Genomic DNA, 129,624 nt, shown 5'->3' on the forward strand with positions numbered 1-129,624 from the left:
CCTTGGTACCATATACATAGAAAAAAAGCACGTCTTTTCTATGTATGTATGTACCACATACATAGAAAAAAAGTAGCGCTGAGGCTCAAGTGGTAGAGCTCTAGCCTTAAGAAAGTCCAAGGACAGTGCTCAGGCCCTGAGCTCAAGCCCAGGACTGGCAAAAAAAAAAAATGATTGGTTGTATTGTTCCATTAAACCTCAGGCCTATGAGATTGATGGCCTCTACCTGAAATTTCCCCAGCCATCCGTACCCCACGTACCCCAAACTACTGGAGACTTGAACTCCAGGTCTTGCATTCTTGCTTTTATTTTTTTTTTTGACTCAAGGCTGATGCTCTACAACTTGACCCATAGTTCCACTTCTGCTTTTTGGTAGTTGATTGGAGATGAGTCTCACAGACTTTCTAGCCTGAGGTAGCTTCAAATTGAAATCCTCAAATCTCAGCCTCCTGAATACATAGGATCATAAGCGTGAGCCAATGGCACCCTGCCTCAACCCAACTTCTTACCTGGCATCTCTTCTGGTGTTCCTGGAAAACCTCAGAATAATTAATATCTCTGTGTCTGATTATTCCATCATCTCATGTTTTACTGATTCAATCCCAAAGTTCCTCTGTTCTGCAGTGGTTTCCCAAAATCTTAACAGTGGCCCTGTAGGTGCAGGGCAACTACAAATGCCAGTATTTAGGGAGGTTGTAGAACATGACAGACTGTCTTCAATGGGGCAATAAACCATCCTGTGTTGAAAGTTGCCTGCGTCTGCAGACAGACTTGGAGACAGTCTGGGAGATAGCACTGAGATTGTGCAGAATTTCAGTTCTCTGATGTATTATGTGGAAGAGTACATTACACAGGACACATGTTCCCTCCGAGGTACACAGATACTTCCCAGAGGGGCTTAGAACACACACAGTCACACTGAACCAATTTCCTGCCCTCACCTTTAACATGTATGGACATACAAGCCCTTTTCCACTTCTGCTTTCTGTAAGAATTATGACCCCTATTGACAAGAGAAGGGCACTGCACCTTAACATGCTGCCTCAAATGGGAATTTAACTCAGGCCTCAGAAAGCCAGGAGTGTAGCCTAATGGAAGTCCACTCATCTAGCATGCACAAAGCCATGGGTTTAATTCCCTGGTTCTGCATACTCAGAAAAAGCCGCAAGTGGTGCTATGGTTCTGGTTGTAGAGCTTTAGCTTTTTTTTGCCAGTCCTGAGGCTTGAACTCAGGACCTGAGCACTCTCCTTGGGCGTTCTCAAGAATAGAGCTCTACCACTTGAGCCACAGCACCATTTCTGGCTTTTTCTATGTATGTGGTACCAAGGAACTGAATCCAGGTCTTCATGCCTGCTAGGCAAGCACTCTACTACTTGGCCAAACTCCTGGCCCGAGCTTTAGCTTTGAGAAAGCCCAAGGACAGTGCTCAGGCCCTGAGTTTGGATCCTAGAACTGGCAAAAGGATTCAATCAAAAGCCTAGCTAATAGAAGAGAAAAAGTTGAAAATAGGACATTGTTGGGCTGGTAATGTAGCTTAGTGGTAGAGTGCTTGCCTTGCATGTGTGAAGCCATAGGTTCGATTCTTCAGCACTACATAAACAGAAAATTCCAGAAGTGGCACTGTGGTTCAAGTGGTAGAGTGCTAGTCTTGAGCAAAAGTATGAGCCACCAGTGTCTAGGTCCATGTCTCTACTCTCACCCAGCAAGTCTCTTGCCAACATCTACAAACTCAGGCACCCAGAAAGCCGTCATCTAAGACTCCAAAGGCCCTGTTGATGATCCCCTCCTGCCTCTTGGTTCCTCTCTTACTTTCCTCACTGTCTCCCCCACCCTCCACTGGAGACTACAGAGAACAGGGCCCTAGCAGAAAAGATTTACGGTTGGGGCTCCTATGTTCTCCTGTCTTTCCCTACCCTTGTACGTACAACAGGAGGTTTTTCAGACTCCTACCATCTGCATTGTCCCCCACACACACCAGTAATGGTACTAGTCTCACTACCTTCTCCTTTCTTCTCCCCACGGCTCCTATCTTGGATACAAGGCTGTTTACAGGGCATAGAAAGGCAGACCCAAATTCTGGAGCTTAGCGATCAAGACTTTACTTAATTTGTTGACCTCTACATTGTGTGTGTGTGTGTGTATGTGTGTATGTGTGTGTGTGTGTGTGTGTGTGTGTGTGTGTGTGTGTGTGTGTGTGTGAGAGAGAGAGAGAGAGAGAGAGAGAGAGAGAGAGAGAGAGACAGACAGACAGACAGACAGACAGACAGATAGACAGACAGACATCAAAGAGTATGTGCATGCACAATGGGGCTTCAACTTAGGACACGGGCACTATCCCTGAGCTTTTTTTTTTTTCCTTAAGGCTACCACTTGAGCCACAGCTCCACTTCCGTGTGTGTGTGCGTGTGTGTGTGTGTGTGTGTGTGTGTGTGTGTGTGGTGTGTGTGTGTGTGTGTGTGTGTGTGTGTGTGATTAATTGAAAATAATAGTCTCACAGATTTTCTTGCCAGGGCTGACTTGAAACTATGATCCTTAGATCTCAGCCTCCTGAGAAGCTAGGATTACAGGCATGAATCACTGTGCCCAGCGCTCTGCATTTCATAACCCACTCTCCACCAGCTTCATGGGCTGGGCATGAAGGAAATCCCCACAGTTTCCTGAGCATGCTATGAGCATGTCATGTATGTTGTCTCCTGCTCTACACCTGCCAAGTGTATGTTTTTGGGTGGTCTGACCAGATGTATACGTGCAGGGAGTCTGTGCTTGATTCTAAGCCTTGTCCTTTACTAGCTGCAAAACTTTGTGCAAGGGGCTGCACGTTTGGCCTAGTGGTAGAGTGCTTGCCTACCATATGTGAAGACCCAGATTCAATTCCTCGGAATTGGCTGGAATTGGTGCTCTGGCTTAAGTGGTAGAGCTGTAGCGTTGAGAAAGCGAACTCAGGCACTGAGTTCAAACACCACAACAAGCAAAAATAAATTGTGGAACTTTTCTGACTTCCCATGCCTTCCTACCCTACCCAGTTTCCCACCTATGACCTAAGGGAAATAACCACATCCGCTAATATCTATCAAAGGGTATGAACAAACATGCTATGGAAAGTTAGGAAATGCCCACAGGCCCAACAGAAAGGCAGTGCTTGTTCTCACTTGCCACAGCCAGGTGCCTAGAAGCCAACCCTCTGCAGCACCCACCAAGACCAGCAAAGGGCAGCAGCGTCCTGCCCTGCGCCCTGGGAAAGGGGGCGGGACACAAGGGGTTGGGCTCCTTGGCCAGGCCCGCCGGGATGTGTTGGGCTGGGACCGTTGCATTGTGGGGAAGGAGGCTGAGGCTCCAGCGAGACACACTCCTGGCACCTCCAGGTGCTCCTAAGACCCGCAAGGGGCCCACTCAGGTAGGCAAGAGCTGGGGCTGGTTTGGGCACCGGGTACAGGAATCACTGGGCTGGGGGATAAGCCAGAGTGTGAGTGTATGTAGCTTCAATTAGCTGGAGCCTGGCAGAAGCTATGAGGTGCCAGTCCAATCCCTTCTGGAGCCTGGGAGCATAATGACCCCATGTGGAGTGACACTGGAACTAGGAGGTAAAGAACAGTGCTTCTGCCCGCCCCTCAAATGGGACAGCTGGCACCAGCAAGGAGCAGGGTACAGGCTGGGGAGGCAGCCTACCTGTCTCCCCTCCCCCACAGCCACCCAACCGGCTCAGCCAGGCTGCAACAGTCACCTTCCTCCTAGCGCTGGCTGCTACCAAACACTATGGAGGAAGCAGGGACCCCAACCGCAGCCCCAAGGTACATTATAAGGGTGGCCGTGAGCCACAAGCCACTCCCCTCTCTTCCTCTTGCATGGAGGGGATCTAGGTCCATCCTAGGAGAGGCTTTTCCTTGGGGTGAGGAAAGGGGAGTGGGACAGTGCATAGCTGAAGCTGAGGGTTCATTCTGGTGTCTGGGCCCTTCCTGGGCTCAGCTTCATCGCCCCCCCCACCAATGCAGTGTCCTCCAGTGGCTTTCCCCATTACCATGCGGTACCTGCACAACGTTTGCCAGTTTCCAGGGGGTAGGGTTGGATGGAGACAGTCTTATTCCAGGCCAGAGGGTGGGGGAGCAAGGCCTCCGCACGGGGCTGCCTTTGTCACTGCCTCCAAGGCTCCAGCCTGCACAAAGGCAGGCATTGAGGGCCACGATTGGCACTTGAGCCAGGCACCAAGGCTACCAAGGCTGAGGATGGTATGCAGGGGCTCAGTGCCCTGGGCTCTACAGTGGAGGCTCTGAGGTCCACCCCGTGCCCTTCCCAGGGACCCCGGAGGAACTGAGGGAGGGGCAGCCTGGACAGGCACCAGAGCTGTGGGCCAGATAGGAAGGAAACCCTGCCTCTTTGTCCTCAGATCCCAGGCCGGCGTGGGGGGTGGGGGCAGTGGAGTGTCTCCCTGCATGTGGGGAGCGCCAGGGAGCCCCCTGGCCAGAACAGCCCGCCTGAGTGGGGGTAAGAGCACCAGATAGTAGGTCTGTGGCCTGGGCCTCTGGACAGAGGGGACATTGTTGGGGTGGAGGCAGGGCTGCCTTGGCCTGGACACTATTGACAAAGCTGCCAGCTGTGGTGGAGCCCGGTCGCCAGGCCTTTGCCCCCCATCCCCCACCTCCTCCTCCCTCCCCCAGGGCCAGCATGAATGGGGCAAACCTCCACTATCTCCCTCCCACTCAGGACAATGCCCCCCACAGCCATCCTGTGCCCGTCACCACTGCCCTGGGGCAGCTGATGTGAGGAGACGTACCACACTGCCCAGGAGACGCCACCGCTCTCACTCCTTAGTGGAGGTAAGTACCTCGGCCTTGCATTCCCAAATAGGTCTCTGGGAGGAGCAGGGTGGGGGTAAATAGCCCAGAACAGGACCTCCAACACTGGGCAGCCTTGGCACAGGGCTTCAATGTCCTGGGCCTCTCCAGATGGCAGCTTCATCTCTCCAGCCACACACACCACACACTGCCTCGATATACTCAGGGTCACAGGAAACGCCTGCCTATGCCCTTGCTGTCTGTGTTCCTGAGATAAGGAGCTATGGGGCCTTCCTGAGTGGCACTGGAGAAGTCCTGGCTGTCACATGCCCACACACTCAGCTGTGTGGACTCTAGCTCAATTTAACGACTACCACCAATTCCTGCTCCTTTCTAACTGCCCTGCCTAGGGTCTCTTCCATCTGTCACCTAAGCAGCCAGCTAGAGCAGGTCTGCTAACGAGTCACTTGTGCCCACCGCAGGACATGGGCATGGCAGGAGTTGCGCTCAGTGCTCCTCAGCTGAGGTTGCGGGACCTCACCCTTGCCTTCTGTGGCTCAGACTCAGTGTCCCCTCCAGACACACCCCGGGACTACCTCAGTTGAGTTTCCCCTCCCTCCCTCTCAGTCCTTCCTCTCCAGTCAAGCTATCCTTCTCTACCTTTCCACATCAACACTCCCACACCAACACCCTTCTGCTGCCAGGCCCTGACTTCTAGGGTCTGTGAAGCAGAGGGAAAGACCTCCCACCCCACCCTCCTTGCATCTTGCCTTGCCTCCTGGTGTGGCATCCTCTAGGTGGCTCACAGCTCTCTCTCTTGACCCTGCGCTGGCCACCCCAAATCTCAGACTTTTTGTGGCATCGGCTGGGCCGTCTTGAGGGACATGTGAGGCCATAACTGCTTATATTTTAGCCAATGGCCAAGTCTCTCCCTTGCTTCTGTGAAAGTGGGGGAGGGTCTCCCTGTGCAGCTGAGACCATGACTTTTCCCTCCCTGTCTCTTTTGCTATGTCTGGCTCCTTGCCACCAAGGAGCCTGGTTCCTCTTGTCCCCTCTCCTGTCTGCGTGGCTAAGTACAGGGTCACTCTGTGGCTGTGGCTTCCATTCGTCTTCCTGCTCCCATCTCCCCCGCTTCACTGCCCACTCTGTCGATCAGAGCCTTGCTGCTCGTGCATGTCAGGATGTCCCTCTCTTCTCATCCACATGCATACGAAGACGAAATAATTCTATCCTTGTGTGTGCACATGTGCCCAGACACACGCATGCCCTCATCCCACTCGTCTCTTTCTCTAACTCATGGCCACTTTCTTTGTCCTTGTTTTCTGTCCTCTTCTCTCTGGCTGCTTGTCTGTGCTCTCTCTGTATTTTTCTCTCTGTCTTTTAGCCTTCTTCCCCCCTCCTCCCTCCCTGACTATGAACCTCTCTCTTCTTGCGGTCTCCATTCTGCCTTCCTTGACTCCATGTGTGCCCCGGTTCACTTGTCAGTCTCTGTCTACGTTGGCCCCTTGTGCTCTGAGTGGGGAATGCCGGCGGGGCCTGGCGCGCTGGCCTCACGCGGAGACGTCTCCACAGGCCGCGGTGAGGATGGCTCTCCGGCCTCCCTTCTGCCTCCACCTCCTGCTATTGCTGCTACCGTCCCACTTTGGAGCCCATCGCTTCTTTGCACCCAACACCACCTTGAACCACTTGGCGCTGGCACCAGGCCGGGGTACACTCTACGTGGGGGCAGTGAACCGCCTCTTCCAGCTCAGCCCTGAGCTGCACATGGAGGCTGTGGCTGTCACCGGGCCTGTCATGGACAGTCCCGACTGTGTGCCTTTCCATGAACCAGGCGAGTGCCCGCAGGCCAGGCTCACTGACAATGCCAACCAGCTCTTGCTGGTGAGCAGCAGGACCCAGGAGCTGGTGGCTTGTGGGCAGGTAAGGCAAGGTGTATGTGAGAAGCGGCACCTTGACAATGTGGCCGAGGTGCTGTATCGGCCCGAAGACCCTGGTGATGGGCAATTTGTGGCTGCCAACACCCCAGGAGTGGCAACAGTGGGTCTAGTGGTGCCCTTGCCAGGCCAAGACCTCCTGCTGGTGGCCCGCGGCCTAGCAGGGAAGCTGTCAGCAGGAGTGCCACCACTAACCGTGCGCCAGCTGGCTGGGCCCCAGCCCTTCTCAAGTGAGGGCCTGGGCCGCTTGGTGGTAGGCGACTTCTCAGACTACAACAACAGCTATGTGGGGGCCTTTGCTGATGCCCACTCTGCCTACTTCGTTTTCCGCCGTCGTGGGGCCCGGGCCCAGGCTGAGTACCGTTCTTATGTGGCCCGTGTCTGTCTGGGAGATGCCAACCTTTACTCCTATGTGGAAGTGCCCTTTGCCTGCCAGGGCCAAGGCCTCATCCAGGCTGCCTTCCTTGCCTCTGGCACCTTGTTAGGGGCATTCGCTGCAGGCCCCAAGGGAACCTATGGGACTCTGTGTACCTTTTCCCTGGCTGAGCTGGATAGGAGCATGGAGGAGGCCCGGCGACTCTGCTACACGAGTGGCGGCCGCAGCTCCAGTGGCATAGAAGAAGCGACTGTGGAATATGGTGTCACATCACGTTGTGTCACTCTGCCCCCCGTGAGTAGCCAAAGACCAACTCCCCAATTCCTACCCAGGCTCCCTCCTTCCCTTTCTCGTCTTGCTTGCCGGTCTGTCTAGCCCTCTCCTTCTGTGGCATGGAGCAGGGGTACTCTTGCCTATAGAAAGTCAGTAGAGAGCCAACTCTGTCTCTAGCTTGGCATGCTTCAGGGCTCAGGGGCCCAGTGTTTTGGCCCTCTAGGTCCTTCCTGGCTTCCTTCTCGCTGGCTGCTTAGGTGTCTTCTACCAACACCTTGGGCCTAGGGGAGTGACCTATCTCTCCTGGGAGCTCATTGATCACTCTTTGCCCTCTAGGACTCCCCAAAGTCCTATCCCTGTGGTGATGAACATACCCCCAGCCCGATTTCTGGCCGCCAGCCTGTGCAGGCCCAGCCTGTGCTGAAGCTCCAGCAGCCCATCAGTGCCGTGGCAGCCCTCCAGGCAGATGGGCACACAATAGCCTTCGTAGGGGACACCCAGGGCCAGCTACATAAGGTAAGAACCTGACCAGCGGACAAGACTTGCCCTAAGTGCTCGCCACACTGCCAGGCCGGGTGTTTCTGTTACCAATGGCTCAGGGAAGTTTTCCAGGACCCAGCCCCTGTCAGCGTGCATCCTGCTGATAGGTGGCATTGTCTTGCCACACCTAGGCATTCGGTAGGGCCATACCCTGCTCTGGCTTTGAGACAGGTGACTGCCCATGAGCCTCTCTGCCTACTCTAACAGGAATCAATAATCAAGGTGGATAGGCATTCGTACCAGGCAGGCCTGACCTCAGAGTTGGTCAAGACAGCCTGGATGACCTCTTCCCGCCTACTAACTTGCTTATCTCTTTGTAGCTGTTCTCCTGCATCACAGAATGGCCTGAAATCCAAGGGCGTCAGTCAGGGCATCCCTGTTGTCCCAACATTGCGCCTTCCTGGGGAGTCCCTATAGCCCTGAGAGCGCAGAGTAGGAAAAGTGACAACAACTCTCCTAGTTGGCCTAGCAGGAAAGGGAGTGGCTAGGGGGAGGGGGAGTTCCTTCCTGAGACTCCTAATGTTCCTAAAAAAGAGCCCCTGGTAGGAGGAACACAGGAACGCTGCGCACTCAGCTTCTGGCCATCTGGACAGCTGGCCTTAGCTGGCAGTATGGCCCAAGGACTGTCCTTGTGCCCCTGCCCAGGTTTTTCTCAACAGCTCTCAAGGCCAGATATATCACTCTCAACAAGTGGGGCCTCCGGGCTCAGCCATCAGCCCAGACCTACTGGTAGACAGTAGTGGTGGCCACGTCTATGTCTTGACTGCCCAACAGGTGAGACCTGTCCCAGGCAGGTGGAGATGGAGCTCTACGAGGCCCGCGTCTCTGTAGCTATAGTATCTGTCCCTTGCTGCCTGTACAGGTGGACCGCGTGCCGGTGGCAGCCTGCCCTCAGTTCCCCGACTGTACCAGCTGCCTTCTTGCCCAGGACCCCTTGTGTGGTTGGTGCATCCTTCAGGGCAGGTGAGTGTGGAGCCTAAGCCTTGACTTGGACCCATAGGTGTGTCGGCTGTGAAGGCAGCCATGATTGCTTACTAACTCAGGACATCTATGAGTTTCTCTGTCCTGCTCCAGCCCACTAAGCCATGAATGTGGGCAGTGCTCACTTTCTGATTGCCCCTCCTGTTCATGTCTCATTTGCAGAGCCCTGCCTCAGGTCCAGGCCGGTCACTTCTCAAAGACCCTTACCCATCTGCTAATGTCCCTTTGCCCATTTCAACTTTCCTGCAGCAGCTCAGGAATCCCTAACAGTCTTGCCAAGAGTGACCCTTCTCACTCACAGTCTAGGCCAAAGTCTCATCCCCCTATTACCAGGCATCCAAGAAGCCTGGCACGCACACAATGACTCAATGGGTCCCTGCCTGGCAGGTGTACCCGGAAAAGTCAGTGCACACGGGCAGCCCAGCCCAGCCAGTGGTTGTGGAGCTATGAAGACAATCACTGTCTCCACATCCAGAGCCTGCTGCCAGCCCACCATGCCCGCCAGGAGCAGGGCCAGGTAGGTGTCTGACACTGCCCATCGTCTAGACAGCATGGCCCTTGCCTGTGGGGATATGACCCACTCACCGCCTCTGCTCACATCCCACCATGGCCTTTACCTTCAAGCCACACCACTCTGCTCTTGGCTATCTGTTTTCCTCTTACACATCCCAGGTGATCTTGTTTGTTCCCCGGCTGCCCAACCTGGCTGTGGATGAATACTTCCATTGCGCCTTTGGGGACCACGACAGTCTGGCACATGTGGAAGGGCCCCAAGTGACCTGTGTCACCCCTCCACAAGACCAGGTGCCACTTAACCCTCCAGGCACAGGTGAGGGGGTCTCCTGAGTAGCCATCCAAGGTTGGCACTGGGGTGGGCAGGAGCCGCATAACCTCTGCTACCTCTAACCCCTCCCAGACCATGTCACCTTGCCCCTGGCCCTGATGTTTGAGGATGTGACCGTGGCTGTCACCAACTTCTCCTTCTATGACTGCAGTGCTGTCCAGGCCTTGGAGGTGGCCGCCCCGTGAGTTTCTGGGTCTGGTTCCTGGTGGGTAGGGGTGACAACCGCAGACAGCTCCCAGCCTGAGCAGACCCATGCCTCTGCAGGTGCCGCACATGTGTGAGCAGCGTCTGGCGGTGCCATTGGTGCCCCCAGAGCAACCGCTGTATATATGGAGAGCACTGCCCAGAGGGTGAGAAAACAGTGTACAGCACGCACGAGGTGGGTGTTGACCCCCACGTCTCCCTTCTCCTGCTCAACCTGCCATGGCCACCACTATAGGCACAGGATGCACCTTTAGGTTTTTGAAAGAGCTAAAAGCTCTCATTTCTCCAGGTGGATATCCAGGTTCGTGGCCCAGGGGCTTGCCCCCAGATTGAAGGCCTGGCAGGTCCCCAGTTGGTGCCTGTGGGCTGGGAGAGCCATTTGACCCTATATGTTCGGAATCTGCACTATTTCCAAGTGAGTAGTCAAGCAGGAAGGGAGGGGGTGCACGATGGGGAGAGGTGAGAGTGCCCGGGTGACTGACCTGTGCATCTCCCCCCAGGGTCTTCCTGCCAACTACCATTGCTGGCTGGAGCTGCCTGGAGAACTGAAGAGGGTAGCAGCCTCCCTAGAGAACACAGATGGAGACACAGGCCTCATCCACTGCCAGGTCCAGCAGGTGGGGGGGCTCCCCAGCCAACTTCACTTACCACGGGACACTTTCTCTAGCCCTCTAGTCCCCACTTTTCTCAGTCCCCTTTCATCCTGCTCTGCCCATAATGTTGCTGTGTGTCAGGAACACTATGCCCTGGGCTGTAGTGGCCAATCATACTCATTCTAGGGGTGGCATGTTCTTGAGGAGGCGGGAGGCAGAGACGCCTCCAGCCTCATCCTGCCCTCTGCCCACAGTTCCACTTGTCTCTGTCCCAGCGGGAGCTCCCGGTGCCTGTCTACGTCACTCGGGATGACATACAACGTCTGGACAATGCCCAAGCCCTTCATGGTGAGTCGCAGGGGGTAACAAGGCAGCCAGAGGCAGGGAGGACAACAGGAGGGTGGTGTTTCAGCCTGCTGCTTGACGCCCCTAGTGACCCTGTATGACTGCACTGTGGGCCACCCGGACTGCAGCCACTGCCAGGCAGCCAATAGGAGCCTGGGCTGCCTGTGGTGCAGCGACGGCCAGCCAGCCTGTCGTTATGGCCCGCTGTGCCCACCAGGCTCCGTGGAGCAGCTGTGTCCTACACCCAGCATTGATGCGGTGAGCTCCCGGCTGGCCCGCCTGGCAGGAGACAGGAAGGGGCGGGCCTCACTTCCCAGCCACGCCCCCTCCTTCTTCCCTAGCCTTCTGCCCTGTTGTTACTCCACCCTTGCCTCAGTCCCCCAATCCTTAGAAGCTTGCTTCAGTCACAGTCTGACTGGCTGAGTGAGGTGCTCAGGTGGGAAAATCCATCTGCCATCTTTCTGTGATATAGATTGAGCCCCTGACTGGCCCCCCAGAGGGTGGCTTGGCAATCACCATCCTGGGCTCCAACCTGGGCCGGGATTTTGCTGATGTGCAGGATGCTGTGAGTGTAGCTGGCCGGCCCTGCAGTCCGGACCCTTTTCTCTACCGCACTTCCACCCGGTGAGGCCCCTGGGCAGGAGTGGATGGGTGTGTGGGTGGGGACGCTACTCCTAGTGCGTCCTCAGAAACTGCTATCCTAAGCTGGCACTGGTGGCCTGTGCCTGTCATCCTAGCTACTCAGCAGGCTGACATCTGAGAATCATGGACAGAAGCCGGACTAGGCAAGAAAGCCTGTAAGACTCTTTGATAAACTATTAAGAATTTTTAAAAAGCTGCAAGTGGAGCTGTGGTTCAAGCGATGAAGTGCTAGCCTTGAGCAAAAAAAAAATGTCCAGGCCCTGAGTTCAAGCCCAGGACTGACACCAAAAACAAAGAAAGAAAGAAACTGGCCACCCATGGCTGGGAATTTGGCCTAGTGGTAGAGTGCTTGCCTAGCATGCACGAAGACCCGGGTTCAATTCCTCAGTACCACATACATAGTAAAAAGCTGGAAGTGGTGCTGAGGCTCAAGTGGTAGAGCTCTAGCCTTGAGAAAGTCCAAGGACAGTGCTCAGCCCAGGACTGGCAAAAAACAAAAGAAACTGGCCACCCAAAGAGAAGGGAAGCTTGTAGCCAAGAAATGTGGGGCCCTGGGTCACAGTACAAAAGGAAAACAAGCACGGGAGGGAAAGAAGCAGCCTCCAGGCAGCAGCTGGCAGGCTGCCAAACCTCTCCAGGGCGCTGAGCAGCTACTGGACCTTGGCTTCACAGGATTGTGTGTGTGACATCTCCTGCCCCCAATGGCACTGCGGGGCCAGTCCAAGTAGCCATTAAGAGTCGACCACCTGGCATCTCCAGCCAGCGCTTCACCTATCAGGTCAGTGCTTTCTCTGAAGCAGTCATAACGTAAAACATGGTGGGAAGGAAGGAGGGCGTTAGGATGGTGGGAAGGGGGTGGGATGGTTACCCAGTGAGGATATCAAAGCGGTTCCAAGGCTGTACATCCAAATGGCAGTCCATGTGATCTCCGTGAAGAGCAACTGAGGCAAGTGACAAGATGGCAAGGACACCGCCATTGGCAGCTGTCCAGGAGGGAGGTATATGGCAGCGGGCAGCAAGCACAGCAGGCAGGCAGACCAGTCTGAGCACACAACTGTCAGGACTTGTGGAAGGCCTAGTTGCCTGAAGGCACAGGGGATGGGGAAAACGGGGCGGGCTGCCTCAACATGGCAACCTATGCCCTAGGCACGTAGTGTGCCATTGCTGGAGTCATAAGACCAGGATAGGAAAGGTAGCAACCGGGGTAGGTTACGACAGGAATTCTGCTTGTCACCTGTAGTACCCCAAGGGGCAGGTGGATGTCAGTGTTTCCAGCCCAGGGCTTTTGAGTATGCAAACTGTCCCTTGAGACAGAAACCGGTAGTAAAAGCAGAGCCCTCCTTATAGGGCAGTGGCAGACAGGGGAAAAGCTGGCCAGTACAGGGATGCAGAAGGAGGGCACAGTGCTTCTGGAAGGAGCCCCTGACCCTTGGGAAGCCACGAGGCAGGCCTGCTCCACACAGCTGTAAGGCCTTGGGAATACGTAGTGTAATACCAAGCTGTTATCCTACCTCAGTCTTTCCTGTTCTCCAGGACCCCATCCTGCTGAGCCTGAGTCCACGGTGGGGCCCCCAGGCAGGCGGTACCCAGCTCACTATCCATGGGCACCACCTTCAGACAGGAGGCAACATCAGCGCCTTTGTGGGTGGCCAACCCTGCCCCATGTGAGTATCTAGCCCTGCTGCCCACCAGGCATGGTGACGACCTCCAGCAATGCCGGCTGCTCTCATGTGGAGGGCGCTTCCAGCAGGCTTTACTATCCCCTCTCCTCCAGTGGGGACAGTGGATCCAAGAATTCCATCTACCTAGCTACTCCAGAGGCTGTGATCAGAGGATCGTGGTTAGAAGCTAACCTAGGCAGAAAAGTACGTGGGATTTTTCCAAAAAGCCAGAAGTGGAGTTGTGGCTCAAATGGTAGAGCACCATCCTTGAATGAAAAAGCTGAGGGATAAGTGCCTAGGCTGACTTTAAGCTCGAGTACCAGCAAAAGAGATGATAGATAGATAGATAGATAGGTCATCCGATTGCAAATAAAGTGGTATGATGCCAATTTGCAGTGATTTCTGTCCTTGTTGGAGAAGGCAAGTGGGGCCTTCATAGGTGACCAGGCCACGGCTAGGTTGGAGAGCAGTAATGAGAGCCCGGGGTGAGACATCTCCTTCACTCTGCAGCCTGGAACCTGTATGTCCAGAGGCCATTGTGTGTCGCACCCTGCCCCAGGCCATGCCAGGAGAAGCAGTGGTCCTTGTGGTTTTTGGCCATGCCGAACGCAAGCTGCTCACCAGTCCCTTTCACTACACTGCCAATCCTCAGCTTGTGGCAGCAGAACCCAGTGTCAGCTTCCGGGGGTGAGTAGCCTGGCCAGCCCACAAGCAGCTGAACACTAAGTCAGAGGGAAAATGGGAGTTGAATGCCGGGAGCTCATGCCTGTAATCGTAACTAGTCAGCAGGCTGAGGTCTGAGGAGTACGGTTCAAAGCCAGCCCAGGCAGAAAAGTTGGTGAAATTCTTCTCTGTGGCTCAAGTGGTAGAGTGCTAAGTCTTGAGCAAAAGAAGCTCAGGGACAGTGCCCAGACCCTGAGTTCCAGTCCCAGGACTGGCAAAAAAAAAAAAAGGAAAATGGGTGAGTTGGGCGGGCTTCCCTGTACCCTTGTGCCTCTCTGACTTTCATCCTGGCCCAGCGGTGGGCGGCTGATCCGTGTCAGGGGTACAGGCCTGGATGTGGTGTGGCAGCCCTTGTTGTCTGTGTGGCTGGAAGCTGAGACAGAAGACGAGACTTTGGCGGCCCAGGACCAGGACCTGAAGTCAAGAAGGAGCTGCGGTGCTCCTGCTGCGGAGCCACGTGCCTGTATTCAGCTTGAGGGGGGCTTGTTGCAAGTATGTCTACCCACCGCAGCGGGTGGCACGGCTGAGCCTGAGCCACATGCACGGAGGGAGGCAGGAGGGTGCAAAGAAGCCCCTAGCTAACTGGACGGCAACCCACCATCTTACCCCAGTGCTCTACAGTCTGTTCTGTGAACTCGTCCAGCCTCCTCCTGTGCCGCAGCCCTGCAGTACCAGAGGGGGCCCACCCGAAGCGGGTGTTTTTTGCCCTAGACAACGTGCATGTGGACTTCACCAGTGCCAATGGGGGCCAGGCTTTCCTGTACCAGCCCAATCCCCGTCTGGCACCTCTGAGTCGTGACGGGCTCGCCCGGCCCTACCGCCTGAAGCCAGGCCACGTGTTGGATGTAGAGGTACGCTTACTGCCACTGGGCATTGCCAGGGTACTAGGATGCCCTGTTGCAGGCTCTCCAGACTCAGGCTCCTGGTATGCATCCCAGGGGGAGGGCCTCAACCTGGGAATCAGCAAGGAGGAGGTGAGAGTGCACATCGGGGATGGCGAGTGCCTGGTGAAGACGCTCACACTCACCCACCTGTACTGCGAGCCACCCCCACGAGCCCCTCAACCCACCAACAGCTCCAGTGGCCTGCCACAGTTTGTAGTGAGTACACCCTGCCCCCACCATAGCCATGCCAAGCACGGCAGGCCGGAGCTCAGGAGCCCCTCCCATGCAGGTACAGATGGGCAATGTACGCTTGGCCCTGGGCCCTGTTCAGTACGAGGTAGAGCCCGCCATATCCATGTTCCCTGTGGAGGCGCAAGTGGGCCTGGGCATGGGTGCTGCCGTGCTCACCACTGCCGTGCTGCTTCTGACCCTCATGTACAGGTAAGGCCTCTCCCAGCTCACGGAGCTTGGGCACATTTCCTTCATTGTGACCCACAGGACTTCCCCGGTTCAGAGCTCAGGCAGGCAGCCAGGCTGCTCTGAGCCCATGGCTGACATTTGCTCTTTGGGCCCAGGCACAAAAGCAAGCAAGCCCTGCGGGACTACCAGAAAGTTCTAGTGCAGCTAGAGAACTTAGAGACTGGAGTGGGAGACCAGTGCCGCAAGGAGTTCACAGGTTTGGTGCTCGGAGGTGGGCTGAAGGGGGCCGGCGACCCTGCAAGGCCTGAGCGCAAACCGTGATGGTTCCCTGCCGCAGACCTCATGACTGAGATGACAGACCTCAGCAGCGACCTGGAGGCCAGCGGGATCCCCTTCCTGGACTACCACACGTACGCCGAGCGTGCCTTCTTCCCTGGTCATGGTGGCTGCCCACTGCGGCCCGAGTTTGAGGGGTCTGTGGAGGAGGGCCGCCGTGCCACTGTGTGCCAGGGGCTCACACAGCTCTCCAACCTGCTCAACAGCAAGCTCTTCCTCCTCACAGTGAGTCACCTGGACACTGGAGGGCGGGGTGGGCAGCAGGGAGCCTCACCTGACAGCAACACGGCTCTGACAATGGGTCAGACTGGGCAAGAGGGATGGCCAGACAGGGGGATGCAGGGAGTTTCCTGAAGTGAATGCCAGCTCCCTGCCTAGCTCATCCACACCCTGGAGGAGCAGCCCAGCTTTTCGCAGAGGGACCGCTGCCACGTCGCTTCACTGCTGTCTCTGGCCCTGCACAGCAAGCTGGAGTACTTGACCGACATCATGAGGACCTTGCTTGGTGACCTGGCGGCCCATTACATCCACAAGAACCCCAAACTTATGCTGCGCAGGTTGGTCTTGACTTGGATATGGTGGCAGGGACTGCACACTGTCCCTGGGGTGGGCGACCGGGAGCCTTGGGAACAGGGCTGAAATGGGAGTTGAGGCTGGGTGCCAGTGGCTCACACCTGTAATCCCAGCTACTCAAAAGGCTGAGATCTGAGGAGTGCAGTTCAAAGCCAGCTCTGGGGGCCGGGAGTGTGGACTAGTGGTACAGTGCTTGCCTAGTGTGCATGAAGCCCTGGGTTCCATTCCTCAGTATCACATCCATAGAAAATCCAGAAGTGGTGCTGTGGCTCAAGTGGTAGAGCTCTAGCCTTGAGGAAAGCACAAGAACAGTGCTCATGCCCTGAATTATTCAAGCCCCAGGACGAGAAAAAAAAAGCCGCAGGCAGGAAAGTCCATGAAACTCTTGTCTCTAATAATCACCAAAAAGCCAGAAGTGGAGCTGTGACTCAAGTGATAGCATAAAAGCTAAGGAACAGCTTCCAGGCCCTGAGTTCAAGCTCTAGGAGTAACACACACAAAATGGGGGGGGCAGTGGGGGGAGTTGAAGATCGTCTTTACCACAGACCTGGGCTTCCTTCCACAGGACGGAGACCATGGTGGAGAAGCTGCTCACTAACTGGCTGTCCATATGTCTATATGCCTTCCTCAGGGTAAGGGGCACTGTCCAGGTAGTTCCGTCAGCGCTTGATGGCACCCTTCTAATATCCCAACACTTGAGAGCTGCTGCCTGCCTGTGGCCTCTCTGACCTGTGCCCAAATTCCCCTAAGGCCTCTGGCTGGGACTCAGGATACAGCATTAGATACAGGCCCTAAGATCCTTCCCCGTGCTCAGCAGATCCACTATGAAGCTGAGCTAAAGAGTGCTGGGAAGGGAAGGCTCCAGATTCTTTGCCTACCTGGATGCCAGTCAGAGGCAAGAAGGGCTCGAGGCCCTAGTCCAGAGGCTTGCATGAGCTGCTGTCCTTTCCTTCCTTACTGGAGGCTGTTCCCCGCTCTCTCTTCATGCCCTCTGCTGTGCCTTGCTGGGTGCAGTGCCCTGGAGTGAATGCCTGTCCATGTTGATGGTTGCAGGAGGTAGCCGGTGAGCCCCTGTACATGCTTTTCCGAGCCATAAAGTACCAGGTGGACAAGGGCCCTGTGGATGCTGTGACAGGCAAGGCAAAACGGACGCTGAATGACAGCCACCTGCTGCGGGAGGACGTGGACTTCCAGCCCCTGACGCTGACGGTGCTGGTGGGCCCAGGGGCTGGCGGGGTGGCAGGGAGCAGCGAAGTACAGCGAGTGCCAGCCCGGGTACTCGACACGGACACCATTACCCAAGTTAAGGAGAAGGTGTTGGACCAAGTCTACAAGGGCACCCCTTACTCCCAGAGGCCTTCAGTGCAGGCCCTAGACCTTGGTGAGAGTCCCACGCCCCCTCCCCTCTCCACACCCAGCCCTGTTCCTCTGGCGGCCATTTAGTTCTACCAATGGGAAGGTTGGGAAGAGACCATGCCAATGTGATTCCCTGCGTCCTCAGAGTGGCGCTCAGGCCTGGCTGGCCACCTCACCCTGTCAGATGAGGACTTGACCTCAGTGACTCAAAACCACTGGAAGAGACTCAACACGCTGCAGCACTACAAGGTGCTGGCTGAGTGGCAAAGTGGGTGAGTGGGCTGCAGGGCATGCTGCAAGGCCAGTGCAGGGCTTATATGCTGCTCCACTATTGGCCTGCAGGTTCCAGACGGAGCAACCGTGGTGCTGATCCCACAGCTACCCAATGGTGGCGCTGTGTCCCAGAGCCTGGCTCAGAGCTGCCCTTCTGGAGAGAGTGAGAATTTTGGCCCAACTGCTGGGGGCTGGGGGTGCCATGAGAACAAGCGTGGGCCCTAGTCTACAGTTCCCACAGCCCAGGCTGAGCAACTAGGAACGCAAGGCATGCCATAGGACTGGCCTCGGTCACCCACTCCACCTTGCCAGTGGCGCTAGCCAAAGCTGTAGGTTAAAGCAAGGAGTGGAAGATTTGAACCCATGGCATGTCAGGTTGAGCAAACTTCTGGGCCATGGCCCCCCTTCTTGTCCCTGCTCTCTACCCTGCCCACCCCTGCGGGAGGGTGGGCTGCACATCCGAGGCCACTGGCACAGCTTAGGGGCAGGAGCATGGACTGAGGCCAGGTGCCCACTCCCTCAGATATTCCCATGCTGGAGGATGCTGAAGAGGATGGCCTACGGCTCTGGCACCTAGTGAAAGCTGCTGAGGAATCGGAAGGGGCGAAATCCAGGCGCAGCAGTGTGCGGGAGCGGGAGCGGGAGCGGGCTCGAGCCAAGGCCATTCCGGAAATCTACCTCACCCGTCTATTGTCCATGAAGGTCAGTGTGGCTGGGGCTGGGGGGGGGCATAGTCTGATTGAGTTGGGGAGCAGCGTGGTCCTGGAGAAGAAGGGTGACAGGCCCCTTCATACTCTGCCTTCCACATGCCCTCCATCCCCTGCCTTGCAGGGCACACTGCAGAAGTTTGTGGATGACACGTTCCAGGCCATCCTTAGTGTGAACCGACCAGTCCCCATCGCCATCAAGTACCTGTTTGACTTCCTCGATGAGTTGGCAGAGAAGCACGGCATTGAAGACCCTGAGACCCTGCACATCTGGAAGACAAACAGGTAGCTTTCCCACACTCACTGTGCGCATGCTCCACTGAGTCACAGGGGACAATGGCATTACTAGGGCATGGCAGCAGGTATGAGACAGGAAGCCAGCTTTGAAGCATTCACCTTGCATATCTGCATCCCCACCTCCCCTGCCAGCACGAGCTCATAGGAAAGGGACTCGGGAGCCCAGGCCACTGGGCCATGAAAGTAAACATGGACTCCTGCGGCCCAGCTCCCAGCTCGAGCAACCAGACACCCTGTAAAGCGAGTGGGGCTGGAGTGCGCGAGGATGGGAGGGTCCAGTGAGGAAACAAGCCTCATCTCCACACTCAACGTGCGTCCCCAGCTTGTTGTTGCGGTTCTGGGTGAACACGTTGAAGAACCCACAGCTCATCTTTGACGTGCAAGTGCCGGACAATGTGGATGCTGTCTTGGCTGTCATCGCGCAGACCTTCATTGACTCCTGCACAGTCTCAGAACACAAAGTAGGCCGGGTAAGGCCAGAGCCAACAGTGCTGGAGGCATAAAAGCCCATAGGGGAAAGCACAGGGCTTCTTCGCAGGGTTGGGGAGGGGTGTGTGTGAGACAGGAGGGCGGACACTGGTCAGCTCATACCTTGTGCCTCCTCTACCTGGAGCAGGATTCCCCGGTGAATAAACTGCTCTACGCCCGGGAGATCCCTCGCTACAAGCAGATGGTGGAGAAGTAGGTGTCACAAGACAGCAGGGCTGGGGTGGGGGGCTGGGGCCGCCCACACCTAACTCATCCGCCACCTGCAGGTACTATGCGGACATTCGCCAGAGCTCTCCCGCCAGCTACCAGGAGATGAACTCTGTCTTGGCCGAGCTCTCTGGGGTGAGATGCAGCTCAGGCTGTGCATCCCTCCACACTTGATGGCGAGACTAACTGACAGGGTGGGGTGGGGGCCAGGAGAGAGCCTTGTGGCTTGAGGCCCGGTTACGTAGGTCCTCACAGCCCCCCTTCATGCTCTCCCCAGAACTACACCTCTGCCCCCCAGTGTCTGGAGGCCCTGCAGGAACTCTACAGCCACATCCACAGGTATTATGACCAGGTGAGGCCCACGACACTGTGGCGGTGTGGTATAAGGCACTTGGATTAAGGTAAGCGAAGGTCGAGACCTGAGAACTTCCTGAGGGGTAGCCCAATCCAGGCAGAGGGAAAGTAAGGTGTCCAGCTGAGCTGGACCAGAGGCTGGGGAAATGGGCCTTCCTGGGCTAATGGACAGAGGCCTAGAGCCTCAGGCTGGTGCCTCTGCTGCCTTGGCAGATCATCAGCGCCCTAGAAGAGGACCCTGTGGCCCAGAAAATGCAGCTGGCCTGCCGCCTGCAGCAAATTGCTGCCCTGGTAGAGAACAAAGTGACTGACTTGTGAGCTTGGCCCACAGCGACACTCGAGCTTCACCGGCTGGGAGACCACTAGCAAGCAGGACCCAGCACTGCAAGTGGCTATGACCCCGGACCAAGCCAGGGGCCAAGGAGGGACTGGCAAAGCCTGGGTGTGATATGGTGCCCACCATCTACCATTCCCAAGCTTATTCTAATTTATAACGATCCTTACCCTCTCCCATTGTATTTATTTGCTTGCTGAAGAATCACATCTGGAAATAAAATAGAAATACATGTTTATAGAAAAAAAAAGAACTCAATCTCTAGTCCCTTCTTCTCCTGAAAGAATCAAAAGCATGGTCAAAGTTCATGGTCCCCAGTGAGGTGGGGGAGAAGGAAAGAGAGGGAGGGAGGGACAGAAGGGGGAGAAACAGAGGGGTGAGAGAAGGAGGGACAGACAGAGAAAGAGGAAGGGGGAGGTGGGGAGATAAAGAGCTAGAGAGAGGGGGGACAAAAAAACCGAGAAGTGTAAAACTATTTTTAGGGAAGAAAAAAAGAAAATGACAACAGAAAAAGATGGGTATCGGAGCCCCCTTAACCCTCTGGCTGTAATCTGCTGCCCAAAAGAGGTGAAAGCATCTCTTCAGTGTTTGTCCTGCTCCCTCCTCTCCTGACTCCCTGCGCAGGAAAGCTACCCTCTCTATGTATGTCTGATCCACCTCTACACTTAGTTTTCCTGGGCCAGGACACTGGGTCATTCTCCCACCTTACGATAAACAATGCGAGTGCCATGCACTCCACTCAGTCGCAGCAGCTCATGACTGGCCTCGCAGCTCTTTCTTTCTTTCTTTCTTTCTTTCTTTCTTTCTTTCTTTCTTTCTTTCTTTTTCTTTCTTCTTTCTTTATTTATTTATTGTCAGTTGTGGGGCTTGAACTCTGGGCCTGGGCACTGTCCCTGAGCTCTTCAGCTCAAGGCTACCGCTCTACCCCTTGAGCAACAGCACCACTCCCGGTTTTCTAGTGGTTAATTGCAGATAAGAGTCTCACAGACTTTAGTGCCCAGACAGGCTTTGAACCTTGATCCTCAGATCTCAGCCTTTTGAGTAGCTTGGATTATAGGTATGAGCCATCTCGCTCTACCCTTGACCCTCTATTCCCTTGTAGAACTATCTGGAATAAGCTTTCTAAAAAACAAAAGTGGTTGTCAGTCTCAGCGGAGCCCTCACTGACACCCAAAGTCCCAGACAGGGCCCCCAACCATGTTACGGTATGGCCGACATGTGGAAGTTTCTAGCATGTTTTACCTGTGGGCCTTAGACCTTGCTGTGTGCTGTATTTCCCAATTCTTCCTGGTCTTCCATGCAGTTCTAAGGTCACAGGCTCCCCTGTCACCACCCAGCTTTTATGCAGTAGCATCAGGCTGTTTGTTCCCCAGGGTGAACATGACAGAGGTGGCCCACAATGGGCCCCTCGCAAGTGTTCATGGGGACAGAAAACAAAGCATGGGCAGCCTGCCCTAGGGCTAGGAGGAGGCCATGCAGGTTGACAGTGGCTGGGAATTAGCTTGCTGGTAGAGTGCTTGCCTAACATACATGAAGCCCTGGGTTCCATTCCTCAGTAGCACATACACAGAAAAAGTCGGAAGTGGTGCTGTGGCTCAAGAGGTAGAGTGCTAGCCTTGAGGCGAAGAAGGTCAGGAACAGTGCCCAGGCCCCAAATTCAGATCCAGGACTAGCAGAAAAAAAGAAGACACCCACTTTCCAGGCACAGCTGGGATCCCACTTGTCCACTTGTCTTAGATGCCTGCGGACTCTAGGCAACTAGGACCAGAGCTACACATAAGCAGGAGCACTCCTGAGTGGGCTAAGGGGGATGTCCAAGAACGCTTGGGAACTTCGAAAGTAGGCCCTGTGCCCTACAGTGTGAAGAGGTGGGACTCAAGCTGGATGCTGGTGGCTCACGCCGATAATCCTAGTGGCGACTCAGGAGGCTGAGACGTGAGGATCGAACTCTGAAGCCAGCTGGAGCCAAAAAGTCTATGAGACTTTTAGTCCAACAAAGCAGATAAAAGCCAGAAGGGGAGCTGTGGTTCAAGAGGTAGCACCCTGGAGCTTTGAGCAGAAAAGCTCAGGGGCAGCCATGAATCCGAGTGTCAGGACTGGCACACATTGAAAAAAAGGGGGGTTCAGCTTGAGGACAGTCACCCTGTTAACACTTCCCCATCACAGTCAGCCATAGAGGATCGCAGAGTGCTCTGTCTTCTTCTAGGTGTCTCTGCGGATTGAGTCACTGCCCTATCAGCTCTGCTCCTGGGGTGTGGGCAAAGCCGAGGGGCTCAGCCTCAGGGGCAGGTCCTCCAGGGCCAGCTCTGTGCACTGCCCCCTCCCCGAGCCACATACCTTGCCCACAGCTGAGCAGCTGGGATTCTATTTATAAAGTCGGGTGAGATCAGCAGCAGAGGCTATAAATGCACAGGCCACGGCTGGGCCCCACAGGAGCAGCCGCCTAGGGTGCCGGAGCTGTGGCCCTGAGGCCAGGATGAGTGCCAGCACAAGCGGTGGCGGTGGGGGGGACAGTGGTGACGGAAGCAGCAGCAGGTATGGCTCAGCCAGGCACCTGGGGTCCCTGGCACCTCATGCGCTCACGGCCTACCCTCCCTCCCTCCCTGCAGTTCGCAGACCTCCTATGGGCCCGGGTCCTCGGGCTCTGAACTAGCCCCTGCCACAGTGGCGCCTCAGATGCTGCAGGGGCTCCTGGGCTCAGATGATGAGGAACAGGAAGACCCCAAGGACTACTGCAAGGGTGAGGTCCCATCTTGGGTGTATGTGGCCCGATTGCCAGTGCAGGAAGTTCAGGTCAGCCCTGGAAGACTAGGGTGGCTGGAGGGCCAGATGGCTGGCAGGACTGGGCTGCCCACACAGACAATGGAGGACATTTACCCACTCTTCTCTCCTGGCTTCCTCGGCAGGTGGCTACTACCCGGTGAAGATCGGCGACCTCTTCAATGGGCGGTACCACGTGGTGCGCAAGCTGGGCTGGGGCCACTTCTCCACTGTGTGGCTCTGTTGGGACATCCAGTGAGTGACTCTCACAAGCTCCAGGGGCCATGGATGGCTTGGCCTCACCCCTGGGTTAAGACTATGACCATGGCTGTGTGAGTGTAGCCAGGGCCAATAACCGATGAGGGTCTCCATGTTGCAGGCGCAAGCGCTTTGTGGCCCTGAAAGTGGTGAAGAGCGCAGGGCATTACACCGAGACAGCTGTGGATGAGATCAAGCTCCTGAAATGTGTGAGGCACCTCCCCTGTCGCTCCGGGCTCCCTGGGAGCTGCCCAGGGCCTGGCAATGTGGGTGCAGGGCCTGCTGGGGCTCCCAGAGGGCCAGGCTGCCGCTGGCTCCACTGACACGGAGACTCTAGAGGGCTGGCAGCAGCACAAGTTTTTCTTCAAGTGGGGCCCAACTGGATGAGTGGAGTGGGGAGCAGAGCTACTTCCGGGGAGTAGGTGAGGAGCGGCGTAGAGCCATCTGTGGCCCCTGGGCTTTTTGTTCTAGGTCCGGGACAGTGACCCTAGTGACCCTAAAAGAGAGACCATTGTTCAGCTCATTGATGACTTCAGGATCTCAGGGGTTAATGGCGTTCGTATCCTTTAGAAGACAAGTGAAGCGGTGTGGCAGCAAAGGAGCTGGCTTAGCCCTTCTCAAGTGTCGGGGGTCTCCATTTGCTGCCCGACAGGGGTTGTTGCTCGCTGGAACAAGTCTACAAAATAACCCCACCCTGTGGAGGCATTTGGGTTGGGGTGGGCATGGTACACAGCTTGGTGATTATTGTGGATGTTGCTGAGTTCCCCCAAGTGTCAGGCGCCACTTCAGTTCCGTTAGCCTAACTGGCCAAAGACCCAGGGCTAGTCTGAGAGGAGAAACACAAAATATGCCATTCCAATTGGCATGCCTCTGACGATGGCGGGACACTGGAAATAACAGCACTGCTAGGGTCTCGTTCCCCTGTGCAGCTGCGTGTGGGTAGGGCTTGTATCCGTCTTCCATGTACACCCTCGGGTGCCTTCACTCGAGGCCACAGACGTGTGCATGGTGCTGGAGGTCCTGGGCCACCAGCTCCTCAAGTGGATCATCAAGTCCAACTACCAGGGGCTGCCTGTGCCCTGTGTCAAGAGTATTGTGCGGCAGGTACGTGCTGCCCTGCCGGCCGGGCGTGGCATGTGTGTGGCTTTTTCAGTTCACTCTTGGCCCTCTGCAGGTGCTGCATGGTCTGGACTACCTTCACACCAAGTGCAAGATCATCCACACAGACATCAAGCCCGAGAACATCCTGTTGTGTGTCGGGGACGCCTACATTAGGCGACTGGCTGCTGAGGCCACAGAGTGGCAGCAGTCGGGGGCGCCACCCGTGTCCCGCTCCACAGGTAACCAAGAACATATGCTGGGCCGGGCCGGGCCTCTGAGCCTCAGTCTCTGCCTCAATCTCCCTCTCTTTTCTCCCTCCCCTCCCCAGTCAGCACTGCCCCCCAGGAGGTCTTGGTAAGTGGTGGCACCCTTTCCCCATCTTCCTGTCTGAGTGCGCTGGAGGCCACCTTGTCAGAGCTTACCCCTCAGCCCACGTGTCCCAGCTCAGCCCCACATGCCCGCACTGGCACTTCAGGCTGGATGGCCCCAATGGAGAGATACATAGACTACTAGGTCACATGCCCCAGGCTGCCCTCAGAGGCAGCTGAGCCTACCATGGCTTCCATGGCAGGACAGCGTGTCTTCTCCAAATGGCTAGTTCAGATTCTTTGCACCTAGGGCAGGGGAGGGGGCAGGAAGTGGCTCCAGGCAGACCCAGGTCCTCTGAAGCATTTGCAGCATGAAGGAGCCGAAAAAGAAAAAAAAAAAGAAAGAAGGGAGAGGTGGGGACCAAGGGGCAGCACCCATTGGAGCCCCGGGGTCACCTCACTTTGGCAGCAGACCGGTAAGCTGTCCAAAAACAAGAGGAAGAAGATGAGGCGCAAACGTAAACAGCAGAAGCGACTGCTGGAGGAGCGGCTGCGGGACCTACAGAGGCTGGAGGCCATGGAGGCCGCAGCCCAGGCTGAGGGTGAGGCACCAAGAAGGGCGCGGGGCTGCATGGCACACACAGGCTGCCGGCCTCTGCTCATGCGTACCTCTGCCCCATCTCCCCAGATTCTGCCTCAAGACTAGAGGGGGGCAGTGGCTCCACATCATCTTCAGGTTGCCACCCAGGGGGTGCCAGGGCTGGGCCCTCCTCAGCTTCTTCTTCCCCTGCCCCGAGGGGCAACCGCAGCCTCAGCCCCAGCTCGCAGACCTCGGGCTTCTCAGGCTCCCTGTTCTCGCCGGCCTCCTGCTCCATCCTCTCAGGCTCATCGAACCAGCGTGAGACTGGGGGCCTCCTGTCGCCCAGCAGTGAGTACGGGTGACGGGGCAGTGGACAGCTGTGGTGCAAGAGCTGGGTCACTCAGTTCAACTCTTCTCCCTTCTCTTCTCTCTTCAGCACCATTTGGTGCTTCGAACCTCCTGGTGAACCCCCTGGAGCCCCAAAACGCAGACAAGATCAAGATTAAGATCGCAGACCTGGGCAATGCCTGCTGGGTGGTATGAGTACCTTGGGGACGGAGGCTGTTCTTGGGGAGCCCTGCCTGGGCCCACAGGGCACAGAGCCCATTGTGTGACAAGAGGTTGGCATGGCAGCTCCCCTTGCACAACTGAGAGCTACTTCCTGCCGCTGCCCTGGGGCAACAAGGTCCTGCAGTCAGCAGGATCCATGGCAAAAGGCAGGGGCCGCTGGAAGGAGCCAGCATCAGGCTACCTGGCCAGTCTCTCCTGCAATCTATGGGTCTGGGGAGCCTAAGAATCAGAATGAGCCTCGTGGGGCTCTTGGGTGCGTGAACCAGAGGTGGGAGGGTTGGGAGGGAGTCGCAGCTTGGCCCAGGCTCCCGTCCCCAGGGTTTCCCTTGCCTGCAGCACAAGCACTTCACTGAGGACATTCAGACTCGACAGTACCGGGCAGTGGAGGTGCTGATTGGTGCAGAGTACGGACCCCCAGCTGACATCTGGAGCACAGCGTGCATGGTACACCCTGCTCTCCTGCATGCCCCTCACCCAGGGCTAGCTTGTCTGCCAGTAGCCTCATCTGCCCCTCCTTCCAGGCCTTTGAGCTAGCCACTGGCGACTACCTGTTCGAGCCTCACTCTGGAGAAGACTACAGTCGTGATGAGGGTAGGAGAGGCAGGCCTTGGGCTCAGCTTCATGGCCTGAAGCCCACAGGCTCATCTGCAGCCTGCCTATCTCTCTGTGCCCACAGACCACATCGCTCACATTGTGGAGCTCCTGGGAGACATCCCCCCCGCCTTCGCCCTCTCTGGCCGCTATTCCCGCGAGTTCTTCAACCGCAGAGGTGGGGGCTGAGTGGGCTCCGGCCCCTGGAGTAGGGTACGAGAGGGAAGGCCTGGGTCTGGCAGGAGGAAACCTGGCAGGGAGACTCACTGAGGTTTCCTGGCTCCTAGGAGAGCTGCGGCACATCCATAACCTCAAGCACTGGGGCCTATATGAGGTGCTCATGGAGAAGTACGAGTGGCCCCTGGAGCAGGCCACACAGTTCAGTGCCTTCCTGCTGCCCATGATGGAATACCTCCCGGAGAAGCGGGCCAGCGCTGCAGACTGTCTCCAGCACCCCTGGCTCAACCCTTAGCTTCCCCACTGCCACAGGGAGCAGCAGGTTGGGCAAGCTGTGTCCCAGCTCAGTGCTTTCAAAGTGGAGCTTCCTTCGCCTCTCCCACTCGATGCCAGCGTCTTCATAGCCCGCGATTCACCTGGAGGGCTCTCCGAGGGGGAAAAGTGCGTGTTTTTCCTTTTCTTAATAAAGTGTGACCTGAAACACTTGTGTCCCAGAGTAAGAGAAGCACACGGCCATGATCTAGGGCAGAAGCTGTTTATTCTGTGGTCTACCCATCAAGCAGGCTGGGATGCTGGGGTGACAGGAATTCTAGGGGACAGCTGAGGTGGCCCCAGGGAGAACCTAGGCCTCCACAGCCCGGCCGTTGATGACGTGGATGTGACGGATGATGTCCTGGATAGCTTCGGATGTGGTGCCCTGACCCCCAATATCCGGAGTGTGCATCTGGGGAGACAAAGAAGCTTGGGCCCATCAGACCTGCCAATGTCCACCCTTACCTCTCAGGTAACCCAAGGCTGCCTAACTGTCTCCCTGGTACTGTTACTGGGAGGGCAAGAGGACCAGAGAAGGCCTAAAAACCCTACCCGACTGAAACCTGTGTTGATTGCTAGGTCCAGCCCCTCAGGCTGGCCACAGCAGCTCAACACTGCACAGAGGAGGGAAGCCTCACATTTTCATTGTCCATGGATGCCAAGACAGCTTTGCGGATGGAACTGGCATAGGAGTGCAGCCTAGAAGAGCAGAAGATGCAGCGTTTGGTTGCCAGGGCCTAGAAGACTGGCTGAGCCCACAGCCAGGCGTCAGGGCGCCTCTTACTTGAGGTGGTCCAGCATCATGCAACTCGCCAGCAGTGTGGCGGTGGGGTTGGCGATGTTCTTGTTGGCAATACTCTTGCCAGTGTTTCTTGTAGCCTGCAAAGGACAGGAGGGACGTGTGAACATGCCCACGTATATAGAGTAGGTGAAGAGACATGAGGAAAGGGGATGGGGGAGCGCAAGGGTCCACAGATTTCTCCCAGAATGCCACATATGCGAGCAGCTCAGCAATGCTGATGGTTGCCTGGCACTGCCCGGGTTGTGAATGCAGCCCCCCCCCCCCGCAGCTGTTGAGACAACAAGGAAAGGGCAGGGCTGCCCCTGGACACTCACCGTCTCAAACACTGCATATGCATGGCCATAGTTGGCCCCAGCCACAAGGCCTGGACCCCCGACCAGCCCTGCACAGACGTTGTTGACAATGTTGCCGTAGAGATTGGGCATCACCATGACATCAAATTGCTGGGGCCGTGATACCAGCTGCAGGACAAGGAGGGAGGTCACTTAGAGAGGCAGGGGTACACAGGGCAAGAGGCTGTGGAGCCCGGGAGGCTAAGAACCTGCATAGTGGTGTTGTCCACAATCATGTTCTCAAAGGTGATCTGGGGATAGCGAGCTGCCACCTCCTTGCAGCACTGGAGAAAGAGTCCATCACCCAGTTTCCTAGGCAGAGGTGAGAGAGGGGAGACACATGATACCATCTTGGCCGATCACTAAAGTTAGCTGGAGGGGCGAAGTGTGCCAAAGGCCATGGAAGTCTAAGAACTAAGCTTTAACTTGCCCCCACCTGCACAACGGGCATAATCCCACCCCATCTTCCCTGTGAATGCACTCTGGCCAGGGTACAGGCCTTTGGAGACACCAGGGTACAACCCTGGGCATGGCTGCTTGATGGGCAGCCACTGTCTCACGCCTGTAATCCCAGCTACTCAGAAGGCTGAAATCTGCGGATCACAGTTCAACCCCAGCCCAGGAAGGAAAGTCTTTGAGATTCTTACCTCAATGAACCAGTATGAAGTTGGAAATGAAGTGAGACTCAAGGTGTAGGGTGCCAGCCTTGAGCAGAAAAGCTCAGGGACAGTACCTACACCCTGACTTCAAGCCCCAGGACTGGCACGAAAAAAAAATAACTAAAATAAAAAGGCCGAGTAAGCACTTCAAGAGCTGCTTCAGGGGATGCAACATACATACATGATGTTGGCCTTATGGACGGCCGTCACCTTCTTCCGGCCACTCTCGTGGGCCAGCTTGAAGGCATACTCAGCAATCCGCAAGGACTTGGCCTTGGTGATGATCTTCAGACTCTCTACCACTCCTGTCACACTCTGTGAAGGAGCAGGGGAGAAGTGAGGCATGATGGGAGCTCCACAATGTGACCCTATCACTGAGGACTTCCGGTTTCTCCCTGGGGCATCAGCTTGACCTTTTCTTGCTTCCTTAAGGTCTCTCCTCAACAATGACCCTGTGCCTTGTAACCACCAGTGTCTTATAACCCACGAGGGTCCCACAACTTGGCTACCTCATGCTCCAGGCTGCTGTATTCGCCCTCTGTGTTCTCCCGCACAATGAGAATGTCGATGTCCTTGTGCCGGGTCACCACTCCCGGGAGGCTCTTACAGTGAATGACATTGGCATAGAGATCCAGGCTGGTGCTGGAAGGAGGGCAGAGGAGAGAAGAGGTAGGCTATGCTGGAGTGGCATCTTGCCAGAGTCACAGCCCTCTCAGTGCAGATTCACCAGTCCACCCCATGCACCGGGCTCTCACCGAAGGATGTTGTTGCGGGATTTGTGGGAAGGTGGCAAGTTATGATTTGTTTCGATGTTGCCTGCAAAACAACAGCAATACAAGCAGGCTGGATAAGAGAGCCCAGGCTTAGCTGTGCTTCCATATCCCCTGCCTGACCAGGGAACATGCACGGAGCTGCTCTAGCTGCAGGACAAGGTAGCTTTTAAGAGAGCAATATTTCATGGAACACTAGGATGTAATCGGCAATGTAGGCCCCACATGGGCAGAAGGTACGTGTGTGTGTGTGTGTGTGTGTGTGTGTGTGTGTGTGTGTGTGTGTGTGTGTGTGTGTTTTAAATAGTGGGTATATCAAGGACCTACTAGAACACCTGGCATATAGTAGGTACTCAATGAATATTTATCAAATGGATAAATGATTTCCAGTTGGCCAGGAAGCTCTGCCACTCTATGCTCAGGCTTCCTCCACCTCAACAAAATGTAACCAATCCTGTTTATGCACAGCCTGCCTAGCCAAGTTGGCACTAACACGGTGACCTTTACCAGGTTTACTGCCAGGTCCCAAACCACCACACTACACAATCCCCAACTCTGAGCCACATAGTGACTGTCTAGAAAAGGCCACAAGTAGACCATAGCTTGGCTGTACCAGGCCTGGCCCTGTAGCCTTGGCACCCAGAGGAGGGAAAGCGTAGATCCTTTGAGGCTAGGGACAGAAGCTGCTGCAGAGGGCAGCCATAAGGAGTTAGGCAAAAAGGTCTTTGTTAGCTCACCAAGACTGCCTGCTCCTCCAATATGCCCCCTACCCAGGCTGACTTCACATAAACTAGCAAGGGCACCCTGTGCCTGGCAGTACGCTCGGGGGACTGCCAGTACCTGGGGCTCATATGCCTTAGACACAGATGACTGGTGTTGTTGAGGCAAAACAGGGGAGGCAATTGGAATACTTGTCTGCAACATCAACAGCTCTACAGCCAAAGCCAAGGCAGCAGGCAGAATGGCATCCCTGCGTGGGTCTGTGAAGAAACACTCAGGACCAAAGCTGGTCTGGGCAGAGTGCTGTCTAAAGAGGAGGGCTGGATGGAGGTCATCAGCCTAGAGACATCAAGGTCTTAAGAGTCACAGTGTCACAAAGCCCAGACAAGCTACACAGACTAAAACGATGACAAATCTGTCCAGCCAGAAGACCCCTCAACGGAAGCCAGGGGGCCCCACAAGTCTAGTCAGTGGTAAAAAGGGATCTTTTTTATTTTGCCAATCCCAGGCCTGGGTATTGTCCCTGAACTTTTGTGTTCAAGCCCAGTGCTCCTTGAGCCACATCTCCACTTCTGACTTTTTATGGTTAATTGAAGGAAAGAGTCTCACATTATTCTTTTAGTTTTCTGTACCCTTTGTCTCAAATGTAAGCTTATCTGATCCTTGGAAGGGAAAGAGAATCACAGAAACAGTAGGACAAATGCTGAAGTAATGAAACAATGATACTCACTAGACACTGTTGGAAATGAACTTTACAACTTGGGGTTAAGGAGAGGAGCGGGAAGTGGTAAGCAGGAGAAAATGAGGGAGTAGGCAAAACAGTATTTAAAAACAAATGTATAGCCAGGCACGGTGGCTCAAACTTGTAATCCTAGCTACTCAGGAGGCTGAAATCTGAGGTTCGAGGTTTAAAGCCAGCCTGGGCAGTAACGTCCTTGAGACTGTTATCTCCAATTAACCATGAGAAAACCAGAAGTGGTGCTGTGGGTCAAGGGTAGGGTGGTAGCCTTGAGCTGAAGAGCTCAGGTACAGCACCCAGGCACAGAGTTCAAGTCCCACAACAGACAAAAGACAAAACAAACAAATGTCCTTGGCCCACAGAGTGCCCTGGGTTCGATTCCTTGGTACCACCTACACACAAAAAGCCAGAAGTGGTGCTGTGGTTCAAGTGGTAGAGCATCAGCCTTGAGAAAGCCCAAGAATAATGCCTAGGCCCTGAGTTCAAGCCCCATAATGGAAAAAAAAGAAGCTCCATAAAAAATACATACATAAATGAAAGTACTTGGAAATGGTGCTATGGCTCAAGTGGTAGAATGCCCTTTAGCAAAAGAAGCTCAGGAACAGTACCCAAGCCCTGAGTTCAAGCCCCAGAGCTGGCCAAAAATAAATAAATAAATGTAGGTACTCATTACTTACTTATGTAACTATAATCCTCCCCCACACCAGCCTGTCATCACCTTTACAACACATTTTTAAGAAGAAAACAAAGGAGTTTCACAGAGCCCTGCCCAGGCTGCCTTCAAACAGGACTCTGATCTCAGCCTTCTGAGTAGCTAGGATGACAGACGTGAGCCACTGGTGCCCAGAGGTAAAAGGAATCTTCCTCAGCACTTCAGCCTGGCCCCAGAACTCACCCTTCAAGGCTACGCGGTTGCGGCGGATAGCCATGATGGCATTGCGGATGTCCTCTTCATCGGCATTGGAGCTCACGTGCACTTCTTCAAAGTCCACAGGCACACATGCATGCCTGCAAAGGAGCAGCATAAGGCAGGATGGCCTAGAGCATCTGGTGCTTCCTTTAGGAAGCCCACCCAGGCCAGTGCATGCCAAGGCCTCTTCCTTCTTTCCTGCCCCCTCTGACCTGGCTCTGGCTGAGAAGGGACTGGGCCCACCCTTTCCAACTGATAAAGTCATCCCGGAATTCAGCCTGAGGAGAGGTATTGGAATACAAGGCCTCCCTGCCTCCATTTCACCAGGCACTTGAGCAAGCCCCAACTGGTGGGTTCACCCTGCTCATGTTGGAAACCTCTGGTTAGACCCAGGGCACAACCGTCCTGGGGACAAGTATCTCCATACCTGAACACAGACTTTACGTGCAACATCAGCTCTGGTCCAATGCCATCCCCTGGGATCATAGTCACTGTGTGTCGCCCGCCATACTTAGCTGATGGAGGCTAGAAAGAAGGAGAAAGGGGAGGTGAGCCTTTGGGTCCTTTACATGTGTCCAGGGGCTTCAGGCAGTTCTTTTCTTCCCATCATTACTGGTCCCAAAGGTCAGCCAACCTTAAGGGGCCAGCTCGGGCAGAGGGGAGGGGCTTTCTCCATCCAAGACAGAGCCATTCTGCCAGGGTTAACCTGGTCAGCAGCAGCCCACCTGAACATGGGATAACCCCAAAGCAGCTAGGAGCCCCAGAAATCTAGCAGAGAGGAGGAACAGAATACTCACAATTGTTTGTTGCTAGAGGGAGGACAGAAAGGAAGAAGACACGTATCAGCCAAGGTTGGAGGCACAAGGCAGTGACCAGAGAACCAAGGCCTTTTCCCTGGAGACGCTGTCTAGCACAACTCAGGGAAGGGCGAGGTGAGTGACCTCTGGAGACCATGCCTCGGAGGGAAGGACACGAAAGCCAGGGAACAACGAGGTGCAGGCACATGTGTACACACATGTGTACGCATAGCGTGTATACATCAATGTGTATATACACGTGCAGAGATACAGAAACACACACATGGGCATGCACATCTCAGAAAGGTACTTACTGAGGAGATGTTCCTCCGGAGAGCCTGCCAAGAAGAAAGCAAATGTCAAGGTTGCTTGTCCAGCCCCAAAAGTCAAGTTGACAAGAGCTGGAATTACCTTGCTGAAGGAAGGAGTCAGTTTATTACAAATTCTTTCTTCTGCCTCCCTCCCTCTCCCCCCTCTGTGTCTCTGTCTCTCTTTTGCTTTTTTCTTGGTTATGGGGCTTGATCTCTGGGCCTGGGCATTGTCCCTGAGCTCTTCAGTTCAAGGCTACCATACCCTACCTCTTGAGCCACAGTACCACTTCCCATTTCCTAGTGATTAATTGGAGATAAGACTGCTGTGCCTGGGCTGGCTTTGAACCACGATCCTCAGATCTCAGGCTCCTGAGTAGCTTGGATCACAAGCCTGGCACCTGCCTAGTTTACTACAATTTCTTTACTACAAACCCAGAACAGTCGCTACAGTAAATCAGAACATGGAAGTAAGAAGATAATATCGTATTGTTGTCAAATAAGCCCTTCAGAACAGAAATCAGATGCATTGAGTACCCGGGCACTGGTGGCTCATACCTGGAATCCCAGCTACTCAGGACGCTGACATCTCAATGATCATGATTCTGTCAGCCCAGGCAGGAAAGTCCATGAGAATCTTATCTCTAATTAACCACCAAAAAAGCCAGAAGCAGAGCTGTGGCTCAAGTGGCAGGGAGCTAGCTTTGAGCAAAAGAAGCTCAGGTAAAGCATCCAGGCCCTGGGTTCAAATCCCAGGACTGGCACATCAGAAAGCAGTGTGCAGCCATTTTCTGAAGCCTGATGCTAGAGAGGAATACTAATAAGTTCATGGCCTGGGTGGATGATGAATGACCCACCATCGATAAACCACCTCCACAGGTTACGATTGTTGTTTTGCTCCCTCCCCATATACAGAGCAGAGCCCATGCTGACTGGTCTTCTGCTGTTACTCCTAGATCCAACACAGTATGTGGCCCAGAACTGGAACACAAGGAGCAATTTTATCAAAAATGAATAACAAGGAGGTCTGTGAGATCTCGGTGCAAATCTACCATCTGTTACTATCAAGATAGCTAAATGTTCCTGTCTGAAATCCCTGGGAAGGGGCCAGGTGCTGGTAGTTCACGCCTGTAATCCTAGCTACTCAGGAAGCTGAGATGTGATGATTGCGATTCCAAGCCAGAAAAGTCCCCATGAGACTCTATTCTCCAATTAACCACTCAAAAAACAGAAGTGACACTATAATATGACTCAATGTCTCAAAGTATTAGAGCACTAACCTTGAGCAAAAGAGCGCAGGGACAGAGCCCAGGCCCCGAGTTCAAGCGCCACAACTTGACAACAGGAAAAGAAAAGAAATCTATAGAAGGGAAGCATTGACTTCATGCAACTGCTAGAAGCTAAAGCAAGAGATTTGCACACTGTTTATAGGCCCCTATACAGAAGACGAACCTGTACTGAGGCACATGCAGAACTTGACCTTGCCAGAACACACCAGCCCAGCACATCAGAGTTCAGAGCTGGTGTCCTTGGGGGATGAGGGCTGACTCCTGAATTCCTCTTGGGCTTTGGTTGTGGTTGTGAGAAAAAAAAAATCACATTCAGTGAAGTAAGCCAGACCCAAAGGAATATAGGCTCCATGACTTCCATCATTTTTAACAGTTAGAATATGTCTAGGATTCTCGCCCAGTCAAGGATCACAATAGCTCCAAAGCTATGTACATATGGCCATAGAGTATGAGGCTAAGCCAAATGAACTTCAGGATATGGAAAAAAGAGGTTTATTTGCGATTGTTATTCTTATTTTCTCTTTTTTTCCCTGTTAAGGTTTATCTCATCTTGTTACTGTATCTTACTTTGGTATCTGTTATACTGGATATATGTTTATTTGCTTATTTGAAATAGGGAAGGGAAGGGGAAAGAGGATGATTAGGAGGGGGTGGAGGAATGGAAAGTGGGTGGAAAAACATGGGAAAGGTTATCAATGTTCCAGAAGCAATGTACCTACTACCTGATGAGTGTAACTGTAACCCCTGTATACATCACCCTGACAATAAAATACAAAAACTTTTTCAAAAAGAACTTCTGTGTGCCTGGACACCAACCAGTAGCTCATGGCTATAGCTACTCAAGAGGTTAAGATCTATGGACCCTGGTTCAATGCTTGACTGGGCAGGAAAGTCCATGAGACTTGAGCAAAAAAGCTGAGTTTGAGGTTCTGAGTTCAAACCACAGTACACACACAGACACACACAGGTACAAGCGTGAAGAACCTGAGGAAGGAACTAGGGGTACAGTCTAAGTGATAGAGCATAGGCCTAGCTATTGTTATACCTTACGTTCAAATCTCAGTATTACCACCAAATAACTTCCAGAAAATGGGTGTTGGAAGCCTTCACCTAGAATCCTAGCTCCTGAGGTGGTTGAGATCAGAAGGATCCCAGTTCCAGGGCAGCCTGGGCAAAAAGTTCACAAGACCTCCATCTCAACCAATAAAAAGCTAAGCATGCTGGCCCCCACCTGTCATTACAGCTATGCATCAAGCACACACAGATGGCTCACACTCAGGCTGAAAAGCTTCTGATAATAAGGAAAGCAAAAAGGCTGCGGTGTGTGGCTCAAGTAGTAGAGCTGAAGCATAGTCAATTCTACACGAAGTTCAAACCCTAGTACCTGGGGGGAAAAACACTTGTGGAGGGCTGAGAATGTAGCTTAGTGGTAGAGTGCTTGCCTAGCATGCATGAAGCCCTACGTTTGATTCCTAGGTAGCACATACATAGAAAAAGCCAGAAGTGATGCTGTGGCTCAAGTGGTAGAGTGCTAGGCTTGAGCAAAAGAAGCTCAAGCCGAGCCTTGAGTTCAAGCCCCAAGATTAGCAAAAGCAAAACAAAACTTGCAGAAGTTGCCTAGCTGCTGAAGCCCATAGGGTCTCTGGAAATGCTCTATTTGCTTCTGTCCTCACATCTGCAAAGTGGAAGAAACCAGATTTTAAAGATAATAGCATAAAGTATTTGCCATTTCACCCAGAGAACAGAAGGGGAAACACAGGAAGAGGAAGTGTCCCCAGGGAATGTCAGCAAAATCATGGAGCTGTAGGTCAGCATTGACAGGATGCTTTGAGAACATGAAGTCCAGTTCCTCCACAGGTCAGAGGGGACATTGAACCAAGAGCGAGGAGGTAACTGCTCCAAGGCCATGTAGTCGGTCGGTGGGGTAGCAGGGACTGGAGGTCATATCTCTTATTTCCCAGCGCCAGTGTTGGCTAGCTGCTGTTAAGCAGTACTAACCAGAACCTAAGGTATTCTCACTTTAACCAAGAGAATTGTAGCTGAATACCTAGGAATGCAAATGGAGAATTGGGAAGCAAAGCCATAGCAGCCTCCAGAAGCGTCAGAAACCCTAGCTCCCTCTTATTACAGGCGCTTGAGGAAAGGGAAATTAGAGGCTCTAAGAATGTGACAGGTAGGAGGGTTGATTTGGTAACGTCTGATTTTACACCTCCGCGGGGACAGATGACAAAACCGTCCAGGAGAGGGAAACCAGAGGAGGAACTGAGTCCATGAACGGGATACCTAACGCGGTACCGGTAATGCGGGTCGGTGCACGTGATGGCCTTAAGAGAACAAGGCCAAGGACACTTAGGGCAGTGACACTCAGCCTCTGAAGCCCACTCTCTCGAACCCTAAGGAACCCCTGCCACCTGACACAGACGAGGGCCAACTTGAGTCAATTTCCCACACCGACAGCGGAGGAGGCCAATGAACCCCGGAGCTGAGCATCTGCCCGCCCCTGCCGGGAACCGCAGCCAATGGAACTGCAGGCCGTTTCCAGACCGGCGGCGCCGTCCTGGCCGCAATGAGGTGTAGTTTCTTGGCGTGGACTGCAGCTGTCGTGTAGCCTGCTCCCCTACTCACCTCCCAGGGACGGCCGAACACGGCTGGCCTGAGCACTACCTTTGCAGCGCCGCTGACGGCAGTGGCCACCTTGAGCGCCATGATGGAAAGTGACAGCCGCAGCAGATCTCAACTTGAACACACTGTTCTCGCGAGAGTTCGACGAAGCGCGCTATACAGGGGAAGGTGTAGGCGTTGCATTGAGCACGCGCACAGCCGCGCCGGTTCCCACGCCCCTTTCCGGTGTTTGGAGTGTCGTGGCCGCCATCTTGTGGGGGGAGCACAGCCGGCAGTGCCCCTGGCTCGGGGAGGGGACACGTCAGTGCGGCCAGCAACGTCACACAGTCTAGCCTAGCCCGCCGGCACGCGATTGGCTGCCGAGGCTGCTTACGCGTCGCGCTTCCTCATCTGCTCCGCGTGTTCAGGGCAGTTTGCTCTCTTTTCCCATCGGCAGAGAAGAAGCGATGGCGGCGATGGCATCTCTCGGCGCCCTGGCGCTTCTCCTGTTGTCCGGCCTCTCTTGCTGCTCAGGTAGCGGCCTGGCCGGCGCTTGCTTCTGGCGAACCTCTGTCCCGTGGCAGGTGGCGCTGGGGGGAGGAAGGGTGCGGGCAAGGTGGGGGTCTGGCCGTTACCGGGGCCTGTCGCTGCGGGGCGCGGCGACCAAAGTGCCACACATGTTTACCCACCAACCAGGCTACTGGCAGAAGCAGGCACATCTTTTTCTCTTTTGCTCATGGGAGACTCTCAAGTCCTGCACCGTGTTCCCAGCCACCGCCTCCCATCGGGAAGATGACACGTCCCTGCTTCTCCTGCTCGCTAACCCAGTGGGTAGCTGGGACGCTAGCAAGCTCTCCAGCGCTGAGCAGTCGCTGTGAGAGACGGGGCTGCCAGGAAGGAGGTAGTGCGGGCCTGGCGAAGCTACCCCAGGAAACTCAGGGCGAAGGGAGACAGGCACAGACTGTCCCTACAAAAGGGAAGAGAGCATGGCAAGTTAGGTAGGATGCCAAACAACTAAGCAGGGACCTGGAGTGCCACGGCAAAAACGGGTGAGGTTACTTTCCTCTTTCGACCAGAGTTCGCAATGAGCCACAGTCCCATTGATTTATATTCATGTTATCTTCTTAACACCTGGTGGCGGAGTTGAGCTCAGCCTGGACTCCGGGGAAGTGTTTGGGAGATTGTTAAAGCCGGCACCCTCGCCCCAGGCCATAACCAGGGCTAGTTTGAAAGAAACAGCCTAGCTATAAAATGTGATAGAAGCTCCTCTGTGTTCACCATAGGGCGGGTGTGTGTGGGGTGTGTGTGTGTAGGGAAGCCTACCTACTGAGTCCTGAGAATAACTTCCGGCTTCCATTCCCGGGCATCTTCCTTTAGCTACCCAGACCCTCAAACAATCATTCTAGCAAGATATCACATTTGGAGAGCAATTGGTTGAGACCTTTCGCACTTAAAGTACTGTGGGATGGTTACACCTTTCTTGTGGCTGCCTAGTTTACTGAGACAAGTTGTGTACTTGGATCCAGAACCTCTTCTGTTTGTGCCTTTTGGGGAACACTGGGACCAGCCTTGACCTGTCAGCTGTCGAGTTGCAGAGATCCTTTTCCTCATCTTGAAACATGGATTGCCAGCACCAGCTTTGAGTCTCTGCTGAGATTGCTTTCAGTAACCTCTTGGGGGACACTGAACAGCTCTGAATCAAGGCTGGCGCAGCCATCTTGGCCTCTGAGGTGCACAGACACAAGTGGTACAGTAAATCCACTTCCTGTGCTACCCAGATGCCTACTTCCTCTTCCCTACTGTTAAACTGAGGTCCATCTCTATAGTCTTCTTGCTTTTCCCAGAGCTGTTTTGGATCATTACACTAGTCCACTGTACTTGAGTGCTGGAATTTCTCTCCCAGATCCCACCTGGCTGGGCAGAAGGACCTGTGTGTATGATTCAGTATGAAAGGGAGAGCCCAGCCAGGCCCTTTGTGTCCTCAACCCAGCATTCACAAGAGTTGGCTTTGCCTCTTCCCTGCAGCAGAGGCCTGCTTGGAGCCCCAGATCACCCCTTCCTACTACACTACTTCAGACGCAGTCATTTCCACTGAGACCGTCTTCATTGTAGAGATCTCCCTGACATGCAAGAACAGGGTACAGGTGAGAATGTGGGAGTTTGGCCGGGAGGGTGCAGGGCAAAGCCAGGAACAATGCTCCTTACCTACAGTCAACAATCTGACTGAGAATCTAGTAACAGTTAGGATAAGGCTTCTTATTCACAGGGGCCTGGAAGGAGATCAGGGCACAGGAAGACATCTCCGCAAGTATTTCAGGAGTAGTTTCCTGACATGCTTTGTGTGCTTTGCCTACATTCATTAGCATCGGGTAGACACCCTACTGTTTCCTGAATGAATGTCTGGAACTGCAGAAATCACTGGGGCTAACCTCCAGGCCCCTAGTTCCTTTTCTGGTACTCTTTACCAAGGTATGCACCTATGTGAATTTTTCTTTTTTTTTTTTTGTTAGTCATGGGGCTTGAACTCTCAGCCTGGGCATTGTCCCTGAGCATTTCAGCTCAAAGCTACCGTCTTACCCCCTGAGCCACAGTCCCATTCCCAGTTTTCTGGTTATTAATTGGAGATAAGAGTCTCAAGGCCTTTTGAACCTAGATCCTCAGACCTCAGCCTCCTGATTAGCTAGGATTACAGATGTGAGCCATCGTGCCTGGCTGCCATGTGAATGTTTTGTGAACAACAATGAGATTGAGGAGCCATTAACTCATATTCCCAAAAGTTCTTTGAATTTTGGGGGTATACTTGCGAAGCGTACTTGGTCCCCAACCCTAGCACTTCCCTCAGAAGGTGTGAGAAATGAAGAAGGCATTTCTGTCATCCCACCCTGTCCGTAGTCAATACTGTGGTCATTAGGCCAGGACAGGCTATAATAGGGAGGGAGACACTTAGCTCCCCAAGGGATAGTGAAGGGGAAACTTAGTGACTGTATTACTAACGTGGTTCTGGGTTATTGTTGGCCTATTTTTGTGCTTAGTTTTGTGGTTAGAGAACGTGACTCCCTTTGTTCTTCCCATGAATGCAGAACATGGCTCTTTATGCTGATGTCAGTGGAAAACAATTCCCTGTGACCCGGGGTCAGGATGTGGGCCGCTACCAGGTAAGAACATCAAGTCCGGGGTTGGGGAAGACTATGTGCTCCTGCTTGTAGTTAGGACTTGATGCAGGAGCAGGGTTCCAGAATTTGGGGCCTGCTTGCAGAGCCGATGTGCCAGCATTGGCAAGGTAGTCCCTCCTGTGTCCATGATGCCCACTTCCTGCTAAACACCACCACCCAGGTGTCCTGGAGCCTGGACCACAAGAATGCCCATGCAGGCACCTATGAGGTCAGATTCTTCGATGAGGAGTCCTATAGCCTCTTAAGGAAGGTGAGTATCGTCTGGATCCTTCCTGAGTCCCCAAGGAGGGAAGGTATGCCCTGATCCCACAGCAAGCTCTAGCCTGCTAACCTTTCCGCCCCCTTCTGGAACTTCATTAGCATCCTCACGTGTATGGGGGCAGGATGGGCAGAGGAAGTGTTGTCCTGTGTTCCTGCCCTACCTGCCCCTTCCTTCTCTGCTACCTGTTTTCTCCCTTTGCTGTTCTGTGACTCGGGCCAGTGCTGTTTCTCCCACCCCTCTACCCCACCTGGCCAGTCTACTGAGCACTTCTTCACTCTATCACCTCCTTTTGCAGGCTCAGAGGAATAATGAGGACGTTTCCATCATCTCACCCCTTTTCACAGTCAGTGTGGACCATAGGGTAAGTAGTCTCGTTATGGGAACACGGCTCACCTCATTGTTTTGGGGTTTTTTTTGTTCTGGGAGTTAGGGCTGACGGAAGCCTCCCATCTCCCCATAGTGTTGCTTTACCTATTTGTCTGTCATTGGCCAGTGTGTGTTTTTGTGCCCAGAGACAAGTGGCCATAAGTTCTTTCAACAATAACCCATCAGTCCCCCCAACTGAGCTGACTTCCTTGTGCTCTTCTTTCTTGCAGGGTACCTGGAATGGGCCCTGGGTGTCTACTGAGGTGCTGGCTGCAGTAATAGGCCTGGTGATCTACTACCTGGCCTTCAGCGCAAAGAGTCATATCCAGGCCTGAGCGCAGCACCCCAGCCCTCCTTTACTTCTTTCAATAAACACTCACTGCTCTTGGCTTGTGGTTGCCATGCCTTGTAAACCTTCCTCCACCTTTGCCTTCCTGTGTCCCCTTCTCTGTGCCCTTGTCCTGGTTGCCTACATGGTTTGGGACCAGGGCCGTCCATGTGACCTCTTCAGCAAAGACTTTTTTTTACCTGTGCCTCATGTAGTCCTTGTGACAGAGCTGGGTCACCATCTTCTTAGGGCCATCAGGGTAGGAATGGAGAGTCCTTCCTTCCTTAATTTCTCTCAAATCTAGCAATCAGCAGCATAGGTCCTAACCATCATCTTTGTGAAGGCTCCTGTATATTTGTATAAATGACACCGTGCAGACACCCCTGCACATACTCAGGTGCCAACTCACCTCAGCCCTCCCACAAGCCCACTTTCCAGGCTTGGTGCGTACTGCTTCCTAATCACTGGATGATTGGTGTTCTTTCATGGTACGGATGGTGAGTGAGATAGTAAAGTCTCTAGGCCCAAAGGGGCTGGCCTGACACAAATCCTAGCAAACCCATCACACATATATGCCTCACAGTGCCTTTGTTAGGGTGACAATGAGATCATTGGAACCAGGTGACAGCACCCTGGCAACTGGGTCAACTACGAGGATAAGGGCTCCTCAGTATGTAATGCCTTCCTGGACTCTGTCCTAAGGCACTGGTGGGATTGGAAGTTTAATGTGAGGTTGGCCTGAGTTCACCAGCCAAAGGGTGCCAAGGGTTCCCACCCAGGCTAGGGTAAAGCATGCCTTGGAAAGTGGGCAGAGAAGACAGGACCAGGCCACATATACCAGTTCAGTAGATGAGGTTTCTGATTCCAAATAAAGCCCAGTGGGGGAATAGCTGCTCCCTGTTGTGCCTAAGGAGCAAATGGCAAGTGACTTCAGCAGCTAACTGCTTGCTCTTTTAGGTTCTGGTTTCACCATCTGGCCCAATGGCAAGTGAGAGGAATTCAGGGCCTCAGTAACGATGTGCCACCAACCCTGCTGACACTTCCACTCCCTCCCCTAAGCCAGCCAAAGGAGCCCAGGCTCAGCCCAGTGGAGGGCTACCATAACGTGCTGCACCTTTCTTTGTGTGGCAGTCAGGGGTGAGGCTGTAATCTTGTGTCCCAGCCTTCCCAGCAGCAGCACAATGCAGCTTTGGGGAAGGGCCCCGATTTACCACTCACAACCATTTGGGCCTATCATCCATCACCAACTTGCTGTTGGACTCTTCATGTAGGGATAACAAAGATATCTCTTCTCCTGGCACAGACAAAACAGTTCAATCAGAATAAACACAGGGAAGACACAATTCAACCAAGTAAAAAGGCTGCTTGCTTTATTCTTTAGATGCAGGTGGGGTGGGGGGAGTCTGCCTCTAAGCTGGGCATCCACAAGCTTGAAGGGCACCACACAGGTGGCACATTTACAAGTTGTAACACCAAGAGCCTGGAGACATTTCCCTCAGTTGAGCCCACCTCCCTGTCACTGGGTCCTCTCTAGGCCAAGACAGCCTGAAGTCTTCCTAATCTTGACATCTAAGATAGCATCAGATACAGACTCAGGCTCAGTGTATTCTTTTGAAATGGAAACTACCCCTTAATCCCTATAGTCATTCACTGGGGGAGGTGGTGGCCCCTAAAGGTGAACCTTGAAAGCCAAGACACAGGTTCCCATCCCTCAGAATGGGGGGGCCACCAAGTCAGCTGCTTCCCATTCCTCCCACCATTCCCCCCCTTCCCTCCCACCCTAGCCCTCCCTTCCTCACCCACCTCCTTCCCAGCTAACCCTCGGTGAGGTCCACCTTCCTCAGGCTGCTTGAAGGAGCTGCGAGCCCCCAGAGCAGATCCACAAAACAAAAAACAACTATTGGCAAGCACAGAAAGGGAGAAAAACCACAAAATTCAGGGTTGCCTTTGTCTACAAATAACTTCAGCTCCCAGGGGTGGGGAGAGGCCGCGCTCAGCAGTGACGCTGGTCCTCGCCTTGTGCTTAGGAAAGTCCACTGCACCTCTCTTGTGTACCCATTTCCTTGTCTCCAAATCATCACTTTTAAGAAGTTAGGTGTATGTCAGCAGCGTGTGTGCACGCATACACAGCCCACTGTAGGTATGCCCTCAATTCAGGGTGTAACAACATGAGCTCTTTACTTGGGGAGAAGGAAGCATGTGTCGGAAAGGAAGTGTCCCTTCTTGGGTCTTCTCTGCTTAACCAAGTCCTGTGCACACACACAAAAGACAGGTAGGAGTGGTGCCCAAGCACAGCGTGCAAGCACACACACAGACACACGAACTAGATTCTAGGGAAGTGTGAGGGGCGGCTGGACCCCAGGGGCTCTGAAGGCCTCTGGGCCAGGTTGCCTGGATAACTCAGACCGTGGTGACTGAGAGCAGAGGGTTGTAGACCCGCTTGCCATCAGCTGAGCGTGCGCCGTGGGCCAGCATCTCCTGGATGGTGATCCAGTTATCTAGGATCTTCTTGTTTCGCTTCTTCATGGTCTTGCGGTGGCTCAAGGCAATGATGTTGAGCTCAGGCTTGCTGTCGCCATTCTGCTGCTCCCTCAAACACTCCAGCCGGCTCTGCATCATAAACTCACGCCGCTTCCGATGCTCCCGGGCACGGATGAGGTGCTGTTTCCGCTCCTCCTTGCTCCAGTAGCGGCCCATCTTCATCTCGCTCACAGCATCGTCATCAGTGGTCATGCCGCTGCGCTCCTCCCGGATCTTCAAGGCCCGGGCCTTCAGCAGCCGGTCTCGCACAGGCCGCTTGGCCACATAGCGGGTACCATCGCTGCGCACCTTCACCTTCCACTCCATGCGAGGGGCTTCAGCAGCTGCGGCCACCACCCCACCCACCCGAGGACCCGCGGCAAACCCCAAGGAGCCATGGCCTAGCTCTTCTAGGCCACGTGTTGGGGCCAGCTGCATGCAGCTATGGTAGTGCTCACTCTCCTGGCCCTGGCCCCGGTGGCGCCGTGACAGGTAAGGGCTGCCTTCAGGGCCCACGCGCTCCAAGGTCGCCCCAGTCTTGGGACTGCGGCGGACGCGCTCCTCTGCATGCTGTCTCCGGCCACCATTGGCATCCCGGGAGAGGGATCGGAACTTGGCAGGGCTCCCTGGTGGAGGGGCCGCCTTAGGGTGGGTGGTGACAGGGGGGCCGGGTGGAGTCCGGTTCAAGTTGGAGTTGGCAGCTGTGGCTCGCTTCAGAGGGCTCTCGGGCATGGGCTCCACCAACAGCGGCGTGCTGCGACAGCTCTCCCCTGTGTTGTAGGCGCTGGTGCTGTCCTTATCTGACTTCTCCGGCAGCTCTGAGATGTCTGATAGCTCATGCTTCTTGGGCTCACTGGCTGCCAGGTCATACAGGCTCTCTTCCTCCAGTAGCCAGGCCTTCATGCAGCGCTCCCTCAGCTGCTGCATCTTCTGGGCCCGAAGGATGTTGCGGCACTTGAATTCCAGGTGCCTCAGCTCCTCCTCCAGCATCGCCATCTCATGGCCCAGGCTCTCGTTGCGGTTGACATCCAAGGCGCTGTTACCACTGGAGGCCCGGGAGAAGAGAATGCCTAGCTGGTTGCCATTCTCCAGGTGGCACTTGATCTCCAGCAGCTCCCGGTAGCGCTCATACTCCTCATCAGTGAGGCCGGGCACGTCCCCTCCCCCCATCCCCGCCCCCTCGGCCAGCAGTGAGTCCATGCTGAAGTGGAAGTCCCTGCTCTGCAGGGCCTCCCCTTGTAGACCAAACTTGCGTAAGCTTCCAGGGGTGTTGGTCGTGCTTGGGGGCTCATCCCCCAGCAGGTCATGTTCTGAACTTTCTTCATTGCGGGTGCTCTCGTCAGTCCGGCCTACACCGCTGTCCAGATCCTGACTGTTGCTCAGGCCTGGACCCACATCAGCAGCCCTCTTCTCCTCATCTCCAGGCTACAGTAGGAAAGAGCAGTATAGTCAGTTGGGATCCAGCAAAGATGTGACAAACCTCGCAGGGCTTTCAAGGCTAGCTCCTTATCTGGTCTGTTACAAGGCCCTATAGGGCCCCAGCCCATCCCTCGTCCTTTTCTTACTCCCCCACCAGGAGCCCTTCCTCCTTCTGTACCTGTTGCTCAGGGGGTGACTTCAGCTTCCCCTCATTCTCAGAGCCAAAGTCATCTAGGAAGTCATCCCGATCGCTGTCCTTCCACCGCTTCGCTAGCTGCAGAGATGGACTTGTTATATCTTCATCATTTACCATATTACAGACCCTCCCTGCTTCCCCTGCAGGACCCATACTCTCGATGAAAGTCAATCAAACAACCCCAAAAGAGGGACGGTTGTCTCAGTCTCACTCTACTCAGCCACCAGAGACTGGGAGGAGAAGCAGGCTCTGGGAACCCCCTGCTCCTCCACCCCACAACTTCAGGCAATTGTTATATCTATCTGTGCATCTATCACAGATGTGCAACTGCCAAGCAGAGAATGTCATGTTGGGGGCTCCAGGTTGCCCTGTAGGTGGACGTGGACACCCACCTGACTTTCAGGCCGGGCTACAAGTAGGGAGATATTCGTGTTCTCCTCCTGGCTCAGCATGGCTACAGCCTCTTCTCGGTTCTGGACGTCCATGCCATTAATCTGTGACAGGCCAGGGACAATCAACAAGAAGCTAAGGGCCATGGCAGAGCAGGACAGGGCGTTAATGGTATGTGAGAATACATGTGCTGGCAGAACAAGATGGACCAAACACAGAGGGAAAGGAGGTTGGGTGGTACCCATGGATTTCCTGGGTACACAGCAGTCCTTAGGGGCAGTTGAACAGAAGAGACGTGAGGTCCCACCCAGGTTTCAGACAGCGCAGGTGGCCAGCCATCAGGCTAGTGCTCCTTAAAAGAGGGCTGGGACTAGGTGAAGTTTCAAAATGCTCACCTGGATGATGCGGTCTCCCTCACGGATCCGGCCGTCTTTGGCTGCGATGCTGTTGGGGTTTACCTGCAGGACACATGCATCTTGGGGACTTAGCAGCTACTGTGATGGCCTTTGCAGGGAGAAGGGGTAGCCTTGCCTTGATGGCTAAGCAAACTGAAGGCTCTGTCATTCCTGCCTCAACTCCCAGAAGCAGCTTCCAAGCTCCAGGAAGCACAGCAGAGGCCCTTGGGAACTTTGCCTCCCTCCCTTGGGAGAGCTCATGCTAATGAGCCCCTACTTAATATTTCAATGACCTTACCCCCAACTTCAGCATTCCTATGCATCAACATGTATTCCTTGTCATCAAAACCTATGCTATTGGGGCCAGAAGTTTGGCCTGGTGGTAGAGTGTTTGCCTAGCATGCATGAAGACCAGGTTTCAGTCCATCAGTACCACATACATAGAAAAAAACCAGAAGCGGTGCTGTGGCTCAAGTGGTAGCGCTGTAGCCTTAACAAAACCCAAGGACAGTGCTCAGGCCCTGAGTTCAAGCTCCAGAACTGGCAAAAAAAAGACCTATGCTCTTGTATCCTTCTTCATCATAAAAATATCAGCGTCTTGGGTTTAATAGATAGTGCAACGAAGGTGAGCTTTTCCTTTTTTTTTTAGGAGGGACAGTTGTGGGACTTGAATTCAGAACCTGGGTACTTTCCATGGGCTCTCTACTACATTGAACTGTGGCTGCACTTCTGGTTTTCTGGTGGTTAATTGAAGATAAGAATCTTATATACAGAGGGAGCTAGGAGTTTACCTAGTGATAGACGGCTTGCCTAGCATGCACGAAGACCTGGGTTTGATTCCTTGATACCACATACATAGAAAAAGCCATAACTGGTGCTGTGTGGCTCAAGTGGTAGAGCTGTAGTCTTGAGAAAGCCCAAGGACAATGCTTAGGCCCTGAGCTCAAGCCTAGCACTGGCAACATATATATATATATATATATATATATATATATATATATATATACACACACACACACACACACACACACACACACACACACACACACACACACAAAATCTCATGGACTTTCCTGCCTGGGCTGGATTTGAACCATGATCCTCAGATCTCAGCCTCCTGAGTAGCTAGGATTACAAGTATGAGCCACCAGTCTGCAGCTAGAGATGGGCTTCATTAGGAAACAGCTGATGGAAGTCCTGCAGTGGCTGGCTGCAGCATTTGGGAGAGAACAAAGCCTGGGCCTGAATGTGTAGGATACTGCCTACAGAAGCAACAGGCTGCAGGGCTAAGAACTTCACCTTGCAGCCTACTGTGACACATGGAAGGCCCAGGCAGATAATGGCAGCTTTAGGCTGTCTCTGTGCTCAGTGCCCACCTCCATACCTCTCCGACGTAGATGCCCAGGTCTTCCTCATCATCCGTGCGGTAGCATACCATCAGGCCCAGCTTGTCTCGGTGGCTGCTTTTATACAACTCCACCTCCTGCCACATGGGGTATGGGAGGAAGCAGAGGTAGAAAGGCCCAGGCCGCATGAGCAAGGAGGCATGCAGCTTGCAGCAGCCTCAGCCCAGCCTCTCGCCCCCAGCAGCCCCTTCACCTCCCCCTCCAGTCACCGGAACTGAGTGTGCAGCTTCTGGCTCTCAGGGCTTCCTTCTCTTACCATCCCAAATGGCGCAAGCGTTCAGTGTGTCTCGTGCCAAGAAATACCCATGCTGCACACGATGTACACATAGAGGATGCACAGGACAGCCATGCATGGGACAAAGACTCACCAACACAGAACGCACCACACGTCACCCGTACCCTCCCTAACTCAGCCAGGCGCTCACTGGAGGCAGCTGGAGCCAGGCCTGGGCAGGGCTGCAGAAAGCAGGTCTGCACTGGCTCCTCGGGCTGGCTGCAGGCCCTGTCTGGCCTCCAGGCTCACCTCATACTCCAGTTCGTCCATACGGTCTGCCTCCTGTGGGCCGCCCTCCATGAACTCCGCTGGGTCATAATACTCATGGCTGATCGGGGGGCTGACCAGGAGAAGGCGGGGGTCAGGCAGGCTGCTGGCTCCTGTGGCACCCTAGCCCTAGCTCCAGGCTGGCCAGCCCCAGGACACTTGGCATGGAGCCCTGCTCCGGGTGCAACTTCCAGGGTAGGCGGTCAGGTACTTCCTCCTCCTTAGCCTACCCCTTTGCTAAAGGATCAGAGGAACCAGGAAAGTTCCAGATACAGGAGTGTGCACGGGTCCACCTTGAGGACCCAGGCATGCCTCCCTCTCCCCACCTCATCCCCCGAGCTAGGACTTGTCCCCTTCAAAACTCCAGGCACCCCACCTGCCCCCAGCACTTGTCCCACTCATGCACCACCCCCAGGAGTTACCCAAGCACTAGAGGCCTTCTGCAGAACAGACCGGCACCCCTCTGCCTCCAGGGCATGCCTGCCTGGCCCCAAAGCTAAGGGTGGCTGCTCACAGCCCCGCGGTCTCCCTCCCTGCGTCACAATGACTGAGCATTCACATGATCACGGACCACCTGGCCTGGATGACAGGCCCCTCGTCTGAGTGGACCAAAGAAAGAAGCTGAAGAGATGGAGGAAATTCAGAGCAGGTGGAGGAATGGGACAGATAAGAGATGTGAGAAGATTCAAGGAGTAATGCCGTGAGGAGGAGGCAGAGACGATGGGACGTCAGAGGAGGGAAAAAAATGGAGGAACAGCACGGTCGAGGCGTGTTGGCCTGCTGACGCTGCCATGGTCAAGTTTTGGAGGCCAAGAAGCCTGCTCCTGCCCAAGAGGGGCAGGCCAAGTCGGGTCTCCTTGCCATGGCTAGAGCTGCATCAGTGGCGCCTCTGGAGGCAGGGCCTGGGGCCCTCCTGTGGGCAACTCACAGCTCAGAGAGGACGTACGGCTCCAGGACGCCCATGGGTGGGGTGGGCGGGCGCAGCTTGCCCAGCGCCATGATATGCTCGAAGGTGATGTCGGTCTGAGTGCCACTGTCCACCAGCTGAAGGTCATGGCAGGAGCTGTCCCCCCGCAGGCGGGGGCTGCGTCTCAGCACCTGGATCACCAGGGGCTCCTTGGAGGCTCGCAGGGCCTCTAGGGTTTGCTCCTGAGACAGCTTGGAGAGCTCCTTCCCGTTCACCTGTGGCAGAGACATCGCTCTGTGAGAACCCTCAAGGTCCTACTCCTTCCCTCTGTGGACAGGAAGGCCAGCAGGACCCTGAGCTGCTAATCAGCACCCAGGGGATCTGCTCCCCACCTGTGGATGCCAGTCTCTTAGTACCCTCATTCCCCAGCAAACCCCACTTGTCAGCTTCTTCCCCAGAGTGCCATGTGGGGATCACTGGGCCCCACGCAAGGCCAGCTTGATGTGCTATTGGTGCTGGGTGTGGAGACTCTGTTCTTGCCTTTTAACACCTTTCAGTCCTGCCTTTGGCAAAAGCCAGCTACAAGCTGGAAAACCAATGGCTCACACCTGTAATCCTAGCTACTCGGGAGGCTGAGATCTGAGGATCAAGGTTCAAAGCTAGCCCAGGAACTCAAGTCCATGAGAATCTTATCTCTAAAATAAAGCTACTAAAAATGCTGGAAGTGGCACTGTGGGCTCAAATGGCAGAAAGCTTGCCTTGAGCAAAAGAAAAGAAGCTCAGGGACAGTGCCTAGGTCCAGAATTCAAGCCCCAGGACTGGCAGGAAAAAAAAGCCACCTAACACTGTGGTATCCTTCCACTCGGGCCCACTTGTACATCTGGCAGCACTGAGGTGGGAGCCAGCCTCCCGAAGACCTAGGAGAAGAATCCCTTGGGCGTGACTGAAATGACTGAACCATGCTAAGCAGTGCAGCGAGTTGTACATGGTGCTCAACCAATCTGAAGTCATGAGTATGGACCCCATTTACCACCAAGTATCTCTGCAGCAGAGCAGGGGAGGGGGCAGTGCAGAGAAAGCTGCCCCAAGCTTGTTCTGTGTGTCCTCATATGGCCACTGACTTGCTAAGGAGAAAACACTGACACACAGGAAGCCTAGAGCTGTATAAGACATGGCCAAATGGCAAAGAAGTGAATGTCTAAACCCACCATGCTTTCTTGGGTGCTTGCTTTGTGCCAAGTTCCTGGCAAGATCATGGATGTGAACCCTGAGCAACCTTAACACAAGCTGTTATTGTCTCCATTCAGTCAAGTTGTGAGCCAGGAGAGGCTGTACAGTGGCCAGGATGACAAGCAGGCCATGGCAGGTCAGGGTCCACGGAGGAAGCAGCATTGCTACCAGCGTGGGTTGAGCAGATCCACGGGTGGAAAGGACAAAAGCAAGGCAGACTCCACAGAAGGCTGGCTCAAGCCTGGCCAGTCTCTGAAGCGCTGGTCCTGGAGCGTACTGCACCCTTTATGTCCTCCTTCGGTGAGGGATGGAAGCCAAGAAAGGAGAACTCACTTCTTTACTCTGGCATCTCCCAATTCACCTTCTTCTCATCAGGGCACAAGGAAGTGTTGGCTAATCTGGGCCCAGGCCCAGGGTCCAGCAAAAGAATCCCAGGAGAAACTCAAGAAGCAAGATGGAGAAAGTGGCACCTCAGAGTGGAAATTCTAGAAAATACCCAAACACTAAATGAGGGAAAAGAAAAACCAGAAGCCAGGAAAGCCCTCAGGCTTGGGAGTGACATGGGTGTATCCTACAAGAATGAGAATTTCTTGACTGCAAACCGAAGAATCATATAGGATGAGATAAACATGGTGGTGGCTGAAGTCTGTAACCCTAACTATTCCAGAGGATAGCTTGTATGAGTTCAGGCAGAAAAGTCCAAGATTTGGCCTCCAATATAACCAGCAAACAGCAGGACCAGCCTAGTAAGCACAGATATCAAACTCCAGTACCTCCCAAAAACAAAGGGGAGAGGGCTGGGAGTGTGGCCTAGCGGTACAGTGCTTGCCTAACATGCAAAAAGCCCTGGGTTCCATTTCTCAGTACCACATACACAGAAAAAGCCAGAAGTGGCCGGATGTGGTAGCTCACGCCTGAAATCCCAACTACTCAGGAGGCTGAGGTCTGAGGATCAAGGTTCAAAGCCAGCCTGGGCAGTAAAGAACATGAGACTCTTATCGCCAATTAATCACCAGAAAACCGGAATTGGGGGTTTGGCTCAAGGGTAGGGGTAGTCTTAAGCTGAAGAGCTCAGGAACAGCACCCAGGCCCAGAGTTCAAGCCCCATGACTCACCAAAACAAGAAAGAAAGAAAGAAAGAAAGAAAGAAAGAAAGAAAGAAAGAAAGAAAGAAAGAAAGAAAGAAAGAAAGAGAAAAGGAAAAGCCGGAAGTGGTGCTGAGGCTCAAGTGGTAGAGCTCTAGCCTTGAGAAAAGTCCAAGGACAGTGCTCAGGCCCTGAGCTCAAGCCCAGGACTGGCAAAAAAAATGCATAAAGCATCACACTGAGGAAACAGGGGATACAAAGATCAAAATAAAGTCTCACAGTGACTATGACGGAAGTGGTAAAGTACTTTTCTACTAAGTGTAAAGCCCTGAGTTCAAAGCCCCACCACATACAGACACAGTTCCTAGTAATCATAGTCCCCAGAAATAGCACTGGGCCATGCTGGCTAGCTTATGCACACTGTCATGGCTTCTCCCCCCCCCCATTTGCTTCTAAAATAGCTGAATTTGGAGATCTTGACTGCCACCTGGAGTCCGCCATGCAAACACACTCAGCCCAGCAAGTTCCAACTCACAGCCCCCTTCCTTCTGTGTGCACATGGAGGATTTGTCAGCAGCTACAAAGATGTTTGAAAAGATTCATTAGCCAGCTGCTAGTGGCTGAGGCCTGTAATTCTAGCTACTCAAGAGGCTGATATCTGAGGATTGTGGTTCCAAGTTAGCCCTGGTAGGAAAGTCCATGAGACTCTGGTAGTAAAGACTATGAGATGCTAATCTCCAATGAGAAGCCACCAGAAGTAGAGCAGTGGTGGAGCACAAAACCTCAGATCCTGAGTTCAAGCATCAGCACTGACCCAAAAGAAAACAAAAAGGTTCATCAGACCCTTTGAGAAACAGGATCTGAATTTAATTTCAAGAATGTTCAGCAGCATTTTTGCCGGTGTTACAACATGCCTGGTGCACAGGAAGTGCATTCAAAATGCCAGAGCAGGTATCCAAATTGCCATTGTGATTTCTGTTTTAGGTGAAGTTACTAAGACCAAAATTTACAAACTTAAAGAATAGCATTATAGGAAATGTATCCTTTGGGAGCCAATTGTCCCCAAAAGGCTGAAAGTGGAAATGTGGCTCAAGAGGTACAGTGCCAACCTTCAGCACAAAAAGCTAAGGGAGAGTCCAGGCCCGGACTTCAAGCCCTAGTACCAGCACACACACAAAGTAAAAAAAAGAAAAAGAAAAGAAAAACCAGGCAGCAGTGACTCACAGCTATAATCGTAGCATCTGAGGAGGCCCAGATGTGTCATGGTTCAAAGCCAGTCCAGATAAGAAAATCCAAGAGACTCTTATCTCTATCCATAAAAAGCCAGATATGGAGCACAGTGGTTCTAGCGAGCCATGAATAAAAAGCTAAGAGACAGCATCTGGCCCTGAATTCAAGCCCCAGGAGCAGCATACATAAGTAAGCCAATGTCTGGGATCAGAAAGGCCCTCATTTGGGAAGGAAGATAGTGTTGGGAAGAAGAAATAGAGCACAGTCTCCACTCTCCCAGAGAAGGTGGCCTAGGAAGCCACAGCCTGTGGTCTGGCTCTCCTGTCGTCCCCTTGTTTCAGGTCCCATGATTCACTCCCTGAAATGACTATGGGTAGCCACAGTGCACTATGGCCCCGGCCTTCCCTGGCACAATGTCTGAGGCCAAGGAGAGAGGAGGGTCCTGTGTAGGGGAATAAAGCAGACTCCAGCGGACCAGGGAGGGGAAGAACCAGAGCCTGCAGGACCCTTGGTGGTTGTGTCTACAGCGGGGCTGAGCCCATCCTGCGCCCTTTTTTAGCCCATGGCTGGGGGGGCAGCTGTGCCACGTTGTACCCCTTGGTTGCGAGTGAGGTCCCTGCACTGCTGCACCCTCCCATCCATGCTGTGAGCCTCGACTGTCAGGGAGAGCCCGCTGCCAGGGCTGTGGGGGAAGTGACCAGACTGGAAGGTGGACAGGGCAATGTGGAGAAGGGACCAAGTTCGCTGGCCTGGGAATAACTAAAGAGGAGAAGCAGTGGGGGTTGTGCTGGGCATGGGTATTAGAGGATAATCAAGGGAAAGGAGGGCTTACATGTGCAGGGGTTTACCACAGGACCTCAAACTGGTTGCCTCTGCCCACATTTGTAGGGGGTAGGACAAGAGATTCTATCTCCCTATTCATCATCAAAAGTCTGGCTGGAAGTGTAGTTCAAGTGGTAGAGTGCCAGCCATAAGCAAGCAAGCTGTGTGAGGAATCCAAAGGCCCATGACTCAAAGTCTATCTAGTACTGGGAGAAAAAAGTACTGGGGCTGGGAGTGTGGCCTAGTGGTAGAGTGCTTGCCTAGCATGCACAAAGACCCGGATTCAATTCCTTTGTACCACATACACAGAAAAAGCTGGAAGTGATGCTGTGGCTCAATTGGTAGAGCTCTAGCCTTGAGAAAACGCAAGGACAGTGCTCAAGCCCTGAGTTCAACCTCCAGGACTCAAAAAATTGGTTTTGACACCCTTATTTGTTCATTTGAAATAGGGAAGGGCAGGGAGAGAAACAAAATGATTGGGAGGGAAATGGGGACAAAGACATGAGAAGGGGTACCAATATGTGAGAAGTAATGTGCCTACCACCTGACGAATGTAACTGCAGCCCCTCTATACATTACCCCAACAATAAACATTAAAAAAAAAGTATTGACTCCCTCACTTGGGCACTCAAGTTAACCAGGAGAAGCATAAAATTCCTCCATTTTACATTTGTCTCCTTTACTCTGAGTCATTACCTTGTGTTCCAGAAAGACAGGACTGATCTGAAACATCACTATGCAAAGCCCCACAGGACAACTCACCCCCAAATAGCCACGAGGAAGAGGCATGGGAGGTGTCCTCTCAGGGGAGGCGGATGCTGCCCTCAAGTGAGAACAGTGAGAACAGCATCTCCCCAGCCCTTCACAGAATCCCAGAGGAGAAATGGTCCACCAGACCACTCTGCCTGAACCTTTTCCTCCTCACTGCCCATTTCTTCCTGTACTTAAACCTAAACCTCGGAAGGTATGACACTGGTTGAGAAACATGTTCAGAACCTGACTTATGGACTTGTAACATATTTGTAAAAGTAATTAATAATGTAACATATTTGTATAAGTACTTAATAATAATTTTAGGCCGGGAGTTTGGCCTAGTGGTAGAGTGCTTGCCTAGCATACACAAAGAACCGGGTTCGATTCCTCAGTACTATATACATAGAAAAAGCCAGAGTGGTGCTGTGGCTTAAGTCGTAGAGCTCTAGCTTTGAAAAAGCCCAAGGACAGTGCTCAGGCCCTGAGCTCAAGCCCAGGACTGGCAAAAAAAATTAAAAATAACAATTTTAAGCCAGATGGTGGTAGTTTATGCCTATAAGCCAAGCTATTCAGAAGGCTGAGATCTAAGAAACAAGATTCAAATCCACACCAGGCAGTCAACTCCATGAGACTCATCGCCAATTAACTACCAAAATTCAAAAGAGAAGCTGTGACTCAAGAGAAAAAGTGCTAGTCTTGAAAAAAACCAAAGGTCAGGGACGTGTCCAGGCTCTGAGTTCAAGATCCAAGACCATAACAAAAATAATAACAATAATAGCTATTTTAAAAGTGCAAAAACTCCCCTAAATCTCATGTATGTTCCTTTAAAAAAAAACAGGTTGAGATGCTTACTTAGCTTCTTCCTGTGGTGGGACCATGGTGTTAGAAATTTCCTTTCTCTAGAAATGGAAAGACTTGCAAAAAATCATATTAAGTGAAGTAAGCCAGACTCAAAGGAACATAGGCTCAATGGTTTCCCTCATTTGTCATAATCAGTAGAAACCTTGGGCTCTCCTAGCAGAGATTTACAATAGAGCAAAACCTAGGTACATAAGGCCATATAGTATGACACTAAATGAAAGGACCTCTAGGATATGGAAACAAGAGCTTTATCTTGTGTGGATTGTTGTTCTTAATTTACTATGTTATTTCTTTTGTCTTTTGTTGCCCTTTGGTTAATCTCATATTGTTACTGGATATAACTTTGTTACCTGGTATACTATATATAAATTTATTTGTTTATTTGAAATAGGAAAGGGAAGGGGGAGAAACAAGATGATTGGGAAGGGTGGGGAGAGGGAAATGGGGACAAAAACCATGAGAAGGGGTATCAATATGTGAGAAGTAATGCACCTACCACCTGACGAATGTAATTGCAGCCCCTCTATACATTACCCCAACAATAAACATTTTTTTTCCTTTCTCAGTGAAGTATGGGTGGCTTACTCCTGTAATCCTAGCTACTCAGGAAGCTGAGATCTGAGGATCAAGGTTCAAAGCCCAGGCACAAAAGGACCTGAGACTCTTATCTCCAATTAATCTCTAGATAACAGGAAGTGGGGCTTGGCTCAAGGGTAGGGTGGTAGCCTTGAGCTAAAGAGCTCAGGAACAGCACCCAAGCTAAGTTCAAGCCCCATGACCCCCCCCCACACACACAGGAAAGAAATTTCCTTTCTCTGCCAGTCACTGTTACTTGTCTATTTAGAATCTTAGAGCAAGTGATGTGACAAGTGGAATCCTTAGAGGTGAGCATCTAGCCTAGAACTACAACTGTACATTTGACTCAGTCCGTGTTTTAACGAAGGGAAGGAGTCCAGGCATTAATGGCTCATGCCTGTAATCCCAATGACTCAGGAGGCTGAGATCTGAGGATCATGGTTTGAAGTCAGATGGGGCAGGGAAGTCTGAGACTCTTTAACAATTAACTACTAAAAAAGAAGCTATAAGGGACAGTAGTTTGTCCTAGGGGTAGAGTGCTTGCCTAGCATGCACGAAGACCTCGGTTGGATTCCTCGGTACCACGTACATAGAAAAAAGCTGGAAGTGGTGCTGTGGCTCAGGTGGTAGAGCTCTAGCCTTGAGGAAAGCCCAAGGACAGTGGTCAGGCCCTGAGCTCAAGCCCCAGAACTGGCAAAAAAAGAAGCTGTAAGTGGAGCAGTGAGCTCAAGTGGTTGATTGCTACACTTGAGCAAAAGAAGCTTAGGAACAGTGAGTGCCCAGGCTCTGAGTTCAAGCCACAGAACTGGCACAAGTTAATTAATTAATAATAAAGGAAGCAAGAGACAGATAGGGCTAGAAAATGAGCCAAAAAAAAACCATATAAAAAGATGTTCAAAATCATTAATCACTCGGAAAAGCAAAAGGCAAATTGAAACCATAATGAGAACATATAGGAAAGTAACAAGTATTGAAGAGGATGTGGGGACCCCTGAACCCTCACATTGCTGATGGGAAAGAAAAATAGTGTCACCACTGTGGAAAACAGTATGAAGTTCCTCAAAAGATAAATCATAAAACCAGGCAGGCGCTGGTGGAGGTTGAGATCTGAGGATCATGGTTCAAGGCCAGCCAGGGCAGGAAAGTGTATGAGACTCCAATAAACTATTCAGAAAAAGAAGTAGAGATAGGGCTCAAAGAGGTAGAACACTAGCCTTGAGCATAAACACTCAAGGACATTGTCCAGACCCTGACTTCAAGCCCAGGAATGGCATGCATGCGCGCACGCACACACACACAATGATTAAACATAGAATTTCGAACCCAGCAATGCACAAATATTCACACTGGCACCATTGAATATATCCAAGGGTTAGAAAGTATTCACCAACCGATGAATGGATCGGTACAGTGGGGTACACATGCAGAATACTATTCAACTACAGAAAGGCATGGATTATGAATGAATAAAACATGTTACAACATGGATAGACCTTGAAAATGCTCTAAAGTAAATAAAACAAACACAAAGGCCATAAATGCTATGACTTTTTTGGCAGCACACACGGCCTCATGTTTGTTAGGCAGTCTACTGTTGAACCACATCTTTAGCCCTTTTTGCCCTGGTTATTTTTTTTTACATAGGACCTCATCTCCTTCACAGGCAAATACATGGACTTCAATGCTCCTATTCTTATTTCCTACTGTAGCTGGAATTATTAGGCACACACTGCTACACCCAGCTCCTTCTGCTGAATTGGATTTACATAATAGGCAAATACACAGGGACAGAAAAGAGTAATGGTTGTCAGAAATTAGTTGGAGGATAGTGGAGAGTAAGGTCTAGATTTCCTTTTGAAAGATGAACCTGTTCTGGTTAGTTGTATAATGCTGTATAAAATGCGTAATGAATGGACAAAATGCCATTATGGACAAAATGCCATCGATAACGTTTCTTTTTTTTTTTGCCAGTCCTGGGCTTGAGCTCAGGGCTTAAGCACTGTTCTTGGGCTTTTGTCAAGGCTAGCACTCTGCCACTTGAGCCACAGCACCACTTCCAGCCTTTTTCTATGTATGTGGTACCGAGGAATTGAACCTGGGTCTTCGTGCATGCTAGACACTCTACCACTAGGCCAAACTCCCGGCCCCAACCCATCAACAAATTTTGTTGCACATATAACCCCTGTGCTTCATTCAATGGTAGCACTCTAGCACTTTAAGCTACAGCTCTACTTCAGGTTCATTTCTTTTGATAATTAATTGGAGATAAGAATCTCCTGGTGGCTCACACCTGTAATCCTAGCTAGTCAGAAGGCTGAGATCTGAGGATCAATGTTCAAGGCAGTCTGGGCACTAAAGCCCTAAAGCTGTGAGACTCTTATCTGCAATTAATCACCAGAAAACTGGAATTTGCTGCTGTGGATCAAGGAGTAGGTGCTAGGTTGAGATGAAGAGCTCAGAGACAGCGAGTGCCCAGGCCCAGAGTTCAAGTCTCACAAGCAACAAAAAATAAGTAAGTCAGGGTGACTCACACCTGTAATCCTAGCTCCTCAGAAGGCCGAGATCTAAGGATGGTGGTTCAAAGCCAGCCCAGGTAATACAAAGAGACTTATCTCCAATTAATCAGTGGAAAATGGGAAGTAGGACTGTGGCTCAAGGGGTAGGGTGCTAGCTTTGAGCTGAAGAGATCAGGGAAAACACCCAAGCCCAGAGTTCAAGCAACTTGACACCTAAATAAATAAATACATAAGTAAGTGCAGGCCATGTCCAAACAGGAAGAGTCAACGACGGGGGAGGCTTGAGTTGGGGCACAAATGGTGAAAGTGGATATCTTTCATTCAGTGCAAATGTTAACCTCCAGCTTGAAGTTCTTTTTTAAATTTTTATTTTTTGCCAGGTAAGGCAAACTCACGCCTGAAATCCTAGATACCTCAGGAGGCTGAGATCTGAGGATCAAGGTTCAAAGCCAGACTGGGCACAAAAGGACCTGAGACTCTTATCTCCAATTAACCTCTAGAAAATGGGAAGTGGGGCTTGGCTCAAGACTAGGGCAGTACCCTTGTGCTGAAGAGCTCAGGGACAACACCCGGGAGTTCAAGCCACATGACCCACAAAATTAAATATATATATATATTTATATATATTTATGTGGTATCAGGAATGAAACACAGGGCCTTGTGTATGTTAGACAAGCATTCTACTTCTTAAGCCACATTCCCAATTCCAGCTTGAAGTTCTTGAGATCTGAAAGTTTTTCCAGTGTGCCACTTTACCTGTATTTAACCGAAACCAAAACCATCTAATCTGGTGTCCTGTGACCACTGCTGTTCAGCTGAAGTAATAATTGTTTTTGATTTGAAATCATTAGCTTACCTATAAAACTGAGTGTAGACACAAAAAGAGATTTGCAGCGGACTTTGGAACCACCTGACATGGACTGGCTAGGGGTAAACCTTAAAGTCAAGGATGAGAAGGTGATCAGTGGCTCCCAGTGGGGGTGGCAGAGCTGCAGTATGGAAAGGGAACGTGTGGATCTATTGCAGGGGACAGGGAGGAAAGCCTGTCTGAGATGGTGATGAAAAAGAGGGGGCTTGGTGGAGTGGGGGTGTCAGCCAGACTAGACACAGCCTTCAGAAGCTTTGGTTTAAATATGGGTTGGGGCTGTTGGAGGTGGGGCCATTGCACAGACACGCGGGCAGGAGCTGAGTGCTGATGAGAATCAGAGGGGAAAAAAAATTCTGAGACCGAAGAATGCCAGACAAAGTGTAGGCACCTTCAGTAGTTGAGGGGACATGAGGGAGAGGGAGGTGGGCAACAGGCAGCAGCTTGGATCACGGGTGCAAGACAGGCCCGGTAGGCCTTTGGGGTCTGGGAACAGACAGGTCCCAGCAGAGGCACCCCTGGGCTGGAGGAGCTGGCGCTTCTCTGTGGGGCTGAAGGCGGTGCACAGGCATGGAAGCCCCGCCTTCTGAGCCTGAAGCCTCAGACAAAGAGCACACAGAGGCGGAGGCAGCCGCAGCCACAGCCACAGCAGCTGGAGGATACACGCAGGGTGGGTGCAAACTCGACCCACCACAGAGCTGCTGCCAGGCAGGTGTAACTAGCGTGTGGACGAGTCCCAGGTGAACTGCACGCCTGTGGAGATGAGCATGGGGGGGGGCCTGGGCGCCCCTACACACCTCCCCTGTCTGCAAATGTGAGCTGGTGGGAGGAGGAGCCCTACTGGAGGCCCGAGACCTCCTGGGTCCCCTTCATTTCCATTGGTAATAGGTGGTGGGTCTCACTGTTAGTTAGCACACGCCCCCTCCTGCCACCCTGCAGATTAGGGCACTGAGGCTGGAAAAAAGGAAGCCCGAAGTTATCCTTTAGTTCCCACCAACCTGCTGGTTGAGAATTTTGCTGTCAGCAGTGTCCAGAGGACATCTTGGAAGCAGCTGCTCCCAGACAGGTGTGACTGAGATGTGGAAGTGGACAGAAAATCAAAGACGAGAGGTGTGGAAAACCGCAGCCTGAGCCATCTGGTGGCTCTCAGTTCTCTCGTCTTTTCAATGGCCCCAAGTCCTCAATTATGTTTTTCCCAGTTGGGATTTTGGAAATTGCTAACCTCCAGGAAGATTGAAAGCAAGCAGCCATTACTTCCCATCTTGAAAGCACAACACCCTACCATGAAATTTACTGTACACACAATCTGATCTTGCCAATTGTACCGCTAATGCCTTTATAACTTCTTTTCATCTAAGATTCAATCAAGTAGTATGCCCATTTTACCTCATCATGTCTCAGTATGAGTCTTCTTTAATTTAAAAACAATCTATTACTTTTTTTCCTACTTCCATGACATTGACCACTTCACAGAGTCTCTGTATAATACCCCAGATTATTCATTTGCAATTCATTCCTGGTAATGAGATTCACATTAATTAAGAAGGTTTGGCAGTAAGAAGATGTCCTAGTGGTAGAGTGCTGCCTAGCATGCATGAAGTCCTGGGTTCGATTTCTTGGTACCACATAGAATGAGAAACACGGAAGTGATGCTGTGGCTCGATGTGCTAGCCTTTAGAAAGCACAAGAAAACGGCCCAGGCCCTGAGTTCAAGCCCTAAGTCTGGCAAAAAAAATATTTTTTAAAGTTCTGTTGGGAGCCAGTGGTTCATACCTGTAATCGTAGCTACTCAACAGGCTGAGATCTGAAGACAGAAGTTTGAAGTCAGCTGAGGTATGAAAGTCCATGAGACTCTTATCTCCAGTTAACTACCACAAAGCTGAAAAGAGCTTTGACTCAAGTGTAGATGATGATCTGACACTGCCCAAGCCAGGGACCACCACACACAAGAACACCAGCCAGCTGATCCTGTACCATCCCTCCCCCTGCCCCATTTCCTCCCACTGCTGCTCACATAGGCAGCAGGGCTACTGATCTTTCCCTATAAGGTGAACTTTGTCTATTTCTTTCTCCTTCCTTTGTGTGTGTGTGTGGTGTGTGTGTGTGACAGTCATGGGTCTTGCACTTTGGGCGCTCTCCCTGAGCTCTTCACCTCAATGCTACCGCCCCACCCCTGGGCCCGGGCATTGTCCCCGAACTCTTCACCTTAAGGCTACAGCCCTACCCATTGAGCCACAGAGCCACTTTCGGTTTTCTAGTGGTTAATTGCAGACAAGAGCCTCATAGTCTTTAGTGCCCGGGCTGGCTTTGAACCCAGATCCTCAGATCTCAGCCTCCTGAGTAGCTAGGATTATAGGTGTGAGCCACTGCCCCCAGCTTCCTTTTTTCTTTTTGAGACAAGTTCTCACTGTACAGCCCAGACTGGCCTCAAACTCATACTCCCTTACCTCTGCCTTCCAAGTGGTGGGATTACAGATGTGTACCACCTATCACCCAGGCAGCATAAAGTGTCATTTCTTTTCCTTGCTCCTTAGTCATTAAGGCTAATGTTTTGGGACCTTGTAAACAACCTGTTCTTCCCACAATCTTTCACATCTGAGTCATTTATTCCACTGGAGGCTGTAAAATGCCTTAAGTTCTAAGAATTCCTAAGGATGGCAGCTGCATATACCATCTAGAGGTGAGGCCCTGCCAAAGGTGACAAGTCATACCTCCCCTCTTTCCCCTCTAACTCTGCACCTAGCTTTGCTGCTCAGGGCTGGAGGACAGAGCACAATGGCAGCTAGGAAACTGCATCAACAAAGCCTTTTTAGTAGCTGGGAGGACGTAGCAAGGGCTGCTTATATGTTGGTAAGGGTGTGGTTGGGGGAAAAACAAGGCTAGCTGCACATGGCATAGAATAGATCATGTCCCTCGGATCTCTACTTGGGGAATTTCCTTTAGCACTCTATAGGTCTGCAATAAAGCCTTGCTGCTTACTGGGAGTGGCAATTACTTCCCTAGTAATGGGCATCGCTTAGGGCTTCTTGCGATTTAGCACAAGTCCTATCTGAGGCCCTTAGGCCGACAGCATCCATATACTCCGAGTTGATAAGAAATATAGACTCCTAGGCCCCACTCAGGACAATGAGAATGTGCATTTTAAGCAGAGCCAGGGCAAGGCAGATAGTGGAGGGTACAGTGAGGACCCTCAGGAGACTACTCCTCAGCTTGATCGAAAACAGGCTAGAATTCGGGCGTGGTGACTCACATCTGTAATCCCAGCTACTCAGAAGGCTGAGATCTGAGGATGACAGTTCAAAGCCAGCCAGAGCACAAAAGCACCTGAGACTCTTATCTCCAATTAACCTCTGCAACATGAGAAATGGCGCTTGGCTCAAGGGTAGGTTGGTAGCCTTGAGCTGAAGAGCTCAGGGACAAAAGCCCCATCACACACACACACACACACCACACACACACACACACACACACACACACACACACACACACACACACACACACACACAAAGAAAACACGCAGGCTAGATCCAGTGCCAGTAGCTTACGTCTACCTATAATACTAGGTACCGGGAAGCTGAGGTTTAAGGATCACAGTTTGAAACCAGGCCAGGCAGGAAAGTCTGAAAGTCTTATCTCCAATAACCAACAAAATGTCAGAAATAGAGCTGTGATTCAAGTGGTAGAGTTCTATCCTTGAGCTGGCCTAGGCCCAGAGTTCAAGCCCCAATCACAGAAAAACAAAACAAAACAATACCAAAAACGGGCTAGTACTCCATCTCTTCTCTCCCTACCAACCTCAAAACCAGAAGGGGTGCAAGCTGGCCCACGCTCCCTGAAATGTCTCTAGAGGAAAGTTGGCTATTCTCTGCAGTCCTGCCTCAAAAGCACATAGAAAGTGAGCTGTGAGTGGCTTATTCCTATAATCATAGCTACTCTGGAAGGTGAGATTTGAGGATAGACACCTTGGGCTAGGAATCATATCTCTAATGAACAAGCAAATCTTGTCTCCACTGACCCTACAATGAAGTGGGGGTGTGGCTCAAGTGGTATAGCGTAGGTAAGCAGAAGCTTGAGGTCCTAAGTTCAAGCTTGAGTAGAGGCACACACACACACACACACACACACACACACACACACACACACACACACACATGCACACACACACAAAGTAGTAATGAGGAGGAACAAATTCTCCATACAGTACACAGGAAAATGCCAACCAATTCCAAGCACTGTCATCAAGATCAGGTGTTTTTCTTTCCACCCACATGAACCAGTACTGAGAACATTGTCACACTTGCTCCCTCTACCTCAGGTCAGGAACTGAAGGCACCACTCAGGTCACGACTGGAGAAAGTTCAAGCTATAATTCAAGCACACAGACAAATACTACATATATTTTAGTAGCAAAGGTAAACCTGATCTCAGAACAAGGAAAGAGGGGGAAAAAGAATGAGATTGCTCCAAGAAAGCCAAAAAACCGGCAAAATGCTGTTAAAGGGAAAGCTATCTTGGAACCTGAGACTTCACCATCTGTCCTGTACAAAATGGTCAAATGTGCCTTTATTGTTGTACCAGCCCCTGTTCTAAATCAGCATACATGCCATATTTTCTCATAACTTGGGGGCCTTTTTATGGGTTGTTTTTTTTTCTCCCTTTTCTATCACATTCAAAAAAGTCTCAGAATAAGCTGGAGGCTCTGGTGGCTACTCAGGAGGCTGAGATCTGAAGATCCCCTTTCAGAGGAGCCAGCTCAGGCAGGAAAGTCTGTAACCCTCATCTCCAATTGACCACCAAAAAGCCAGAAACAGAGCTGTGTGGCTCAAGTGGTAAAGCCCTGGCCTCAAGCACAAAAGTTCAGGGACAAGCACCCAGGCCCTGAGTTCAAGCCCCAGGATCAACACCGAATAAAAAGGGGGAAAAAGCACCTCAGAATAATATTGGACATTATTCTGCTACTGTGTCCATAGGTTATTTCCATCCCTTAATGACCAACTGAATGGACTGGTGGCAGTCGTAATGCCCTCAACCCAATAGGATACGAGGGCATCCTAATGCAAGCACCAGTGAACATTGCTGTGCATTCAAATTCTGCTTTCATTATCTCTACCACCTTACGCAAGCGCTTCTTCTAACAAGTCACTGAGCCATTCTTTGGCTAACACCTCATCTAATGCTCTGGGGAGAGAGCAAAGCCAATTTTTTTCCCAGTCCTGGGCTTGGGCTCAGGGCCTGAGCACTGTCCTTGGATTTTCTCAAGGCTACAGCTCTACCACTTGAGCCTTAGCACCACTTCCGGCTTTTTTCTATGTATGTGGTACCGAGGAATCGAACCTGGGTCTTCGTGCATGCTAGGCAAGCACTCTACCACAAGGCCAAACTCCCGGCCCCAGAGTGAAATTTTGTCCCAAGCTACTTCAACCCTTACCACCTAGCAGGGCATCACTGGCTCATATCTGTAATTGTAGCTTCTCAGGAGGCTGAGGTCTGAAGATCAGGATTCAAAACCAGTCCAGGCAGGTAAATTAGTGAGACTCTTAACTCCAATTTGCCATCAGGAAACTGGAAGTGGCACTGTGGCTCAAAGTGGTAGAGCACTATCCCTGAGCAGAAAAGCTAAGGACAACGCTGCTTATGGCCTGAATTCAAACCCCACAACCAGCAAAAATAAAATGCTAAGGGATAGAACCCAGGCCCTGATCTAAAGCCCCAGCACTGCCCCTTTCCCTGTCCAAAAGCATGAGTGGAGTGCAGTGGTGAACAGTTTTGTTCATCAGGGATGGTGTACTACCATTCATTGAATAAGAAAGAATACCAAGTTTAGAAAGATCAGAATAATGGGACGGAGATAGAGAGACAGAGACATAATAGGGTCCATAGAGTGTAGGACATGACTGAAGTGGTGGAGGGGAAGGATAGAGGTGGCAAGCAGGGTCACGAGGAAAGGCTCTGGTTAGCTTGTAGTTTGGGGTGAGGTGCACAGTTTGCTATCTATCTTTGATAATTGGGCTACTTCTTTCTCCTAGGTCAACACACATTCACACCCCATTTTCAATGGGGCTTTGTTATTTCCCAAGCTTTCCTCTCCTTGCCTCCATACCCGACTTACTACATCCAGTATATTGGGAGGACACCACTGGAATAATAGAAATGGGCATGAGTTCTGACATGCCACATTAACGGCCTGTCACAAACATTATCCATAAAATAAAGGACCAACACCACGAAGTCATCAATAGCCACAGAGAAAGCTCTTGACAAAATCCAACAATGCCTCAAGTGTTTTATCATTCAACAAATGAGGAATAGAGAGCTTCCTCAACCTAGTAAAAAGGCATCTATGAAAAACCCACAACTGCTGTGGCTCAAAGGGGTAGAGCACTAGCCTTGATCTGAGGAGCTCAGGGACAGCGCCCAAGCCCAGAATTCAAACCCCACGACCAACGAAAAAGAAAAACCCACAATGAAAGCAGACACGATGCCACCCTCCTGCAGTCTCAGAAGGGAGATTTCAAATTCAAGACTACCTGGGCAGCTGGGCACCAGGGGCTAATGCTACTTAGGAGCCTGAGATCTGACTTCCAAGGTTCGAAGCCAGCCCGGGCAGAAAAGTCTGTTGGACTCTTATCCCCAATTACCATCAAAAATCAGGAAGTGGAGCTGTGGCTCAAGTGGTAGAGCACTAGCTTTGAGCACCAACAGGCTCAGGGAGAGCACCAAGGCCCTGAATTCAAGCCCCAGGACTGATTCTCTCTCTCTGTCTCTGTCTCTGTCTCTGTCTCTCTATCTCTCTCTGTCTCTCTCTCTCTCTCTCTCTCTGTCTCTCTCTCTCTGTCTCTCTCTCTCTGTCTCTCTCTCTGTCTCTCTCTCTCTCTCTCTCTCTCTCTCTCTCTCTCTCTCTCTCTCTCTGTCTCTCTCTCTCTCTCTCTGTCTCTCTCTTTCTTTCTCTCTCTCTCTCTCTCACGCACACACACACCAGCCTGGTCTACATAGGAAAAAAGCCCACATCGTGCCTAAGTTACAAATGGAAGACAAGAAACTTTCTTTTCCTTGTGCAACCAGTAACAAGGCAAGGATAACTGCTCTGACCACTTCTGCTCATCTGCTCAACACTGTACTGGAGATAGACTCAGAGGGGAAAGGAAGAGAGGAGAGAGGGAAGAGGAATAGAGGGGGGAAATGGATGCATCTACAGTGGAAACAAGTAAAATTTTTAATTGTTTTGCCATTACTAGGGTTTGAACTCAGGGCCTGGCACTGTCCCTGCACCTCTCTGTGCTCAAAGCTAGTGCTCTATGACTTGAGCCATAGTGCCATTTCTGTTTTGGTTTTTTTTTCTATTTATGTGATACTGAGGAGTGCAACCCAGGGCTTCATGCATGCTATGCAAGCACTGTAACACTAAGCCACATTCCCAGCTCTACTAAAATCTACTAGAACTAAACCAGAAAGTGGTGGCTCATTCCTGCGATCCTACCTACTCAGGAGGCTGAAATCTAAGGACCATGGTTTAAAGCTAGCACAGACTGGCTTCAAAAAGACTGTGAGACTCTTATTACCAATTAATGAGCAAAAAGCTGACAGTAGATAAGTGGTTCAAATAGTAGAGTGCTAGGCTTAAGCAAAAAAGCTGAGGGACACAGCCCGGGTCCTGAATTCAAACCCCAGGATAGGCACAAAAACAAAACCAAAACTACTAGAATTAGTAAACAAATTGAATGACATTGAATGGTTGAATGAGATTACAGGATCAAAGCCAGATGCAGTGGCTCACACCTGTAATCCTAGCTACTCAGGAGGCTGAGATCTAAGCATCTTGGTTCAAAGCCAGCCCCAGCACTAAAGACTGTAGAGTTTTATGTCCAATAAACTACTAGAAAATGGGAAGTGGGCGTGGCTCAGGGGGTAAGGCGGTAGCCTTGAGCTGAAGAGCTCAGGGACAACACCCAGGCCGAGTCCAAGCCCCAAGGCCAACAAAACAAAAGAAAACAAAAAACAGGATACACATACACACACACACACACACGTACACAATCGTGTCTAGAAGCTGGGAATCTAGCCCCATGTTGGAGCACTTGCCTGGTAAGTGCAAGGTCCTGGGTACCATCCCCCCAGCACCCCTCCCACCCCCACCCCCAACCCCTGCCCTGCCACCCAATATATTTCTTTTGTGGTTAATTGAAGGGTCTCACATGATTTTTCTGCCTGGGTTGGCCTAAAAAAATCCTCAAATCTCACTTTTCTGAGTAGCTAAGATTATACACATGACACGTGACACTACAGGTATTCAGCCTCTAAATGTATTTCTTACAATACCAATGAGAAAGCCTAAAATGAAGTTATTACAATATACTAAGACTTGATAAAGAATAAAACATTTGAATAAAGTCACCACAAAGAAGTGCAATATATAGGCAGAAGAGTTGTGGAGTAAAGCCCTGAGTTCAAACCCCAGTACTGCCTAAAATGAGAAGGCAATATACCACTGAAAGATATTAAAGACTCAAGTAAATGGAGTAATAGCCTTCTGATACACAACTTCAATACAATGCCTGTGAAAGCTCCAGCTCACGTTTCAGATATTTAATTCTTCCCCAAAATTCACACGGAAACAATCTTAAAGGATACATAAAGTTAAAAGAGTCATATTTCCTAATTTCAAAAAGTTTGTACAAGGCTCCAATAATCAGAGAAATGTGATGATACTCCCCAAGCAGACATGTAAATGGCTAATAAGCACAAGAAAACATGCCCAAGATCCAAATGAAAACCACATGAGATCTGGGAATGAGGCTATTGTCAGAGGTAGTGGTTTTATTCCCAGCACTATCCAAAACAAACAAAAAGCCACACTAAGTAACATGGCAATTCACACCCAGTAGCACAGCACTGAGATAACCAGAAAACAGATGTTTATAGGCTCATTGGAAAATTATATGTTGCTAGTACGACTGTAAATGGTACAGGTGCTCACATCTATAATCCTAGATATTCAGGAGGTTGAGATGTAAGGATTCCCCACGAGAATGTTATGTCCAATTAACCACAAAAAGTTATCAGTGGAGCTGTGGCTCAAATGGTAGAGTGCTAACCTTGAATATAAAAGCTCATGGACAGCGCCCAGGCGCAGAACAAGAAAGAAAGGAATGAAAAGGAAGGTTGGTTGGTTGCATGTCTTCATTTTCCTGAAAGCCAACTTCATGGGCTTAAATGCGGTGCCTGTGGAGTCCATTACTCCAACAGGTGCCCAGGCCATACATAGGTGATGTCCCTTTGGGAGACGTGGGGGAGCAAATGTGTTCAAGGGTTCTGGGAGGTAGGAAGTGGGACTAACGCTCCTGTCTGTTGTAGTAGAAGCAGCTTCTGGCCTGCTGGACTGTGCCAGGGTGTCCTTCTCCAAAGGCGCAACCAATAGAGTCGCTAATCATTCTCCTTGCTTTCTCTGAATTGTTTTTATTCATTTTTGTTTTCTTCCACTTAATTTTAAAAGACAGCTTCACATTTGCAACCATCCCATCTATACCCATGCCCAGGAGAGAAATGGAGAAAGTAAAGGACAGTGTGTGGAGGATGGCAGCAGAGGGTCAGCTCCTGCCATGAATGAGAAAGAGGAAGTGAATCTGGGAGGCTCCAGCTTCAGCCCTCATGCTCATTAGAGCCTCCTGAAAGCAGTCCTGGTGGACTTTCACAAGGGTCACCCCATAGTCAAGGCAGCAAGGGGGAGCTGCCTGCTCTTTGATGGGGTGATTCCAGAAAAAGGAAGCAATGAGGATAGGATCTGGAGTCAAGCCAGTCTTCCTTCCACTAGATTCAGAAATCCAACAGACTTCACAACATGCTCTCCTGGACCAAGAAGAACAGCAAGGGCCAGCAAATGTCATCAAAGAGCGGGAACAGAGAGAATCTGCAGCAGCGGAGACCAGTATGGAAAAGGGAAAAGGTAGAAGCTGGCAGTCTGAGAAGTGAGGGCATGGGCATTTCTAGGGGAGGCCCAAAGCGAGGGGGATAGAAATGCCACAAAGTTGGAACAAAACTTGTATGCCACCCCCTGCCACCTTGCACCTTCAGCAGTTCATGGATGGCCAGGGCAACATTGGTCACAGCACAAATTCTGTTTTCTTCAAGGCCACCTCAATATCCCCATCCTGTGGTTCATGGCCGTTTGCCGTTTGGCTGTGCCTGCCTCTTCTGTGTGCTGCCTCCCAGCTCCCAGCCTAGGAGCTTGTCAGTTAACAGCAGCCTAACATGCACTTGCTGGGCTCAGGCTAGAGGTACTAAACTCATACCTGTCTGCACCTGCATGTGCTTCTGGGTTCCCGACTGCCCCTGACCTTGACCTTTCTGTACTTGGTCCTAGTGCATCTGAGGCCACATCATTTGAGAGACATTTGTGTTAAAAGCTTGCAATTTGTACACATAAAGTACACACACACGGGGCATGGGAACCTCCGTGCACACACAGACGGGGCACAGGCATGCACTCACGTAGTGACGCCACGCACAGGCAAGGAAAGCGCACTTGGAGCTGAGGGGCCAGGCTCAAGGTGCTAGCATGTGGTCATGTGTTTCGTGTTGCGTCCAAGTCCCCCAACGCCTAGTAAGCCACAGAGTACTGTGTCAACAGGAGCACGTGGGTGGGGCATGTCGGACCGGAAAGATGCCCACTCACTGCAAGGCCCAGGACCCTACAGGTCATGCGGGCCAAACCCATAGTGGGTGCAGGCATGTGCAGACTGCCCTAGATAGGACGTTGAGTGCAGGTTGGGGTTTCTGGGGCAGTCGCCTGCCGGGCCCAGGATTTGCCCACTGTCCGTAGTTGGGGTGCCCAGTGGCTTTCTTGGTTCTGGGTCTAGCTGGGATAGTGAATGCCCGGAGTTGAGCCAGCTGCTATGCAACCACTATGGGGCCCGACCTCATTGCATGTCTCTGTCCCGGGACAGAAGCACGTCTTCACTGGGCCAATCCCAACTTCCTGTCGTGGCCTGATCTACATACAGGGTTGGAATCCTCGTCGTGTGGACGCCCAAATCATGATCCCCACCGCCTCCAGCCCCCACCCAGTTCTCCTTAACCGTGGGGTTCCCACGGAGCGCCAACACCCAGCAACCAGAGCATCTGGACAATCCTGTCCCTCGCTTCCTACCTTTTCCACTTCAAGCCCCTTTGCCGTCCCACACCTGCCTCTCCCACTCCACCTGGCCCTCCCCACGCGATCGGCTCCTTCTCGTGGCACGGCTGGGCCCATAGTCCTTGCAGCCCGGCTGCCCTACCTGAAGCATCACTTTGTACTGCTCCTCCGGTTTCTGGACCACGCACATATTACATCCCATGGTGCTGGCCGGCAAGGAAAAGAGGGCGGGAAAGGGAAGACGTCTTTCACAGGCTGGTGCACGGGACCTCGGGTCCCGGGCTGGGGCCGGGGGCCATTTCCTAGCGCAGTGAGAGAGCCCCCTAGCAGAGAAGGGGGGCACGCCCCCGAACTGGGGGCAGCTCCACGCCCCTCAGCTTAACTCTTCCTTGGCCAAGGCCAGCCGCAGGCATGCTCCCTTGCACCCGGCCACGAAAAAAAGGGCAGCGGGGGATGGGTGGCGCGCGGGGCGTTGCCTGGCTACGCCCCCCCCCCAGTAGGCTCGGGGGCGCGCCTGGCCGCGAGAGCCGTCAAGGGCCGAGGGCCGCGCGCCTCTCCGCCCGCGGGGCCCGCCGCTGTCGCTGCCGCTGCCGCCTCCGGCTCCCACCCATGGCCATCAGCCCTGGGAGCCCAGCCTTCGCGCTTCGCGCCGAGGCTTGGCCCGGCCCGGCCCGCCGACCTGGGGGGCGGCGGCGAACGGGAGCCCCCGCTCGCGGCCCGGCCCGCACCCGAGGTCCCGCCTCTCCGGATCGGGCTCTTGGAGCTCCAGGCGCCCGCTCGCGGGCCGGCAGCCTACCAGCTGACTCCAGCTCCTGCCTGGAACGACGGGCGCGCGCGCGCGCCTGCAACAGCCTTGGCGACAGCAGCGGCGGGGGAGGTGTGTGGGGAAGGGGCGCACGCGCGCGGGAGAAGGGATGGGGCTGGGTGCGGGCGGGAAAGGTGGGGGGCCGCGGGAGTCGGTGCGGGAACCTGGGGGCGGAGCCTTGATACAAGCAGACGATGAAACACCTGGCACCCCGTGACACCCGTGTCCGCTCCCATACACAATCGCACAATCGGTAGTCTGGTCGAAGAGTGCGTCCCGTTTGGGGAACACGCCTCCTGGACCCCCTACAGACAGTTCTGGGCTTCCATGAGGGGCTGTAATTTCACACACACACACACCCTTCCCTTGTTGCGGACACAAAGTAAGAATATCTCTGCTACTCTGCCTTTTTTGAATTCCTTCCTTGGGCTGAGCCATCCCCATGCTGTCTTTGAAATGAATACCTTTGTTTAGAAAAGAAAAAGAAAAAGCATAGTGATGCTAAGGAGTCCATGGCTGCGATCGGAGCACGCTGATATAGCTTGAAGCCTTTCTTCCTTCCCCTGCATAGCCTGCCCGGGGCGCCCCCCACTGCTACCTGTGCTAGGGGGGGGGGCATACCCCAGCACACCACTATAGCAATACCTACTTGTCTTCCTCTGGCCTCCCACAGATCGCACCTCTTCTTTTGCAAGCCTAGCCTGGCCTGGCCTGGTCGGAGAGTCTCTGCCTAGAAAGCAGCCACACACTATGGCTTGGGTTCCCACGAGCTGAGAGGGACAGAGCCCGCGGCCCCTGACCACAGAGGGTCCTTCCATAAAATTGCTCTATACTTTAGTGCCAGATTTTGGCAATTGAGGGAAGGCTTCACCGCACAGATGTTGGATTTGGGAAAGGCTCCATCACAAATATCTTTCATCCTCTCCCCCTCCCACCGCCCAAATCCTGGCTGTAACAGAGGATGTTTTCCACAAGGATTCACTCCTGGAATCTAAACAAAAGGCATAAGTAGCTTCTTAGGAGTTCATTCTACAAAGCAGAACTTTACACAAGAGCCAGTATTGCAGGTTGCAACCTGTCCCCAATACCTGGCTAGTCTCTTGCTCCTCACCTAACAGCTACCTGGACATTTGTCTCTGTAGCTCCCGGCTACCATGCAACATAGCTGTAGCATCCATATTGCCCTTAGTGAAAGGACTTCCCTCTGTTGAGTTGAAGCATTCTCCAGCCTTTCCACCATAGCCATTGCTTCTCCGCTCAGCAGCTTCTTTGCATTGTAGTCTCCCCTAATGGATCAAGCATGAAACTGGAGCAACACAGACACACACACACACACACACACACACACACACACACACACACTCACACACAGAAATAGGAATCTGATGGGACTGGAATCTGGGATGCGAACCAATCATGGCATATACAGCAGAGTGGACATTGGAAATGAAAGCTGCCAACAAACCAATGCCCACTGAGGCAATGCTGCATCCATTGTGTCTTCTCCTGTTGCCTCACCCCACAGCAAAAGCAGAACAAAAGGCATCTGAAGGGTGCTGGTGCGTACACATTCAACTCAGGGTCTGACCCAGGTTGAACACATATTCTACCGATCAGCTATGCCCCACATCCAGAGCCTCTTTCAGAAGAGCACACAGCATAAGGGAGCCTTCATGGCCCAGGAACCTGACACAGGTTCCCTCCCCCCCCCCATACGCACAGTCACGTTTCTACTCAGGTTTCATCTAAGAATTTGGGAGGGGTAGGCCAGGTGGCTCATGCCTGTAATCCTAGCTACTCCGGAGGCAGAGGTCTGAGGATTGCAATTTGAAGCCACACTGGATAAAAAGTTTGAAACTCTTAATCTACAATGAACAACCAAAAAAGCCAGAAGTGGAACTGTGCCTCAAGTGCACTACCTTAAGAGGAAAAAAAATTAAGGATAGTGCCCAGGACTTGTATTCAAGCCCTCCACACATACTCAAAAGATATGGAACGAACCCAGATGCCCGAAGTAGACAAATGTATCAAGAAAATGTGGTATATAAACACAATGCAATTCAATGCTGCCATCAGAAAGAATGGCATTGTCCTACTCATAAGGAAATGGAAAAACTTGGGGAAAAAAATCACATTAAGTGAAGTAAGCCACACCCAAAGGAACATAGACTCCATGGTTTCCCTCATTTGTAATCATTAGAATGTGTCTAGGATTTTCCTAGCTTTTGGCTATTGGAATCTTCTTGCTATGTACATATGTCCATATAGAATGAAGCTAAGGGAAATGAACTCCAAGATATGGCAACAAGAGATTTATCCTTGTGGTTGTTCTTCTTAAAGTACTATGTAAAGTTATTTCTTTTCTCTCTCTTTTTTTTTTTTTGGTCCCCTTTTGTTTCTCTCATGTTGTTACTGTATCTGACTTGACTTTGTTTTTTGTTTTTTGGTTTTTTTGGTCCTCTTTTGTTTCTCTCATGTTACTGTATCTGACTTTGTTTTTTTTTTTTGGTCCCCTTTTCTTTCTCTCCTGTTGTTACTGTATCTGACTTTGTTACCTGGTATATTGTATATACGTTTATTTCAAATAGGGAAAGGAAGGAGAAAAACATGATTCGGGGGAGGGAAAGTGGGAGAAAAACATGGGAAGGGGTATTATTGTTCAAGAACTAATGTGCCCACTTCGTAACAAATGTAACTGTAACCCCTTTATACATCACCCTGACAATAAAATACAATTTAAAAACAAAAGGAATTTTGGAAGGACACAGACTTTTAAACCACATCAGTCTGTGTGTTGTATTACTTAAGTCTTGACCTTTGTTCTACTGTATACATTTTTAATAATTAACTTGGCTGAGGGCCAGAAGTATAGCCTAGTGGTACAGTGCTTGCCTATCATGCACAAAGCCCTGGAATTGATCCTCAGTACCACATACACACAAAAAGCTGGAGATGATACTGTGGCTCAAGTGGCAGAATGCTAACCTTGAGGAAAAGGCATCCATGGAGAGTGCCCAGGCGCTGAGTTCAAGCCCCATGACTGACAAAAAATTAAAAAAAGGAGGCGGGGAGTTTATTCTAGTGGTAGAGTGCTTGCCTAGCATGCACAAAAACCCAGGTTTGATTCCTATGTACCATATACATAAAAAAAGCCGGAAGTGGTGCTGTGGCTCAACTGGTAGAGTGCTAGCCTTGAGAAAGTCCAAGGACAGTGCTCAGGCCCTGAGTGCAAGCCCCATGAAAGAAAATAAAAAGGAACTGGGCTGAGAATGTGGCTTTGTGGAGTACTTGCCTAACATGCATGAAGCTGTGGGTTCGATTCTTCAGTACCACAAACACAGAAAAAGCCAGAAATGTTGCTGTGGCTCAATTGGTAGAGGGCTAGCCTTGAGCAAAAAATAGCTCAGGGACAAAGCCTAGGCCCTGAGTTCAAACCTCAGAAGGAGAAGGGGAAAGGGAGGTGGAAGGAAGGAAAAAGGAAGGATGGAAGGTATGGCACGGTTGCTCAAGTAGTACAGCACTAGCCTTAAAGCACAGAGAAGCTCAGAGACAGAGCACTGGCCCTGAGTTCAAGCATCGATACTAGACTGGACAAAACAATAGAATTAACTCTTCTCCTTTCCCCTTTCCTACTCCTCTTCCTCTACTTCCTCTTGGGCAGGGTATCCCAGGCTTGCCTGGTACTCATAATCTGCAAGCCTCTGACTCCCCAGGGTCTTCCTTCCTGCCCAAGCCTGCACCTGCGCCTACTTTAGGTTTCCTATTGAAATTACCATCCTACCCAGATCTTTGGTTGAGAAAGCGTTCATGGACTTTTCTCTCGGGGCTGACCTCAAACTGTCATCTTCCCAATTTCAGCCTCCCAAATAGCTATACAACTAGGTTTTTTCCTGTGGTAGAGTTTGAACTCAGGGCCTCTCACTTGCTCCTCTTCCGTACTTGGCTGCTACACTACCACTTGAACCAAGCCTCCAACCCAGGACTTTGGTGATTATTTTGGTGATAGAGTCTCACAGGCTCTTCTTCTGCCCAGGCTGGCCCTGAACCACAATCCTCTGAACCTGAGCCTCCTAAAAAGCTAGGATTACAAGTGTGAGCAGCTAGTGTTGGGTTTTTTGTTGTTTTTGTTGTTCTTCATTATGTCTACCAGCTTGCTAAATTCTCATTTTTTGTAGAGGTGTGGTGGGGGGGGCTTGAGCTCGGTGCTTGAGTGCTGTGTCTCTGCTTTTTACCTCTATCACGTGAGCTACACTTCCACTTCTGACTTTTTGGTCATTAGAGATAAACATCTCACATTTTCCTGCCTGGGCTGGCTTTGAACTGAAATTCTCAGATCTTAAGACTCCTTAGTAGCTACGATTACAGGCCTGATTCACCAGAAGTCAATTCAGAAAGTTTTTATTAGCATACATTGGTTGTATAGGGCTGTTTCATTATCACACACACACACACGTACAAGATACCCCATCAAAGTCATGCTCTCCCATCGCTCTCCCTCATCCTTTATCCCTTCTTAAAAGAATTCTAACAGGTTTCATTGCATTATTTTCATATGTGCAAGGAAAGTACGACATCACATTCATCTCCATTCATCCTCCTGTTGATAGATGCACCCAGCAAAGCCTGATGTAATTTCCTGAGATTTTCTTTTGCCAGCCCAGGGGCTTGAACTCAGGTTCTTGGCACTGTCCCTGAGCCTCTTTTGCTCAAAGTTAGCACCCTACCACAGGGCCACTTCTGGCTTTTTGTTTATGTGGCACTGAGAAGTTGAATTCAGGGCTTCAAGCAATCTACCACTAAGCCACAGTACCAGCTCTGAGATTTTTTTTTTGCCAGTCCTGGGCTTGAGCTCAGGGCTTGAGCACTGTCCTTGGACTTTCTCAAGGCTAGCACTCTGCCACTTGAGCCTCAGCACCACTTCCAGCTTTTTTCTTTGTATGTGGTACCGAGGAGTTGAACCTGGGTCTTCGTGCATGCTAGGCAAGCACTCTGCCACTAGGCCAAACTCCCAGCCCTGCTGAGTTTTTTGTTTGTTTGTTTGTTTTTCAAAGAATATTAATTGCACAGAGAGATGTCATCATGGTAATTTATACATGCATATGTTATAATTTGATCTCATGTGTTGTCTTATCTGGTGCTTCCTACCCTCCCCCTATTATTTAATAGTCTTTCTTTTTCTTTTAGTGCTTATTCCAGGATTTAAATTCAGGGCCTTGCACTCTGTGTGTTTTGTGTGTGTGTGTGTGTGTGTGTGTGTGTGTGTGCGCGCGTGCGCGCGCAGCGCGCGTGCGCGCATGTGTGTGTGTACATGCACCAGTCCTGAGACATGAACTCAGACCCTACCTGCTATTCCCTGAGCTCAAGACTAGTGCTCGGGCCAGGAGTTTGGCCTAGTGGTTAAAGTGCTTGCCTAGCATGCATGAAGACCCAGGTTCGATTCCTCGGTACCACATACATAGAAAAAAGCCAGAAGTGGTGCTGAGGCTCAAGTGGTAGAGCTCTAGCCTTGAGAACGTCCAAGGACAGTGCTCAGGCCCTGAGCTCAAGCCCAGGACTGGCAAAAAAAGACTAGTGCTCTACCACTTGAGTTAGAACTCTATTTCTGACTTTTTAATTTTTTACTGGTTAGTTGGAGATCTAAGTCTCATGGACTTTCCTGCCTGGACTGGCCTTGAACCAAAATCCTCAGATCTCAGCATCCTGATTAGCTAGGCTTGTAGATATAAGCCACCAGCACCCAGAGCTGTTCTTGATTTTTAAATTTTTTCTAATATTTCTTAATATACTTATATGTTATATTATACCCTGGGCATTCCTTTTATTCCAAGCATATGACACACTTTTTGTAATGAACAAGCACTGCATTTACAAATTTTTTTTGCATCTAATGAGATGACCATTTGTCATTTCTTTAATCTATTCCTTTGTTGAAAGATATTCACCCTTACATTACTGACATATGCTGAACTTAGTCATTATTGGTTATTTTAGTTTATCCACATTAAGATATGATTTGCTATAGTTTTTATTTAGTGCTTTTCATCTCTATATTTATGACTTACATGGGCCTACAATTTTCCTTTAACGTTCTTTGTCTAGTTAATATTAAGGTTTTGTTGGCCTTCTTGAATAAATGGGATAATAGTCCTTTTCAATTTTCTGGAAGGCTATAGAATTGCTAGAATTTGTTCACAAAGCCACATGGGCCTCGTGTTTTTACTTGTGGTAATACTATAGAGAATTAGAGACTGTTTTCATTAGAAAGTATTGTCCCTCTATGTGAGTTTAGTGGGTTAACTAAAGGCAAGGGTAAGTTTGGAGTTTCTGTGTGTATGTGGGGCTTGAACTCAGGGTCTGAGCACTGTCCTTGAACATTTGTTAGGCGAATAGTCTACCACTTGAGCCACAGCACCACTTCCAGCTTTTTCTGTGTATGTGATACCAGGGAATCAAACCCAGGTCTTTGTGCATAGTAGGTAAGCACTCTACCACTATGCCATATTCTCAACTCTTTTCTTGTCAGTCCTGGGGTTTGAAATGCAGGTCTAAGTATTGTCTCTGAACTCTTTGGCTCAAGGCTAACACTACAGCATTTTGAGCGACAGCAACAATTCTGGTTTTCTGGTGGTTAATTGAAGCTAAGAGTGTTACAGACTTTCCTGCTTAGGCTGGCTTTGAACCTTGATGCTCATATCTCACCCTCCTGAGTAGCTAAGATTATAGGTGTGAACCACGGGCACCTGACTCTTCTTGTTTTGTCTATTTTTATTTTTAGTTGTTGTTGTTTTGGGTTTTTTCCTTTTTTTCCACTCTCTCAAAGCTTCTGCCTTCATATTGTACCTGTCTCTTCTATTACCTATAATTTTGGGGCCAACTCCTGCTCAAATTTGCATATGCACAATTGAATCATTTAAGGAATCTATCTGAAACTTGTAAAGTTGATTAGTCTTTAAAGTTGATTAGTCCTAAATTTAAACTACCCTCTTCCTTGGAGACTGAGAACAGCAGGTAAGATTTAACTAAAATATTTCAAGACTTACAGGCAGATAAGGGGACAACCCAGAGCCTTCCGGAGTAAACGGTCCCTCCTCCTAAGAAATGGATCACCCAACCAGCAATTGCAATTTATCTGGAGCCGCCAGGATCGCAGAGAATCACCCAGGAAGTCATGGTCAACCAGACCAGAGTTTGACCAAGTCTGCTTAACTATGCAGGCCTCTTGCTCCCTGCCCCAATTCTTACCCTATTATGTTTTATGGTAAGAATACAGAGAAGTCTCATTTTGAGAGGTCAAATCTTGGAGTCTTTAATAAAAGACCAGTGACTGGAGGACTCCTGTCTCAAAGACCAGCAGCCAGAAAATACATCACGATTAGGAAACAGGACAGAGAGGAAAGAACAAAAACAACAGCAACAAGCCAAGTCAGCTCCAGTGAAGAGCTGAATTGGGACGCCATAGTGACAGGAAAACGGGCAGGAGATAGGATACAGGATGTGAACAAGAGACATGTGGCATGCTGTAATAGCACCTAAGCTGGTCTGAGCCTAAATTGGGTGGGGGCAGGGGGCAGGGGGCAGGGGGCAGAGTCACAGGACATTCCAAGGCACTGACTGACAGGTTTAGTAGCTTATCACTGAAGTGTCCACCCTTCTCTCCCGAGATACAGGCACACTCCTCACCTAGGAGGCAGTGGCTTCTGGTTCTCCACTGTGAAGACAAGGGGGCACACCGTGCCATCCACCATGCATGTATTCCTTTGGGCCTGCCAGGCCAAGTGGGACAAAGGGTTAAGCCATTCCTAGGTCCTCCAACCCTAAGAACCTGGCTCTGGATTACCCTGGAGGAAAGTGAACTTGAAACAAGCTACACTTGTGGCTCACACCTGTAATCCAAACTACCCAGGAGCCCAAGATCTGAGAATAACAGTTTGAAGCCAGCTGAGGCAAGAAAGTTCACCACACTTTTTTTTTGGCCAGTCCTGGGGCTTGAACTCAGGGCCTGGATACTGTCCTTGGACTCTCTCAAGGCTATCACTCTACCACTTGAGCCACAGCACCAGTTCTGACTTTTTTCTGTTTATGTAGGACTGAGGAATCCGACCCAGAGCTGCATGCATGCTAGGAAAGCACTCTACCCACTAAACCATATTCTCATCCCTGTGAGACTCTTAAAAAATTGTTATCAGCTGGACACCGGTGGCTCACGCCTGTAATCCTAGCTCCTCAGGAGGCTGAGAACTGAGGATCAAGGTTCAAAGCCAGCCCAAGTACAAAAGCCCATGTAAGTAAAAATGAACCACCAGAAAATGGGAAGTGGCGCTGTGGCTCAAAGTAGTACAACACTAGGCTTGAGCATAAGAGCTCAAGGACAGCATGCAGACACTTAGTTCCAACCCCAGGAGAGGTGTAAACACACACACAGACCACAAAATTGAAAAGAAATAGGCCTATTATTGAAGTCTTACAATCAAGATAGTGGTGCCAGGATGGATGGGAGGAGCACTAAGAGGAAATAAGCTCTCGGTCATATCTAAGCAGTAGGAGCCTGGATGTTCTGGTTAGTTTTCTGTTTTGGGGGGACCAGTGGCAGCTTACTGGGGCCTGAGTCCTCCCCCAAACTCAATAGTTCCTGCTTGATGCTTTAGTACGTTTGAAAGAGCTGGCTGTAGGTCCCAAAGCAGAGGCAGCATATCTTCATTGTGATGCTAGCCAGAACTGCCTTGGCCATGAAAAAGATTTACATACACTGTCAAAGACCGAGAATGGAACTCCAGAAAGAAGGGAGAGGAAGGAGAGTCTCAGCTGGGTTTTCTACCTAAGTAATGAGGCTTTTTGTTTCTAATTTGTAGGTGCTTTTAGAATAGTCTTGTATTACAGCAAAATAACTCCATGTTATTGGCTTCACTGTTATCTTTATCTTTTTCTGGACAAGTTGCAGGTGCCTGGCATTTCCAGCAAGTCTTCAGTAAGAGGCAAAGCAAGACAATGATTATAACAGGAGAAAAAAATTTAAATGCAGCACAGCGCATTTGCCTCCGGAGAACCTTGAAATATATCAGAGCCATGGTGAAGGGCTAAGGCACATTCTGAGTAAGGGATGTGCATACATTCTCTTGCTCATATATTAATTTTACTAGCTGCTGTGACATGTTTATTGCTTGGGCCTTCAAATAGTTAACTATTTGAGTGTTTTTTCATAGCTCCTTACAAGGTGTTTTCCCATCCAAGCCTAAGAAGTAGCTCAACACTGTAGTCTCATAATATACATTTTATGCGTGTGCCGGTACTGAGGCTTGAACTCAGGGCCTGGGCCCTGTCTCTTAGCATGTTTCCTCAAGGCTGGCACTCTGCCTCTTGAGCCCCGGCTCCACTTCTAGCTTTTCAGTGTTTAATAGGAGAGAAGTCTCTAATGGTTTTCATTGCCTAGCCTAGCTTCAAACCATGGTCTTAATATCTCAGCTTCCTGAGTAGCTAGAATTACATACAGGCCTAAGCTGCCAACCTTCCAGATTTTCAATTTTTAGTTAGAAGTTTTCCTTATAAGGCCCCCAAAATGTCTCTTGAAGTTTTGTGTATGTGTGCTTTTGTTATCGAGCTTGAACTCTGCACCTTGTCCCTGAGCTCTTCAGTGCATGGCTACCACCCTACCCCTTGAGCCACATCGCCACTTTTGGTTTTCTGGTAGTTCACTGGAGATAAGAGTCTGATGGTCTTAGTGCCTGGGCTGGCTTTGAACCTCGATACTCAGATTTCAGCCACCTGAGTAGCTAGGATTACAGGCGTGAGCCCCCATGCCTGGCAGAAGCCACGTTCTGAGAGGTTGAATATGAAGTCTATTAGAAAGCCAGTGACTGTAAGCAGACACAAGTCCCCACAAAACTTTGCTGCCTCGAGTGTAGTTAACATTGTTAGGAAACTGAGCCTCAAGGATAGTAAAGAAAAAGTAGAAAACAATTTCAATGGACCAGATACACTCTAGTGGAGACCTGAAGAGGCTCAGCAGAGATAGGCATGGTGCAACAGTGGCAGGGGTGGACAGGCTTAAATAGGGTCATGGTCAAGGGGCAGGGTCACAGGGAGCTCCAGAGTTCAAAGAATCTCTCGAGATCATAATACAGGTCTGGCAGGTCTAGTAACCTATTATCCCAGCCCACACTCGTGCTTCTGGGAATTCAGGTGAGCCTATCACCTGGGGGTAGGGTAGGACTTCACCTCTATGAGTTTTTGGAAAGTCCCCATCATCCAGCAAGATGCTAAGATGGTACCAGTTATACCCAATATCCGTATTTGAAAATAACGAATCCGGGAGCATGGCCTAGTGGTACATGCCTAGCATGCACAAAGACCCAGGTTCAATTCCTTGGTACCACACAGATAGAAAAAGCCGGAAGTGGTGCTGAGGCTCAAGTGGTAGAGCTCTAGCCTTGAGAAAGTCCAACAACAGTGCCCAGGCCCTGAGCTCAAGCCCAGAACTGACCTCCCCCCGACAAAAATAATAATAATGTGCCAATATTATTATGGATCCAAATCCTATTATAAAGTTTAAACCAGGAATGGCAATGAAGATACCACGGGAAGGGTAAACAAAATGAAGGCAAATTGAGTGAGCAGCTAGGTGCCTTCCCACACCTGGGAAGTGGGCAAAATATTAGGGGCGGGCCCTCAGTTTCATGACCCAGTAACTCTTCCCTGAGTCCTGTAGCTTCCAGCCAAACCTTGCAGGAACCGCCCAACCACGTACCCCTCAAGATATACTTTGCTTTATCTTCCTACTCTGTGATTCTTTATGTGTGTTTGTGTATGTGGGGATGGGGAGGGGTGCAGTTCGTCAGTCCTGGGGCTTGAACTCAGGGCCTTGACTCTATCCCTGAGCTATTTTGCTCAAGGCTAGCACTTTACCATTTATGCCACAGCTACACTTCTAACTTTTTGGTGGTTAATTGAAGATAAAAAGCTTTCCTACCTGGTCTGGCTTCAAACTACAATCCTCATATTTCAGCCACCTGAGTTATTTATCTACTAGTTGGATGTATTTGGGGGGCGAGGAAGTGGTGTTTGGGGTCTATGTAGCACCACAGCTAGCTTTTCTTTTCTTTTCTTTTTTTGCCAGTTCTGGGCTTGAGCTCAGGGCATGAACCCTGTCCTTGCATTTTCTCAAGGCTAGAGCTCTACCGCTTGAACCTCAACACCACTTCTGGCTTTTTTCTATGTATGTGGTACCAAGGAATTGAACCCAGGTCTTCGTGCATGCTAGGCAAGCACTCTACCACTAGGCCAAACTCCCGACCCCTTGATTTGCTTTTCTATACCATTCTTTCCATTGTTGCCTTAGCCATCAACAATCCTGAGCCTGTGACATAGTGATAAAATTGTTGAGCTCTCTTCTAATTGCTGAAGGTCTATGCAAGGGACATCCTCTGAGGAGTGATGGAGGATCTTTTTTTTTGCCAGCATTAAAACTATTTCAAGTAGACTAACTTTACATTTTAACAAATAACACGGTAGGGCCGTGGGGCTGCTTAGTGGTTCATAATTAAGAAGTCAGCAGCTGACCTTGTCTTTTGGTTTAGCCTGGATTATGTCACATGGCTGCAGTCAGCTGACAGGCTAGCTAAAGAGAGAGGGGTGATAGGGGAATATATTCCTAGCAGATAAGCCCAAGTGCTTCACAGACAGGTCAGACTATTCCAAAAAGCAGGGGAAAAGTCCCTTGTAACAGCGTGTGTGTGTGTGTGTGTGTGTGTGTGTGTGTGTGTGTGTGTGTGTGTGTGTGTGCATGCCAGTTCTCATCTCTTTCACTCACAGTTGGCATTCTGCCAATTGAGTAATGACTCCAGTGCTAGCTTTTTGGTGGTTAATTGGAGAAAAGGATCTCAGGGATTGTTTTTTTCTGCCTGGGCTGGGTTTGAACTATGATACTCAGATCACAGTTTGTTGAATAGCTAGGATTGTAAGTATGAGCTGCCAGAACTCAGCTTTCCATTGAACATAACGTTCAAGCAAACAGTATTTTTTGTTAGCATATCAAATATATAATTGCCTTGTTTTCTGGTTTCTGTAGTTTGTGTACAGAAGTTGACTATAGCAGTGTAACTATAAAGGTAATCAGTCTCTTCTTTGTTCCCACCCCATCTCATTCAGTAATTTTTCCTGTTTTTGCTTTTCTTCCAATTTACGATGGTAAGTGCAGGTGCGTTTTCCTTTTTTTTTTCTCCTCCTTTGTGTTCATATGACTTCTGAAAATGGTGACAATACTTTTCATCAATTATAGAAAATTTCTATTCATGGGCCTGGAGTTTGGTCTAGTGGTAGAGTGCTTGGCTAGCATGCATGAAGACCCAGGTTAGATTCCTCAGTACCATACATAGCAAAGCTAGAAGTGGTGCTGTGGCTCAAGGGTTAGAGCTCTAGCCTTGAGAAAGTCCAAGGATAGTGGACAGTACTCAGGCCCTGAGTTCAAGCCTCAGGACTGGCAAAAAAAAGCAAGAAAATTTCTATTCATTAACTCTTCAAACATCTATGGCCAATCTTTCTCTCCTTGGCTCTCTCCCTCTCTCCCTCTCCCCTCCTTCCCTCCCTCCCTGCCTCCCATCCCTCCCCTCCCTCTCTCTCTCTCCCTCTCTACCTCTCTCTCCCCTCCCTCTCTCCCTCTCCCTCTCTCTCTCCCCCCTCCCTGCCTCCTTCCCTCTCTTTCTCCCTCTCCATCTCTCTCTCTCTCACACTCCCCCTCTCTTCCTCCCCCCTCCCTACAACATGAGCCACAGCTCTACTTCTGGTTTTGTGCTGGTTATTTGGAGATAAGGGTCTTACAGCGTTTCCTGTACAGGCTGGGTTCAAACCTTGAATCTCAGATCTCAGCTTCCTGAGTAGCTAGAATTATAAGAGTAAGCCTCAGGCACCCAGCTTAAATGAAATTATTTTAAAATCGCTATTTGATAAAGCTATATTGTTTATGCTCTCCTAGAGCCACTGGAGTCAAATCATAGACACGAAAATAAAGAATTGTCTCAGATGCCTAGAATCCTTATTCTCAGGCCACCCGGTATCCCTCAACTTTCATTAGAGTTGTTCTGATCTGTTGAAAACAAGGTCTCAGAAAGGCAAAATCTACTTCTGTAGAGGATGGGAGTGAGTTTGGCCTAGTGGTAGAGTGCTTACCTGGCATACACAAAGGCCTGGGTTCGATTCCTCAGTACCACATACATAGAAAAAGCCAGAAGTGGTGCTGAGGCTCAAGTGGTGGAACTCTAACCTTGATTTTTTTTCTTTTTTGCTGGTCCTGGTGCTTGAACTCAGGGCCTGGGTGCTGTACCTGAGCTGCTTTTACTCAAGGCTAGCACTCTACCACTTGAACCACAGCACCCCTTCTAGCTTCTTCTGTGTTTGTGGTACTGAGGAATTGAACCAAGGGCTCATGCATGCTAGACAAGAACTCTACGACTAGACCACACTCCTAACCCAAGCTCTAGCCTTGAGAAAGCCAAGGACAGTGCCCAGGCCCTGAGTTCAAACCCTGGGACTGGGAGTAGAAGGATGTATTGTGCTATCAGCCAAAAATCTGACAAGCAAGCAGAGAATAGGCAGGCTGACTCCCCCTCCCCCAATTTGGCCCTAACACAACAGGCTCTGCCCCTCTGCTCATGTTCACCATCTGCTCCTGATTGACTAGTTTCAATAGGGTAAAATGTATTACATAAAATGACTTTGAAATAAGACTACAGTACACAGTAATCTCAGTATATACCAGCACCTTCTGCCATTTCTTGAATAATCTGAAGTGTGTCTTAATTCCATTTTACCAGTGTAAGACGAAACTTACATTTCAAAAACCCTTCCTTATCCCAAAGCTGTTCTTCTTTTCCTTAACAAAAGCCAAGCCAACAGGCCAAAGCAGGAATTTAGATTTTTATTTATTTTTGCCAGTCGTAGGTCTTCAACTCTGGGCCTGGGCACTGTCCTTGAGTTTCTTTGGCTCAAAGCTAGCCATAGCCTTACTTGGTTTGTTCTGAGTAGTTTATTGAAGAGTCTCACAGACTCTGCCTTGGCTGGCTCAGAACCGGAATCCTCAGATCTTAGCCTTCTGAGTAGCTAGAATTACAGGTATAAGCCACCAGTGCCCTGCTCATTCCTAGATTTTTTTTCCTTTTTTTTGTTTAAATTGTATTTTATGGATGGGGTAACGTATAGAGGGGTTACAGTTATATACATCAGTTAGTGGGCATATTACTTCTCACACATTGATACCCCTTCTCATGTTTTGGTCCCCATTTCCTTCCCCCCGCCCCCTCCCAATCATCTTGTTTTTCCCCTTCCCTTCTCTATTACAAATAAACAAATTAATGTATATACAATATATTATCATATCTAGATTTTTTTTATTACCTTTACTTCCCTCTCTGTAAGGCTTTGTTTTTCAAGTGCTAGACGTTGCATGTGGACAACTACGAATGATTAGAGGCCAGGAATAGGTTGTTTCTGGAAGACAGCTGGGACACAACAAATGCTGGGTAGCCTTAATCCAATTTACAGGGATTGAAATCGGTCAAATCTTTATTGCATCACGTTCAAATCTTTATTAGCATCTCTTCTGGTGCAGGGCTAGAGTTCTTCCCAAACTAGCTATTTCTGGGCTTTTGTGTTTCCAATTCAAAACATGCAGGGATTTCTAAAAGGCTCTTTCTTCTTCTTGGTGGGTCCAGAACTCACTTTGAACCCTTTGCCTCCTAGGTTGTCTGTCCATAGCTGGTTGGCTTTTCAGCACTCAGCTTCCTCTTCTGCACTCAGCAGATGACCTTCAGGCATAAACAGCTATAAATGCTGAGCTTGTCAGAGTATTTCCTTTTTCCCACATCTTGGTCCCATAATGCTTTTCCTGCTTAGCATCATTTATTTTCAAGCAAACATATTTCCTCTTTTATTGAGCTTATCTAGTTGCTCTCAGTGGAAGTTATGGTTTAAGTTACTTATTTAGACAAGCACTGGTGACTCACAGCTGTATGCCTAGCTACTCAGGAGGATGAGAACTGAGGATCATGGTTCAAAGCCAGCCTGGGCAGAAAAGTCCTCATGAGACATTTTGCCAGTCCTGGGGCTTGAAGTCAGGGCCTAAAGCTTTCTCAAGACTAGTACTCTACCACTTGAGCCACAGCACCACTTCCAGCTTTTTCTGTGTATGTGGTACCAAGGAATCGAACCCAGGGTCTTTGTGCATGCTAGGCAAGCACTCTACCACCAGGTCACATTCCCAGCCCCTCCCCTTGCAACTCTTAACTCCAATTAAGCACCAGAAAACCAGAAGTAGAGCTGTGATAAAGTGGTAGAGTGCTAGCCTTGAGTAAAAGAGCTCAGGGACAATGCCCAGGACCTGAGTTCAAGCCCCATAACTGGCAAACAAACAAAAGCCAAGTCAGAGCACGGGGCCATAAGTTCAGTTCTCAGTACTGGAATAAATACGAGAGATTTTTTTCTGATGATTTCTGCCTGCTCAGTTAAAGATGTGATGAAGTCCTCAGCTGAGACAGCAGGGGCTAAAGGTTGGGAGAATGGCATGGAACTTAAAGAGCTGGAGCGGAGAGCCTGGCACCAGTGGCTCATGCCTGTAAACCTAGCTACTCAGGAAACTGAGATCTGAGGGTTGCAGTCTGAAGTCAGCCTGTCATGGAAGTTCATGAGACTCTTATCTTCAATTAACCACCAAAAGGCTGGATGTGGCGCTGTGGCTCAAGTGGTAGGGTAGTAGCCTTGAGCATAAGAGCTCAGAGACCATTTAATGAAAGAAAGAAAGAAAGAAAGAAAGAAAGAAAGAAAGAAAGAAAGAAAGAAAGAAAGAAAGAAAGAAAGAAAGGGAGAGAGAAAGAAAGAGAGAGAGAGAGAGAGAGAGAGAGAGAGAGAGAGAGAGAGAGAGAGAGGAAGGAAAGAGGGAAGGAAAGAGGGAAGGAAGGAAGGAAGGAAGGAAGGAAGGAAGGAAGGAAGGAAGGAAGGAAGGAAGGAAGGAAGGAAACACTCTGAGACTTCCCAGAAAGTCTTATGCTTTGTATGGTTTAGGGACCTCGGCACCCCCAAAGACCAGGTTATGTCCTGATTCCCTGAACCAGGGAGCCAGGCAGATGCTTGACTGTAGCTTTGGTGGCTGTGTCCTAGTGGATAAGGAAAAGCTGCAGGTGCTGGCTAACTGGCTGTGGGCTGAGGGCGCCATGATTTCTAGAGTCTTGGATACATCAGGCCAGCCATGATGAAAGCCAAATCTTGTTTTTTGTTTTTTGTTGGTCGTGGTTCTTGAACTCTGGGCCTGGGCACTGTCCCTGAGCTCTTCAGCTCAAGACTACACCTTACCCCTTGAGCCACAGCACCACTTCCCATTTTCTGGTGGTTAATTGAAGAGTCTCATGTTCTTTAGTGCCCGGGCTGGCTTTGAACCACAATCCCCAGATGTCAGCCTCCTGAGTAGCTGGGATTACAGGCGTGAGTTACCACACCCAGCCAAATCTTGATCTTAAGAGGGTAGTTGGGAGAGGGGACACTGAGACCAGAGAGCATAGTGGGGTGGGCCACGTGGTGTCAGATAAAGTTCAGGGCTGTGGTGTTGTCACATGTAACCCTGAGGCTGGTTCCCAGACAATTCCTAAGTGGGGAACCAGGACAGCGACGTGCATGCTTGGGAAAACAAGGAAAGGCCTTTTTTGTTTCCAGGTTTTTATTTGCCTGTTATAATTCTGATATTTATGTACATATATATATATATACTTTTGTTTTTTGTAAAGGGCTCATCAACAGACCAAGCAAAGGCATACAGGGAGGCCGTGGCTGCTGGCAGGGCACACAGCAGAGCTGGGAGAACCAATCTCTTCCTTTCTTTTTCTTTTCTTTTTTTTTGTCTTGTTTTTCTTTTTCCTGGGATGGGATCATCAAAGCTAATTGCTATAAAACCTAGAAAGCACCTAGAGTCTCAGACACCGGCCTACACACTAGTGGCATATGGGGAAAGGCAAGGATACAAACTTTCAAAGTCACGGTGTATTTACATCAGCAAGGTGGGGAACAGGAGGCTGAGGAAGGAAGCTGGGAAAGGGGGCTGCTAAGGGGGCTGGGGTTGTAGTGAGGGCTGGGAGGAGGTGATGTGCCCACCCCCAGCAGTGACAGAGGCCTCTTGGATGTTGTGTGGTGGGTACCAAAGGCAGCGTGTGTATGGAGCTCCTGAAAGGTGGACTGGGGGGCAGGAGAGCATGTGGGCCCAGTGTGCTGTTGGGGAGCAGTGGCTCCAAACCCTCCAGATGTCCCCTCCCCCATCCCTCAATAACTGTGCCCAGCCTGCCTAGCTCCCATTTCTGCAACAGAAGTAGCAAGGAAAAAGAGAACAGATTGCAGATACGCTGAGTTCTTTCCTCAGTCAGGCTAGGCCAAGGAAGTAGTTGGGCAAGGGTGAGGTACCAACCCTGGTAGTGAGGAGACCCCACGGTGTCTGCCCCCAATTGGGGAGCAAGAAGGATGGTATCTCAAACACACTTCCCAAGCCACCCCTTTGTCTGTCACCCTAAACCATGGCCTTTCTGTCCAAACAGGTTGGCAAAGCAGAACCTAAAGGTCTCTGACGTGAGGGTGATGTGCCGCCATAGGCCGAGGCAAAGCAGCTTGTGCCCAGAAGAGGTACAGCTGGGTTTTGGCAATAAAGTGGGGAGTGGGTGGTAGGAAGGGGATGTGAGGCTGCAAGTTCCTGTCCCCGGCCCTACCTCAGCCTCCTGTGGCCCCATGAGGACAGGGAGCAGCTCAGCGCAGGCGTTGGGCTCTCCTGCACCTCTGGCAGTTGGCCAAGCACATCCTGCCTCAGCTGGATGGAGCTTCTTATTCTAGGGCCACAGCAGGGTTGATGGGGGAGGTGGCCCCTGAGCTGTCATTGCCTCCCGCTGCCTCCTTCTCTTTCTTGCCACTGTACTGGCCAATGAAGGAGCCATCCTCGTTGAACTGCACATCCACACTGCCCCCATAATCGGCCAGGCTGTCATCGCTGCCCAGGGGCTTGATGTCTCCATTGAGAGATGGTTGACTGCTGCCAAAGGCCTTTTCCTCATTGTCACTGTAAGGGTGAGAGGGGAAGGTGAACGTCAAGCTGCCAGTGGGGGCCCAACTAGGCACATAGTGGCTTCCTGTAAGCTTGCCCTGAGCTACCAAACAACTCTTAATGGCTCATCCTTGCCTTAGGGCCTCATCAGATCTCCTACTTTGGTGCATATGCCCACTCTTGGGGTCTCCTGTGGGAGAGGGGCAACCAGGAAGACAACGGGCAGGCCGAGCACCTAGCTGGGCCATGAGCAGGGGAAGGAACAGCAGAGCATGTTGGGTTTTCTCTGCAAGGGGAGCTGTTGCCCGGGGGGGCAGAGCCAGGAAAAGCTGCCAGGGGGGCCCTGGCATTCCCAGGCATGCACTGTCCAAAGGGAACTCCCTGTCACTGGGTTCTGACAGTCCACTGCTATTGCTCCCGCCTTACCTCTCCAGGGACCTGGTGCCACCCAGCAGCACAGAGAAGAAAGAAAGGAAAGGTCAGCTGTGAACATGAGGTGAAACTGGTGCCAGCACACACTCCTTCCTGCTCAGGCTCACCTGTATTCACCAAAGGTTTCATCTTTCATTGGCCGCGCTTCAGAGTCCACCTGGGTATCTTCCTTGTCCTTCACTGGAGATGCACACAGGACGTCAACTTTCAATCCTGCCCCTCGGCTAACCCTAGACCCTGTGAATCTCTCTATGTCCTGAATGCCCCCCCAATACATAGTCTCAGCAGCACTTAGTTAAGAAGCACCCAGTGGCTTACACCCGTGATTCTACATAGTCACAAGGCAGAGACCTGACTATCACAGTTCAAAGACAGCCTAGGAGGAAAAGAATCCCCAAGACTCTTATTTCCAAATAACTAGCCAAAAGCTGGATGTGGCACTGTGGGTCAAATGGTAGAGTGCCAGTCTTGAGTGAAAAAGTAAAGGGACGATGGCTTAGACCCTGACTTCAAGCCCCAGTACTGCCACACATAGAAAGAAAAGGCAAGGAGCGTCTTGGGGTGATGATCCACTCACCCCATCTAGGCCCAGCTGCCATCTTCTCAAACTTAGTCCAGAAGAAAAACAGTCCAGGCATGGGGCCTGCCTTACCAAACCCATGTTTCCCTGCCAGAACTTGGGGACCTGGGAAGGACTTGTGGGAGGGATGTGGCAACGTGGTCTGTGGCTCCTCTGTCCCCTCATCTGTACCATTCACACATGCTGAGCTGGGTGGGGCAGTCCGTGTGTGTCTGGAGGGCTTACCTGAATATTTGCCACCCTTGCTGCGCTTGATAAAGCAGAGGATGAGCAAAATGAGGAGCAAGAGAATGATGGCACTGACAAAGCCAATGAACCAGCCCTCAGAGGTGAAGCCGAAGCCATCGGGATGAGTGATTCTCACTCGGCCTACGGAGGGAGAGCGGGAAGAAGAGAGAACCCAGCCCTGTGGTGAACCTCGCTTGCAGCCACAAAGGCTTCTGGGACAGAAGAAAAAGTATGAAAAGGTGCAGGGTTCCAAGAGCAACCAGAATCTAGGCGGAGAGAGAAGGAAGGGGTGGGGTCTTCTGGATCAAAGTGAATCATAGCCAGCAAAAGCCCGTGGCAGTGGCAGGCAAGAGTGGCTCCTAAGCCTTACCAGTGCCATTGGTCTTCACAGCCATCTGGTGTAGGATCATGCTCTCCTTAATCAGATGGATCTCATACTCGGTGTCAGGCTGCAGGTCCTTCTGTGTGTAGGAGCTCTGATTGTAGCTGATGGACTGTGACTGAAGGAAATTACTCCCCTTTCCTTCTACACCAAGGAGAGAGGGTGGCAGGCAGGGGTGAACAGGAGTGTCAGATGGCCTCTCTGGACCCAGAGCCCGACATCTCTGCCCCAGAACCAATGTGTACTCACGTGCTGGAGGCTTGAATAAGATGTGGAACTGGAAGTTGCACTGGCCCTCCCTAGGAACCCACGAGATGACGCTGTAGTTCTCACCTGCCATCGCGGAGATGTTGCCAAAATCTGGCTTCCCTGGGGGATGCAGAAGTGGAGTGGGGGCTCGTGGGACCCACTGGCCAGTCAAAAAGGCTTGCCATTCTGAGCTCAGCTGCCAGACCAGGCCCTAGAGCCCCCACAACCATGGGTAGCCACCAGCTCACCAGACAAAGCCATCGTGCCTCCTTCTCGAACAATGGCCTCGCCAGGACCTTGGCTCGTGGTGGCCTGAAGCTGGAATCGGTACCGCAGATAGGGACTGAGGTTGGTCAGGTTATGGGTCCGAAGCTCTGGGTCCGGAAGGTCAAAGGACAGTTGCTCTTTGCCTCCCACATCCACTGTGGATACAAGTGAGCAGTGGCTTTGGATACCAGCTCTGATCCTCCCTAGTGATGCACGCCCACCTCCCTCCCCCCTCCCCACACCAGGCGTGGTCCACGCACAGGGGTGGTAGGACAGCACGTAGCCTGTGAGGACACCATTGTGGCTGAGTGGGGGCTGCCAATGCAACAGCAGGCTGGTATCTGACTGACACTCCAGGTGCAGTGACTCGGGGTGGCCAGGCACTGCAGAGAAGAGAAGAGCCACATGTCATCACTCACACTGGAAGGGTGGGACAGGATGGGAGGAACAGGGGTGTGGCAGTATGGATGTCACACTCACCTCCCTCTGGGGTGATGAAGGACAATGTCTTGGCAGGTCCCAACCCCCGCCCATTAAAGGCTTGCACCTCCAGGTGGTAGGAGCTGTAGGGCCTCAGGCCACTGAGGATGGCTCTAGTGGTGTTGGCAGGTACCACCACATGGCCTTTGTGGACATGTCGCTTGCTGTGCTTCCTCTGACTGCCTGTCCACCAGTATGTCACCTAGACAGGTGGACAAAGCACTTCAACAGAGTGGAAGGTGTGAAAAGGAGACCCTAGGGTGTGCTCCCTACCACATTCATTTATCTGGGACCCTTTCCTACCAACCCCGGGGCTCCCAGGAAAGCTGCTGGCACATGGAAGTCCCCACCCTCAATCCTGATCCTTTCCCTGGGGACTTCCCTGCTCCCACCATGTGAATTCTTACATTGTATCCTCGGAGGTGGCCCTTGACCTGTGCCAAGTCCACAGGTGACCACTTGACCAGCACAGTACTTGAGTTGAGAGCCTCGATGACTTCTATTTCCGGGCTCACCTGGGGGTCTAGAAATAGCCAGAGATTGGCAGAGGGCCCTGAGGTCAGCCCCAGAGCCCCTCCCCCCGGGGCAGAGGGGCCTGGATAATAGGAGGGGTGCATGGTATCATGCTTTCCCCAGGAAGAAAATAAGAGAGAAACCAGAAAACAGAAAAAAAAACCCAAAACATTGGCCAGGTAGTCAAAGTTAACTTCTGGTACTGTTCCAGATTGAAGGAACTGAACAAGAAGGGTAACTTGTACAGGTTAAATATCCCTTACCTGAGATACCGGGACCAGAATTGGTTGGGGCTTATTTTGTATTCTTTTAGATCTTGGAATATTTGTATATAAACAGATACCCTGGGATAAGCTTCAAATCTAAATAAGCAAACAAAAAAAAAACCTAGGTGCTGGTGGATCACACCTATAATCCTAGCTATTCAAAAGGCTGAAATCTGTGGACCACAGTTCAAAGTCAACCCAGGCAGGAAAGTCCATGAGATTCTTATTTCCAATAGAGTACTCAGAAAAGACTAGAAGTAGTGCTATGGCTTGAGTGGTACAGTGCTAGCCATGAACACAGAGTTCAAACCCCAGGACTGGCAAAACACACACACAGACACACACACACACACACACACAGACACACACACACACACACACACACACACACACACATGCATACACACAGATAATAATAATAATAATAACAATAATAATAATAATAATAATAATAATAATAATAATAAGAAGAAGAAGAAGAAGAAGAAGAAGAAGAAGAAGAAGAAGAAGAAGAAGTGGCTCATGCCTGTAATTGTAGGTACTCAGGAGGCTGAAAACTGAGGCTCAGGGTTCAAAGCGAAGCCTGGACACTAAAGTCCATGAGACTCTCATCTCTAATTAACCACCAGAAAACCAGAATTGGTGCTGTGGCTCAAGTGGTCGGGTGGTAGCCTTGAGCTAAAGAGCTCAGGGACAGCGCCCAGGCCCAGAGTTCAAGTTCCAGCACAGACAAAAAATAATAACAAATGAATAAATAAAACATAAGGCCCTGGCATCCAGGGTCTTATGCTTGCTAAGCAAGCAATTAATGAGTGAGCCTCTTTGTATTTCATATAAGCCTCCAGGCAGAGCTTGGAAAGAATTTTTTGCTACAATATTTTTCGGGAGCCTTGCTCTGACTATCTATTACATGCGGTCAGGTGTGGAATTTTCCACTTACGAAGTCACACTGACACAAAGACTTTGGAGCATTTCTGAGTCAGAGTTGCACATGTGAGATGATGAACCTGCACTAGATCCCTGCATGGGAGGAGGGACATAGCGCGGCTTGATACAATAGCAATTCTGGCTGTCAGTTACAGAAATATATTGTATCCAGGTGCCGAATTTCATAATGTCACTCTGGTGCGTGGAATATTGGTCTTATGTGTAAGAATTGTACTCTGAGACTGTCAATGGCAGATGGGAAACTGCTGTGCACCTGTACCCACTGACCCAACCCACTCCGGATGTGGGTGCCATATGATACTTACAGTCCTCTCCCGAGTAGCCAATGATGACCTGGGGCTCAGGGCCTTTGCCCTGACTATTGACCGCCTGCACTTTGATCTCATAAGGCACAAAGGTGGGTGTGTTCGAAACCACCAGAAGAGGGTCGCTCACAGTCTGCTCCTGCCAGTTCCCATGAGTGCCCTGTTGGCGCCATTGCACACGATACTGAACGTGGGGAGCATTCCAATCCATCCACCGGAGGGGCTGGAGAGGAGCAGCAGAAAAGGAAAGGTTGGCTAAATGTTACTGCCCCCTATACAGCTATGCCCAGTCATTCCCTCCTCCCTAGCCCAGGGACCCGTACCTTCCAAGTGATGACCATATTGTCCGTCTCATTCCCTTCTCCTTTCACATCCACTGGGTTCTTCTCTGGGGCTAGAAATGAACATGTTATGAGAACAACAGGGCTGGTGGTCAGTGGCTCCGGCTTATATTTGAAGCTACTCAGCAGACTGAGATTTGAGGATCTCAGTTCAAAGCCAGACCCGGCAAGAAAGTCCATGAGACTCTTATCTCCCATTAACCATAAAGAACCCAGAGATGAAGCTGTGGCTCCAGTGCTACAACAATAACTTGATCACAAAGCCTAATTTGCAGCCCAAAGACTGGTGCGCATGTGTGTGCACACAGAGACAAAACAATGGAAGGGCACGCCCTCTGACCCCTGAGGCAATAAGCTAAGAAGCCCCAAGGGAGCAGCCCAGCAATCCCAGCAGCCCTAGAACACTGAAAGCCTAGAAGCAGCACGTCTCCAGGCTCTCCCTGTGAGCCCCAAGAAGCCGGTGGCCTGGGAGAGGGGGCTTCCTTCACTCACCTGCCTCAGGTGTGACCACAGGGTCAGAGGCTGGGCTAGGCTCTCCAGGGCCGTATTTGTTGATGGCAGTGACTCTAAAGGTATAGTGGACATATGGCGACAGCTTGAGGGTGGTAGAGGTCTGGTTCCCTGGCACCTTGCCCAGACTGTACCACTTGTCAGGCGCCCTTTCCTTGTCCTCAAATTCAATGTCATACTCTGCCAAGAAGTGAACGAGTCATGGAGTCACTGGTCTGTGGCTTAGCAGGCAGGGGCGTGGGGGATGGGCACAAGTCTGGAGCTCCCTGAGTCCCAAGCCACTTGGGACCCCCTTAAGAAGCCATGAGCCCCCAGAACACAAGTATATGCCCCAACAAGGTGGACATTTGTGCCCCCACAGCTCTAGGAGGAAGGAAGAAGGAGCCTAGAAAGAGTTAGGGCTGGCAGGGATAATGGCAGTCAGGGGATAGTGCAGACAAAGCTCTTACTCTCGATGGGGGCATTGTGGTCTTCAGCGGGGCTCCATGACAGGTCCACCTGGCTCTGTTTTAGCAGCAGGTGATCGGATAGCTCCAGCCGAGGCACGGGCCCGGGACTCCCTGAGGGCCATGAAGGGTGGATTCTTTGGCCCCGCACTTCAAGAGCCCCCCTCCCCGCTTAAAAGGGATTGGAAATATGAGCCTGAGCCTCCTGGGGCCCCATTCTCAGCACTTACCCACCACCAAGAGCTGAGCCCTGCTCTCCACCTCATCCAGCTCTGTGCCAGCAACACAGCTGTAGTTGCCCTGGTCTCTGTAGTCCAGGCTGTGGATGACTAGACGCCCATCATCTATGAAGTACCTGGGGAAGGGGCTGTGTTCATCCTTTACCTCCCAGGAGCCACACCCCTTCCCTGCCATCTGGACTCCTGTCCTCCCCCACCCCGCCTTCCCCACAGCCCATGCCCCGTTCAGTCAAGGACATAGCCCTGTGAAGCAATGGAGCTTCCTGCATGGACAAGGTGTGCCTGTGTCTCCAGCTCTTCTCCAGCTACCCCCACCCAAGTTTGGCACAGAGCCCTCACTTGTCACTGTCCCCAAGTTCCTGGAGGTCTCGCCTGTCCCTACGCCAGGTGATGCGGGGCTGCAAGGAGGGATCAAAGGAAGCCTGACACGTAAATGTCACCCTTGAGCCTTTCTTCTCCGTTGCGTTGCGAGGCCCCTGTGTGATCTGGGTTGCTTCTGGAGGGTAATGAAGAGGAGGGCCAGTCAGTGTGATGAACTCGAGATGCTCTCCCTCCCTCTTGGGGACACTGCTAGTGACGGGGTTGGGGTGGGGGAGGCGGCAATCAACTGACCTTTAACCTGCAGGTTAGCCACAATAGACATGTTGTTCTGGTCATTGGCAGCCTGGCAGAAATAGCGTCCGGTGTCATTGGCCTGGAGGTCTCGGATGCCCAGGGTCCCATTGGCATACGGGAAGAAGCGTTCATCCTGAAGTACTGTGCTCCCTCCCTCATCCAGCCTAGAGGGAGCAGGTTCGTTTGGCTCAGGTAACTGGCCTGGGCTCCCCGGACCAGATGACAGCATGCAGGCGTCCACCACAATGAGGCACTCACCACTGGACGCTGGGCACAGGGGCTCCAAAGGCCTTGCACAGCAGGTAAGCAGTGCTGCCCTCAACTGCCATGTAGGTCTGATTGTCTCCTGTGAGGATTGTCGCTGGCAGCTCTGGGGGAAGAACAATCTCAGAAGATGGGGCAGGAAGAGGGGCCACAAGCAGAAGTGAAGCCAACATCCACTCAACATCCTCACAGCACAGTACCCTGCATGGCTGGCTTCTTAAATGCACAGTACTCTCTGGTGTGGATATATTCTAGTCATCCAAATGGCACTAGTCTGCCTCTTTCCGACTCAGCCCCGTCTTCCCTGAGACTCCACAAGACAGCCATTAGGCTGGCTTGGGCTGCGTCTTACCCAGGGTCCACCTCTGCTCAAGCGTAATGACAAGAGCCTCCCCTTCCTCCATTTGCCCCCTCTACTGTGGTGAAGGGGACACTCGAGGACATACCGGCTGCTAGCTGACTCATCTGGGGGAGCGGCAGGGACAGGAGGGGGCTGTGAACAAGGAAGGGACGCAGGGCAGGTGGGTAGGCTCGGCTTGCTCGCACTCACGGACAACATAGATGTAGGCGTTGGCCAGCAGGAGCCCGTGCTGGTTCCGGGCCTCACACTGGGTCACCATTGTGTCACTGGGCTGCAAGTTGCTGATGATCAGAGTGCCCTCATGGATCCGGTACTTCTGGTCCTTGGCCAGCTCTGGGTGGGCAACAGCTCCTCAGTCCCCTCCACATTCTCGAGGTCACCATCCTCACCGCCCCTCCCAAGACCCTGCTCACCATCCACAGAGATGCCGTTGAATCTCCAGGTGACCTCCGGCTGGGGCCTGCCCTGGACCTGGCAGTCCAAACGGGCAGTCTCTCCCGGCCCATACAACTGGTTCTGGGGTTTATGCAGCCAGTATGGGGAGGCTGAGAAGAAGAAAGGAGCTCTCCTTCACCCGCAGCCTGCAGTCACCCCTTGTGCAGCCCCTGCCCTCCCCGGTGACTGTGGGCATTGCAGGCCATCATTCTCAGAGACCAAGCTGGGGATCCTGTGACAACTGAGCAGGCGCATACCCTCCACGTTGATGTGGTAGACATGCTGGGCAGTGCCCAGTGAGTTCTCAGCCAGGCACTGGTACTCGCTGCTGTCATCCTCCTCACCCACATTCAGCAACTGCAGAGTCTTATTGTGGTTCTGGTAAATGACACGGTCTGCTGGCATGGGGCCACCGGGACGGAACCACTTGATGGTGGGTGTGGGGCTGCCCAAAACCGTGGTTCAAGGAGGAGAAAAGGGGGGAAGGAACAAGGCCATTCAGCCCACAGGCCTAAGTCCCTTCTAGGGTCACCCAGCCCTAGCCATCTCCTGCCCGAAACACTCAGACTCACAAGCCCTCGGCAATGCACTCCAGAACTAATGATTGTCCCTGCAAGGCCACTGGATTGCTGCTGGAGTTGGTGGGGAAGAGTAGGCGTGGCTTCCTGTCAATCATGCTGTTGGCTGCCAGGAAAAATGGGAGGCAAGTCACAAAGCTGGGTACCCTAGGGAGCCCCTTGGTCTGTTTGCTCCTCTGTTTCACAAAATGGCTGGAGAGTTGGCTTTCACCTATGATCCTCGCTACTCAGAGCTAGAAGTCTAGCCTAAAATGCATGAGGCCTTTGGTTCCATCCCCAGCACTGTAAAAACAGTGGCAGTGCACTCCTCTACGCTAAGCGGTCATTTGGAAAACCGAGGCAAGAGGATCACAAGTTCAAAGCCCACCTGGGTTACACAGTAACGCCCTGTCTCAAAATAACAAGTGTTTGTGGCTGGGCATGGTGGCTCACACCTGTAATCTTAGTTACTCAGGAGGCTGAGATCTGAGGATCAAGGTTCAAAGCCAGCCTGGGCAGGAAATTTCCAATACACTACCAAAAGGCCAGACGTGGAGTTGTGGTATAAGTGGTAGAGTGCTAAACATGAGCAAAAGAAGCTCAAGTTCAGTGCCCAGACCCTGAGTTCAAATCCCAGGACCCCCCCCACACACACAGTGTGCCTGATCTCTGGAGCAGGAGTCAAGTTGTCTCTGAGGAAGCTTGGGAATATGTGATCGATCTCTGCTGGGATGGCTAGGGCCTGGCTTTGAGAAACAATGGAGGAACAGAGGACTGGCAGAACTCTTGGCACTCACTGGCCTTCACCCGGAGGTCAATGGGCTCCTTCTGAATGATGGTCCGGGTACCAAGGAAGTGGGCATTGCAGATGTAGTCGGAGTGGTTGTCTGAGGTGAGTACATTGGCAAAGTAGAGGTTGCCATTCTGGCCCATTGTCACCCGTTCATCCTGCTTGATGTGCAAAATCTCTGCAAAGGGGGCAAGGAGGTAACATCATGACCTGTTCTAGAAATATCCACCCCGTGACACTGCACCCCCAGCGGCAGCTCCTCCCACACGCACTGCTGTTCATCCAGTAGATCCGGAGTGGGTCTGCACTGGGTGGAGGGTTGCAAGGTAGAACCACTGACTCCCCTTCTTCCACCTCCACAGGTTTCACTGTCTCCTTTGGCCACTTGGGGGCACCTAGAAGGGACAGAGTGGCTGGTGCTCTCTTCCTGTCAAGGCAGTCCAAGCCAGGAACAACAAGAGGGAAAGCTATCCTGCCGATGGACAAGGGTGTGAGAGGGGCAGGCTGCAAGGTAGAAACTGCATGTTTCTTGGCTCGCAGTGAACCCTGTCACAGGGATGAGAGGGTGGAACAGGACTAGATGGACATAAAGGGTTAACCTTCCACACTTCTTAGCTCTCCTGTCCACCCTGAGGAAAGGACGAGGATGAGTGGGGGGAGCTGAGGTGCGGTAGTGGGGGAGGGGAGCTGTGGACGGATGAGGGAGTCACAGACCCTTCCATCATCTTGACACGGAAACCATGGCAACGGTTCCCAAGGTAACTGGAGGGGTGAGGAGGGGAAAGAAGAAAAAGATCAGGGAGGATGGAATGCAGAGGGAAAGCCCCAGGGAAAGGGCAACACAGATAAAGACGGAGCCCCACAGCCGACAGGAGTGAAAGGAAGAGTGGGAGCAAGAGAGAGCAAGAGATATGAGGATGGCAGCAGAGCTCAAAGTGGAAAATAGATGGTGCCAGATAAATAGCTGAGGTGGACATGACCCGAAAACGGTGGAGAAGGAAACAAGGCGGAAATAGAAGCCACTAAGCTCAAGCCAGACAGTGACTCAGACAGGGACAACATGGCCAGCCAGAGGCAAGGACAGACCAGGCACTAGGTCAACCATCACCCATCCAGCCCATCCATAGCCTGCAGCCCACTGGCAGCTCTACTAGACAGGACCTGAGACAGACTGGGAGACGGAAGAGGGAATGATGGATGCAGTTGAGTGCAGAAAGTGATATGGCAGAGACAGAGCACACTTCTGAGGAAAAGAGGAAGAGGTGATGAGAACCGCTGGGAAGGGCTGAGTGCTGCCAGGACGCCACTCCCTCAAATGCTTCAGCCAGCTCCGGGACAGTAGCTGCCAGCCCAGACCCCACACCAGCCTCCAAGACCTGTCTGAAGATGCCATTCACATATTGCAGTTCCTCCCTCCCTCCCTCCCCAGTTCCCACAAGGCCTCGCACCCTCGGCCATGAGGTGGATCTCATGAGACATAGCAGTGCCCAGCATATTGCTGGCAAAGCAGCGATAGATGCCCTGGAACCTCTGGGCAAAGCTGTTGTTGCCTGTGATGGTGAAGGAGCCAGAGTGGGGTGATTCGTGCACGGTCACCCCCACTTCTTCCTTGGGTTTGAAGTGTATGCCATCCTTTGTCCAGCGAAACCTGTGGGCAGAATAGAGCTCAGAGGCTGGAGACCCTGCCACCTAGAACAAGGACTGAAACAACATGGAGTTGAGGGTTCACACAGCTCGTGAACTCCCCCTCACCAAGGGTGGAAGCAGGGGTGGACAAGGACTGAAGACCATGCAGGACCTTCTGGACTCAGGACTTAGGTGGCTCAGGGAGGCCTGATAACTAGAAGCTGTAGTCAGCAGTGAACAACACAGACTCAGATATGGGGGTCACTCACTGCACTTCTGGTTTGCCTCTGGCTTCACACTTGAGGCTGATGTCATCGGTGGGGAAGACGACCACACGCTGTGAAGACTGTTCAGTAATGACAGGTGGCTCCATCACTGGGGACACGATGAGAAGACTAGTGGTAAAAATTATGTCTGCCTGGGGGCCGGGAGTGTGGCCTAGTGGTAGAGGGCTTGCCTAGCATGCATGAAGACCAGGGTTCCATTCCTCAGTACCACATACAAATAAAAAAAGAAAAATGAATGAAGAGGGACAGAGATAAGACGACAAGAACAAAAGCCAAACTTGCAGAGGGTAAAAAGGACAGCAGTGGATGGACACCATGAGTAGTGCCAATCTCCTCATGGGCACAGAGCAAAGCCCCAGACTGGTGAGTGAGGAGAGGCTGCCAGAAGCCTCTATCTTGAGACAGTAGGCACAGGGACACAAGATCCAGGAAAGACTTCCACCAGAGCTGCACAGCACACACCAGGAGAGGGGAACTGCACATGTGGGACATGTGTGTGGCCTCCTTCCCTCTGCTTGACCTTCCGGCCACACTCCCATCCCACCTCCCACTTACCGTGGTGTCCTTCATCTGAGAAGTCCAGACAGCAAGGGAGAAAAGGGAGAGAAATGTTGAGAGGCAGAGATTGGCAGCGCGGGGATGATGGGACAGAAAAGGGAACAATGGGACATGCCAGGAGGCAGCAGTGGCAGTTTAAACTCAAAGAGACAGGACAGAATCCAGATAATCCCTCCCTAAGTGGGGCACTGCCCAAGGAAAGGGCTTCACTAAACTGAGATGAGGCATGGAGGAGGGTGGTGGGAGGGGGGAATCTTGCCTTTAACCAGGACTGAAGGTGTAGCCCCAGACAACGCCTGGCATGGCTGTGTGCTGAACTGGCTTCGGCCCCACCCAGGATGTTATGGAAGATTGGGCGCCGACAGCCAACAACCAGCATACCCTCCCCTGCTCCAGCCCACTTCCCTCCTAATCCAATTAGCACAGCTCAGTGTTTTCAATTATCCAAGCCCAGCCTTCAGAGCCTAGTGGCCCCTCCCCCTCCAAAGCCTCCCAAAGGCCCAGCTGCATCTGAGCCTCCACAGCCCGCAGGGCAGAAATGGCACCAGCCCTCCTTCAGTCTCCTTCCTTCCTCTCGGGGTGGCCACCAAGAGCCCTGGGGCAGAGGTCAGAGCAACTGCCCCAACCCCTTGGACTCCGGGAAGCAGAAGTAGGGAGGGGACTGAGAGAGGGGAGAGGAGGCAGAGGAGTAGGGCGTTTGGCTCCTAAAGCTTTGTCTGTGCAAAAGACCTCCGTGTAAGGGGCCCAGGAAGAGAGAAAAGAGCTCCCTAGGGACATCTTAGAGGGCTCTGAGCTGGAGAGGGCCAGCACAGTCAGTCTGAAAGCAAGACAGTGACAAGGATGATGGCATAGGGAAAATCTACCGTGGAGGAAACAGGAAAACAGACAAAAGGGCCTGGTCTGGCTGGAAAAGAAGAGGTAGAGGGGAGATTTCAATCGTCCAAGCCTGGAGCTGCTGCAGTCTCTGGAAAAATTCTGTCTCCTTGCCATTAAGAAAAATCTCCCTGTCCTCATTACATGCAGACACACCCAATTAAGATGGGCCAACCCTCTTACTAGAACAGTGGGCTCATAGCCAAAATGAGACCCTGGCATTTCATACCACAAGGCAATGCTTGAAAAGCAATGGAGAGGAGGCTAAGGACTGGAGGAGCAATACACAGGTACAAATATACAAATATGAGGGTCTGAGCACATGGAAGGATATCCAGAAATGTGCATATTGCAATAGATTTTCCAGTATCTGTAGTGTATCTGTTCACTTGGGGCATGCCCAAATACACCTGTAGATCTGTCTGTGTATGCTCAGGTTTCATGAAGTGTATAATGTTGTAGGCTACTTACCGTTATGTCAGTATGGAAAAGTATTCCTTTGTGTGTATCTGGTGATCCAAATACATTCTTGTGTCCATGTGGATCGATGGTGGTGGTGGTGGGATTTTGCATGGGTGCGAATATGGACACCTCCATATGCTGTGTGAGTAAGGGGGCAACCCAACCTCTATCCTAGCAGCCTATCATCTCCTCCAAACTTTTGCTGCTCCCTGATGCCAGCTGCTTTCTAAGCCTACTTCTCTTGGCTTCAGTCCCATCCCTAGTTTTCTCCACTCCTACTTTTTAGATGGTATCTCCATGTCCAGGCTCAGAGCAAAAGGTGGCAAAGTGAGGCACGCAGGGATTAGAGCTTTTAAGCTGAAGGCACTTAGATCCTTTTTACATGATAATCTATCACATACTCTTTTTTACTTTTTGTCAGTCATGGGGCTTGAACTCAGGGCCTTGGCAGTGTGTGTGAGCTTTTGTGCTCTTGCCTCAGATGGATTTGAACCACAACCCTCAGATCGCAGCCTGTTGAATTGCTAGGATTACAGGTGTAAGCCAGCAGCGCCCCATGAAAATGCTCCTTTGGAAGGGACAGCAGGCAGTTAAGCCAGTGTATATGCAATTCTTACCATACTAAAGAGAAAAGCTAATCCCAGTAAAAAAAAAAAAAAGCACCAGAGACAAACATGTTCTTATTGACATGTACACACAGCTCTCAACAATCAAATATTATAGTCAAATAGTGCCAGAGCTTTACAGACCTGATCAATAAGTAACTGTTACAATGATTCACAGACTTACCTATAGAGAAAATCAAAATTATAGTCACAAATACCCACACTTATCAAGACCCAACTCACATAGAAATATGTAATATGCCTAGCTCCTAAAGCACATATAGATACTGATTCTTTAGTCACCACCTTATTAGATATATCCTGATTATACCTGTGACTGCCCCCCACATCTCCACAAAATAATTACATAGAAAATAAAAGATCCAGAGGCTGTTAGGTTAGGACCTGGTATTTTCAAGGGCCCCAAATGGGAAAGAGGCAGTGTGGGATTTCCTAAAGTAGTAATGGAATTGAGATTTTCAACAGGGTCGCTGAGAATTGAGTCTTACCCCATTCTCCTGGCCACCATATTTCTGAGTGTGTGTAGGAGGGACAGAAACACAGGAGTTGGAGTCGGTGGGAAAGGATAGGTTAAGGGTCTCAGACAGCGCAGTCTGCTGTCCATGGTCCTGGAATCGCGCAGGTCCTTGTCCATGGTGCTCACATGCCCCGAGCTTTCTCCCTTGACCCAATGCCCTTAGGTGCTCAGTAAAGAAGAGCTGACAGTCCAGAATAGGAACTGGGGTGCGGGGGGGCGGAGTGGGGGTCGAAAATAAAGGAAGACCAAGAAGAGCAGCGAGTGAAGGCGCTGCGGCTCCTTGCAACTACTCACATTCGTGGGGAATCTGGATGAGCAGGCAGGGGCTGCAGAGAAGCAGCGGCCACACGTACCGCAGCGCCGCGACCATCTTCCCAGCAGCGCCGGCGGCTTGGCGCGGCACAGCCAGCCGTGCTCAGCTCACGCTCCAGCCAGAAGGATGGGAGCTGATGGTTCACTTAAGGTATAGCTGCCAGTGATGGGAGGGGGCACCAGGGGAAGGGAGTTGGGAAGAGAAGGTATGGGGAAGAGACAAGAAAGAATGGACCGATGGACATTAGTGACTAACATCTGGGCCAGCCAGGATTGTAGCCCCGCCCACAGCCCCTCCCCGCAGCCGCAGGAAGGGAGGCTTCCTCATCCTTTCCCTCCCACCCCCACCCCCACCCCCTACCTTAGAGGAGAAATCTGGAAGAGATAGCCTTGGCTTAGCTTCCAATTGCCTTCCATTCCCTTCTTATTCTGTCTCTGCCTGCCAGCTGCCTCCCCAACACCAACTTGTTGCCCCAATCAACCCCCCCTGTGCATGCCACCAGCTGCTCTGGGCATGCATTCCCATGTGTGTCTTGATGTGCCTATGAGCAGGTGTGCCGGGGCATGTGTGAGGATGTGGATCTGCATGTACAGGGAAAGCCACACACACACCAAAATTCATGTGGCTGAGTGTGCATGAGCATATGTGTGTGTCTTTTCTAGGGAAAGTGCACTCATGAGTGAGTATATTTTGTTAGAGTGTCTGCAGGGGAAATTAACTGAGGTCTACACGCTGTATGGGTGTCTGTGTGTCTATGTGTCTGTGTGTGTCTGTGTCTGTGTGTGTGTGTGTGTGTGTCTGCATGTATATGGATCACTGCAGGAGGAATATGGATGTCTGCTAGCATGTGAAATAAGAATTTTCTTATGGTCTTATGGCTACAGTTTTCAGTATCAACTAATTTAGGGTTTTGCTAGTGGATAGGAAATGAAAGAAGAATGAGGAAGGAAGCTTCTCCTCAAAATTGTGTGGGAGCCAGACGCTGGTAATCCTAGATACTCAGTAGGCTGATATCTGAAGCCAACCCAGGCAGGAAAATCAGTTAGCTTGTTCCTCCAAGTTCCAGTACAATACCACAGTGAAGCTGTGGCTGAAGTACTTGATGGCCAACCATCAATAAGTAAGACAAACAAGGGCACTAAATCTCAGTCCTAATAACAAACAGAAAAAAAGAGAAGTGGTGACAAAGCCAGATTGTGTGGCTCACGCCTGTAATCCTAGTTCCTTAGGAGGCTGAGATCTTAGAATCACAGTTGGCAGCTTGAGCTGAGTGCCAGTGACCTATATTCTAGCTGCTCAGCAAGCTGAGCTTTTAAAGGCTTTTTTGTTTATGTAGTACTGAAGAATTGAACCCAGGGATTCATGCATGCCAGGCAAGCACTGTACCACTAAGCCGCATTCCATGACTCTTATCTCCAATTAACCAGAAATGGAGGCACAAGTGATAGAAAGCCAGCTTTGAGCAGAAAAAAAGCCACTCAAGAGTGCAAGGTTCTAGCCGGGCATGGTGACTTAAGCCTGTAATCCTAACTATTCTGGAGGCTCAGATCTGAGGATCTTGGTCCAAAGCCAGCCCAGGCACTAAAGTCTATGAGACTCTTATCTTCAGTTACCCACTGGAAGTGGCACTGAGGCTCCAGGGGTAGGAAGGCAGTATTGAGTTGAAGAGCTCAGGGACAATGCCCAGGCCCAGACATAGGGTGGTAGCCTTGGACTGACGAGCTCAGGGACAGTGCCCAAGCCCAGAGGTCAAGCCCCATGACCCACAAAGCAAAAGAGTGAAAGGTTCTGAGTTCAAGTACAAGTACTGGCACAAAAAGAAGGGAGGAGTAGGAGGAAGAAGTGGGAGTGAAAGAAGAGGAAGAAGAATTGAGAGGAGGAAGGAATGAAGAAAGTGCCTTGATCTGGGTACAGTGGCCCATGCCTGGGGGGGTTAGGGGCTCAATAAATAATACAGGCGATTGTGATCTTCTTACTTCCATATGTTCCAAGACAGAATCAAGGCAAGGGCCAGGGAAATCTCTGGGTCATTTCTCAGGACACTATTTTGTGTGTGTCAGTTGTGAATCTTGAACACTGGGCCTGTTCATTGTCCCTGAGTGCTTCAGCTTAAGGCCACCACCCTACCCCTTGAGCCACCGCACCACTTCTGGTTTTCTGATGGTTAATTATAGATAAGAGTCTCATGGACTTTAGTACCCAGGTTGGCTTTGAACCTCGATCCTCAGATCTCAGGCTCCTGAGTAGCTAGGATAAAAGGAATGAGCCACCACACCCGGCAGGATACTATTTCTGATATCTCTCGTGTCTGGTAGTCCCAACTTCTGGCTCTTTTTTTTTTAATTTTCAAAGTTCAACTGCTAGATGTATCCACCACAAAGTCAAGCAATGCTAGACACACTTATGTGTCTACCTACATGAAATGGATCCCAAGAGTGGGGATCCAAGAGAAGCCTTCTCTCACAATGATCAGATTATAGAAGAGGCAGCTTAAACTGCACATCTGAAAAGAGACAAGTGCAGGAGAGGGAAGAGCCAGAGGTATGAAATCCAGACAGGACCTTGTCAAAGGGGAAACTAGGCCAAAATAATAGGTAAGGAGGCCTGTAAGGTCATACTAAGGCATGTGGACTGTGAGGAGGCAAGCTGGAACAACAAATTCGTGTTATGGAAGAAAGCACTTGAACAGAGTGGTAAAAGTGGTAAATTGCCAAAGACGAGGCGCAGAGAATGAAGGACGAGAGTAGCGGTGGGCTTGGAGCTGGTGAAGGTGGTGGAGAAACACCTGTATGGGTCAACGTGGATAGCCTAGAGGCCGAAAGATAAATGTGGATGGGCAAGAAGTGGAATATGGATGGCCAGGCCCTAACTTGCAAGAGCTAAGCTGGAGACAGAAGGGAGGAGAACAGTGGATGTTTTGCCCACAAAGCCAGTGCTATTAGGCCTGGGCCTCAGGCAGCCTTGGCCTTGACTTCAAGGCCTGTAGGAAGCAGTGGGAGACTCAGATCAGAGAGCAAGCGATCAAACAGCAGCCCTGGGAGCTGTGAGCCTTGGTCTTCTGAGGGGGAAGGGAAGGAAGCTGAAGCAAAGAAAGCTCAAAGACAGCTCGTCCTGGCTATGAGGAGGCTTTCATGCTCTGGTTATTGGACTGATGATTTCTGCAATGCTAGTTTCCCCATTAGTCTGCCATGTCTATGTTCCCACAGGGATGCTGGGGTAGATACATAGGGGAAACATAAGACCCCCCAATTTCCTGGTGCCATGCTGTACCACCCTGGATTCATCCCAACTCCTCAAAGCCTTGTATTCAGTTTTCTTTCCACCTTCTGGTATGTTTCACCCCTCTTTTCACCACCCTGGGCATTCAGATAGTGGAAGAAAAGAACCAGAATGTTTGCGAGGCCTCTAACAGCTGGGAGGGGGCACTCCTGCCCCCCTTCCCGCCGCTGCTGGGTCTCTGATCTCTTACTATTCCTCAAGCAATTATAGAGCAAACTAAGGTTGTTAGCGCAGCAGGCCCCGACCCCCCATCAGCTCCACCAAGGGCAAAGGAGGATGGGTAAGTATTCCACAGATGGAGTCAGGGCCCAGCCTACTGGGGGTGACAGACACAGTGAGAAGAGGTTGGAGGGAGCAGGAGAGGCAGAGAAGTGGGGCTGGGAACAGGAGACAAAGACAGCCTTTGGAAGACTAGGATAACTAAGGTGGGGAAATCCACCAATGGAGATCAAGCCTAGGGGAAAGGGAAGGCAAAGGAAAAGGGAGTACAAAGGGTGAGACATGGCTGCAGAAAACACTGCTCAGAAATGGCAGGAAGAAGTGAGGAGTGGGCGTGTGCATGTGCGCCTGCGTGGAGGCAAATGATGCCTCTACAGCTTTCATATCCCTAGGGGGTGTGCCAGGCAAGGGGCGGGGAGGGAGAAGATGAGCCTGGGTCAGGGAGGGGCATTTCTCAAGGCTTGCAGGTCAGACTGGCTGAATGAGCAGAAGAGACACAAATAGAGGCTAAACAAGGGCCAGAGAGACAAACAAAGCCTCACAGTGACAGACAACAAGTCACTGCCCACTTGTGGCATGAGGGCAAGAGGACAGTTGTAAGACAAGATGAATGAGCCACTGCTAGCCAACCCATCTACATGTGCCAGAGGACAGGTACACATTCCTGCAGGGAGGACGGGTGTAGGAGGGAGAAGTACTCGGGGGATCTCAACAGATCCTTGAACAATTGCTCTGTGAGTGTGTGTGTGTACGTGTGTGTGTGTGTGCGTGCGTGTGCATGTGCATACATGTGTGTGCATATGTGTTTGAGTGAGCAGCTGCCAGGCTTGGGAAAGTGACAGGCAACCACAGGCACAACAGTAACTGTGGTTTCTATGCATTTGCACACCAACTGTGTACATCAGCTAGTGTGTTGGGAAAGTGCCAGATGAACTCATCCTGCCCCCCATCCCTTGTGGGAGGGGTCTGACAAACTGCACTGATCAGGTGGGGAGAAGGGCTGTGGCACTAAGGGGGACAAGGTTTATAGGGAGAAGATCAGTGACAGCCCCAAAGGAGCCTCACCCCTGACCCCCCCATGTGCCCTGGACCCCCTGGGGAGTACTCGTCTACTCCATCACACGGTGCATTACCATCTGCACTGCACTGCTTGCCTGTCTGAAAGGAAGCTGGTTGCTAAGGAAGGACCTGAGAGGTTAGGAAGCCTGGCTGAGACCTAGGGTGCTGCATCAATTCTGAACACACACACACACACACACACACACACACACACACACACACACACACACCCCAGGGGGTATCCTGCATATGCATACAGCCCATGTGTCCATCAGCTCTCCCTCCTGCTACAAGTAGTTCTCAAAAAAAAATAAATAAAAGCAGCAAGCTGGGTGCCAATAGCTCATGCCTGTGATCCTAACAATTCAGGAGATTAAATCTAAGGGTCATAGTTCAAAGCCAGCCTGGGCAGGAAAGTCTGTGAGACTGTCATCTCCAATTAACCACCAGAAAACGGGAAGTGATGCTGTGGCTCAAGGGATAGTGTGGTAGCCTTGAGCTAAAGAGCTCAGGGACAGCGCCCAGGCCCAGAGTCCAAGCCCCATGACTGACCAAAAAAGAGGAAGCAACAAGAGGGCCCACTTCATCTATTAGGAGGCAGCATTTGATGACCCAGCAAGTCAGATCAGGGACAGTGCCCTGGATACATGAAAAGGTCAAGGGGTGGGTGGCAGATCCAGGTTGTGCAGGCCTAGGGGTAGGGGTGTGAGCCTTTGTGCCTGTCACTGCAGATATAGGACGATGGGTGTCACCTGAATCTCATATTCCATGTCCCTTTAAGGCTCCTCCCCCCTCCCCACCAGGCTGTGGCTGGCTGGTTTCTATGGTGATGGAGCCTGCTAGCAGAGGTGGGAGAAGCCTTGCTGTATGGAGCCTATTGGGTTGTTTAGATAATACATAAAGGCAGCTGCTCAAGGCAGCCCCCACAGGTAACTAGAAGCCCAGAAATTATAGACTCTCTCCTCACCCCTGCCTAAATGAAGAATGGAGCGAAGGTATGTGAGCCCCACCTCAGCTCCCCCAGCCCTCATCCTGCCTCAGCCCCCCTCATCCCAACACCCTTTTTGCTGGAGGCTTCAGTCTCCAAGGCAACTGAGGCTCACCTGTAAAGGACCATTTTCCTTAATGGTGGGGGGCAGATAGAGGTTAACTCTTTGTGGGGAAGAAAGGAAGACTTCTCACCCTTGGTTGGCCCCACCCTACACTCTCCTCACCTGTCACACTCCACTCCACACATTGTGATTTCAGTTAGCTTCATTTTCTTAAATGAGCTGAAGGGTAGCACTTCGCACATTCCAAGGACTCTCCTATGCACTGTCAAGCTCAGAAATCCATTCCACCCTTACCAGCTCCCTGCATATAAGGAAATTGGGGCCCAGAAGTGAACACTCACCGGGGTGAGATTTCAGGCTCCTGAAATTGCCAAGAGCTATTCTGGGGTCCAGTGACTTCTCGGGGACTCTTAGGACCCAGGGCCATCGACTAAGATGGCCTCCAAGCCATTCTGTCCCCTGGGGACAAGTCTATTTGTTAGGCAGATGGCAGGCAAATGTGGAAGGCACAGAGGGACATTTTGGAGGCATGCACAAATGCAATGCGAGCAACATTGTACCTCAGCACCTAGCAGGAGCCTGATTCCAAACAACCTGTCTATCCGTGGGGTAGGGTCCCCTCAGCCTGAGGCACTGGGGGCTCCCCAGAACTGTGAACTGCTTTAACTCCTTTCTTGTGACATATGACTCTAGAGCCCACTCACAGAGGCCTTTCACTACCTGGAAGACATCTCTACATCTACAGCCTACCATGACTCCATTCGTGTGCTGAAGGGAAGACTAGATCTGAGGGGGGGGTGGAACAAGGCCTTAGTTTCCCAGAATCACAAAGGCAGACGAGGAAGCAGCACACAGGGCCCCTCCCAGCCCTGAGCTTTCTCAGTGAGTGAAGATCATGTTACATTAGAAGGGGCTTCAGGGACCAAGTCCCAGGAGACAGAGTGACAATATGCATCACTTCCCCTCCTTTGGCTATGAGTTTGCAGAATAAGTAGGCAGTACAGAGTAGGTACTAGGGAATGGTGACCAACAGAGCAGCCTGGTCGTGTTAGAAATGGCTTCCCCAGGCCCCACCAGACCCCCCCCGGGGAAACCCTGTTCCCGAAGGTTAAAGGGCAGAAGGGCCACAGGAAGCCCGGGGGTGGACAATTGCGCCTCTGTCCTTCTTAGAGCTTTAGCATTCCTAAGGCATGAACACAGGCAGCTGGGTTCACTAGACATTGTGTGCCCATGTGATTCACTGCACCCCTTCCCGGCACAAACCCTATTAAGGTGTCTGAAGGGAACGATGTGAATACATAGACATGCGTGCATGCTCTCTCAAGAACACACACACATATGCAAAGTGTAGACGCAGTCAAATATACTACCCAACTCCAGCCAATACTAGAAGTTAAACGTGTACACACACACAAACACACACACCACACCAATCCCAAAGTCTCTCAGCAGTGCATCTCGTGCAAACCTGTGCACTGGGGTACTCTCTCAGTACCTCTCTGCCCAGCAATGGATACTGCACTCCCCATGCTTTCAGCTCCACCCTCAGACTGGCATTCATGGGCACAGGCTCAGAAATCTACCTTGGCCAAATGCATAAAGCCCAGGACTGTGCCACCCTCCTGCTCCACCCCATTCCTGGCTTACACAGCTACTTCTGGCAGGTTTAGGGGCCAGAGACCGACATGCACTGCTGAGCAGGAAGGCAGTGACCCTGCTGTTAGTTGACCTGGAAGGGCAGAAGCCAGCTCCTGAGGCCTGGGGGTGGGGGGGGGACAGTGGACAAAGAAAAGCTTCTAGAAAGCCCAGTAGACTAGATCCTCTCCCTGCAAAGGAACTCCCCGCCCTCTTTTGGCTCCTCCCTTTCTCTCTCACCACAGCCTTGGGAAGCCACAAAGACCCTGTTGCTAGTTGGAGAGCAGGCAAGGAGGGCTTGCTGCATCCTGTAGCCCTCCTCTGGGTGGTGGCCACCGGCGCCCCCATGCCACCCGGTAGGTCAGATGAGGCCCCAGGGGGTCGGGTTCTAGGCCTAATCCAGGCGCGTGGAGCCTCAATGAGGTGCCCAAAGGAACTCACAGCAGCCCTTGAGGGAGGAGGGAGAGGCTTTGGGGGGGGGAAGCAGGGAGGGTGAAGAAAGGTCAAAGACAAACAAAAGGGGATCTGAAAGAGCAGTGGACATAGAATGGGAAGTGTTCAGAACAAGACAGGGAAAAGAGCAGAAGGGGGGTTGCGTCTCCCACCCCCACCCCTATAGAGAAATAAGGAAAGGATGGAAGCTGACATGGTGGCAGCAAGGAGGCGGTGGGAGCAGAAGGATGGGCAGATCACAACAAGTGACAGAACGATTACAGGCTGGACAGAGGCTGGGGAGACTGCAGGGGGACCATTCCAGATGGCTTCACCCAAGAATGTAACTCCAGCCTTCCCAGAAATAGGAACAAGGCAGGGCGAAGACACAGCCTACAGCCAGAATCCAGCGTTCAACCTCCAGTATCTGTAGCACAGGGTGGGGTCCCGCACTCACATCCACAGAGGGAAGGCAGCAGGCGTCTGCATAGCACCCAGCCTCTACTTCCCATTCTCTGGGAGAACATTTTCTACACTTTCCTGGGATTGGCCTTGTGCTACCAGCTGCCACTAGAGTGGCCAGGCTGAGCCACTGTGGAAAGCCATGCCACCCTCCCTGCCATTTTGGGTGGTATTAGCGTCCATTTGTCTTGAAAGAGACCTGAGAGATTAGCAAAGACTGCTGTTCAAGTGAAGTCTCAAGTCTGAATGGCCCTGCTCAGTGGGCTGAGGCATGGCTAACGTGGCTCAGCAGGCCCTCCCTTTGACCCTCTCTAGCCAGACATGGCCAAGTGCTCATCTTGGAAATTGGAGGAGGCCAACTGGAGAGCACTGACGAGCCACTCACACTCAGTGGAGTCACATTTAGATAAGGCCCTTCATCCCTCTTTTCCATTCAAATGCTCATAATTTGCACACCATGCAGTGGTGCTGGTTGGTCATTTCCATGGGCAACACAAGGCCTGGCACTGAGAAGCTGCCTAGTGAACGTCTGCCCATGGATGAGCACTCAATTCTGGGCAGTCATTGCAAAAGCAGTACAAATTACGAGCTGCAAAGGAAGAGACCCTGGCACTTATGGGCAGTGCGGGGGGGGGGGGCACTGTCTTGGAATTGAGTGGTGGAGTGCTAGCAAAGCAAGAAGGCTGGGGTGTGGTTACTGTGCTTCTGTCTTGGTGATCACACCTGCAGTGATTCTTCATTTCTTTTGTTCTATGTATGCTTCAAATTGACTACAGTAAGTTGTATTATTTTGAGGGGACTATAGACACATACAGATACAGAAATATACTGAGAGGGACACTGGGACATGGCAAAGAGGAACACCCAGGAACCAGCCAGTTCCCAGGGTGAGCCATGCTTCCAATGTGCCATGTAACCCTAGATAGGAAAGGGTTCTGGAAGACTTAGGATCAACGAGTAAGAATGTATAGGCACTGCCTGGGAGCTGTGCCAGGAGAGAGGCCTGGCTGGGCTGAGTCCCACCGCTGGCATCAAGGAGCCCATCAGAGGGGAGAGGCCCTGGGCAGGCCCCTGCCTCAGCCACCACACATAGGTCCAGGAAAATGGGGTTGGCAGCATTTAGCACAGGAACACCTACCAGGGATTATTCACCATCAGGGCCATGTGAGTCAGCAGAGTGCATCCGGCTGCCAGGAGCCCCTGTCCTATGCCCTGTGTGGAAGAGGACCAGGGTGTCTACCTGGACGTTATGCCAAACCCTCGGTTCTTAGAGTGAACAGATGGTGGTCCTGCCTTCCTGAGACAGTTGGCATGAAAGGGGGTTCCAGATACCCTGTGGGGGACCATGGGCTGTACTACCTGTTCTTTGCCCCTCCTGTCAATCAAGACACCCTAAATTTCTGACCTTGTGGAGGAAGAAGTAGGAATCTGACCCAGGGCCTGAAGCATCTTGCTTTCCTTAAGCTCTTGGCCCTGAGCCAAACGGGACCTGCCTCCCGCAGCCCCTCCTGGCTGGGCCGGCATTCTGTGTGCATGTGTGCCGGAGGCACATGAATGGGTAGCAAAGCTATCTCTTCCAGTGGCATCATTATTAGTCACGGAGCCTGCGGGAAAGGTCTTTAGAAAAATGTGTGCTGCACCTCGTAAGCGAAGATGCTCCTTCTCCAGTCGCTTTTCAGGGCACCCCGGGCTGGCATTTGGCAAGAAGGAGGAGAACAAAGCCCCCTCCCCACTTTGGAATGGAGGGGAGGCAGCACCCAGTGCTCTTCTCCGTCTTCCTGCCTAACCCCCAATTCAGGAACAGTTTCGCTCCATCTGCCCCCCACAATCTCCATACTCACACCATGTTGCCATAGGCGGCTGGGTATTTTTTTTGCCACCCAGGGTTCCAGAATAGGGATGAGGGGCAGCCACGCCCAGAGCCACACCCCACGGCGGTCCAAAGTGGTGGGGCACTGGGCTGTTCTCAATTCCCTTCTTGCCCACGTACACACTTACAGGGACATGGCAACTTGACTGCACCTGTCCAGTCAGATCCTCCTGGTCCCCCTCATGCCCCTCTCTTCTCATATACCCCTCACCTGTCGGTCTCTGGCACCCAGCGTCCTCCCCCTGGACCCCGCCATTCCCTAGTGCCTGGAGCTGGGTGGCACGCATGGGTGGGGCTCCCGCCGCAGAGCCCATTAGAGCCCTCCTTGCTCCCTGCCCCACACAGGGCTCAGGCGACAGGGTCGCAGGGGCCAGTGCGAAATGATCGGGTCAGCTCGCCTTACCTGAGCCGTGCCGCCGCCGCTGCCCCGGGCGGCCCGCCCAGCCTCCGGCCCAGCCTCCGCACGCCGCCGGCCTCGGACCGCCGCGCGAGGAAGTCTGCGAAGCCGATGCTGATGCTGCTGCAGAGGCAGCAGCAAGGCGGGGAGGGGCGGGGCGGGCTGCGCCGAGGGGAGAGGGAGGGAGCGCCGCCAAGGGGGAGGAGGGGAAAGAGAGAAGAGGTGGAGGAAGGGGAGGAGGGGAGGAGTGAGATCACCTCCCAGCCATCGGCCCCGCCCCGCCACACCCTCTCCCCTTGTCCCTGCAGAGCCAGGCCGCTGAGGCGGACAAGCACTTGGGTGGATGGGCGCTGGCAGGAGTCCCCTGCCCAAGGCCCCTCCACCCCATCACAAGGGAGCCCGAGCGCTGTGGAGGCTCAGATTTGGAAATCCCAGGCAGGGGTGTTCCTGGAGTGCTGGGAGGTGGAGAGAGGAATAGGGCTGAGAAACAAATTCCCCCGATGCAGCCTGCCAGGGTGCCAGCCAAGGACGGACGGACGCGCACCCTTAAGCAAGCTGGCCCGGGACACACGGGTGCCCTGGTCCACGGTTTGATCGTCCCCCTCTCCCACGCCCTTCCCTGCAGAAGTCCTCCCATCTCCCCAAGCTCTCCTTCAAATCCTTCACTCCCAATCCAGGATACCTGGTAGGAGTCCTTATGGAAGGGGTACAGGACTCTCACCCCCGTCCCCATCCCCCCCCACCCCGCGCCAACCTGCCACAGAGGCGGGGTAGTGGACAGGCTTCTGCGCACTCCACAGCCCCAGCCAGAAATTAGGCCACAGCCAAGCCCACTGATGGAAAGCTCCTGCGAAGAGGATGGCCCTCAACCTGCCACCCCAAACTCCGCTCCAGGTTCGCTATCTCATTTCTTTGTTCCTCGGGATTGCCCTCACCCCAACCTTTTCCGCCCGCCCCACAGTCTGAAAGCCCTTGGAGCGGAATGAATGTGGAAGGAGGAAGGGCCCTCCTCCCCAGCGCCCCCCTTCCAGGCTGGCGAGGGAAACCTCCCAGCCAATGCAGCCACGCAGCCTGGAGGGGGCTGGAATTACCAGGCGAAAGCAGATCCGGCTTCAGCCGCAGGGCAAGGAAGGCCTACGGCCCAGATGGCAGATTGCAGCCCTGGTGGCCACGGTATTTTTATGGGCATGCCTGTTGCTTACTGAAGCGTTCCTGAGGCCCTCAGCTTAGCCTCCCAACACCCCTCCCCAGTGATAACAGGTTCTGCACCCAACCCACCCACCCAATTGGACCACTCCCTACACCTTCCTTTCCTCAGCAAAAACATTCTTGGGGTGTCCTCATGACGGCCCTCTGAGAATGGACAAGACTACGCCCCTAAGTGGAGGAAGGGAGAGAGGGAAGATAGGACACAGAGAGACAGAGAAACACATAGATAGACACAGAGAGACAGACAGACAGAGAGAAACAGAGAGAGAGAGAGAGAGAGAGAGAGAGAGAGAGAGAGAGAGAGAGAGAGAGAGAGAGAGAGAGAGAGAGAGAGAGAGAGAGAATATGTAAGCAACCCAAGGACGCTCTATAATCCCTTCCTCTACCACTACCCTCCCATGACCCTGAACGGAACTGACCTGACCACTGCTGGTGACATGCCAGTAGTTCAGTGTGTTCACTAGACAGCACTGGACACTGAGACTGCCCTGGTCACACATAAGGCTGGGGGCACATGAGCTGGGCAGAAAACGGTATTTTCCATGAGCACCCAGCTGACTTCAGCTTCCTGTCTGAACTGATAGGAGCTGTGATAGGCCTGGCAGAAGCTGACCTAAGCCTCGCTCAAGTTGCTGCATCCACTCACCCTGGCAATCCAGGCCTCAACCCAAATCCTTTACCTGAGCTGCGATATCATATGGATCATGAGAGTGACATTGACAGGAATACAGTAACAAAGTAACAGATAATCCTACCTACTCAGAGGGCTTAGATCTGAGGATGATAGTTCAAAGCCAGCCCAGGCACTAAAGACCTTGAGACCCTTATCGACAATGAATCACTAGAAAACCAGAACTGGGGCTGTGCCTACAAGGGTAAGACGGGAGCCTTGAGCTGAAGAGCTCAGGGACAACATCCAGACCAGCCCCATGACCATGACCAGCAAAAAAAAGGAAAAGAGCCCATTTAACATGCACCCACTAATGTCTAACATTGGCTGCACTCTCCATTAATCATAACCTATTACCTGCTATTGTTACATGATAGCACATTTGGTAAGCACTGCCATGAATTTGTCATTGTTCCACGCATGGTTCCTATATTAGCAGATTTATATGGCACAGTCACCCATGAGGTTCATCCATGCTTCTGTTTCTCCCAAATTGCTCCAGAAATGGGTCACTGAGCCCCCCATGAAAGAGACTTTCCTTACTTCATTGCATCTGCAGAGGATCGCATAATGAAAGCCCCATGATTCTCCCCCAGAGAAAACTGGGGTTCCCACAGCGATATCATGTAGTTCAGGTAGTCTTCACTCATTCCTCCTGAGCCTCTCACTACAGAATATGGACTGCTTGTGCTCACATTTCTCACATCAGGAACCTGAGGTTCGGAGACGTCAACGACTTACGCAAACTTACCCAGAAGGTAAATGAAACACCTGGGGTTAGGAACTTGCCCGTACAGTAACATCAACCTTTTTTTTCTGTCATGGGGCTCAAATTCAAGGCCTGAGCACCAGTCTTGAGCTCTTTACTCAAGGCTAGTTCTCTAGCACTTTGACCCACAGCACCAATTCCAGTTTTCTGGTGGCTAATTGGAAATAAGAGTCTCAAAGACTACTATATCTGGGTTCAAACCATGATCCTCAGATCTCAGCCTCCTGAGTAGCTAGGATTACAGGTGTGAGCCACCAGCACCTGGCCAAATCCAGCATCTTGAGGCATACCTTTTGTGTATTTGTCATTTTTCTTTTGTAATAGCAGTAAGGTTTGGACTCATGGCTTAGCACTTTCTTGGTTTACTTGCTCAGCTAGTGCTCTACCATCTCAATCTGCTTCTACCTTTGCTGCTTTTTATTATTTATTTTATTTTATTTTGCCAGTCCTGGGCTTGGGGCTCAGGGCTTGAGCACTGTCCTTGGACTTTCTCAAGGCTAGCACTCTACCACTTGAGCCTCAGCACCACTTCCGGCTTTTTGCTATGTATATGGTACCGAGGAATCGAACCCAGGTCTTCGTGCATGCTAGGCAAGCACTCTACCACTAGGCCACACTCTCGGCCTACCTTTGCTTTATAGTAGTACAGCATAAGTGGGGCTGAGAGTGTGGCCTAGTGGTAGAGTGCTCATCTGGCACGCACGAAGCCCTAGGTTCAATTTCTCAGTACCACGTAAGCAGAAAAAGCTAGAAGTGGCACTGTGGCTTAAGTGGTAGAGTGCTAGCTTTAAGCAAAAGAAGCTCAGAGACAGTGCCCAGGCCCAGAGTTCCAGCCCAGGACTGTCAAAAAAAAAGACAGAGAGAGATAGAAAGAGAGAGAGAGACAGAGAGAGAGAGAGAGAGAGAGAGAGAGAGAGAGAGAGAGACACAGAGAGAGAGAGAGAGACAGAGACACAGAGAGACAGAGAGACAGAGAGAGACAGAGAGACAGAGAGACAGAGAGACAGAGAGAGACAGAGAGACAGAGAGAGAGAGGAAAAAGGAAAGTTTGGAAGTAAACTTGAGGCCCTGAGTTTAAACCTCAACACTGAGCTACATCCCAGCCCACACGAGCTTTCTTCATGTCCAGCCACTGCCTCCCCTTTACCATCAGATGTCAGGTGAGTGTACCTGGCTGCAGTAGTAGCAAGAGGTATTGCAAAGCTCAGATGCATGGCCATCTGGGCGCGATCCAGCTTGTGATCATTCACAGTATGCAATGAAAGCTGAGAGCGTGTGACAGGCCCAAGTGCAAGCTCTGATCTTGGTCATGTTTCGGATGGATTGAATTTGCTTTCTCCTTTCCCTTCCCCCTCTGTTTACAAGCAGTGTATGAATTTTTTAGTAATTACTGTATCTATTTTAACATGCATTCTTAACAAATTCTAAAGTTAATCAATATTTCTATTTTGACGGCTGTAATGTAGGTACACTAATTCCTTGAGACTTCAAGAAGTGGCACCCAGCTGGCATGCTGCCTTGTACTCTCAGCACCCGGGAGACTGAGGCAGGAGGATTGGCCAGTTTCACACCAGCCTGAGCAACACAGCAATTCTGCACCATAGCAAAAGCCCTTGCTATAATTAATTGCAGGCTAAGCCTGTAATCCTAATTACTTAGGGGCAAAAATCTAAGGATCATGGTTCAAAGCCAGTCCAGGTAGGAAAATCTATGAGAATCTTATTTCCAATTAACCACAGAAAAGTCAGAAGTAGATCTGTGGTTCAAGTGATAGTGTGCTAGTTGTTTTTTTTTTTTTTTTTGGCCAGTCCTGGGTTTGAGCTCAGGGCCTGAGCACTGTCCTTGGACTTTCTCAAGGCTAGAGCTCTACCACTTGAGCCTCAGCACCACTTCTGTTTTTTTTCTATATATGTGGTACTGAGGAATTGAACCCGGGTTTTCGTGCATGCTAGGCAAGCACTCTACTACTAGGCCAAACTCCCAGCCCCTAGAGTGCTAGTTTTGAGTCAAAAAAAAAGATCAGGAACAGTGCTCAGGCCTTGAGTTGAGGCTCCCCAGTACTAATAGACACACAAAAAGAGAATTACAAGAGGGGCCGGGAGTTTGGCCTAGTGGTAGGGTGCTTGCCTAGCATGCACCAAGACCCAGCTTCAATTCTTCGATACCACATACACAGAAAAAAGCTGGAAATGGTACTATGTCTCAAGTGGTAGAGCTCTAACCTTGAGAAAGTCCAAGGATAGTGCTCAGGCCCTGAGTTCAAGCCTCGGGAACGGCAAAAAAAAAGAATTAGAAGAGAATGAACAAGTTCTTTAGGAAGAGTGGGCATAAGCAGGAGGGAGTGAAGAAGGGGGAATGTGGTTGAAGTACTTTATGTGTATGTATGAAAATACAACAACAAGGGGCGGGAGTGGGGGGGGAGGGAAATGGGAACCAAGACATGAGAAAGGGCATCAATGACTGTGAAGTAATGCATGTGCTATCTGGTGAATATGTTACCCTCCTGTTAATTACAATAGAAATATATGAAAAAAAGAAAAGAAAATACAACAATAACGTGGGCACTGATGGCTTACACCTATAATCCTAGCTACTCAGGAGCCTGAGATTTGCGGATTATGGTTCAAAGCCAGCCCAGGCAGGAGAGTTCATGAAACTCATCTCCAATTAACCTCCAGAAAACTGAAAGTAGTGCTGTGGTTCAAGTGGTAGAACACTAGTCTTGAGCTGAAGAGCTCAGGGACAGTGGCCCAGGCCTGAGTTCAAGTCCCAGGACTGCTCAACAAAAAAAAGCAAGCCACATCTTCCAGCCAAACCTTCATGTGACCAGGTGTAACCAGCAGCCCGGCATCAACCACATAAGAGCTTGCTACTAAGCATCCACGTAAGCCATACCTTCAGCTGCCCCAGAGAATCTGTGAGATAATAAATGCTTAGTGGCATTCTAAAGCATGGCATTTTCAGCCTGGCACTGTGGCTCACCCCTGTAATCCTAGCTGCTCAGGAGGCTGAGCTCTGAGGATCAAGGTTCAAGGCCAGCCCAGGCACTAAACACTGAAACTCTTATCTCCAATTAACGTCTAAAAACTGGAAGTGGCACTGTGGCACAAGGGGTAAGGCGGTAGCCTTAAGCTGAAGAACTCAGGGACAGTGCCCAAAACTGGGGTATGGTGGTAGCTTTGAGCTTAAGAGCTCAGGGACAGTGCCCAGGCCTAGAGTTCAAGCTCCACAACAAACAGAAAAAAAAAATCATAGCATTTCCATGTGTTACACGATCATAGAGCATGCATATAACCTCCTTTCACCCGAAGAGTCAGGGACTTCGATTCCATGACACACTCACTACAGGAGGTATATACTAGTACTATCTCATTTTACAGGTGAGGAAACTGAGGCACAACAGAAGTGCGTCTGTGTGAATCCAAGCTCTGTCCTGCTCAATGAGTTCTCAATGTGTTTTGCACTCTATGGCTTCTTCAGTTTTTGGTTTGCTTGGGGATTCACATCTCAAAATACGGCTTGACTGCAAGCTATAAGGAGGCTAAGGCAGGAAGATAGCTTGAACCCACAAGTTGAAGGCCAGCATGGGCAACATAGCAAGATCATGTCTCAAAAATATACATGTGCTTTAATATATATATATATAATCAGTATATAAATGTATATAACTTACGCATTTTTAAACTAGGATTTGAATTCTAGGCCTTGCATTTGCTACAGTACAGCTATAACACGAGATCTGTCTCTAGCTAGGCTTCTTTTTTTGCTGGTTCTGGAGCTTGAACTCAGCCTGGGAGCTGCCCCTGAGCTTTTCTGCTTAAGTCTAGCAGTCTCTTTTTGGTGGTTGGTTGTAGATAAGAGTCTCTCACATGTTCCTGCCGAGGCTGGCTTTCAACCATGATCCTCACCTCTCTCAGCCTCCTGAGTACCTAGGATTACAGGTGTTAGTCACCATTGCTTCACTAGCCAAGCATTTTTTGCCCGTCCTGGAGCTTGAACTCAGGGCCTTGGCACTGTTCTTGGACTTTCTCAAGGCTAGGGCTCTACCACTTGAGCCACAGCACCACTTCAGGCCTTTTCTGTGTATGTGGTATCGAGGAATCAAACCCAGGAGTTTGTGGATGCTAGGCAAGCAGTCTACACTAGACCATGCTCCTGCCTGCTAGCCAGGCTGGTTATTTGGAGATAGTTTCACAGACTTTTCTACCCAAGAGTGTGGATCATCTGGATGTCAGTCTGGTGAATAGTTAGAATGCAGGTGTGAGCCTCCCTGTCTCGGCTCAGGCATGATTAATTATGCTTCCCTCCCAAGCACTTATCTGCGGTGTGATTGGCACCTACTTAGGGCTTTGCATCTTCGCTAGACACAGGCACATACCATGTTTCCACACCATGGGTCCACTTTGTCTTCCGTAGAGATAGGATCTCACAGACTTTTCTGCTTGGCTGGCCTGGATCCATGATCTCCTAATCTGAGTCTCCCATAGATCTTGGAATGGTAGTCACATACCACACGCCAGCTAGGGGTTAAGAAGAGACCTAGTGAACTTTTTCTGCTTGAGCTGGCTTGAAACCATGATCCTTTGGTTCTTGGTATCTCAAGTAGCCAGGTTTTCAGATGTGAACTACCACTCATATTATTCAACCTCTCTTTTTTTTGCCAGTCATGGAGATGGAACTCAGGGCCCGGGCATTGTTCTTGGTTTTTCTAAAGGCTAGAACTCTACCACTTGAGCCACAGCATCACTTCTGGCTTTTTTCTATGTATGTGGTACCAAGGAATCAAACCAGGGTCTTCATGCATGCTAGGCAAGCACTCTTACAACTAGGCCAAATTCCTGGCACTCCAACCTCTGATTTTCTTGCTGTTTTTATCTCCTAAGACGTTGTGTTGTTTGTTTATTGAGACAGGGTGTTATGATATGGCCAGACTAGCCTTTGTGTGTGTATCCTAGGTTGGTTTGGAACTCTGGATCCTCCTGCCTCAGCCTCCCCAGTGCTGAGTCACAAGTAGATGACACTTCGAGTTGGAGATTTAGCTCAGTAGATGAACACTTGTGAGGCTGAGTTTGGTACTCAGCACTACAAGCGAACAAACAAGTAAGTACCATCACACTCAACTTCCCAAAGCCTTCTTGACCTGATCAAACCCGCATCTAAGCCAGGAGCTGATGGCTTTCACCTGTTATCCTAGCTACTCGGGAGGCTGAGATGTGAGGATTGTGATTTGAATCAATCCTGGGCAGGAAAGTCTCTGAGAGTCTTATCTCCAATTAACCACCAGAAAACTGAAAGTGGTAGAATGCTAGGAATGAAAGCCTTGAGCAAAAGCTCAGGGAGAGCATCCGGAGTTCAAGTCCCAGGTAAAAACCCAAACCTCGTCCCACAGTGAGAACTTCTTTTTGTCGGTCCCGGGGCTTTAATTCTGGGCCTGGGCACAGTCCCTGAGCTCTTCAGATCAAGGCTACTGCCCTACCCCAGGGCCTGGTTGCTGTCCCTGAGATTTTTTTCTTGTTGGTCATGGAACTTGATGTCTGGGCCTGGGCGCTGTCCCTGAGCTCTTCAGCTCAAGGTTACCATCCTACTCCCTGAGCCACAGCACCATTTCCGGTTTTCTAGTGATTAATTGGGGTTAAGAGTCTCATGTACTTTAATGCCTGGGCTGGCTTTGAGCCTTGATCCTCAGATCTCAGCCTCCTGAATAGCTAGGATTACAGGCGTGAGTCACTGTGCCAGTCTGGAACATGTTCATGTCAACTGTTTCTTGCTATCTTGTAACTCCATCCCTCCCGTCACTTTTGCGTTTCAATTAGCTCCTCTGCTCTTGGTTTTCTCTCATCTACAATCTACCTTGGGCCCCCAGTACATCTCTTCAAATGGCTTCTTCACTTTCTCCATTTCAGAAAGGGTTCCCATACGAATGAAGAAGGCAGTGTCTCAGATGGGTGGATCAGAGCCAGGCCCAGAAGGTTTTAAGCTGCTGAAAGGCCCAGGTTGTCTAACCCCAGCTGTGCCCTCAACGGCTGTTACAGCCACTCCTTATCACCCCTCTCCTCTGTGGCCATGTACACTAGCTGTTCTTGGCCAAGAGTCAACTCCTGGTTCAGATCATGGTCTGTGTAAGCCCATGTGATGTTTAGTAGGACCATCTGTCCGGCTCTCATTCATATGTTCAAGCCGTGCCATTACCCTGTGTGGCAGTCCTTGTAGATGGACCCTCTCAAGAAGGACAATTTAATTCCCACCTGTAATCTTAGCCACATATGAGACTGAGATCTGAGAATCATGGTTTGAAGCCAGCCAGAGCCGCAAACTCTGTCAAATTCTTGTCTCCAATCAACCAGCAAAAATCAGAGGAAGTGACACTGTGGTTCAAGGGGTATGGCAGTAGCCTTGAGCTGAAGAGCTCAGGGACAATGCCCAGGCCGAGTTCAAGCCCCACAACTCACAAAAAGTATTGGAATGCCTCTGTAGCGCAAGTGGTTAGAGTGCTAGCCTTGAATGAAAAGCCTATGGGATACTGACCAGGCCCTGAATTCAAGTCCCAGTACTGGCCCAAAATGACGAATAAAGAAAGGAAGGAGGGAGAGAATGTAGTCATAACATTCAGTGTATATTTTACAAAATTAAAAAAACAAAAGGAGGGGTAGGGTTGGTAGGGATGGAGGAAAAGGATGAAAGCGGTTGCACAAATCAAGATGTATTGTATTCATGAGACGATTTGTTGAACAGTAAAAATACAATTTAAAAATACAGTACTTTGGCAGGGAATTTGGCCTAGTGGTAGAGTGCTTGCCTAGCATGCACAAAGACCACAGTACCACATGCAAAAAAACCCCAGAAGTGGTGCTGTGGCTCAAGTGGTAGAGCGGTAGGCTGGAGCAAAAGCAGCTCAGGGACAGTGCCTAGACCCTGAGTTCAAACTCCACAACTTGCAAAAAAAAAATACAGTGCAGGACAGTAGACATGGCTTAAATGGTAGTGTATGAGCCATAAGTGGAAACACTTTGCAGATCCCTAGATCAAGCCTCAATATTGGCACAATAAAATAAAAACGAGTGCAAATAAGGGCCGGAGGCATGGCTTGATGTTAAGAATATCTGCAAGCTTAACACCCTAAGTTCAAACTCAAGAACCACTGCCCAGTGTGGTGGTTCATGCCCACAATCCTAGCTACGTGGGAGGCTGAATCTAAGTATGGAGGTTCAAAGCCAGCCCCGGAATTAAAGTCAGTGAGACTCTTATCTCCAATTAACCACTAGAAAACCAGAAGTGGCACTGTAGTTCAAGGGCTAGGGTGGTGGCTTTGAGCTGAAGAGCTCAGGGACGGTGCCCAGGCCCAGAGTTCAAGTTCCACGACTTATAAAAAAATAGTAATATAAAGCGATTATCTGAGCAGAGTATAATATTTCCATGTGTGAAACACTATGGGGAAACTCCTTGGTGTAATTAATACACACTAAAAAAATTGAATGGCAAACTTTGGGCCAGGAGTTTGGCCTAGTGATAAAGTGCTTGCCTATTATGCATGAAGACCCCAGTTTGACTTCTAGGTACCACATTCATAGAAAAAAAGCCAGAAGTGGTGCTGTGGCTCAAGTAGTAGAGCTCTAGCCTTGAGAAAACCCAGGAACAGTGCTCAGGCCCTGAGTTCAAGACCCAGGACTGGGAAAAAATGAATGGCATGAAAGTAAAAGAGGCTCTGTTGGGGGAATTATCAGTGGAAGAAAGTGTTAGTGGATAGGGTTGAAATGTATGAAAATAAAACATTATTTTTTTTCCAAAGCAGAGGGGGTAAAGGGAGAATGACAGAGGAGGTGAGGTTAATGTGGTACAGAGAAGCCCTAATTATACAACTAACATATGCTACTTAAGAATGCTTCTAAGGCAACCACCAGTGGCTCACAGCTGTAATCCTAGCTACTCAGAAGACTGGGATCTGAGGATCATGGTTCAAAGCCAGTAGGGTAGGAAAATCTGAGAGACTCACCTCTACGTGCACACACACACACACACTCAGACAGACAGATTGACAGACACACAGCCAGTAGCAGAGCTGTGGCTTAAGTGGTAGAGCACTAGCCTTGAGCAACAAAGCTCAGAAACACTGCCCAGGCCCTGATTCAAGCCCCATGACCAAGAAAAAGGGGGAAAAAAAGAGCCCAGGGACAGCACTCGAGCCCAGAGTTCAAGTCCCAGAATTCACAAAAAAGTCCATTGATAACTGTATTAATTTACCCATATTTGTATCAGAGCACTAACTAAGTTGCCACATTTTTAAGGGCATTTGGGAAGGGCTCACACTAGCAAGTAGAAATGTTCCAGACTAAAACACAAAGAAAAACAAATCTGGTGTGGGGAGGCAAAGAACACAAAGGCACAGAGGATCAGAAATGTGGCTAAGCATGTCAAATAGTTTAAATCCGTGTGCAGAGATGTGGCATCAGAAACATGCAAGGAGCTCTGACTAAAAATTTCCAAAACTAATAAAAGACATTATCAATCTGCAGGTTCAGGTTTTTTTTTCACGTAGTTGCTGTGGCACCACAGCAAGTCAGAGCTGGCTGAGCCTCTCTGTTGTGTTTTCTCAGAGCAGATTGGAATTTTCATTGTTGGTTTGTTTGGGTTTTTTTAACTATATTTTTTTTTGTCTTTACTTTTTTGGTACTGGGGATTGAACCCAGGACGTTGTACTTGCTAGGCAAGTGCTTTGCCACTGAGCTACATCCCAGCCCAAGATTGAAACTTTCTCCTGGTTGTTGGGTGGTGGTCCTGACAAACGACAATCCTTCTAGTAAGGCAGCACAGGCCTCCCAGCCTTTCCGCAAATTATCTTAATTCGAAACAAGCCATGACCACGCCCAGCTGACTCGAGGGAGGGGTGTTAAACTCCACCCCTTGATGGAGAGGTGGCAGCAGTCCAGAAGAGCATGTGGGATGTGGGGTATTGTTGGGGCTACCTTTGAAAAACACAATCTGCTTCACACTAGTTAAAAGGCAGAGACTGTCAGCCTTAGAGAAAATAGCTATATGTTATTTACAAGGATCATGTTTTAAGCATGAAGTCACAGACATGTGAAAAGATAACCCAAGAAAATAATGAGGATAAGAAAGCTGATAGGGTGTGTTAATATCACACAAAGTAGAACTCAAGATAAAGGCAATTCACAGAGACAAGGAGGCGGAAAAATAAAGAAGACATAAGTATTCCAAATATGTAAGCACATAATAACTAATATCTCAAATATATAAAACATTTCTTTGCCAGTCTTAGAGCTTGAACCCAGGGCCTGGGCACTGTCCTTGGGCTTTCTCAAGGCTAGAGCTCTACCACTTGAGCCACAGCATCACTTCGAGCTTTTTCCTGTGTATGTGGTATTAAAGAATTGAACCTGGATCTTTGTATATGCTAGGCAAGCACTCTACCACTAAGCCAAACTCCTGGCTCATAAAACAGAATTTGATATAATTAACAGGTTGTTTAAAAAGACAACTCTTCAAAGCTACTTTTAGACTTAACAACCTTTTCTCAGTGGTAGATCATACAGACAGGAAAAAAAGTCAGTCATAATACACATTTGAATAACATCAGCAGCAACATTGACCTAGTTGATATTTATAGAGCTTAACATCCAAAAGCAGCTTACGACATGATTCACAAGTGCACATGGAATATTCACCTGCATGGCAGTCGGGACCCTGGAACAAGCCTAGTAAATGCTGCAGGAGTTAAATGGTAGAGGACCCCAAAGATGTTGAATTAGAAACAACAAATGGACATCTAGGAAATAGCATTCCCAACATTTTCAAATAAAAAAGCACTTTGAAGGATTGTGATTCAAAACCAGCTTCAACACTTAGGACCTTGAGACTATTTTCTTTGTGGGTCTTGGGGCTTGAACTGGGCATGGGTGCTGTCCCTGAGCTCATCAGCTCAAGGCTACCGCGTTACCCTTGAGCCAAGCCCCACTTCCCGTTTTCTAGAGGTCCTTTTGTGCCTGGGCTGGCTTTGAACCTTGAGCCTCCGATCTCAGCCTCCGGAGTAGCTAAGATTACAAGCATGACCCACCACACTCTGCAAGACTCGGAAGATTCTTATCTCCAATTAATCACTAGAAAACCGGAAGTGGCTTTGTGCCGCAAGGGGTAGGGTGGTAGCCTTGAGCTGAAGAGCTCAGGGACAGCGTCCAGGCCCAGAATTCAAACGCCAAGACTGAAAAGAAAAACGTAGAAAAGTGCTAAGGGCTTCTGATCTTACAAAATAATGTTTATGGAAATGAACTTCAGGAAAATGAAATAAAAAGAGAAAAGTACTAGCACTCGCCTAGCAGAGCATGAAAGAGCAACTTCACCAAGGCCCTGAATTCAAGATCAATCTGGCACACATACAGAAAAGTACTATCTATAGCGGGATGTGGTATCACAGGCCTGTTCTCTCTGTACTCAGGAGGCTCAGGAGGCAGGAGGAAGAGTTCCAGGCAAGGTTGGGTTACAGAGCAAGATCCTATCTCAATAAGCCTTAAGTAAATAAAAGTGCCATTATCTCAGTACTGAAAATATTAAATACTTAAGAATAACTTAGCAATATATTTGCAAAACCCACATGCTGAAAACTACAAAACATCACTAAGAGAAGTTAAATAAACTCAAATAAATGAAGAGAAATCCCATGTTCATGGGTTGGAAGACACACTATTGCAATTATTATAATTTAGAGACAGTAGAGTTTCAAATCAGGCCTTTGTGCTTGCTAAGCAGGTGCTCTTCCATTCGAGTCAAACTTCCACCCTTAAAGACTCATTATTAGGGGCCAGGAGTTTGGCGTAGTGGTAGAGTGCTTGCCTAGCATGCATGAAGACCCGGGTTCGATTCCTCGGTACCACATACGTAGAAAAAAGCCAGAAGTGCTGCTGAGGCTCAAGTGGTAGAGCTCTAGCCTTGAGAAAAGCCAAGGACAGTGCTCAGGCCCTGAGCTCAAGCCCAGGACTGGCAAAAAAAAAAAAAAATATATATATATATATATATATATTTGTATTATCTGATTTGCAGACTTGCTAGAATTCTACAGTCATAAAAAAGTATAAGGTTGGCATAAGAACAGATACTAGAAATCATGGAACAGAATCCAAATCCAGGAACGGACTCATACACATACGATCCATTGCTTTGCAGCAAAGCTGTCATGGTCATCCAGCAGGGAAAGGTCAACCTTTTGGAACAAACGGTGTGGAAACAACTACACATCCACATGCTGAGAATAAATCTTGACCTTTATGTCACTCCATGAAGAAAATTTAACTTGAATCAAATCTAAATGTAAGAGCTACAAATATACCAGTTACTGGTGGCTGACACCTGTAATCCTAGCTACTCTGGAAGGTAAATTTGAGGATCACAGTTCAAAGCCAGTTCCAGCAGACAAAGCCTGGGATACTCTACTAAACCACCAAAAAGCCAAAAAGTTAACATATGTCTCAAGGGGTGGAGTACCACCAATAAGTGAAAAAGCTTATTAAAAGTGCCAGGTCGTGAGTTCAACTCCATTACCTGCACTCAAAAACAAAAAAGTCAGCGGGCGCCGGTGACTCACGCCTGTAATCCTAACTACTCAGGAGGCTGAGATCTGAGGATTGGGGTTCAAAGGCAGCCCCAAAGTCCTTGAGACTCTTATCTCCAACTAACCACCAGAAAACTGGAAGTGGTGCTGTGGCTCAAGGGGTAGAGCGATAACCTTGAACTGAAGAGCTCAGGGACAATGCCCAGGCCCAGAGTTCAAGCACCATGGCTGACCAAAAAAAAAAAAAAAAAAAAGAAAGAAAAAGAAAAAAAAGAAACTGCAGAGAATGAGCTGCTGTAAATTTACCAAAGTAGAGGAAGAATTGCACATGGTAAGAGAGAAGCACAGAGGCAAGCATCAAGAGCCACTCACAGGAATAAAATCAGTTACTTCTGAGTAGAGAAACGAAGTTTTTTGAAAGGGGCCTTATCAAACAATCTCACCTGTTTAAACCAACAGCTTGGCCCTCTCATGAGGACCGCAAAGCCATCTGGGGAAGCAGCTCTCTGCCCACTCACCCATCCAGCGAGGAGGTGCCCTACTGTGAAGAATCCATCCTCCAGGTGCATGGTGACAATTGGATGATGGTTTTGAAGTACTTGTCACTCTGTCTTCCTGTCTTCAGTGGCCATGGTGATCCCAAACCACCAATTTGTATTAAATTATTTTCACACTCATCCTCCTCCTCAGACCCAGCTATCTTCTCCTTCCTCCATGGGCTCTCTTCCAGGTGCTCGAATGACAGGGGACTGTCCCCAGTCTGCTCACCAGTTGAAGTGACATGCATTCATCTTGGCACATGTGCAGCTCATTCATTCTTTCCACTACCTCACATGAATTGGTCGCCTGCATTTGTGTACCCCTAGACACAGTTGTGTTTCTTCTCTCCCTCCAAGGTTATGGCCTCACAGAGGTTTGCCAGTTCCTTTGTTGTGGTAGGGCATCTTCTTTTCCCCCTACTTCTAGGTCATGGTCCAGAGAGGCTGTCTTGGCATTTCCCTTCTTTTTTTTTTCCAGTCCCGGGTCTTGAGCACTGACCTTGGGCTTTCTCAAGGCTAGATAGAGCTCTACCACTTGAGCCACAGAACCACTTCCAGCCTTTTCTATGTGTGTGGTACCAAGGAATTGAACCCAGGGCTTCATGCATGCTAGGCAAGCACTCTATCACTAGGCCAAACTCCTGGCCCCACTTCTGGTTTTTGCTATGTAAGTGGTTGCAAGGGATCTAACCCAGGTCTTCGTGCATGTTGGGCCACGCTCCTGGCCCCATGTGTTTCTCTTCTTTACCACATCCTTGGTTCTACCTGTGTGCCCACCTGCCTGCTTCCCCTCATCTCTGCACAGGCCCACTGCCTCCTAGGCTGGGCTCAGGTTCTTCTAAATCCACAATGTAAGGTCAGTGAGCCTGGGGTTTAATGAGTGAAAGACTCTGATCATGAGCAAGCAGTGGAAAAAGGCAGACCCACCTGGGCTTCTTTGGTTTTGCCCCTCCTATTTGGCTGGGACCTGAGATGGTCCATGTTATTCTTCGCCCCTGGTGTCCCCTGTCCCTCTGTGCTCCTCCCTTGACAGCTAAGGGAGATCTGGGTCACATCACACCTGCTTCACCCACAAAGCCTTTTCTGTACTTTTTTTTTGCCAGTCCTGGAGCTTGAACTCAGTGCCTGGGACTATACTTGGGTTTTCTCAAGGCTACCAATATACTACTTGAGCCAACAGCACCACTTCCAGCTTTTTCTATGTATGTGGTACCAAGGAATCAAACCCAGGGCTTTATGTATGCTAGGCAAGTACTCTACCCCTAGGCCAAACTCCTGGCCCTTGCTGTAAATCTTACAGAGACTAGGGAGGACAAGCAGAGGGGCCTGGGGTGAGAGAGAAAATGGGCCATGCCCCCCTCCAGGTAGACACCCTGGTCCTCTTCAACATAGGACATAGGACAGGGGCTCCTGGCAGCCGGATGCACTCTGCTGACTCACATGGCCCTGATGGTGAATAATCCCTGGTAGGTCTTC

General features: G+C 50.9%; 6 protein-coding genes across 13 annotated transcripts; 3 read left to right on the forward strand and 3 right to left on the reverse strand.

Moving 5' to 3' along the window:
• The first annotated feature begins 6,346 nt into the window (after positions 1-6,346).
• On the forward strand, positions 6,347-20,351 carry Plxnb3 (plexin B3). Its single transcript, XM_090326927.1, has 34 exons — positions 6,347-7,374; positions 7,690-7,869; positions 8,539-8,667; positions 8,756-8,856; positions 9,262-9,391; positions 9,547-9,703; positions 9,791-9,899; positions 9,983-10,097; positions 10,212-10,337; positions 10,423-10,539; positions 10,770-10,863; positions 10,949-11,118; positions 11,333-11,484; positions 12,175-12,280; positions 13,036-13,166; positions 13,674-13,850; positions 14,183-14,378; positions 14,498-14,737; positions 14,825-14,986; positions 15,060-15,211; positions 15,346-15,446; positions 15,528-15,751; positions 15,905-16,083; positions 16,665-16,731; positions 17,153-17,480; positions 17,601-17,704; positions 17,798-17,891; positions 18,252-18,430; positions 18,560-18,720; positions 19,055-19,202; positions 19,349-19,413; positions 19,488-19,563; positions 19,706-19,780; positions 19,996-20,351. Exons 1-34 carry the CDS (start codon positions 6,355-6,357, stop codon positions 20,098-20,100), a joined length of 5,670 nt encoding a protein of 1,889 aa, XP_090183053.1. The 5' UTR covers positions 6,347-6,354; the 3' UTR covers positions 20,101-20,351.
• A 2,226-nt stretch (positions 20,352-22,577) lies between these two features.
• On the forward strand, positions 22,578-26,903 carry Srpk3 (SRSF protein kinase 3). Of its 3 annotated transcripts, XM_090326353.1 has the most exons (16): positions 22,593-22,651; positions 22,726-22,856; positions 23,023-23,131; positions 23,256-23,343; positions 23,606-23,693; positions 24,132-24,238; positions 24,309-24,474; positions 24,564-24,589; positions 25,016-25,145; positions 25,232-25,273; positions 25,373-25,471; positions 25,560-25,660; positions 26,030-26,137; positions 26,215-26,284; positions 26,370-26,462; positions 26,572-26,903. In XM_090326353.1, the coding sequence occupies exons 1-16, from the start codon at positions 22,593-22,595 to the stop codon at positions 26,754-26,756; spliced, it is 1,602 nt and encodes a 533-aa protein (XP_090182479.1). In that variant the 3' UTR covers positions 26,757-26,903. The 3 variants fall into 3 exon arrangements, with proteins under 3 accessions (XP_090182477.1, XP_090182479.1, XP_090182478.1); XM_090326351.1 differs by having other exon boundaries at positions 22,578-22,651; positions 25,232-25,471; XM_090326352.1 differs by having other exon boundaries at positions 25,013-25,145; positions 25,232-25,471.
• Positions 26,904-26,982: 79 nt separating this feature from the next.
• On the reverse strand, positions 26,983-36,846 carry Idh3g (isocitrate dehydrogenase (NAD(+)) 3 non-catalytic subunit gamma). 2 transcript variants are annotated; one of them, XM_090326354.1, is made up of 13 exons: positions 36,725-36,846; positions 32,817-32,840; positions 32,503-32,514; positions 32,133-32,230; positions 31,691-31,803; positions 29,322-29,382; positions 29,076-29,208; positions 28,748-28,881; positions 28,117-28,219; positions 27,890-28,036; positions 27,558-27,652; positions 27,412-27,472; positions 26,983-27,185 (listed from the first exon to the last, which is right to left on the reverse strand). In XM_090326354.1, the coding sequence occupies exons 1-13, from the start codon at positions 36,803-36,805 to the stop codon at positions 27,084-27,086; spliced, it is 1,164 nt and encodes a 387-aa protein (XP_090182480.1). In that variant the 5' UTR covers positions 36,806-36,846; the 3' UTR covers positions 26,983-27,083. The 2 variants fall into 2 exon arrangements, with proteins under 2 accessions (XP_090182480.1, XP_090182481.1); XM_090326355.1 differs by lacking the exon at positions 32,503-32,514.
• Positions 36,847-36,967: 121 nt separating this feature from the next.
• Ssr4 (signal sequence receptor subunit 4) lies at positions 36,968-40,889 on the forward strand. 4 transcript variants are annotated; one of them, XM_090326360.1, is made up of 7 exons: positions 36,968-37,234; positions 38,729-38,844; positions 39,781-39,855; positions 40,034-40,123; positions 40,234-40,244; positions 40,431-40,496; positions 40,732-40,889. In XM_090326360.1, the coding sequence occupies exons 1-7, from the start codon at positions 37,168-37,170 to the stop codon at positions 40,778-40,780; spliced, it is 474 nt and encodes a 157-aa protein (XP_090182486.1). In that variant the 5' UTR covers positions 36,968-37,167; the 3' UTR covers positions 40,781-40,889. The 4 variants fall into 4 exon arrangements, with proteins under 4 accessions (XP_090182486.1, XP_090182485.1, XP_090182483.1 ...); XM_090326359.1 differs by having other exon boundaries at positions 36,970-37,234; positions 38,726-38,844; XM_090326357.1 differs by lacking the exon at positions 40,234-40,244 and having other exon boundaries at positions 36,975-37,234.
• A 1,737-nt stretch (positions 40,890-42,626) lies between these two features.
• Pdzd4 (PDZ domain containing 4) lies at positions 42,627-70,405 on the reverse strand. 2 transcript variants are annotated; one of them, XM_090326764.1, is made up of 8 exons: positions 69,812-70,405; positions 48,625-48,878; positions 47,679-47,769; positions 47,134-47,232; positions 45,750-45,812; positions 45,357-45,458; positions 44,947-45,042; positions 42,627-44,774 (listed from the first exon to the last, which is right to left on the reverse strand). In XM_090326764.1, the coding sequence occupies exons 1-8, from the start codon at positions 69,869-69,871 to the stop codon at positions 43,230-43,232; spliced, it is 2,310 nt and encodes a 769-aa protein (XP_090182890.1). In that variant the 5' UTR covers positions 69,872-70,405; the 3' UTR covers positions 42,627-43,229. The 2 variants fall into 2 exon arrangements, with proteins under 2 accessions (XP_090182890.1, XP_090182891.1); XM_090326765.1 differs by lacking the exons at positions 47,679-47,769; positions 48,625-48,878.
• A 16,756-nt stretch (positions 70,406-87,161) lies between these two features.
• On the reverse strand, positions 87,162-113,493 carry L1cam (L1 cell adhesion molecule). Its single transcript, XM_090326759.1, has 28 exons — positions 113,411-113,493; positions 102,981-103,155; positions 100,206-100,220; positions 99,633-99,738; positions 99,186-99,385; positions 98,010-98,132; positions 97,745-97,915; positions 96,963-97,074; positions 96,648-96,835; positions 96,369-96,500; positions 96,145-96,288; positions 95,589-95,700; positions 95,328-95,494; positions 95,055-95,211; positions 94,707-94,831; positions 94,480-94,590; positions 94,013-94,210; positions 93,503-93,573; positions 93,180-93,402; positions 91,555-91,670; positions 91,148-91,349; positions 90,928-91,050; positions 90,649-90,822; positions 90,401-90,520; positions 90,140-90,295; positions 89,767-89,910; positions 89,069-89,141; positions 87,162-88,544 (listed from the first exon to the last, which is right to left on the reverse strand). The coding sequence occupies exons 2-28, from the start codon at positions 103,054-103,056 to the stop codon at positions 88,313-88,315; spliced, it is 3,771 nt and encodes a 1,256-aa protein (XP_090182885.1). The 5' UTR covers positions 103,057-103,155; positions 113,411-113,493; the 3' UTR covers positions 87,162-88,312.
• Between the last annotated feature and the right edge of the window lie 16,131 nt (positions 113,494-129,624).

The sequence above is a fragment of the Megascapheus bottae genome, chromosome X (assembly GCF_031878675.1).
Source record: "Megascapheus bottae isolate mThoBot1 chromosome X, mThoBot2.hap1, whole genome shotgun sequence".
In the NCBI taxonomy this organism is placed as follows: domain Eukaryota; kingdom Metazoa; phylum Chordata; class Mammalia; order Rodentia; family Geomyidae; genus Megascapheus; species Megascapheus bottae.

Coding starts and splice junctions, on each gene's coding strand:
- Pdzd4 (XM_090326764.1), bottom strand. CDS start 69,871: ATGGGATGTAATATGTGCGTGGTCCAGAAACCGGAGGAGCAGTACAAA. Junction 47,233..47,678: donor TGGACGAACTGGAGTATGAG/GTGAGCCTGGAG, acceptor CCCATGTGGCAG/GAGGTGGAGTTGTATAAAAG. Junction 45,813..47,133: donor TGGGCATCTACGTCGGAGAG/GTATGGAGGTGG, acceptor TGTGTCCTGCAG/GTAAACCCCAACAGCATCGC.
- Srpk3 (XM_090326352.1), top strand. CDS start 22,593: ATGAGTGCCAGCACAAGCGGTGGCGGTGGGGGGGACAGTGGTGACGGA. Junction 24,239..24,308: donor TCAAGAGTATTGTGCGGCAG/GTACGTGCTGCC, acceptor GGCCCTCTGCAG/GTGCTGCATGGTCTGGACTA. Junction 24,590..25,012: donor CTGCCCCCCAGGAGGTCTTG/GTAAGTGGTGGC, acceptor TCACTTTGGCAG/CAGACCGGTAAGCTGTCCAA.
- L1cam (XM_090326759.1), bottom strand. CDS start 103,056: ATGGTCGCGGCGCTGCGGTACGTGTGGCCGCTGCTTCTCTGCAGCCCC. Junction 99,386..99,632: donor AGAGGCAAACCAGAAGTGCA/GTGAGTGACCCC, acceptor TTCTGCCCACAG/GTTTCGCTGGACAAAGGATG. Junction 93,403..93,502: donor ATATGGTCATCACTTGGAAG/GTACGGGTCCCT, acceptor GCTCCTCTCCAG/CCCCTCCGGTGGATGGATTG.
- Plxnb3 (XM_090326927.1), top strand. CDS start 6,355: ATGGCTCTCCGGCCTCCCTTCTGCCTCCACCTCCTGCTATTGCTGCTA. Junction 9,392..9,546: donor CCCGCCAGGAGCAGGGCCAG/GTAGGTGTCTGA, acceptor TACACATCCCAG/GTGATCTTGTTTGTTCCCCG. Junction 15,212..15,345: donor CTTCTGACCCTCATGTACAG/GTAAGGCCTCTC, acceptor CTTTGGGCCCAG/GCACAAAAGCAAGCAAGCCC.
- Ssr4 (XM_090326356.1), top strand. CDS start 37,168: ATGGCGGCGATGGCATCTCTCGGCGCCCTGGCGCTTCTCCTGTTGTCC. Junction 38,845..39,780: donor CATGCAAGAACAGGGTACAG/GTGAGAATGTGG, acceptor CCATGAATGCAG/AACATGGCTCTTTATGCTGA. Junction 40,124..40,430: donor CCTATAGCCTCTTAAGGAAG/GTGAGTATCGTC, acceptor CTCCTTTTGCAG/GCTCAGAGGAATAATGAGGA.
- Idh3g (XM_090326354.1), bottom strand. CDS start 36,805: ATGGCGCTCAAGGTGGCCACTGCCGTCAGCGGCGCTGCAAAGGTAGTG. Junction 31,804..32,132: donor CACGTAAAGTCTGTGTTCAG/GTATGGAGATAC, acceptor GCTCCTTTGCAG/GCATGCATGTGTGCCTGTGG. Junction 27,653..27,889: donor CATATGCAGTGTTTGAGACG/GTGAGTGTCCAG, acceptor TGTCCTTTGCAG/GCTACAAGAAACACTGGCAA.